This window comes from Patella vulgata, chromosome 4 (genome assembly GCF_932274485.2).
Source record: "Patella vulgata chromosome 4, xgPatVulg1.2, whole genome shotgun sequence".
Classification (NCBI taxonomy): domain Eukaryota; kingdom Metazoa; phylum Mollusca; class Gastropoda; family Patellidae; genus Patella; species Patella vulgata.
In genome coordinates this window covers 42,398,527-42,508,141 of record NC_065882.2, presented here as the reverse complement: position 1 = coordinate 42,508,141, position 109,615 = coordinate 42,398,527, and the positions used below count along the sequence as shown (strand labels likewise).

General features: G+C 35.5%; 5 protein-coding genes and 4 long non-coding RNA genes across 10 annotated transcripts; 3 read left to right on the top strand and 6 right to left on the bottom strand.

The window, feature by feature from the left end:
• Nucleotides 1–7,491: 7,491 nt before the first annotated feature.
• On the bottom strand, nt 7,492–8,860 carry LOC126817891 (uncharacterized). Its single transcript, XM_050545061.1, has 3 exons — nt 8,761–8,860; nt 8,287–8,367; nt 7,492–7,499 (listed from the first exon to the last, which is right to left on the bottom strand). The coding sequence occupies exons 1-3, from the start codon at nt 8,858–8,860 to the stop codon at nt 7,492–7,494; spliced, it is 189 nt and encodes a 62-aa protein (XP_050401018.1).
• A 12,153-nt stretch (nt 8,861–21,013) lies between these two features.
• LOC126819233 (uncharacterized) lies at nt 21,014–25,276 on the bottom strand. The gene has a single exon (XM_056100544.1). It carries the CDS (start codon nt 24,925–24,927, stop codon nt 24,010–24,012), a length of 918 nt encoding a protein of 305 aa, XP_055956519.1. The 5' UTR covers nt 24,928–25,276; the 3' UTR covers nt 21,014–24,009.
• Nucleotides 25,277–25,556: 280 nt separating this feature from the next.
• Nucleotides 25,557–65,099, top strand: LOC126819204 (uncharacterized). Its single transcript, XM_050547111.2, has 19 exons — nt 25,557–26,422; nt 30,452–30,698; nt 31,464–31,527; nt 33,025–33,340; nt 33,868–33,969; nt 34,211–34,385; nt 38,209–38,317; nt 39,747–39,877; nt 44,225–44,437; nt 44,695–44,843; nt 45,063–45,172; nt 46,601–46,688; nt 47,130–47,212; nt 49,400–49,615; nt 50,587–50,680; nt 54,296–54,362; nt 56,558–56,698; nt 61,407–61,562; nt 62,070–65,099. Exons 1-19 carry the CDS (start codon nt 25,703–25,705, stop codon nt 63,980–63,982), a joined length of 5,094 nt encoding a protein of 1,697 aa, XP_050403068.1. The 5' UTR covers nt 25,557–25,702; the 3' UTR covers nt 63,983–65,099.
• An 83-nt stretch (nt 65,100–65,182) lies between these two features.
• LOC126819231 (uncharacterized) lies at nt 65,183–66,956 on the top strand. The gene is made up of 3 exons (XM_050547161.2): nt 65,183–65,409; nt 65,997–66,167; nt 66,339–66,956. Exons 1-3 carry the CDS (start codon nt 65,242–65,244, stop codon nt 66,954–66,956), a joined length of 957 nt encoding a protein of 318 aa, XP_050403118.1. The 5' UTR covers nt 65,183–65,241.
• Nucleotides 66,957–66,966: 10 nt separating this feature from the next.
• On the bottom strand, nt 66,967–73,192 carry LOC126819230 (uncharacterized). Its single transcript, XM_050547160.2, has 10 exons — nt 73,104–73,192; nt 72,443–72,558; nt 71,986–72,140; nt 71,613–71,628; nt 71,208–71,321; nt 70,207–70,288; nt 69,883–70,010; nt 68,628–68,764; nt 67,391–67,447; nt 66,967–67,190 (listed from the first exon to the last, which is right to left on the bottom strand). Exons 1-10 carry the CDS (start codon nt 73,127–73,129, stop codon nt 67,050–67,052), a joined length of 972 nt encoding a protein of 323 aa, XP_050403117.1. The 5' UTR covers nt 73,130–73,192; the 3' UTR covers nt 66,967–67,049.
• Nucleotides 73,193–74,401: 1,209 nt separating this feature from the next.
• On the top strand, nt 74,402–78,568 carry LOC126819240 (uncharacterized). 2 transcript variants are annotated; one of them, XR_007679552.2, is made up of 5 exons: nt 74,402–74,530; nt 74,725–75,022; nt 75,931–76,024; nt 77,498–77,682; nt 78,521–78,568. It is a non-coding gene; the product is annotated as an uncharacterized LOC126819240 (long non-coding RNA). The 2 variants fall into 2 exon arrangements; XR_007679553.1 differs by lacking the exon at nt 74,402–74,530 and adding an exon at nt 74,553–74,570.
• Nucleotides 78,569–83,099: 4,531 nt separating this feature from the next.
• On the bottom strand, nt 83,100–85,705 carry LOC126819241 (uncharacterized). The gene is made up of 5 exons (XR_008787812.1): nt 85,617–85,705; nt 85,171–85,399; nt 84,396–84,489; nt 83,671–83,855; nt 83,100–83,262 (listed from the first exon to the last, which is right to left on the bottom strand). It is a non-coding gene; the product is annotated as an uncharacterized LOC126819241 (long non-coding RNA).
• Nucleotides 85,706–88,011: 2,306 nt separating this feature from the next.
• On the bottom strand, nt 88,012–90,675 carry LOC130012372 (uncharacterized). The gene is made up of 5 exons (XR_008787811.1): nt 90,564–90,675; nt 90,133–90,361; nt 89,422–89,515; nt 88,836–89,020; nt 88,012–88,485 (listed from the first exon to the last, which is right to left on the bottom strand). It is a non-coding gene; the product is annotated as an uncharacterized LOC130012372 (long non-coding RNA).
• Nucleotides 90,676–95,158: 4,483 nt separating this feature from the next.
• LOC130012371 (uncharacterized) lies at nt 95,159–98,120 on the bottom strand. Its single transcript, XR_008787810.1, has 5 exons — nt 97,965–98,120; nt 97,519–97,747; nt 96,676–96,769; nt 96,090–96,274; nt 95,159–95,683 (listed from the first exon to the last, which is right to left on the bottom strand). It is a non-coding gene; the product is annotated as an uncharacterized LOC130012371 (long non-coding RNA).
• Between the last annotated feature and the right edge of the window lie 11,495 nt (nt 98,121–109,615).

The following is a 109,615-nucleotide window of genomic DNA, read 5'->3' as shown; positions in this document are numbered from 1 at the left end:
GTTTGTGTCGAGTGGATGTTAAACCCCATTTCTCTCTCTCTCATAAATTGTTGCTGATCGATGAACAGTGGTGTGGACAAAATAGCACCAAATTGTATACAGAAATTATTGTATGTCTTATGATTGGTTGAGAGGAAAAATGACCTTCAGCTTGTATTTGAAATATGCAGAATGCATTGTTAATTTGCTGTTTTGTCCAGACTAATTTTTGACTTGTAAGAAGCAGAGACAATTCTAGTTAGAGTGTGGAACTGTATTGTTTAACTGTAGGTTAACACTTTTATATTCTATTAAAATAAACAAGCTTAGACCCACTTATTGTTTGTGTGTCAAATGTGTCAGTTTTATTATGATTGTAACATTGTTAATAGGTTGAAGTATCAATTTTTTTGCCCATAAAATAACATCTAACACATTTGTGAGAGCTGCTGTTTCTATGTTCAGTTGACTTTAAAGTTGACATAAGGAAAAGCAACTAATTAGAGACACCATTTAACCATAGCAGGCCTGGCGGAGTGGGGGGGCTTTAGCCCCCCCAATAATTTGGCTGCAAGTACTCTTTTCTCCAGGTTATTGCGGCCCCTGGACCCGCGCCTATAAGGACCTAGGATGGAAGCCCCCCCAATCAAGAATTGCTTCCGCCGGCCCTGCATAGTAACCAATGAGCTAAAAATACATGTATTATATATTACCAGTAGATATAACACATAGGGGTAATCAAACCGACACATTATTATACCAATTGCCTGGTTAAGGTGATAGGGGCTGCAGTATTTAGAAGATGTTTTTCAAATTTGGTGTGAAACATTTGGGTCATGTTTGGCATCCACAATTTCTTGTGAACAATGAGGTACAGAGTATATTTACCATCTGATCTTTTTAACATTTGTACATGTTCAAATGTTGCCTTGTGAAATGAAGAATGCTGTTGATTTTCAAAAATTTCCATTAATTACTTCCAAGAGTCATGGAAGGACAAAAGTTACCATCCAATCTATAGGTATAATTTAAATTATTAAAACAAAGAAGCCGATTGAAATTCAGTAGTGATATTATACAAGTTTGTTCATTACTACTGGATATATTGCCCTCGTTTAACTTTGTAGAACCTTTTGAACTCTTGAATGACAAAAGTTATCATCCTGATATGAAATACAATTTCAGCAATTTTCGTTAATTACTTCTAATAGGCTTTATCGAATTATAAATGTAGTCTGTATACTATAGTGTTCACAAGAAATTTTGGCTGAAGGACCGACATCTATATATAAACCATATTTTCATTATATAGGCCCATTAACCAGTGGTTTCCAGGCAAGATAGGCCCACATTTTGCAAGAGATGGATAGAGAACAAGCTAAACAAGCCAACAGTGAGGCTGAATTCCCCCACCGAAATTCCAAAATAAATAGATGAGACATATTAATTAACAGCACATTTATTTTTTTCAAGCAATCAAACTGATTATATACACTAAGTTTCATCACTATCAGATAGAATCGAAGTTATCTTGTCCCAAAGCATCGACCAATGAACTTGATTAGCTCTGTTTAGCTTTAGCTCGAAATGTTAAAGGACAATATTGGTTCCAGTCATTATCACATATGTGATAGAGCTGGTTAAACACATTCCAAATATAATTTTAACACAGTGATCATTGCTACGATAGTTGAGTAATACAGGTTTCTTGAATCGGAAGTGACGAACGTCAAAGGAAAACACGAGTCATCCCTCTATATATATATATATGTTACAGTCAATGTCTACAATCAGGCAATGTGTACAAAGTTGTTATATGGGATTGTAAGAGGATACCTGACAATTCAATAAAGTAATTGAATGTCATTAGATATAAGAACACGAGAAAAATAGAAATAGTCTGTACATTCCGTTGTTTATATTCATTCTATACCTTATAAAAACATGGTAATGCACTGACTTTTTCAGTTTTTCTTTCGTGTTCTCTTATCTAGTGGCAGTCAATTCTTTTTATGAATTGTCAGATATCCTCTCACAGCCTCACATAACAACTTTTGGTTTTGGAAGGAATTATTAGTGAGCAGAAATTCGACCATATGTATCTGTTATTTACGAAAGCCCAGAATGTTCATTCCAAATTCCAAATGCGAAATTCCAAATTCCAAATCGGATCAGGTTTTGTTTTTGACTAATCAGTTAGAGTATAATAACAATATTCCAGTTCGGGTTTGCTTCGGCAGATGTGAACAGTTTGGGGCAAAGTTCCTCTGCAGTGAGCTACTCTGCTACTCGGTATCCTAGGACTGGCGTGTTTTGTTTTGTTTTTTGTTTTTTTTATACGCCCACATTTTCATGTCCGTCCGTCCGTCCGTCCACAATTGTTTGTGAACAGTCTACAGGTCACAATTTTTATCCGATTTATAGGATTATCACCCAAAGATCTCGGTTCCTTTCGATATTGGCATGTGTCGGACTGTAACTTCATGGATTAAGGTCCCTGATTGTACGAAAAATCACGTTTTTAGCTTGTGAACACTGTAGAGGTCATAATTTTTATCCGATTTAAAAAACCGTATTATTATATCACCGTTACACCCTAAGGATGGCTGAGTTCGAATTTCGTGAAAATAGGCCCAAAACTGACAGACAAAATGGCCGATTTGGTTTAAACTTGAAATATATGCTTATAACCCAAAGATCTCGGTTCCTTTCGATATTCGCGCATATCGGAACGTAACTTCCTGAATTATGGCCCCTGATTGTACGAAAAATCACGTTTTTAGCTTGTGGACCCTATAGAGGTCATAATTTTTATCCGATTTAAAAAACCGTATTATTATATCACCGTTACACCCTAAGGATGGCTGAGTTCGAATTTCGTGAAAATAGGCCCAAAACTGACAGACAAAATGGCCGCCCTTCGTTCTGAAATAGCGTAAAAATATGGTATATCAAGGTTGTGGACCCTATAGAGGTCACAATTTTTATCCGATTTAATAAAACGTATTATTGTATCACCGTTACACCCTAGGGACGGCTATGTTCCTATTTCGTGAAAATCGGCCCAAAATTGACAGACAGAATGGTCGCCGTTCGTTCTCAAATAGCGTAAAAATATGGTATATCAAGGTTGTGGACCCTATAGAGGTCACAATTTTTCTTCGATTGTGTTGAAACTTGAAATGTAAGTTTATAACCCAAAGATCTTGGTTCCTTTCGATATTCGCGCATATATGACCGTAACTTCCTGAATTTTGGCCCCTGATTGTACGAAAAATCGCGTTTTTAGCTTGTGGACCCTATAGAGGTCATAATTTTTATCCGATTTAAAAAAACCGTTTTATTATATCACCGATACACCCTAAGGATGGCTGAGTTCGAATTTCGTGACAATCGGCCCAAAACTGACAGACAAAATGGCCGCCCCTCGTTCTCAAATAAGGTAAAAAATATGGTATATCAAGGTTGTGGACCCTATAGAGGTCACAATTTTTATCCGATTTTGTTGAAACTTGAAATGTAAGTTTATAACCCAAAGATCTGTAATTGTAATTTTCTGAATTATGGCCCTTGATTGTAGGAATAATCACTTTCTTTTTTGCTTGTTCTCTATCCATCTCTCGAAAATGTGGGCGTATCCTGCCTGGCAGCCGCTGGTTTTTTTTTTTGCAACAGCAGTTGTTGAAGAGCTAAGAATAACAGGTTAGTGTACTTAAGCTGCTAAATGTAGACCTGGGCCCTTATTCACGAAAACTTAAACTAAGTTACAACCGAAATTTTAAGAAATACTGCAACTTCATTGGATTTATGCAAATTGATTTATGCAAATTGCAGTATTTCTTAAAATTTCGATTGTATCTTGGTTTAAGTTTTCTTGAATAAGGGCCCGGGAGCCCAGGGGGTCAACCTAACTGAAAAGTGTACCAATTACATAGCTCTGTCAGGGGTACCCCACCACTAGAAATGTCTGTCAGAGTTTTTTTTGTAATATCTGAAGATGTACGGTACACTGCTGTATGATTTTCGTGTGGTACACTTTTGAGCTAATCTAGACTAGTTGGGGGCATGGCATTTTGGGCGTAGAATACCACACCCACCACCAGAAACCGGCAAACTTACATTCTGATGATACCAGATATACATACATTGATACCATATAGGAGAAAATTGGTACACTTTTCAGCTAGGTTAACCCCCTACATGGGCTCCTGCTCTAATGGGTGAACGTCGTCAACGTGGAGGTTACCCTCACTGGGGACTGTCCCCAATCGCTTGCGGCTGGTGTCTTATGTAAGTGGAGGATCGAATCTAACTCTTGCCGCATTTTGTGACTTGAAATAGGGACAATCATGTATATAAATATGGCCAGTGTCATTTTGGTTCGTAAAAACATCAACTGCCTATCCGTGGCCTGAATCTGAGTCAGCATCGGCAATGACATAATTAAATTTTATTTATAGGCCTACATTGTTTAATTCGTTTTTCTTGCGTCCTTTTTTCAGCAATATGGTCCTTCCGCCATACACCCCAACCCTGCTGATGACAAATGTCAACAACAGAAAAATGTTCATTGTTGGTTACTTTCGACAAGGCTATACGAATAATGAAATATTGCAACACTAGACTGACACGCCACGGCATAGTCCTTAGCATATCACATTTAAAAAGGATCTTGCGTGATCTTGGGCTCAGCCGTAGGAGAGATCCAGGACAAAACCTACAAATGTGTGATGTCATTGATGTCATCATATCCGTTGAAAAACACAGTGGCAAATGTCTAGGATACAGAATAGTTTGGAAAGTATAAAAAAGGGGTATGGACTAGTCATTTCACGGAAAATAGTCATTGAATTTATACGCATCATAGATTAAGAAGGCGTTGAACGTCGTAGGAGAAGACGACTTTTAAGGCGACGATATCATTCCCAGGCATATTGACGGCTATGATAACCTCAAGTCATTTGGCTTTGCAGTACATGGTGCAATTGATTGTTTCTCCAGGAGAATATTCTGGCTTAAGGTTGGCACTACGAATAACAATCTGGCCACAATCGCCTCATATTTTTTAAAAACTGTGAAACAAGTAGGTGGTTGCCCTCAAACGGTCAGAAGTGATCTAGGGACAGAAAACGTGCACATCGAAACACTGCAAACAGTGTCTCATGCGCTCAAAGGAAGGACAGAAGATGACCGTTGTTGCTTCATATACGGAAAAAGTTCATCAAATCAAAGGATAGAGGCTTGGTGGTCTATTCTCCGCCGCCACACTGCTGATTGGTGCATTAATTTTTTCAAGGACTTACGAGATACCGGCTTGTATATCGATTCCGACCCTCTGCACGTCGAATGTCTCCGCTTTTGCTTCATGCAAGTCATCCAGGAAGAACTAGACAGAGTTGCAATTGAATGGAATCAACACATACTTCAAGTGAATCGAAACAGTCAAGCCCCAAAAGGAAAACCAGATGTAATGTTTTTCACTCCTCAATTATACGACACGCATGATTATGTAATCGATTGCGCTGTGCAGGATATCGAGATCTGTCAACAGCTTCCAGAGTTTCAACAGCCATCAGCAAATGGACAAACTGAACAATTTCGCGAACTCGCCGAGCTTGTTTTGCCAGGTATTCAAACCCCAAACGATGTCGACGTGGCTTCCGCACTTTACGTAAAACTGATCGATGAAATTACTCGTTATAATTAGAATTTGATTCTTACGGAGACATCATCGATTCCTTCCGATATATGCGGCCAAGTGTTCTCTACTCTGGCAGGAACAGCAATGTAACTCAAAATAAGATGGTTTTTGCAGCAAACTGTGTTTATTCGTTCAAATGCTAAAATAAATGATGGGTACAAATTACATGTGATTCATGTCATTTTTAAGACAAGATCAGGAATCAAATAACGTACGACAAAGAGTATCGGATAATGCTTCTTAACATTCATGTATTGTCAGTATTACTATTATTACCGAATTATTACCGACCCAAACCAACGTTTACGTTTATCAGTTTTTAACTGCAAACAACTGCTAAAGATCTATGTTAGTATGATCATTAAAGCATGTGTTATAATGATATAATGATGTTTTAAATGATATCTGAAAATTTAAAGACGGCGAATCCACTGTTAAAACTTTAACTGCAAAACTCTGCTCAGCGTTGAACCTTTGTTTTGGTCAGTACTTTCCCGGTAGTGTAGTAATAAAATGAGGAAAAGGAACTGAAGTTTGGCAATGAAATACACGTCATGTAAAAATGTATTTTTAGATTCATCAAGTCAAAATTTGATAACCCAAATTTTAAGGTTTGGTTGAAATTATAAACACTGAACAGGGTTTGTGATTGGTGTTTAAGTTGTGGATTTTCTCAAACTTACTTCGTGCAAATGTTTCGAAACTTTCAAATATCATTTAAAACTTGATAAAGATCCATATTACACCGGATTGATCAGAACATTCGTTTTTGCAGGATAAAAAAACTTGTAAACGTATAAGTCGGTTATGGTCGGTAAATAGGATGGCTGTTACCATCAACACTGCAACTCAGACCTGGGATTATTACAGGGCCTCTAGAGGCAGCTTCTTATTGGCACATGCATATAGTTACTACCCTGATTAGGCGGATTTTGATGTATCATTGCAAATAAAATCCATTGTTTGTTAACATGGTTAACATACGATAGAAAATATATGATGCCAATTCATAAGCTCGCAGTCATCACTAGCACCACCTGTCGTAAAGTGGCCGTACAATTGCCATATAACTAGCTGCCTCTAGGGTCCCTTTTAAAAAAGAAAAGCTTCTGTATGCCAGAATCTTCAACACATTTCAAAGACAAACATGAAAATGATAATCAAACAAATCAATTACACTCGCACTACAGGGTAGACTTAAAAAAGAAAAGCATCCTCAACGCATTTCAAAGACAAACATGAAAATGATAAACAAACAAATCAATTACACTCGCACTACAGGGTGGACTTAAGAAAGAAAAGCATCCTCAACACATTACAAAGACAAACATGAAAATGATAATTCAAATACATGAAAATGATACAAACAAATTCAATTACACTACAGGACCTTAAAATCAACAACCAAAGAAAAACACCTATACTTTTCGAAACACAAAAAGTTATTAAACGTGTTGGCGTATATAACATAAATTCGGTTTAGTAACTTCTGCACACTGTAACGACTAATTACAATATAACACAAATTATTGCAGACAAGATTGTAACGATCGCCAATATAAGAGTTGGCATGGGTGTCCGTAAACCAAGAAATCAAGAAATGAAATCTTGTAAAATGAGAAATGAAATTTGTAAAACGAGATGAGTTGGTGGAAAATAACTTGGTTGAAACGAAGAATTGCAAATCTTTTTTAAAAGGTAAAGTCAGACTGGATTGAGTGTAGGCCTACAAACTCTCTCCTAATAGTGACCTCCAAATTCAGTTTATCATTTAAAGGGGTATCATGCTATACAAAAAAGGGTTAATGCTGTTAACTTGCTGTTATAGGTAACGCAAAATGATTATAATTGTCCAAGGTTCTCATTCTTCATTTTTGTGAGGATATCAACTGCACTGGGGCGCGCGAAAGGGTTGTAGATGACACACTCTTTCAACCAACTTCGAACCTCTGGTGGAACGGTGTCGGACTCCTTGATTGGACACATTTCTTGCTGCATCTTTTCTTTTATCTTATCTACTGGGGTGAGTAAATCATCCGTTTCCCAGGCGTCGCGTTCGCTGAAAAATTCAAGTAATGTAATTCCAACTGACCACATGTCGTGGCGGTTGTTGATTTATCACCACCCACAAGACACTCGGGAGCCATGTATCCTGGCGATCCGTCTACACCAATTGTTGTTCTCATCGCGGCGGCCGTGCTGGCAAGAACGGACTTAATCCTACTTATCCCAAAGTCACACAGCTTGGTTACAAATGTGTTCTTCTGGATGAGAATATTTCCAGGTTTAATGTCCTGATGCACGATAAATTGACGCAGTGCGTGCATGTACGCCACGCCTTGCAAGACTTGTCGGGCAATGAACAGTTTAAGCTGCATGTCTATGTCTAGTTTCATGTCTGCATCAAATATTGCGTCTTCCATGTTGCAACCGTCCAGGAATTCATGCACAAGTCAAACTGACGTCTTTCCCTTGGCGTAATCTAGGAATTGAATTATGTTCGGGTGTCTCAACGTAGTGTTGATCTGTATTTCCTTTTCTATTGACTTCATAATTTGACTTCGCTGACGTGGAAAGACTTGACACCTGCAGCAGTTTCTTTGTGCCCACACTAATTGAATTAACTGCGAAACCGTTCATACACGGATTGTAACTTGTTTCATCCTCCGAATCAGATGGATCATTTGTCAGCCCTTCACACTGCGCAATATCTTCACATTTAAAATGACTGATGTGTCCAGAGTAGGATGACACAGTTTCGCGAACGTAGGTTATTGTTAAATCAGGCGGATTCAGTGACATTGCTTCGCTGACCTGGTCTGGGAGGTCTGGGCGGTAAGCAGCTTTCTTGGGTGTGTTGGCAATGGTATGGCGGAACTGGAATGTACCCTTATGGCGTTTAATGTGTTGGCTTCGGTTGCACTTCCTCACAGTGACATCCACCACTTCTGTCTCTGTCTGATGTCCTTCTTCTGGGGCACTGGCTTGCTCAACTAGCTCTTCAGATTCGCCAGTATCATGGGTTGACTCTGTTTTAGGTTTGCTCATTAAATAGAACGCTTACTTACAGCCAAACAAACCGCGCGCTTTCAAGTAGCCACCAAGACCACACTTCGATCCCTGCAGGTCCTGAAACTGGTCGAGCTGCCTTCCCTGGCTATCGCCAACATGCAAGTCCATGTCCTCAATGTTTCCAAACTTTGATTCGCCCCCTTCGAAAAAGATGCTTCTTCCGTAGCTCAGAACATCTTCAACGCTCAAATCAAGGCTTCCCACGTGAATCGTTCTTCTAATCAGACCGCCATCCTTAGCCTTCGCCCGCGTGAAGGCCTTCTTCTTGTAGTGCATCCATCCCAGTCTGAAACGTGGATCTTTGGATCGGGCCTTCTTTTCCTCTACCACAATCTGCAAAACAAAAAATGCAAAACAAAAAATTGACGATTGTGTTTCTTTTTGTCAGGTGAAATAAAGGGGGTTGGTGTATACGATTAAATAGATTTTCTGACACAATCTGTTAATGAGAAACAGGACAAGAACCTCAAGTCCCTGCGATTTAGAAGACAATCTTAGTTTAATTCAAAAAGTATAGACGGCGCTCTGGCTGGGCCTTACACCTTACCTTCATCACCATTCACCCCGTATATTGGCTATTTATTTATCATTATTTATTGTTTTATATTTGCTAACTGGCCGACCGACACATGGCCGTCTGAGGGTTGCATAATAATAATCCCAACAATGCTCACCTTTGACTATTTATCATCCCTTTTACTGGAGGCTGACGATTCCTCTGCACGAATCCCATTACTGGAGGTTGACGATTGCTCTGCAAGACTCCTTTTGCTTCAGGTTGATGATTCCTCTGCAAGACTCCTTTTACTGGAGGTTGGATACCTTTTACTATTGAATCCCCCTAAGATGTCTTTTATTCTTTTCAAGCGTTTATCTCCGTCACCTAGAAGAAATGATGTCGATATTTACCGAATAGGCCTTCTGGGGATGTTTTATAACTCTCAGGGCTGTTGGATGCTCACTTGAAATTAAAGGTTCATACAGTCACATACACGCACACGGAATCTGTCATCTTGTGTGAGAGAGAGAGAGAAATGGGGTTTAATTTCCACTCGACGCAAACTAGGTCATTTCGGGACTAACATATTGTTTAATTTTTAATTTTTCCAAACTGTTCTGTATCCTAGACATTTTCCACTGTGTTTTGTAACGGATATGATGACATCACACATTTGTAGGTTTTATCCTGGATCTCTCCTACGTCTGAGCCCAAGATCACGCAAGATCATTTTGTGGCGTGTCAGGAGTGTTGCCAATATTTCATTATTCGTATAGCCTTGTCGAAAGTAACCAACAATGAGCATTTCTCGGTTGTTGACATTTGTCATCAGCAGGGCTGGGGTGTATGGCGGAAGGACCATATTGCTGAAAAAAGAACGCAAGAAAAACGAATTAAACAATGTAGGCCTATAAATAAAATTTAATTATGTCATTGTCAATGCTGACTCAGATTCAGGCCACGGATAGGCAGTTGATGTTTTTACGAACCAAAATGACACTGGCCATATTTATATACACGAAAATCGGCAAGAGTTAGATTGGACCCTCCACTTACATAAAACACCAGCCGCAAGCGATTGGGGACAGTCACCAGTGAGGGTAACCTCCACGTTGACGACGTTCACCCATTTAGCAGCTTAAGTACACTAACCTGTTATTTTTAGCTCTTCAACAACTGCTGCTGTAGCAAAAAAACAAAACAAAACACGCTAGTCCTAGGATACCCAGTAGCAGAGTAGCTGACTGCAGAGGAACTTTGCCCCAAACTGTTCACATCTGCCGAAGCAACCCCGAACTGGAATATTGTTATTATACTCTTAACTGATTAGTCAAAAGCATAAAAATTATGACCTCTATAGGGGTCCACAAACTAAAAACGCGATTTTTCGTACAATCAGGCGCCATAATTCAGGACGTTACGGTCCAATATGCGCGAATATGGAAAGGAACCAAGATCTTTGGGTTATAAACTTACATTTCAAGTTTCAACAAAATCGGATAAAAATTGTGACTTCTATAGGGTCCACAACCTTGATATACCATATTTTTACGCTATTTGAGAACGAAGGGCAGCCATTTTGTCTGTCAATTTTGGGCCGATTTTCACTAAATTCGAACTCAACTGTCCTTAGGGTGTAACGGTGATATAATAGTACGGTTTTTTCAATCGGATAAAAATTATGACCTGTATTAGAGTCCACAAGCTAAAAACGCGATTTTTCGTACAATCAGGGGCCATAATTCAAGTAGTTACGGTCCGATATGCGCGAATATCGAAAGGAACCAAGATCTTTGGGTTATAAACTTAAAATTCAAGTTTCAACAAAATTGGATAACCAGCGGCTGCCAGGCAGGATACGCCCACATTTTCGAGAGATGGATAGAGAACAAGCTAACAAGAAAGTGATTTTTCCTACAATCAAGGGCCATAATTCAGGAAATTACAATTCGATATGCGTGAATATCGAAAGGAACCGAGATCTTTGGGTTATAAACTTACATTTCAAGTTTCAACAAAATCGGATAAAAATTGTGACCTCTATAGTGTCCACAACCTTGATATACCATATTTTTACGCTATTTGAGAACGAACGGCGGCCATTTTGTCTGTCAATTTTGGGCCGATTTTCATGAAATTCGAACTCAGCCGTCCTTAGGGTGTAACCGTGATATAATAATACGTTTTTTTAAATCGGATAAAAAATTATGACCTCTATAGGGTCCACAAGCTAAAAACGCGATTTTTCGTACAATCAGGGGCGATAATTCAGGAAGTTACGGTCCGATATGCGCGAATATTGAAAGGAACCAAGATCTTTGGGTTATAAACTTACATTTCAAGTTTCAACAAAATCGGAAAAAAATTGTGACCTCTATAGTGTCCACAACCTTGATATACCATACTTTTACGCTATTTGAGAACGAACGGCGGCCATTTTGTCTGTCAATTTCGTGCCGATTTTCACGAAATTCAAACTCAGCCATCCTTAGGGTGTAACTGTGATATAATTGAACGTTTTTTTAAATCGGATAAAAATTATGACCTCTATAGGGTCCACAAGCTAAAAACACGATTTTTGGTACAATCAGTGGCCATAATTCAAGAAGTTACGGTCCGATGTGCACGAATATCGAAAGGAACCGAGATCTTTGGATTATCAACTTAGATTTCAAGTTTCAACAAAATTGGATAAAAATTGCGACCTCTATAGTGTCCACAACATTGATATACCAAACAATTGTGGACGGACGGACAGGGGCGACGACAATATACGTCCACATGAAAATGTGGGCGTATAAAAATGAGCTGACGTAATACAGGTTGCAGGTTTCCTTTAGGATAAGCTGCGGTCTATTTCTTTTGTGACATAGTTGCTGTGTTGGTGCATATTTCGACGTTTTGTGTGGCTATCTTTTTGAAATTTGGTGTAAAGTGTTGAGCTCATGAAAGTATGAACCTGATCGGAGTTTCCACTCTTTTTCCGAAAACCTTGTGCATTTGAGGCTACAGTTGTTAATTAAAAAAATTTTTTATTCAAATTTGGGGAAGAGTCTGGCTCACTAGCCTGGAGGTCGCGTGTTCGATCCCTGCATTGGCCGAGAAAGTTCATCAGGATTTTCTGGCGTGGTTTCCCCCTTGTCAGTGGTGTAGAACGGAGGGCCTGACAAGGACAGCTGTCTAGTGTATACATTGTATACATTGTATACATTGGTGTGCACATAAAATATCCCTTGGCAGTTGGAATTCGATATAAGAGTAGGCCATAGTGCCACTGCCCGTCAAAATTTCTCTCATAGCACACTGTATGGCATGTGCCCATCTTCATTAGCATTGTAAGGCATTGGTGTCATGGGGCGAATTATACAAGATTTAGATAAAGAGCTGACAGTTATGGCAATAATAGTTTAAACATACATTATGGAAGAGCATAATTCAGGAAGTTACGATCCGATATGCGCAAATATCCAAAGAAACCAAGATCTTTGGGTTATAAACATGTCTTTCAAGTTTCATCAAAATGGGATCAAAACCTTGGCAACCTTGATATACCAGATGTTATACACTATTTGCGTATGAGGGGCGGCCATTTTGTCCGGTAATTTTGGCCCGATTTTCACGAAATTCAATTTCAATAAACATTACGGTGCAACGGTGATATATTTGAACGTTTTTTTTTTTTAAATCGCATAATAATTGTGACCTCTAGAGGGACCGCAAGCTTATATCAGGGGCCTGACCGCAGTAGCCCCATTAAACTGGCCCCTAAAAACATGTCTGGATCCAACATTAGAGGTACTCAGTGAAACCAATTTATACATGATGAATGAGGTGTTTTAATTATGGAAACAGTAATGACAGACAATATTGGGGGTAACACCCCCCTGACAGACATGCCCTAAAGGGGGGTCTCTATGGGTCTAGATCCAAGATTGGAGATACCAACTAAAAATTTGTCAGATTAAGGGCCATTTGATGGTAAATCATCTACTAAGAACGGCAGACATTTTAAACAGTGCTTGCCACCTGACAGACGCCCTCTAGTGAGGGATATTTATGTTGGTGCCAGACTCAATGTTTGAGATACCACACCAAATTGATTTCTATATTACCTTAGTGTACTTTGAATAGGTTACAGTAGTTGACAGATATTTTAAATGGTGCTTAACCCCTGACAGACGCCCCCTAGTGAGCCATATTTATGTCTTTAGATCCCCTTTAGTGATCTAGACATCATCTGCGTCAAGAATTTTTGAATTTTGTGCTGCGTTTCTCCCCCGAAAAAAATCCGAAACAAATGATTTTTGATTTTTTGTAAGGAGGCAATGGCATGTATCTAGTACCCACAGAAAAAAATCCACCGCAATCTACCTTGGGCAATTTTTTTATGAACGATTTAGTTTTGGTATCCGACCTCAAAATGAATGATCCTTGTAAAACCGCCTTATTTAGGTTATCCCCGACTTTACGCACTCTAAACGTGTTATCAAATTGCAAGTAACCATAAACACACTCAACACGGTGATGTTTTAAAAAATACTATTAGCGCAACTATTTATATCTACCATACTCGTCTGATTTGGTAGGATGTACTGTCATTGAATTGTATGCTGACGGGGATGGGTGATGGCCCATTTTTTGTTAACTTTGTGGTGCCGAGTAGCAGGATTTAGATTAAATTGTGAAAACAATTGTCTGAGATTGCATTATGTGTAGGATAAAGCACGGGACTGAGGTTATGCTGGGGAAAGAAAGACTGAAGAAAATGAACCGAGAAAAAGAAAAACCGAGGCCGGGAGGATGAGGTTTTTCTGTCAAGGATTTTTTCTGATCATGTTTTCTTATGGAAAAAACCCTACCCTAGAAGAATAACCTGTTACAGGTTTAAAGAAAAACTTTCAGAAGAATAATCCCAAATTCCCCTGTATATATCCACAGCCGCCCCCGAATTTCAGACCTCGAGTTATTCCGGGCATAGAATATACCCCAAAGATCAAAGAGATTTACCGTTACAGGTTTATAAGGAGTAGACAATATTATGGTCACAATTATTGAGGGACCGCTGGGGACTGTTGTGATGATGGCTTTCTTGGTCTGACACGAGTCGTAAGTTTGTAATGGAGATACTGGTTGTAGTGGGCTAGTTTGCTATGAATTAGTTTGGAGCGATTTGTTGTTTCTTCTCGCATAATGATATATAGAAAGGGAAGACTGTTGTCTTGTTCTGTGACCACGGTGAACATAATTTCATTATGCTGTGTGTTGCAGTGGTCTAGTAGGGAAAGGGGGGGGGCGTTACCAAGTCGACAACGTCGTAGCTACGTTCACGTTATTACAACAGTCTTTGGAGTCGAGTGAGAATAAATATTTCGAAAGGTTTTTGGGCTGTTTTGTAGACGACAGTCATAGGAGCACACGTGTACCCTGATTTTGGATGGATTTTGATGGTGGCAGACGTGTCTCGGGTCTTTGGTTTGATGAGCAGAAATGGTCTTTCGTTACCCGTGTGTAGTTTGATTCTTCTTGAAGAGTGTTGACAATGCTGACGCAGTCAGGTGTATCCATTATTACAGCTACCGTCTCTTTGTCTGCAGGTACTATTGTGCTTACCCTGTCTTTCTGAAGTTCTTTGGGGGATTTAGGTGTGGTTGTTGGGTTGTCACCTGTGAGGAGGCTAACATTGATAACAGTTTTGGTAATATATTCATTCTGAGATGTTTTAGAAGGTGTTTGGGTTGAGTTTTAGTTGGTTGATATTATTAGTATGGTTGCATTTCACAAGGATGTATAGTTTGGCATTGGCTTCAATCTGTTTTGAAGGATGTTATATGCACCAGGAGTTATGTGCGGGCAAGCTGGTTACGCTGAACTTAATATAATTTGAAGTGTTTTTCATACCCTAATAGCGACGAGAGAATCTGCATCGACACTTTGCCAGAAATAAACATCTTAGTAACCTTTGATTTTTACAATTGTGTCATGTGACATGTCGGAAATGTTGTGTATAAGGTGATTCAATAGTCAGTTAGCAGCTAAAATGACTAGTATACGCCCTCGTCTGGATCAGAATTGGATTCGTGTGTCAAGGGTTCATGACTAGATGCGTTCGTTATCGCGATAAAGAGTTACAGTGAACGCGATGAGTGAATTATTGTTAGGAACGGTCCGATTTACAGTTTGTACGTTCCACGTGGCAGGGATACTTCACCACTGAAAATGCCTGGGAATGGCCATGTATGATTTGTTAGAATATGTTGATGGTTTTTAGATACATTCTATACGTTAGTCATGTGGTTTTGTAGCTTAGCTTTTGGGGTGGAGCAATTAGATTTCTGGCTGGGATACTTCACCACTGAAAATGCCTGGGAGTGGCCATATATATACGATTTGTTAGAATATGTTGATGGGTTTTAGATACATTCTATACGTTAGTCATGTGGTAATGTAGCTTAGCTTTTGGGTTGGAGCAATTAGATTTCTGGCTGGGATACCCCACTGTTGAAACAATCTGGCTATTGCCATTCTTATGCTGAGCATTTTGCAATAGTTTCGTGCGACAGGTAAATATGCTTATCTGGGTTATAGCCTTTTGTGTGGGGAAATAGGAACGTCTGGATGAGACGGCAGAAGTTTGCCCAATACTACCCAACATAATTGAAGTATTATGTTAGTTTCCCACAATAACGAGGTAGTGTTTAGTTAGTATTGGGTAAATTGCCCAGCCCGGCGAGGATACCCCACCACTGAAAATGTCTGGAGGTGTTCTTTGTTAATATATGTGAATTTGCTGAACATTTTTCAACATGTTTCGTGTGGTTAGTAAATGAGCGATTATGGACGCCTGACGAACCCCACCACTGTTAGCACCAGTACTCACTCTGGGTTCCATTTTTTTTTCACCCATTTTTCATTTGAATTTCTGTATTTGCTTTTTTTATATATAATATTTTGTCAACTAAAACCCTTTCACAGTCTGCAGTTGCCAAGATCTACCTTTTCCAAATGCACTTAAGACTTTATGTTTTTCGAATTTTTCTCTGCCGCAGACTTTTGAGGTACACACAGACCTATTGTGGAAGTTGATATCGCTTCAACATTCAAGGATGTAATATTATCAGATGGGCGAGAGCTGATCATGTCAGTATCATCTGTAGACTTGGCACTTTTGATACACGTGAGGATGGTAAATGTGCTGATCTAGCTTAGCTTTTGGGATGAGGCAGGAGCAGTTATGGGCGTCTTTACAATTGAAAATTTCTGAATTTGGCGATTAGTATAATATTAGTATAGTATAATGAAATCTAATTATATCTCCTACAGGTAGAGTGTAACAGCATGCCGTGTCCCAGGAAGGATCCTTGTGGAATGCCAGACTTTGATGACCCAATGCCGTTGAAAACGACAGATGGTAAACGATCAGAGAGATGGGATTTTATCCATTAGAGGGCATCATCGGTTATTCCTATTCGCCTTTCGAGAGTTTGCCGGGGGTTGGATGGCCGAATGGTTAGCAAGCGCGCGCTGTATCATACGGTCTGTCATTAAGTCAACTGGCGGGGTTTCGATTCCCCGGTTGTACGTGACAAGGAGTAGGGTCGCCTGTCCAACTTCGTTGGTTTTCTCCGGGTCCTCCGGTTTCCTCCCACTGCTAAAGACCCCAACGCGCAAGCGAATTATTGAAATGAAATTGAACGATGTGTTAGTCCCGAAATGACTTAGTTTGTGTCGAGTGGACGTTAAACCCCATTTCTCTCTCTCCGATCGCCAAATTCAGAAATTTTCTGAATTGTGACTGTGAGCTTCGTATATTATACTGGTCGCCAAATTCAGAAATTTTCTGAATTGTCAGCTTCGTATATTATAGCGGTCGCCAAATTCAGAAATTTTCTGAATTGTCAGCTCCGTATATTATACAGATCGTCAAATTCAGAAATTTTCTGAATTGTGGCATCTGTCCATTGCAGATCGCCAAATTCAGAAATTTTCTGAATTGTTAGCTTCGTATATTATACCGGTCGCCAAATTTAGAAATTTTCTGAATTGTCAGCTTCGTATTTATATATTATACCGGTCGCCAAATTCAGAAATTTTCTGAATTGCCAGCTTCGTATATTATACAGATCGTCAAATTCAGAAATTTTCTGAATTGTGGCATCTGTCCATATATATTATACAGATCGCCAAATTCAGAAATTTTCTGAATTGTGAGCTTCGTTATTAATTATTATACAGATCGCCAAATTCAGAAATTTTCTGAATTGTTAGCTTCGTATATTATACAGATCGCCAAATTCAGAAAATTTCTGAATTGTTAGCCTCCGTATATTAATTATTATACCGGTCGCCAAATTCAGAAATTTTCTGAATTGTGAGCTTCGTATATTATACAGATCGCCAAATTCAGAAAATTTCTGAATTGTGACATCTTTACATATATATTATACAGATGCCAAATTCAGAAAATTTCCTTTTTATCAGTACAGATTATTAAATACAGAAATTTTCTGAATATATCAATTCCCATCAAATGGCCCTTAATCTGACAAATTTTTAGTTGGTATCTCTAATCTTGGATCTAGACCTATAGAGACCCCCCTTTAGAGCATTTCTGTCAGGGGGGTGTTACCCCCAATATTGTCTGTCATTATCGTTTCCATAATTAAAACACCTCATTCATCATGTATAAATTGGTTTCACTCAGTACCTCTAATGTTGGGTCCAGACATGTTTTTAGGGGCCAGTTTAAGGGGGCTACTGCGGACAGACCCCTGATATATGCTGACAGACGTCCACTTTTATTATTCAAGGAAATACCCGCAACTTGCTATAAAGGTGAACATTGGCATCTCCTTCGTTGGAGTTCGAGGGCTTGGGCTGCCACACTATAGTTGTGTATGGTGTATGCATACGGATAGAAGGTCAGACCCCTGTGCTTATACACGCCTACGCCAAGTTTGAACATTCGAGCTCAATTAGAATAGTAGAGTTATTGTGTCCCGATAACGGAAAAGTGCGACGAACAGATACTGACAGACCCATTTTAATAGTCCCCTTATTTCTTTGAATCAAATTATACATTTTCAAATCTAGATGTAGGCTAGGTAGTACTAAAACATTTGGGTTACTCACTTACTCGTAATCCGTGATTGATCTAATTAAAAACGCCAAAATCAAAATACTGTACCGTACGCGTGGTGTGCCTTGCTAACACGCGGTCACTGAAAAATGCATAGCGCGGACCTTGGTGAAATCACCTGTCAATGACTAAGACGTACGTTGGACTTAGCTATTGCTAAAAAAGGATTAGATTTTAATATTGGTTGTATTGATCAGATGGGATTAAATTTGTTTATATTAATATTCGTGTGTAAGCTTAGGTATTAATAAATATTGATAGCTAGTGCAACAGTAGTTCTTTTTGGAACTGTCTGTGATCGGACGATTTCATCGGGGGTCGTCTCCAGACAGTTCCTAAAGAAACTAGTGCAGCAGTAGCCCGCAACTATTTTCATACTGGACTGGCACGCGAATCACTGGCCCCATCGATACTGACGATATGTCCGTACACCCATCTCGGATCTATATTTGTGTGTGGCAGTTCTTGAAAAGATCGGCTGATTCGACAGTATATAGTGAAAGATTTGAAAAAAAAAATATTCGGGACACATTCAGTCTTACCTGTAACATATACGTACGTGTATTTTATAATCTACCGAAATTTTGAAACAGGAGCGCCGTACAAAATAGAATTATGTCACTGGATTACTGGACATTCGTTGGTTTATCGCACGTTTTGTGTTCTGCTTAAAAATTAGACATACCGGACCTTTTCCAACGAAACGAAATGAATCAATGTACGTAACATTGTAAAGAACCAGCGGCTGCCAGGCAGGATACGCCCACATTTTGCGAGAGATGGATAGACAAAAAGCTAAAAACAAACGTGATTTTTTGTACAATCAGGGGCAATAATCCAGAGAGTTATGGCCTGAAATGTGCAAATATCAAAAGGACCAGAGATCTTTGGGATATGAAGATATGTTTTAAGTTTCATCAAAATAGGATAAAAATTGTGACCTTAAGAGGGTCCACAACCCTCGAATTACACACTTCTACACAATTTGCGTACAAAGAGCGGCCATTTTGTCAGACAGTTTCATTTCGATTTTCACAAAATACGAAGTCAACCTTCATTATGGTGGAATGGTGATGTATTTAAATGGTTTTTAAAACCGGAAAAAATTTGTGACCTCTTGAGAATTCCCAGGAAGTTAAGTTCGGGTATCCGCGATTATCAAAAGGAACCAAGATCTTTGTGTGTAATGGTGATATATTCAAACAATTTTTTAAATCGGATAAAAATTGTGGCCTCTATGGGGTCCACAAGCTAAAAATATCGAAATGAACCGAGATCTGTGGGTTATAAACATACATTTCAAGTTTAAACCAAATCAGATGACCTCCACAGGGTCCACAGCCCTGATACACAATATTTTGACACTATTTACGAACGAGGGGCTGCTATTTTGTCAGTCAGTTTCGATCCGATTTTTACGAAACTCGAACTCAACCATCCTTAGGGTGCAACGGTGATATATTGTAACGATTTTTAAATCGGATAAAAATTGTGACCTCTACAGGATCCACAAGCTAAAAACTTGATTTTTTGTAAAATCAGGGGCCATAATTCATGAAGTTATAGTCCGATATATGCGAATATCGAAAGGAACCGAGATCTGTGGGTTATAAAAATACATTTCAAGTTTAAACCAAATCGGATGAAAATTGTGACCTCCAGAGGGTCCACAACCCTGATACACAATATTTCGACACTATTTACGAACGAGGGGCGGCTATTTTGTCAGTCAGTTTCGATTCGATTTTTACGAAATTCGAACTCAACCATCCTTAGGGTGTAACGGTGATATATTGTAACGTTTTTTTTAAATCGGATAAAAATTGTGACCTCTATGGCGTGCACAAGCTAAAAACGCATTTTTTCGTACAATTAGGGGCCATAATTCAGGAAGTTATGGTCCGATATGTGTGAATATTGAAAGGAACCGAGATCTGTGGGTTATAAGCATACATTTCAAGTTTAAACCAAATCAGATAAAAATTGTGATCTCTACAGTGTTCACAAGCTAAAAACATGATTTTTCATACAATCAGGGGCCATAATCCATGAAGTTACAGTCCGCTATATGCCAATATCAAAAGGAACCGAGATCTTAGGGTGATAAACCTATATTTCAAGTTTCATTGAAATCGGATAAAAATTGTGACCTGTAGACTGTTCACAAACAATTGTGGACGGATGGATTGACGGACGGACAGGGGCGACGACAATATACGTCCACATGAAAATGTGGGCGTATAAAAATGTTATACACAAACCACTTTTCTTTAATTGCAAATTATTGCAGATTCAGTGCAGAAATTATGCTGGTATGCAGCTATCTGATGATACTAGGTTATCATTTGACAATACTGGGTGGTAACTATATGGTAATATTGGGTAGCATTGGGTTATATGCTAGTTTTGGGTGAACTGGGAAATTGAGAAATCGTCAATCACATTTAAGGAAATTTTCAGTGATTTAGCTCATTGTTTAACTGAAGTAATCAATCACTAATTATACTATTCACTGTCATATTTGTGATACATGTATTTAATTAAAGATACATTATGTAAGATTTAGATAAAGAGCTGGCTGTTCTTGCTATAATAGTTCAAAAATAGATAATGTAAAATGAATATATTTCATTTAAATTACTTTATTCTGAGCGAAAATATTAGCCTATGAAGGTTTGACAAGATGTGTGCACTGATTGTAACCACCACACTAGACGGTCTTTTAATGTGGTAAAAACTATTTTGATCTGTCTTTTATTGAAGTACTGAATTACAACTTTTGTCTTCATTATAATTACAACAAGCCAACAGTGAGGATGATGTTCCCATCAAAATCCCAAACATAAATAGATGACACATTAATTAATTGCACATTTATCTTTTTCAAAAGTATTGAGCAATCAAACTGATACTTAGTCTAAGTATAAAATGTTCACAATCAAATTCAGTCAAGGGTTTTAAGTACCTGGTAATGAAACTATACACTAAGCCGCATCACTCTCCATCAGTTAAATTCAATGTTATCTTGTCCCAAAGCATCGACCAATGAAATTGCTAAGCTCTGCTTAGCTTTACTGGGAAATGTTAATCATTGAACTCAGTCAAGACATTCACCTAATGAACATCTACATCAAGTTTAAACATTCTACCTCAATTAAAAGCAGAGTTGTTATGTTCCTTACTTAGCCTAAGCAGAATATTCACATCATCGAACTTAGTCAAGGTATCAATATAATGAAACTATACTCTCGAGTTTCATCGCTCTCACCCAATTAGAACCAAAGTTATCGTGTACCATGGTCTCAACCAATGAAATTGCTTATCTCTGCTTAGCTTAAGTGGAAAATGCTCATGATCGAACTCTGTCAAGGCATTCACCTAATAGAAACTGACCTACACCAAGTTTGAACATTCTACCTCAATTAGGAGAGTTATTGTGTTCCAAAGTCTCTACCAATCAGCTTGAAGTCTCTACTTTGTCCAAGCAGCAAATGCTCAGCGTCGAACTTTATTAAGCAAGGTATTGTTGTAATGAAACTACACACAAAGTTCCACCACTATCACTCAATTTAATAGAATCAAAGTTGTCAAGCTCCAATGTCTCGACCAATCAAATTGCTTATCACTCTGCTTACCCTGAGCCGAAAGTTATCATGTCTCAAAGCATCAACCAATCAAATTGCTCATCTCTGCTTACCCTAAACATAAAATACTCATCTTCGAACTCCATCAAGGATGGAGACACCAAGTTTGAACATTGCACCTCAATTAGAAGGAGAGTTATTGCGTTCCAAAGTCTTGACCAATCAAATTGCTTATCTCTCTGCTTACTTAGAGCAGAAAATGTTCATTATCGAACTTACTCAAGGTATTGATGTAATGAAACTATACACAAGTTTCATCACTCTCACTTAAATAAATTAGAACCAAAGTCATTTTGTCCCAAATCATCAATCAATCAAATTGCTTATCTCTGCTTACCCTAAGAAGAAAATGCTCATCTTCGAACTCCATCAACGCATTCAACTAATAAACACCTACACAAAGTCTGAACTTTTAACATTCTAGCTCAATTTGAAGGAGAGTTATTGTGTTCCAAAAAGTGACGGACAGACAGACAGCCGGATGGACAGACCCATTTTAACAGTAATCCCAGTTAAAGGACCACTTGGCAAATCTTGGCAGATTCCGTTACTCTACATCTAGCCTCTGTTGTATGACGGTAAGTGATATGTGCCTACGCCTATACAATTGCGATACGGCACCAATTTACGTAATAGGAAAACTTTTAAAAAGAAGTTTAAGTTATCAAAATTGAATCGTTCGAAGCGTGTTTAGAAATTTCAATGCAAAGTTGTCCTTGCATGTTTGAAGAAAATCGGATAAACTTGAAAGATAAACAGCTTCAGAGTTTGAAATATTTATATGATAAAACATTCTTCAAAGGTGTCGTCATGGGCAAGTAACACCATTGGTAATTCGGGAACTTGAAAGTATTTCCTATGGGGGACTTCGTCATACAGCCGAGGCTAGATGTACTGTACCGGTACTGGAATTTGCCAAGTGTTAAAGGACAACAGGATGCCATTTTTTTAAATTCAAATTTGTCAAGTCTGTATCACAAAAAAACCTCACATTTACATGACAGTATCAAGGGAATATTGCAAATTTAGCAATATTTTATGCAACACTAGCTGGTACCTTGAATTAACAAGCCAACAGTGAGGCTGATGTCCCCCGCCGAAATAGGAAAATAATTAGAGGACACATATAAAAATCAAATTGCGTATCGCTCTGCTTACCCTGAGCAGAAAATGCTCATTATCAAACTTAGTCAAGGTATTACTGTAATGAAACTATACACCAAGTTTCATCAATCTCACTTAATTAGAACTAAAGTTATCGTGTCCCAAAGCATCAACCAATCAAATTGCTTATCTCTGCTTACCCTAAGCGGAAAATGCTCATCTTCGAACTCCATCAAGGCATTGACCTAATCAACACATACACCAAGTTTGAACATACTAGCTCAATTAGGAAGAGAGTTATCGTGCCCCAAAGTATCAACCAATCAAATTGCTTATCTCTGCTTACCCTAAGCGGAAAATGCTCATCTTCGAACTCCATCAAGGCATTGACCTAATAAACACATACACCAAGTTTGAACATTCTAGCTCAATTAAAAGTTATCGTGTCCCAAAGCATCAACCAATCAAATTGCTTATCTCTGCTTACCCTAAGCGGAAAATGCTCATCGTCGAACTCCATCAAGGCATTGACCTAATCAACACATACACCAAGTTTGAACATTCTAGCCCAATTAGGAAGAGAGTTATCGTGTCCCAAAGCATCAACCAATCAAATTGCTTATCTCTGCTTACCCTAAGCGGAAAATGCTCATCTTCGAACTCCATCAAGGCATTGACCTAATAAACACATACACCAAGTTTGAACATTCTAGCTCAATTAGGAAGAGAGTTATTGTGTCCCAAAAAGTGTGACAGACAGACAGACGGACGGACAGACAGACGGACAGACAGACGGACAGACAGACAGACGGACGAACCCATTTTAATAGTCCCCTGCTTTCTTCGAAAGGCGGGGGACAAAAAAACATACATATTAACTATCAACATGGTCCCTTTTCTTTTTCTTTTTTTTAATAGGAGAAGCAGAACTCGGTTCAGAATCCTGTTTTTTTGCCAAATTCTTGCCTCCAACTTTACTTTCTGTCTCATGCTTTCGTTTGGAAGATCTCTTTGATAGGATCCCTCCCTTTTTGTCTTTTTCGAACCCATTCTCAATAACATTTGCTCCAAATGGTATGTATCTTTTCTTAAGACCTTCAGGAATTGGATTTTCTTTAGCAACACTATCATGATAGACAGGTGAAAATGTCTGTAATCTCTCTGATATTTGACAGCACCCTTTAAATGATGGGCCATTGATAAACTGATTTTTGTCTGATAGCAGAGTCATCATTTTATTTTCATTGCCAGTCTGACTGAAAAACTGAATTTCAAACTTTCCCCCTTTTAGTTGTTGTCGACAGGTCATGTCCACGTGCTGTTTTTTCACATTATATTCTTGGGGTGCAATTATAAGCCATAGTTCATCCTCATCAGACAAGTCATCAATCGGCAAAATGCTACTGTTTTCTATTATAACTTCTTCCATACCATTACCAGAGCCAACAATATAATTTGTGGATGTTCCCCTCGGTATTTTCTCAACTTCATTTACTTTATTTTTATCTTCTGGAATCCGTTCGTCTTGGTCAGATTCATCTGAACTTTGTTTTTCACTACTTGACATTTTATGATTTAAACATACAATTGTTTTCTTTGATTTTGGTGGCAGGAGTTTTGGTTTTATGAAATTGTCAACCGGTGCTGTCGACGTGGGCAGCTGTCGTTCAGACTTTCCATCTGACCGAAAATCAAAATCTAGTAGGCCTATCGATTCTGTATCTGAGGGGTTATCTAGCTTATCTGAAACGTGTTTCGCTAGTTTTAATAGGTCGTTGTTTAGTCTACTCATTTGCAACAAAAATAGGCCTAGTCGATTTTGAATAGATTGTTGGAGTCAAAATCATCTTTTTAAAACAAATATGATAATAATATCACAAACCGTCTGCTACAGAGGAACACGTGTTTGTCAAAATAGGAGACCGCTTGATCGGAGACGGTCCCGCACATATGACGTCAGGGTAAGGCTTTTCCCAGGGTTAGGGTTAACGCTAGCCCTGCTTCCATCTCGAGACTTTGACGAAATCTGCAGGTCCTTACCCTCATAGAAATATATAATTTATATATTTCTATGCTTACCCTAACCCACATATGACGTCATTTGTGTTAAAATGTGCAGGACCGTCGCAATCTAGCGTTCTCCGTCATAATAATAATGGGAATTAATATTGTGCCATTCATACTGAAACGGAACGCAATAGAAATAAGAATTAATTGTTGTCTGATATTAATACTGTTGCAGAAATAATTGGTATACTATTTCATCTAAGATAATAATCTATTACATTACATTCTGTTGGGTATGTATCAAAGGTGACGATTATATATTTAGTTTTAATACAAATTCTTGTAAATGCCAGGTACAAATATGAGAAGCTGTGCTATGCATTGTGGGTATTCTTTGAAAATGGCCGCGGGAAATTGTATTTATACTTTTCAATAGTTTACTATCATAAATTAATGACTTTGTTAATCTTATTTACAAGGAAAACAATAACAAACCTTTCAGTCCCATTTATTTCTTAATTTCAGCATCATATGCCGAAAACATTTCAGTTGTGGGCCTGATGGAGGGATCACCAAAGAGATTCCAAACAGTGTTTTTGATTGACATCGCTGCTTTCAGAAACTATGATTCGAACGACAATTCCAGTAAATTATTGCATTTGCACAAAAGCGTAGCCTTAAGCTCATTTCGTATTCTGCATTATTTTCATTCAGAATCTAGATATTATAATTGTGATGAGTATGGAAGGCAGACAGATTGTGTGAAATGGAGTTTCAAATTATTTGATTCATCAGTGTATAAAGTTGGGCGTAAACTTTCAAATTTTAGGGAATTCAAGCTGCGGTACTTTGAAGAATTTGAAAAAGAACTTGAAAATTGTGTTTCAAAACTGCTGAAATCAAATTCCCCTCCTAAGTGTAGAGAAGCAAACAGAAAGACCAGAAATCCGTGTGCAGCAGATAATTTGTCGAAGGCTCTGAATGAAGTTCTTTATGATTTTCAATGGGAAATTCCAGAATTTTTATCACCTTTAAAAGGCCAAAAGCAAAGGCAGATGTCAAAACTTTCTGCACAGTCAAACAATTTTGTATTTCTGTATTCATGTATGCCACGTAATAATCTAGATTTAAGATTATTTTGTGGAAAAAAAGTAATAGATGAAGATGTTTTTATGGATTCATTTATGTCACAGTCTTTATACAAGATGTTTCACTTGACATCCAAGTTATCCTTATACTGGATTGATACACACCTTAAGCCTCAAAGTTCTGTGTCTGCTGTAAGTTTATTTACTTTTTTTCTGTTCAAGACAATGTTATGAGGATTACATGTTATTTCGGTCCTGCGTCATTTCGGACATACAACATTTCGGACTGAACAAAATTTGGCCCTGACGTTTCGAACTCGGGTAGGTGGCGTTTCGGACGGATGTCAGCTGTTTCGTAACCTGGCTGTTTCGTACTTAGTTCATTCGTACCTCACATGAGCTGTTTCGTACTTCACTTCGTACCTCAAATTGAAATTGATTCATACCTTTTCCTATGTTGTTGAAATCAGTTAAAAGAAATTGAAATAAAGGTGAAACGATTTGATCAAATCCAACGGCTACTCTAAATTTATATTACACAGCCTGCCCAATTGTAGTAATTCACACACAATTAAAGGATACATTTATACTAAAATTGCTTCAGCATTTCACTAAATTTACATCGGTTACGATCGAAAGTCATTTTCATGCAGTTGGGTTTCAATAACAGAATTACCCTGTGATATGACCGTATATACGGTCCATGATATAAAAGAATGGGTTCAATAATCAACCCCGGATTAAATACTTTTTCATTCGTTTTTTAAACTGCTTTAACAATCACCAATCAACTGTCGTCAATAATCACAACTCACTGAGCAGAATGGGCTCGATAATCAACATCATATTTAAAGGAAGGCAGGTATAATCGTTTATTTCAATTTTTTTCAACAACATATAGATTTATTTTAATTTCTTTCAATTCATTTCAACAACAATTTGAGGTACAAATCACGTGTTTATTCTAATTCTCGTTCGGCAGCCATTTTTATAAATTTAGTGCAGCCTTTGGATTTAGGAGAAGGAACTAATCAATTTGAGGTACAAATCTCGTGCATATTCTAATTCTGGTTCGGCATATTCAATTTCTTTCTACTGATTTCAACAACATAGGAAAAGGTAAGAATCAATTCGAGGTACGAATGAACTAAGTACGAAACAGCCAGGTTACAAAACAGCCTGCACCCGTTTCGGACTTAGGAATAAGTTGACAGAAAAGGTTGAACACAACTGTCAAATAATTTTATAATTAATAAGCTAAAAACAATTTTATGAAAATAACATGCAGGTAAAATTTAACGCTTTCCATCAAGTACAACATGTGGAATCGTGGGTCACGCACATACCCTCTTAAGGAACGTCAAAATTTCCAAATGAAAAGAATGCTTTATTTCTTTATGTCTGTAAAATGTACATAAAAATGTAGCCGATGAATTAACAACATGAAAGAAAATATTAACATGAAACACATGGTTATTAAAAGGCTCCACTAAACGATAAAACATTAGCTGCACTAACGGTTCTTTGATAATCATTGTTTCCCGTAAAAGTAATAATTGTTTGGGTTTTTTTAAAAAAGAATAATATGAAGTAAATACCATATTTACACAACATGCATTTTTTCACAAGTCTAGTTCTTATTTTGAGTTCTCTGCCACTGCATAACTTTTGATTTTCGTTTTTTTCTGACATTATGATTTATCATCATTTATTTCATTATCTTCAGTTATTTCATTATCTTTAGTTAATTCATTAACTTGTGTGTGATCTATCCATATACCTTCATCCCAATCCGGATCTTTGACAATGTCATCAGAGTCCAAAAGTGTGTCACTTAATTCTAGGTTATTTTCTATATTTTCATGCTCACTAGTAGTATCGAAAAGCTTATCTATTGTGGAGACATTTAAACAGACTTCATCATAACTGGAATCACTGTCCCCTGAATACAGTTCGGGTTGGAATGTTTGAAGCAACACCTCTATTTCCAACTCAAGTGATAAGTCTTTTGGCAGACTAGTAGACATACATGTATTGATGTAGATTTAAAAGACAGAAACCGTTCTGAAATTAAAAACAAAATGTCAAAATGTCGTATCTTTTTGTGTTATTCACTGATGGGGTATACAATTTATCAGTGTCGTTTATGTCAAATTATCGTATATTAGAATTCCCCACTATTATCTTAATTATTTGTATATTATCAGTAAAAGATGCATGTATTAATTATATAATGAGTATGAATTGTAATCAATTTTATATTTAGCCTATTTCATACAAATTGTAACTAAATAACACCAAACCACTGAAAATACTTAATCAAAGTATTTGTTATTGTAATTCGATATACTGTATATGCAAATTAGTGACTTACTGTTTTAAGAAATTAATGTTTTTGTTCAGGATTAGTTATGGTTTACCTCATACAGCATTTAAAAGTGACTTCAAAGTACACAAAACATCCATGTCGTCTGCTTTTGCCAAGTGGTACCGAGATCTGATATTTTGTCAGAGATAAGATGTTTTGGAGAAATTATTGTTGGCGAATCAGATTCCGAGAAATTGTCACATGCTCGAAAATCCTATTTCTAATTGGTATAGAGGTACAAACTTTTGATAGATGATGCGCGGCAGAAATTTGATTCTGATCAAGCAAAAATGTAAATTTGGCAAAAAACGAGATACGAGGTTTGGATAGCACAGCAACGCTTTTCACTTGTAGATGTTTTAACTATGTTGTAATAATTAACTATTTTGCAGATTGAATATTGGCCTTGATATGATTGGGATATCTCTGCATCATTGTTATTTTAATTTTGTACATATATACTTCTTATTAAAACTAAATCTTAGAACACCCATTTCTTGAACGTGAATATATATTTATCACCCTTGTAAATTTGGGTTCAAACACGCATGCAAATTGCACAAGGGACAATTATTGTACATGTATATTAAATTTTCCACATTGTGGACGGGAATATAGGCCTACTGAATATTAATAAAGATTGTCAATTTGTATTTCTACTTTTTATCGAAATAAACAAACAATAGATACTCGACACCCTCTCCTGATAGTAACACTGTAAATATTGGTTGATAATTAATAGTGTAGAAACCGATTTGACCGTCACTCCTACAACTGCGCATGCGCTAAACGGTAATTAAACACCAGGAACCATCTCACACTGTCACACCGGTACCATTATCACAGTTTGAGTACCTCGTTTGGTTCAGTCCCTTGCCCCCTGAGACTTCAGTAAAACTTCATCACTGACACTCACATATGTACGAACACAGTACGAACACAGGAAACAATTATATGGAATACAATTACTGTTTATTACTCATCATTGACCATTTTATTATTATTAATTTAAATTATTAATGTCTAGTCATTCAGATGGGATTCTAAAACCAAGGTGCCGTGTACATATTGGCATGCACGTAAAAGATCCCTGGCAGTTGGAATTCGATATAAGAGTAGGTCGTAGCGCTGCTGTCCAGGCAAAATTTATCTCATATCACATTGTATGGCGTATGCCTATCATGATTAGTAGGACGTTAAAGCCAATTTCATTTAATTTTGTTTATAAATTTTTCATTAAATAAAGGTACATGTTTATTCCCTTTTTATACGCCTACATTGAAGTGTGGTCGTATATTGTCATCGCCCCCGTCTTTCGGTCTGGCGTCCTCTAGAGGCTAAAGTTAATATCCGATTGACTTTAAATTTATACAGTGTTTAAGGTCATGAGATGAAAATCCTATTGATTTTCAGCGATTTCCTATTATTACTGCCAGAGTTATGGCCCTTGATCACTTAAAAAATCTTGTAGATGCTCTAGACTAGAGGCCAAAGTTATTATCCGATTGACTTTAGATTGATACACAGAGTTACAGGTCTTGAGACAAACAAGTATATTGATTCTCAATGAATTTTGATAACTTGAACAGCTAGATCCATGATATTAAACATTTCGTATAAAAAATGTTAGCATGGGGCAGAACTTTATAAAAGCCAAACAAATTCTAATGATTTTCTGATAATTACATAATGAGTTGTTGCTGTTACTCTTAATCAGATTTTAGTGTATTATAAATGTTTCTTTACCGAAAAAAGTATTATCAATGTGCGACAACTCTTGTTGACTGCCTGGACGATTTAGCTGCTGTGGGCGTATGTTTCGTTGCCAGGCAACCTATCTTTGTTATTTTCAGGAAACAAAAGCTTCTGAAATAATTGATAATTCACTCCGAAAAATTGGTGGTTCTGCCTTTTCATTAAGACTTATTTTGAATCTACCACTGGTTGATCCTTCTAGTAGTGAGAAAGAAACATTTGGATTCTCCTTTGAAAAGTTTGTGAAAAAGTTGTCCACAGCATCAGTCTTCAACATTAAATTTGGTATTCCCAATATTGATACTTCTAACAATAGCTATGAAGGATGCATAAGTCTTTTAGAAGGTAAGTACAGTGTATAGTAATTTAAGTCAATCAACTGTAGGAAAGGAACTTTTCAAGCTTGGATCTGCTCCAGTAACTTAAAGTTATACTACTCAAGTTCTATGAGTTTTCATCCTTTTTAAAAAAAAAACTCTGCTAATGCAGTTAAATGTACATGTGCATGTACTCAGGGGTATCCTGACAACTCGGACCAAAGACCACTTGGACCAATTCATAGACCACTCGGACCAACCAAAAAGACCACTCAGACCGATTAATTTATATTATAAGACCACTCGGACTAATATTTAGGTTGGTTTGGACGCCATTCCAGAGGCCTTCTTTCAGCAGGATGTTCACAGAAATGATAGCCGACATTTTAAAAATAAATACTGACAATAAATATATTGTTATTTATTTATTATTAAAGCATAGTCACGGTAACAGTACAAACTTAATATCATAGCCATAATTTACAGTTAAGTAACATAATGCCTTTGTTACTAGATGTGAGGTACGGGTTCATCTACTCGCTCGTACCATATAAAGACCCACACTTCTTTATTAGATGGTTGGTGCTTAGGGTCTCTTCATTATACAATTTCCTGAGTGGTCCATCATTTGGTCCAACTGGTCTTGGTCTGAGTGGTCTTTGGTCCGAGTTGTCATGGATTCTACTCATGAAACATATGTTTTCAAAATGAGCTCTTTTCTTTTGATGGGATCTGAATTAAAGCTGTTTATTTGTATAAGCTTATGAATCATGTGTTTTTTATTGTTTTTCAGGTGACAAATGTATATCTGTACCAGTACTACTAACAAACACAAGTTATGACTTGAATACTCAAAGGTGCATTTTAATATTATAAAAACCAATAAGTTTGTTTAATTTTAAAATAGACCACCCTCAATATATATGTTTTTATACTGACATAATGCATTTGTTAGCTAAATGTCAATAAGCTCATCTTGCAGCATAGTGTTTTCTATTATTTTAAAACAAACTTTAACTAAGTTATATATCTTTGGAAGCTCTGGAAGCCTTTTGATTTGTATAATAATTGTTAGCATGGGGAAGAACCAGTTACTAGTGTCTTGTAAATGCTTGCATTACTTAAAAGAATCAATATGTTATATGTGATATCTATGGAAGCCTATAACTACCCTTCATAATTTCTACTTTTCGCCTCTTCAAAACATGAAAGTCGAAAAGTAGAAGTTACGACAAAATGTGAGTGAAAATCAAGTAAATTATTGATACATATTTTGTTTCGAAAACTTATCGTTAACTCATGAAACTCAAATGGCTGTATCCCAGTCATGTAAATATACAGACCACAAATTTTGCACAGTTTCTAGTTTTTGCATGTACAATAACATACATTTTTTCCAGATTTTTTCGAGGGGGTCGATTTCCCAAATCTGTGGACAAATGTTTAGTTGCCAGGGGAACCGGTCTTTTCATGTCTAAAATAGAGCAATAATATTAAGTGCCGGTCATAATAAGCCAGAACTTATTATAGTCCACACATTTAATGTAGATGTATATTGTTGTTAGCGCCATCTGGCTAAAATTATTACCTGACTCACTTTAAATTTATATATAAATTGATTTTCAGCGCTTTCCGATTTTTACTTGATAGATCTTGTTTATGCTCTAGAGGCTCTTATACGCCCACGTTGAAATGGGTCGTATGCTGTCCTCACCCCTATCTGTCCTGCGTCCACAAGAAACACTCTTGTTAAAATGTTGTGGACGCTTGTGAGGCAAATAAGTTACCGTAGGAATATGGTAGCCCACCTAACCCCGTGGGTTACAGATACTTCATATTATTTCCTTTTTATACGCCCACATTGAAATGTGGTCATATATTGCTGTCGCCCCTATCTGTCGGCTGAAGTTAATATCCAATATATACACAGTGTTAAAGGTCATGAGACGCCAAAGTCTATTGATTTCAACGATTTCTGATAATTACTGCCAGAGTTATGGCCCTTGATCACTTTGAAAAATCTTGCAACCTCGTGGGTTTTCTCCAGGTCCTCCAGTTTCCTCCCACTGCTAAAGACCCCTATGCTCAAGCGAATTATTGAAATAAAATTGAACCATGTGTAATTCCCGAAATCACTTAGTTTGTGTCGAGTGGATGTTAAACCCCATTTCTCTCTCTTTGTTGACTGCCCAGACGATTTAGCTGCTGTGGGCGTATGTTTGGTTGCCTTGCAACCTATCTTATAAATAACAAAATCATTCATAAATATTTTAGTTCAAACAGAATCAGTGTCATTGTTCATTTTATTATTAATGTTAACTGTAAACCAAATATTTGTTTTTGTTTATTTTCAGTCCTTGTACCAGCAATTCTGTTGGTGAAATTGAGGATAATAACATTTTGATTACTTTGTGTAGTGATATTAATAATATTAAATCACATAATATTAAAGAGAAGATTTCTATATCTATGGTTGGTGATAAGAATATAGATGATAACATGGATGTAAAACCAGGTTTTTATAAAGTAATTGGTTCTGTAGAAAAGAAGGACCATGATTTGCACAATATTCATATTTGTAAGACTTTTATTTGTAATAGTGTGAAAGGTGATGATAAAAGTGTATTACAGACACTACTACAAGACATGTTGAAACAACATAAAATATTGGTATGTTTTATCGTCCTTGATACATGTATTCTCCACCTTCACCTGTTTTAATTGCTTTTTGGAATGTATACCCGTAGTGACAAAAATTGATTCTTTGTAAATATATTTTATACAGCTTTTATTTGGACCAGGAACTTTGCTAACCATCTTGTCATTCTCTCCTTTGGGCAATGCTCTTTGTAAAAACAAAACAGTACGAGGTTAAACCCCATTTCATTTCTTTGTAAAAAATCTAGGGCTGTACCAATTCAAGTAGAATCGAAATAAAACTTGGCGTGCTTGTCCCTTGGACAATTGCACATCGATTGACAGGCTTTGATTTTTGTTCTGTCACAATTCCAAGATGATGGTGTTGATTATTAATATCATACTCGGCTCCTGGTCCATATAGTACTATCTTGCTAGTGTTAAAAAGATGTTTTGACTTTATTTTCATCTGAGTTAAACATGTATTGAAAAACCTGCTGTGTGTGTACAGTAAAGCTGTAAAACGTTTTTACTTTTATTAGAATATTTCATATTTGCAGATTCTGTTTACTGCAAGCATTGTTCCTTATGTTGCCACCTTAGAGCCTATCAATACAGCCAGTGGTGTGTTGACATTATATAAAATTGGCTCATCATTACAAGTAGGAGTTTCTTTCTAACCACTATATCTATAACAATTATACAATAACTTAAGTTGTTGCTCTAAATTCTGTTGTATAGTTTTGTACCAATTTTATGATAGAATTTATCTGTTTATTTAGAGCTTCTATGAAACATAGTTAATAAATATTGGTTTCGTTCTAATTCTCATTTATTAGCAAAATTGAAATCAAAAGGAGGTGGGTCTAAGAATTGATTAACTTTTTTTCCTTCATATTTTAGATTGAGAAAGCCATCTTTCAACAAGAAGAGAGTAGAAGAGAAATAAATTGTCATGGCAACAATAAAGCAACAAAAGAAGATATAAAACTTGGAAAGAATTTATCAAAGTCAAAAATAGAAGCTTTAGGACATCAATATAACAAACAGTCATATCAAATACAGAAACATGCAACAGGTTATTGTATTATGTTTGTAGTAGGTCATATTTTTAAGGGTTCTTAGTCTGTCTTCAGTGCCAATGTCTTTTGGACATTTAAATTGGTGGATATGTTTACTCCAACATTGGGAAATGTGTCCATCAGTGAATGGAAGTGATTCCCACCATCATTTTTGAAAACTTAAGTTACACATTGTGCAGTTGTATCAGAATATATTACAGTCGTTGTGTTCAGGCAGTCAGCTTTAAAGGCTAATGTCATTATTTCTGTACTTGCAAAGAAAATAATTAGTTATATTTTAGCATTTTAAGAGGCAGGGTCACATTGCTTGATGGATTTTAAAAGAATTTGGTAGGTACGAGGGCTGGCTTAAAAAAGTTCTAAGCATATCTGTGAAAGACCTGTACAAATTTGATGGTTTCTACATAGTCTCCTTCGAGGTGTACACACTTTTGCAAACAATGTTGCAAGGCCTGGATGCCGGTCAGGAAGAAATTTCTTTAGCCACGCTAAAAAAAGTCGTTCACAGCTGACATGACATCATCATTACTATGAAAATGACAATTGGCTAGTTACTTTTTCATTCTTGGGGGAACTGGGTGGCCGAATGGTTGAATGGTTGACGCGTGCGCGTTGCATCATAAGGTCTGTCATTGTGTCGAGTGGCATGGTTTCGATTCCCCGCTTGTACGTGCCAAGGAGTACAGTCGCCTGTCCAGCCTCATGGGATTTCTTGGATTTCCTCCCAAGCTAATTAATGAAATAAAATTTACCCATATGTTAGTCCCGAAATGATCTAGTTAAACCCCATTTTCTCTCATATTTAGAAACGTGTCTCATCCATGGTTATAAATCTGGCCAAAAAATTAACAGGAATTTGACACGTTTCTGATCCGCTGTCAAGGGCTTTGGCACCCATCTTGCAGAAACTTTTGTCATTCCTAACTTGCTGGCGATAATGTGCTCAACCTTCTCATGAGAGATGTCCACAACACTGGCAATATGTTGAGTGGTCAATCATCGATCAGCCATCACTATGTCATGCTCCCGGGTAATGGTTTCTTGAATGGATGCCAAGGCCGTCTCTGCCATGCTGAAATTCTCCTTTACTGTGGAAAAAGAAAGGGAATCATCCCCTTAAGTGGAGACCTTGTCGGCATGTATCTGTATTATTCCTTTCAGTTGCAGGTACTTGATGACTGCCCTATAGCCAGTTTTGTCCATTTCTAGTGATTTGGATGGGTAGGTTGACAAGATGGTCTGGTACGAATTCTTATGTCTATGATTCATTCAATGATTGTACTTGGTGGCAAAAGTCTGTTTCAACCCATTTGGTCTATCCTTTTCAGACTTAGAACATTTCAGTGAGCGCTCATATATTGGGAGTGCTTGTCTGGATTTGTCCATATAAAGTTACTTCGTATCTTCTTATTAGTGGTAATTTCCAACATTAATGAAATTCAGTTAAATTTTGAATTTATTGCCAGGGTTGTGCTTATTATTAATATTAAGATAAGTTCAGATGAAATCTTAAATGCACACAGTCTGTTAATTGATCAGCGATTAAGGTCCTTGGGACTCTTGTTGTTGTCATAGAAACCAATCCACTGGCCCGATTGTTGACCATTAAAATTTATATTGTTCTCTTTCTGGTTCACTTAATTCACTGGAATCTGACCCATATTCAGAAAGTTCATTAATATCAATGTCATTACCTTTATCAGATGAACAATTTTCTTCATCAGAAATATTCAACAAGTCAACAACATCATTTTAAGTGAACGCATTAGGGTGAGACGCTTACGGGGGTTCATTGCATACGCCATGTTGTTGTCCCCGACCACCTGTTTATGTTATTGCGTAGTAACGGTAATATCCGGCTTCAAATCAAAACAATATTATAAGAGTTACCATTCTTATAAATTAGATCATGTATTTCTTTCACCCATTGGTCAATAAAGACAGAATTATCTCATACAGCCAATTGTGTACTTTGTTACTATGGTGACTTACAGTCGCTATCGCTGTAAAGCAGATGTGTCAGGGAAAAGACATTAATGTTGTTATCCCCATAAAAGGGTTAATTGATGATCTAAAAATATAAGTTGTGGAATGCATAGTTAATTTGTTAAATAGTTGTTTTCATTCATAATGTGGACATATATTGATATCGCCCGTCTGTGTGTGTGTGTGTCGCCTACAGGCTGCAATTCTTAAGTGATTGTCTTGAAACTTTACATACTTATTCCTTATACCCTAAGGATGATCCCTTTTGTTTTTGTTGAATGCCCGACCCCCCAGGGGCAGAGCCACGCCCATTTTTTGTATTTGTTTGTCGTTTACAGGCTGCATTTCTTAACGTATCATTTAGAAACTTTGCATACTTATTCTTTATACCCTAAGGAACATCCCTATTGTTTCTGGTGCATGCCCAACATCTAGGGGCAGAGCCACACCCAGATTTTGTGTTTATCGTATACAGACTGCAATTCTGAATAGATCAGCTTGAAACTTGGCATATGTATTCCTTATAGCCTAAGGGTGGTAACGATTGATTTTGGTGCATGCCCTGGCCCCCAGGGACAGAGCCACGCCCAATTTTTTCGTTTAGTGTAAAAAGGACACAATTCTGAATGGACTATTAGTCCGGTAGCCAAACCCAATTTTTCGAGTGAACCTGGAAATTTTTATATGATTGATTTTAGTAGCCTATGGTGTCCTCTTTCAGAATCTGTCGGGTGAAGCTCGGTCACCCTTGAGCGTTTTGAGAAATTCAAGATGGCGTCCAAGGCGACCGCCACATCAAATGATCCCCTATAGCTCCCATAGTATTTATTCTAGGATGATAATTTTGGTGTCTAACCGTATGTTTTTGGGGAACGAGGACACCCTAGGCTACTAAAATCAATCATAAAAAAAAACTTTGTATACAATTTCCAGGTTCAGTCATAGGTCTGCCAGACTATATCACAAAACTTAGTATACTTATTCCTTATACCCTAAGAACAGCAACTATTGATGTTAGCATGTTTTTATCTGTAAATACTCTGCATGTTGCAATAATTAACAGATTTTGTTCAAATTCAGCATATCAATCATTTCAGTAACAGGGTTGTACCTATTTATATTGTTCCATATCCAACCCCCAGGGGCAGAGCCACATCCAATTTTTGTATTTATCGTCTACAGACTGCAATTCTTAAGTGATTGTCTTGAAACTTTACATACTTATGATCATCTTAGAACTTTGCATATTTATTCTTTATATGGTAAAGACAGCAACTATTTATTTTCTTGCATGCCCCGACTCCCTGGGGCATTGTCACACCCACTTTTTTGTTAATGTTTCGTCTTTTAATTGTCTTTTTACATTACAGTCCTTGCAGTCATTTCATATTTTATTCTCTTCATTTTAAAAAGTACCATATAAATGAAAGGAATATGGACGTATATTGCAGCTTTAACGATGCTCTTGTTAACTTCATTCCTCTCTCTTTATTTCTGGCTGGCTTGCAAAAATACAATCTGGTTAAAACACAGATCCTATTTCGTTTCAATTTTTTCCCGGAACTGTGGGTAATCCACTAGTAACATCAATGCTGATTGGTTCATCAAATGTCTGATGTCATAGGTCAAAAGTCGGTCTTTTGACCCCTGACGTGACCTATCGCTATAACTTGTCAGATCTTCATGTAGTGTAGGCCATTGAAAATATAAAAAAACGAAACAAAATATAGATCTGTATTTTAATCAGATTGGCAAAAATAATTATTCTGGTCTGATGAATGATGAAATTTTCTATTTTTTGCTTCATGTGGGTTCCCTTCTTGTTTTTTTCAGGGATCACTAAACATAAAAAGAGAGTGTTTAATTCTCAGATGTTAGATAAATGTCATTTACCAGGAACATCACCAGCCATAGAATCTTTAATCGTTAAGTTGAATCAGAGGTAAATTTATACAATAAATCACAACTAAACTAAAATCAGTATTGGCAGATAAGGGGTATATTTGACCCAAATATTCAGCTTTCAGTGGAGTAGACTCATGCATGTGAAGATGTCTTAAATTGTTGCTAAGCTGTATCTTTAGACATCTTAACAAATCTACAAATACAATACAGGTTAATTTTATATTTTTTATAGTTGTCCCCCGCCTTTCGAAGAGATAAGCAATTTGATTGCTTGATGCTTTGGGACACGATAATATCAATACCTTGACTAAATTGGTAATGAACATTTTCTGCTGAGGGTAAGCAGAGTGATAAGCAATTTGATTGGTCAAGACTTTGGAACACAATAACTCTCCTTCTAATTGAGGTCGAATGTTCAAACTTGGTGTGGGCGTTCATTAGGTGAATGCCTTGATGGAGTTCGATGATGAACATTGTCTGCTTACATAAGCAGAGATAAGCAATCTGATTGGTTGATGCTTTGGGGCACGATAACTTTAACTTGACTAATTTCGATGGTGAGAATATTCTGCTTAGGCTAAAGAGCAATAAGCAATTTGACTGGTATTTAATTTCTCAATCACTGTAAAAAAATAAACAACCCAATTGACTAATGATGTATAATGATTAATTTTTGAACAGTGGTCAGGAAATTGGATACTTGTAAATTGGACACTCATTATCAAAATTAATCAGTCAGCTTTAAACTGGACACAAGTACAAATTAGATGATTTTTGGTGATTTTAAACGATTTTTACGAATTTTTAAACAAAGATTTGATATAATCCTTTAGTGGCATTAAGCAATTGGAAACATAACAAAACTATACAGTTATATGGGACAACAATCACTGGTTTATTATACACAGGCACGACGTTTCGATAAGTATTCTCTTATCGTTATCAAGCACAATAACATTTAGTAAACTTGAGGGTCTATATATATGTTTTGATATTAAACGAAAGTGAAAGAAATGAGTGCTAGATACACAAGATTAAATGATACCTGGGTTACAGTGATAACAACTCTGCTTTTAATTGAGGTAGAATGTTTAAACTTAATGTAGGTGTTCATTGGGTGAATGTCTTGACTGAGTTCAGTGATTAAGATTTCGAGCTAAAGCTAATCAGATTTAAGCAATTTCATTGGTCAATGCTTTGGGACAAGATAACTTTGATTCTATCTGATAGAGAGTGATGAAACTTAGTGTATAGTTGATAATCGGATTGATTGCTCAATATTTTTGAAAAAAAAAAAAAAGCTGCGATTAATTAATATGTGTCATCTATTTATTTTGGGATTTCGGCAGGGGACATCAGCCTCTCTATTGGCTTGTTCATCTATTTATATGTGATATTATCTATGACAGGTCTCATCATTGACGTAGCTTATTTACAATCAATAGTATTCATCCTTTTTTTTATAGATTACATGATTTGGAGTTTCTCAATGCTACTGAAAAGAAAACACTGAAAAATCTTCAAAAGTTTTACAGGAAGCAGAGTCGACCACCTAAAATTTCAGATCTTAAACCAATGGGTGAATTGAACATTATAGGTAGTTTTCTTAATTTTATAGGAAAAAAAAATTAGAATAATTCCACCACCAATTAAATTTAGACAAATATTGGTTTGATAAAAAAAAAAGAGTCAAACTGCTTATTGAAAAATTTGAATGTTTGATCTATTTACGAAGAAAATCATAAAAAAGATTGACTTTAGATTTATACAGTGTTTAAGGTCATGAGATGAAGCGATTAGGCCTATTGACTTTTATACTTCCAATCAATAGAAACAGGTAACACAAACCAATTACAGACAATTGAATGGGATCAATTTTTACTACATAATGATGCTTCAGTTTGAATTTTGTGAGAATCGGATTGAAACTTCCCAACACTATGACCGCTCATTGTACGCAAATAGTGTAAAAGTATGTAATACCAAGTTGTGGACCCTCTAGACATCTCAGTTTTTATCCGATTTTGTTGAAACTTAAAAGATATGATTATATCCCAGAGATCTCGGTTCCTTTCAATATTCTTGCATATTGGATTGTAACTTAATGGATCATGGCGCCTAATTGTACGAAAAATTACATTTTAGCTTGTGGTCCCTCTAAAGGTCACAAATGTTTTCCAATTTAAAAAAGTCGTTCGAATATATCACCCTTACACCATAAAGTGGTTGAGTTTGAATTTAGTGAAAATCTGACCGAAACTGCCTGACAAAATGGTCGCCCCTTGTACGCAAATAGTGTAAAAGTATACAATACCAAGGTTGTGGACCCTCTAGAGGTCACAATTTTGATCCGATTTTAAAGAAATTTAAAATATGTTTTATTTCCCAAAGATCTTGGTTCCTTTCGATATTCGCGCATATCGGACCGTAACGTCTTGGATTATGTCCCCAGATTGTACAAAAAATCTTGTTTTTAGCTTGTGGACAGTTTAAAAACGTTTAAATATATCACCGTTACACCATAATGATGGTTAAGTTAGAATTTCATCAAATCCAGATCGAAACTGCCTGACAAAATGACTGCGTATATATGGATTATGTCCCCTGATTGTTTAAAAAATCACATGGAAATGTGGTTGTATATTGTGAACACTCTACAGACTACATTTATTTATCATCTGATTGTTTTGAAATTGATATATGTTGTTTGCATTAGTGAGATGAAGAAGCCTATTTAATTTCAATAACTTCTCTTAATTTATTCTGGAGTTATGGCCCTTGTTTCACTTTGTTGTACCTTGTGAATGCTCTAACGACAAAAGTTATCCGATCTGTATGAAATTTATATGTATCGTTTAGATTAGTAAAACAAACAAGCCTATTGAGTTTCAGCAAATTTCCGTTAATTACATCTAGAGTTATGGCCCTTGTTTAACTTTGTTGAATCTTGTGAACGCTTGAACGACGAAAGTTATCACTTAATCTGTATGAAATTCATATGCATCATTTAAATTAGTGAAATGAAGAAGCCTATTGAATGTCAGCAATTTCCGTAAATTACTTCTAGAGTTATGGCCCTTGTTTTACTTTGTTGAACCTTGTGAACGTTCGAACGACAAAAGTTATCATCCGATCTGTATGAAATTTATATGCATTATTCGAATTAGTAAAACGAAAAAGCCTGTCGAATTTCAACAATTTCTGTAGATTACTTCCAGAGTTACGTTCCTTGTTTTAGTTATTGGAACCTTGTGAACCCTCAAACGACGAAAATTATAATGTTATCTGTATGAAATTGTCCATTAAATTCCCCTAATTACCTACAAAAGAATAAATATGTGACAACCCTTGTCGACTGCTCGGACGATTTAGCTGCTGTGGGCGTATATTTTGTCACAATTTTTATCTGATTTTAAAAACCTTTTAAATATTTCACTGTTACACCATAATAATGGTTGAGTTAGAATTTCGTCAAAATTGGATCGAAACTGCCCAACAAAATGGCTGCTCCTTGTCGGCACATAGTGTAAAAGTATGTAATACCAAGGTTGTGGACCCTCTAGAGGTCAGAATTTTTATCTGATTTTGATGAAACTTAAAATATGGTTACCGAATATCCTAGGTTCCTGTAGGTATTCACATATTGGACTGTAACTTCCGGGATTATGGCCCCTGATTCTTTTTTGGAGCTAGTTCTCTGTCTATCTCTTGAAAAATGTGGGTGTATCTTGCATGGCAACCAATTGTCAGTTATTACCATGTAAAAGACCATGTTAGCAATAAAGACATAACGGAAAAGACAAAAAGTCATTAATTTGACTCCAGTTGTCTAAATAAATGTTTGAATACCATTAGAAAAAAAAAGAAAAGCATTTACGCAATATAATTTTAACAAAATACCTTTTCTTTTGCCTATCCTGATAAAGAAGTGTTTACCGTTATCATTATTTATAACAGAAAAGACATACTTTGACTGTCTGCACTCATTCACATTGCATAGACATGCATGATATTAACACTTTGACAACCTTATTCTGAGTGAAAACCTCTCCGTCAGTCAGTGTTTTATATCTTGGAACAGACCAACAGAAGATACATTCTACCTTATTCTGACTTAAAACCTCTCCATCAGTCAGTGTTTTATATCTTGGAACAGACCAACAGAAGATACATACAATTTGTGTGACAACCATGTGGTTGGATTTTACTTTCTATAAACTGTTTCTTTCTGTTATGTGGGATTTTCCTGCTTGACACCTACTGACAAATTGATAATGTGGAATATGGTTAAATCACTAACAAAGCATTAACGGAAAAGACAAATTGTTCTGAAAATTTTGACAGAAACAATATTTGATATAGTTGATTTCTATTTCTTCTTTAAATAGCTAAAAGGACATTGTATTCAGCTCTATTGGGTGGCTTATTCAAAAGCACTGTAATTTTTACCTTTCAATTTTAAAACTAGATTTTCAAGTTCAGATTTGAGAATGAGCAGTAACGGAATAGACATTTTGACATACTGATTTTATTTTGAATAATCTATTTCCATGCTGATGCACAAAATATAATTTTTATACGCCCACATTTTCATGTGGACGTATATTGTCGTTGCCCCTTTCCGTCCGTCCACAATTGTTTGTAAACACTCTACAGGTCACAATTTTTATCTGATTTCAATGAAACTTGAAATATAGGTTTATCACCCTAAGATCTCGGTTCCTTATGATATTGGCATGTATCGGACTGTAATTTCATGGATTGTGACCCCTGATTGTACTAAAAATCACTTTTTTAGCTTGTGAACACTGTAGAGGTCACAATTTTTATCCGATTTGGGTTTAAACTTGAGATGTATGTTTATAATAACAGATCTTGGTTCCTTTTGATATTCGCGCATATCGGACCATAACTTCCTGAATTATGGCCCCTGATTGTACGAAAATTCGTGTTTTTAGCTTGTGGACCACATAGAGGTCACAATTTTTATCCGATTTAAAAATCTGTTTGAATATATCACCTTTACACCCTAAGGATGGTTGACTTCGAATTTGGTGAAAATCAGGCCGAAATTGTCGGACAAAATGGCCGCCCCTAGTACGCAAATAGTGTAAACATCTAGTAGATCAAGGTTGTGGACCCTCTAGAGGTCACAATTTTGATCAGATTTCAATGAAACTCGAAATACATGTTTATAACCCAAAGATATAGGTTCCTTTCGATATTCGCTCATATCGGATCGTAACTTCCTGAATTATGGCCCTTGATTGAACAAAAAATCACGTTTTTAGCTTATGGTCCCTGTAGATGTCACAATTTTTTCTGATTTTAAAAACCTTTTAAATGCATCACCATTCCACCATCATGAAGGTTGAATTCGTATTTCGGGAAAATCGAAATGAAACTGCCCGACAAAATGGCCGCTCTTTGTATGCAAATTGTGTAGAAGTGTGTAGATTTTGATGAAACTTAAAACATATCTTTATATACCAAAGATCTCAATCCTATTTGATATTTGCATACTTTCTGGATTATTGCCCCTGATTGTACAAAAAATCGCGTTTGTTTTTAGCTTGTTCTCTATCCATCTCTTGCAAAATGAGGGCGTATCCTGCCTGGCAGCCGCTGGTTTTTGATGGTTGCGAAAATTTTATATCACATATTCGGTATACCATTTATTTCGTTATTTATACGTTTTTGTGAAAATAGCCCATATGCAACCGACATGGAATCCATGCTTTGTTTCCACAAACAATAGAGTATATAATGAGGGTTGTTCATTTGATGGGAGATCCGAATTTTCTCATGGACTATTTCATGCACTAGTCATAATTGTCTATATGACAATTAAAAGAAATCTCTGATGTCAAATATTTTGCTTAAAATATTTATGTAATATTACAAATGCATGATGTGGATGTAAACAATGTATATAATATTTCAGATGAAAATGCAATTTCTGCCGAAGATGTAAAAATGTCATCTACAGTCGTTGAGGGTGGATACCCACTTAAACGTCAATCGTCAACATTATCACGTACAGACATTATAATCAATCGTAGTAAAAATGTACAAAAACGTCAAAGTACCGAAATTGTGGGCAGTAGCCAAAAGGTTAAGGATGAATTCAGAAATAATTTAGACTTTTCAAACATCAGTGAGTATTCTTTTGTAAATAATGAAATATTTTAAATTGCAAACAACATAAATTTTGCATTGTGTTTTATCTTACACACTTCAATATTGTTGGTGGGTGTATGCACAAGGCATGGTATGCTTACTGTCCACTACCATCTGATAATGATTTACCAGTAGTTTGATTTCCTGTTAGCTTGTTTATTTTGATAAGGTTATGTAATAACTGTTATCAGAGGATAAATATTTGAATAATTAAGTTATATGTATTAATTACAGATCTTGAGAATGATGAAGATGTAAGTAAATATATAAAAGATGTTTATGAGAATTGTTTAGAGAAAGGAGATCAGTTGGAATCATCTGTTCATACTATAGTTACAGTTGTTCTACATTATATGAAATCAAATAATCATCAACAGCCAGAGGTTAGATTTTACTTCTTTTGTTAGTCAATTTCAATCAGTTTTATTTTTTCACTGTACTACTGACTTTCATTTTGTCTATTTGTTGTTAGTTGTTATGGATTATTTTCCTATTATAAAGATATCACTAAATATAAAAAACTGTACTTGATTGAAAATTTATATTTGATTAGAAATCAATAAATGAGATTTATGTCTTTGAAATCTAACTTTTTTTTAAAGGAATCAGCCAAAATTTTGATTGGTAGGTCAGTGATGCTAAACAATTCAAAACTACGAGAAAAATATTTGGGTAAAATCTCAGAACAAGAAAATAAAGAAAAACTTACAGAGTAAGTAATCCATCCATTTGTTACAACAACTGATACAGCCTGTCATTGAGTCAACTGGCGTGGTTTCGAATCCCGGTTTGACATGGAGTAGGGTCGCCTGTCCAACCTCGTTGGTTTTCTCTGGGTCCTCCGGTTTCCTCCCACTGCTAATGACCTAGTTTGTGTCGAGTGGCCGTTAAACCCCATTTCTCTCTCTCTCTGTTACAACAACTGAGATTAAACTCTAAATTATGATGTTTGTTGATTATTTGACTTGACCATGAAAGGGTAGGAATATGTACAATTTTTTTATCCTAATACCCATTCTCTATTGACAATGACTTATCTATAAAGTGGTGGACAAACTGCCTAGTGTGTCCAGTATCATTCGGCTGAATCTCTTTTTCACCCAAATCAACCATGTTTGATATATTCGGCCAAATTTTCATTTGTCATTTTTATATTCCTCTAGTGTGCCTGCTTCGCTGAAGCATTTGCCTGATTTTAGAATTCATTAGCCAATTTTGATCCGATTTTGATGAAACTTAAAATATATTCAAAAGATCTCGGCTACTTTCGATATATTCATGTGTATCCGATCTTGATGAAACTTAAAATATATCCAAAAGATCTTGGTTCCTTTCAATATTCGTGCATATCGGACCCTAACTTACTGGACTATGGGTATTGTCCATTGTCAATACTGCACTTGACTAAAATCAATATGCATTATTGTGTATGATAAAACAATGTAGACCAGACATCAGTTAGAATCAGCTGTTGATCATAATTAGGGGACGAATTATCTGCGGACGAATAGTCCTAAGGGACGAATAGTCCTAAGGGACGAATAGTCCTAGGGGACTAATTATCCGGGGACAAATTATCTGGAGACGAATTGTCCGGGGACAAGTTGTCAGGGGACGAATTGTCCCGTACCCGAAATTTGGTGTATAGTTTCATTACATCAACTGAATTAATAATGATAAATTTATGTCCAATATAAGCAAGGAAAGAAGCAAGACAAGGACTAGGGTTGTTGGCCTTAAGTGGTGGACACATTAGCTGAATCATTTGGCGCCAAATTTTATTCGGCTAAATGGGTTGACACACTAGGCGAAGATTCGCCAGTCGATTGCATCACCATTTACGTCACATGATTAAACATGGCGGCGACAATGTCTTCAATCAATCACGTGACTTCTCGATATGAGTGAATGATTAGTGATGATTGTCTAATGAATTCTACAAATGGGCGAATGCTTCAGACACTAGGCGAATATATCAAACATAATATATCAATGACAGTGGTGAGTGGACACACCAGGCAAATTTTGACGCAGATTGATTCAGCTAGTGTGTCCACCGCTTAACAATGTGGGTTTTCTATGGTTTTCTCCCACTGCATATGAACTATTGAAATAACCTAGTCTCTCGTTTTCTGTTTAGATATCAACTACAGATATTATTGATACTTGAATTAGAATCAGTGACTATGACTGATGACATTGATCATTTAGATCAGTGTGCTGATGAGGTAAGCTTTAAAACATAATTTCATCAAATTGTATGTTAATTTAGAATAGAATAAAAAAAAACATAACGCATTTTATATGGAAAAACAATCACTGGTTTATACACATATAGCGCGACGTTTCGACAAGTGTCCTTGTCATTATCAAGCACAAATCAAGAATAGAATAAAACAATTTTACTTTCTGAATTAGTGGTTTCACTTACTTGGTTTTCAAAGAATATCAAATAAGAGTGAATCAGGGCTAGTTTAAATATATTTCAAATGGTTAATGAAACAGTAATGAAAGTTTGGTTAGAAGCAATTAGAACTTAAAATGGTAGTGACCTGGTAAATCAAGATAACATAACTGTTTTGTTTGAATTTAAGAGATGGTATATCAAGTTTACCAAAATAAGCATCTTTTGCTTTAACTTAGACATATGATTTCTGTGTAATTTTCAGATTGTGAACATGTTGAGAAGTATATCCTTTATATCAGATCAGTCTATAGTTCCTAAATTTCTAAATGAAGTGCTAGTAAAAAGGTATTTATTATATTATTTTTCTTTTCAGTAGATTTAACTGAAAAGATATGTTTACTAGGAAGCAATTAAATGTTAACACATGGCTCAGATTCACTGACAAATTTTCACAGCTTTTTTCAGACAATAATTTTTAACCTGTATCTTCTGCTTGCTTATCACTCAGTCATAGATACAAATATCTGTAGGTGATATGCAGAATGTGATGCATCTAAAATATCATTGATTTGTCTGGCGACATTGAAATATGAAATGAAATGAAAATGAAATGGGGTTTAACATCCTACTGTTCCGCTCCGAACTGTGCCAATGAAGACGGGTGTACGCCATACAGTGTGCTATGACCTCGTTTTTCCGTCCCATCCGAACGACTAGACAGCTGTCCTTGTCAGGCCCTCCGTCCTGCATCACTGACAAGGGGGAACCACGCCGGAAAATCTTGATGTACTTTCTCGGCCAATACAGGGATTGAACACCTGACCTCCAGGCTAGCGAGCCAGCGACTTACCCACTTAGTCATGTGATCCCCGACATAGAAATAATCTTTTACTTTCAACTAAGCACAATTGTGCAGAATGAATTGCAAGATGTAGTATATATAGAGAGAGAAATGGGTTTAACGTCCATTCGACACAAACTAGGTCATTTCGAACTAAAATATGGTTCAATTTTATTTCAACAATTCGCTTGTGCATAGGGGTCTTTAGCAGTGGGAGGAAACCGGAGGATCAGGAGAAAACCCACTATGTTGGACAGGCAACTCTCCCTCTCTCTGTGTCAAATCCTTCTCAAAACTGTTGTTGGACCCCAAGTCTGTCAGCTAAATTCATTGAGGGAGAGGGGGGGTTGGATGGTTGGTTAGCATGTGCGCGTATTATCATAAGGCCTGTCATTGAGTCAACTGGCGTGGTTTCGAATCCCCGGTTGTACGTGACAAGGAGTAGGGTCGCCTGTTCAACCTCGTGGGTTTTCTCCGGGTCCTCCGGTTTCCTCCCACTACTAAAGACCCCTACGCGCAAGCGAATTATTGAAATAAAATTAAACCATATGTTAGTCCCGAAATGACCTAGTTTGTGTCGAGTGGATGTTAAACCCCATTTCTCTCTCTTTTCATTGAGGGAGGTCCATTTTTCAGAATGTATTTTTCGTTACTTGACTGTCCATTTATCATATACATTGAGGCCTGAGTAAATTCATAATTATTTTCTATCAACTATCTTTTCTGCCGTTTAATTGCAGAGTCTTTTGTACCTTGACACCCCTCAATTTTCCCAAAACCACCTAACCATTTGATCAAGAAATAACAACCACTCCCTCAGTCAAGCTAGCACACAATAAGCTAGAAGACAACAGTCGGGTTGCCAGTTAGTGATATTTTTATGCGCCCACATTGAAATGTTGTCATATATATTGTCGTCGATCCCAATCCGTCCGTCCGTCTGTCGGTCTGTCTAACCGCCAGGCATCCACAATTGCTTGTGGATGCTCTAGAGGCTAAAGTTAATACCCGATTGACTTTAAATGTATACATAGTGTTTAAGGTCATGAGATGAAGAAGACTATTGATTTTCAGTGATTTCCGATAATTATTGCCAGAAGTATGGCCCTTGATTGATCACTTTGAAAAATCTTGTGGACGCTCTAGAGGCTACAGTAAATATCCGATTGGCTTCAGATTTATACACAGTGTTTAATTAAGGTCGTGAGATGAAGAAGCCCAGTGATTTTCAATGATTTCTGATAATTACTACCAGAGTTATGGCCCTTAAACACTTCGAAAAATCTTGTGGACTCTCTAAAGGCTAAAATTAATATCCAATTCCCAGTGATTTTCAATGTATGTTTCGTTGCCTGGCAACCTATCTTTCTAGTAAGATTGGGTGTCTATACTTTCCATATAATTTTATACCAAATTTGCCATACTTTTATTTGAAATATCCAACCTCGTGGGTTTTCTCTGGGTCCTCTGGTTTCCTCCCACTGCTAAAGACCCCTACGCGCAACCGATTTATTGAAATAAAATTGAACCATATGTTAGTCCTGGATTGAACTAGTTTGTGTCGAGTGGACGTTAAACCTCATTTCTATCTCTCTCTCTTTATTGGAAATAACCACTCAATTAATACTTTCGGGACAATGTATCTTTAACTCAATACGGTTATTGATGTCTTTATTTCTATTATGTTTCAGTTATTCTTCAACCGTGCCTAAAGTTTTAGTGACAATATTTGATGAATTAATGCAGCCATTACCTATTGAACTAGAAGGATTTGGTTCGCCTAACAGTAGTGGTACTGCTATACTAGATAATTCTGGTAATAGTCACAATGATAACAGTTTATTTGAAGCACCTACATCTAATACATCAAATCATTCAGATAAACTTCTTACTCAACCCACACGCAGGTACTCAAACTATTTTATTGTAAAAACACATTTCCTGTGAGAAAATCTTCTTAACCTTTTATTGAGAAAATAGATTGTGTTACATTATCATGTTCCATACATGATTAAGATTTAATAAGATATGTTGGGTTTTTTTAACTTCTGGTAAGAAGTTTGCCACTAGCGTACAAGTAGTAAAAAAAGTTATTTCTATAATTAGACCACACAAAAAAAAATATTCTGGTTTGCAGCGATCCTTTTAAAAAAATTGATAAGGGAGGGCAGTTTTTGTTTTTTTGTTTTATTTTGTCAAAATCTAGTTAGTTTTTCATTCTTAAGAAAAAAACAAAATTATTATAAATTTAATATTTATTCAACTCCTAGTAAGTAAAATAAGTAAGAATTTGAAATAACGTCCAAATAATTCTGTGACAATCCACAGGTATTTATTTTAGCGACCATTACGTGGTATCGATACCATACTCATTGTTAAAGCATGGATTTTGCTGGCGATTTAAATCGAAGTCTGCACCCTCAATCTCAATCTTTCTCGGGAAAGATAAAGCATTTTGATCGTAAAAAATTGTCGCCATCTTTGCGAATAATAAATAAACATTCGATCATCCAGTGCCATTCGTGCTTGTCAATAGTGTTTCCCATGGTTACATACTTGATAGCTGAGTCTAGTGTTTAATTCCTGTTATCAAGAAATGTTCAATAGAGTTACTTCCCTTGATCGCGGGAACTATGAACCAGCGGAAATTATTGACTTTAGTTTGTTTTGTTTTTATTAATAAAAACATGTAACGTGGACCATTTTTGTTGACGCAGCAAAATATTTTTTTTGTATGTGTGGCCTTATATACAATCAGTATTTATTGGTCAAATGTATTGTAATCTATTAGAATGTGTTATGGTTGGAATTGGATCACTATATCTTATTAGATTGTTTGAACTCTTGTAAAGTTTGTTTTATTTATAAATTTGTACAGAAGTAGAAGAGTAGTACAGTATCCAAGTATGTCAGATTTAGGTAACAAGAAACAAATTATGGTTAAATTAGATATTAAAGCTGCAACCAATAAGGTAAGTTACCTGTTTGTTAAGTAATACAGGGCTCGAAATTCATGAGGGCCATCGCGGCATTTGCTGTCATAAGCCATAGTCATGGCCATCAATAGCTTTAGCATCGAGAGCTAAAAATTGCTGCCCATATCAGAAGCCAAAACAAATAAAAAAATCTTGTAAATATTAAAAAAAAAGTATGATTTTAGAACCCTGCTACTTCTGTTTACATATTATCGTTATTAATATTTTACTTTGACTAACTTGTATGACATTCTATTATAGAATTAAATTCATCTGTAAAAATAGCATTAATACAAAACAGATGGTTTAAGGTAAATATCCATCATGGCGTCTACTGACGTTAGCAACAATAATTTGACATCAACAAGTGACAATTTCTGCCCACATATAAATTATCATGATAATATTGTTTATCGTGATATTTGATAAATTATTATCACAGCCAGTATAGGGCAGTCATCAAGTACCTGCAACACATATACATGCCGACGTGGTCTCCACTTTAAGCGATGATGCCCCTTCCTTTTTCACAGTAATGAAGCGGGTTGCAGAATTTAATCGTGGCAGTGAGAGAGAGCCTTGATGATGACCTGCGTCCTGACCGGCCTTGCCACATTGTTGGCAAAAGTAGAAAAATAAGTGAAAACCATTGTTTTTGTACAGGTCTTTCGCAGATAGGTTTAGAATTTTTCAGCCAGCCCTTATACACGTGAATGCTACAGGATGATGTCCAAAACGAAGCGGTTTTGCGACAAAGACAGGTCGAAAACTACACTGTTCGCTTATTTTGGTCGTGAAGAACTCCATGTTGCCTCGTCTAGTTCAGATGACAAGGGAACAGTGCCAGTATCGCCAGATATTAATTGTAAATGAATGGGGCATTGACTTCATGGATATCATAGAGGAAGAATGTAAATTCCCGGAAGAGGTGAAAAAAAATTATCATGGTGGCCAAGCACATACAATTAGCGGACGTTTGATCTTATATAAATGTAACAAGTGTCATTAAAAATTGAATGTCGTATACATAAATACATGTCATTGAAAATCTCAAGGTCATGCTTGTTGAGAGAACAAGACGAGCTAGTGATATTAGAAAGTGAAATTGACAGTGATGATGGAGATAATTCTGTTGATAATGATTGTTTCTGCTGAATAATGACTTGTTGAGACTAAAAATTGTCAAAGTCTGGATAACATTTAACATAAATATTGATAAAATGTCTTCCTTTTTATGTTGTTTACGATATTTTATTGCTTAATGATGACTAAATACTGTTATAAACACCTGAAGTTTGCAAACGGCGTTAGAGAGCTCGCTCACTTTTCCACCCGACTAATATCTTAAGAATTATCCATGCTTCTGTTCAATTTCTATGCATTATGACAAATTGTTTATACCAATACTTTGATTTTCCAAAGGAATCATTGATTTTCTGATTGAAATAAATTTTAATAAAGCAGAAATATAAATAATGCTAACTATACACTATATAGCGAGTACCGGTAGACTGATTATCATTTAGCATCGGAAGTGTCATGGCAGTCCGTGATCCGAAAAATCACAATTTGACGAAATCAATGGACACTTTTTGACATAGTACTTATGTTTTCTACTTTAAATATACTATTCAAAAAAAGTAGGGGATATTTGATTTTTAAGTGTTATTAAAGTCACCTAATGAAACTGACGAAGAAACAAATGACAAAATGAAATGAAGTTCACATTCATCGATTTATTCCAAATGATCGTTAGACTAAGTAAGGCACAGACTGACCATTATAAGGGTAAAATGATACCCGGGGTCAAACAGCAAAGTTACCACAGCATCACAACCAAGTCAGTAACGGGTAAATCCTCCTCTGTTTGCCAAACAAGCATTGATCCGACGTGGCATACTCCTAATGAGACGTCTAAGGTCATTTTGGTCCAGATTGTCCCATTCCTGTTGCAACGCAGCAGCAAGTTCTTGGACATTGGCAGGACGTTGTTGACGTTGACGTAACCTCTGTCCAAGCATGTCCCAGACATGCTCGATGGGGGAGAGGTTGGGACTGGCCAAGGTAATGTGGTGATGTTCTGTTGTTGGAGGTAACCTGTAACGATCCTGGCCCTGTGACATCTTGCGTTGTCATCCTGGAAGATGAAACGGCGGCCATGACGTCGTGCGAACGGCACAACATGGACTGCCAAGATGTTGTCCCGGTAGTACTGGCCTGTAACACGCCCTGCAACAACATGTAAAGCCGTTCTTCCAGCAACAGTGATGCCTCCCCACACCATAACTGAACCACCCCCAAATCGATCATGTCTGATGACGTTAACGTCTTGGAAGCGCTCGTTTCGACGACGCCACACCCTCCTACGTCTGTCCAAAAAATCAACAGTGAACCTTGACTCATCTGAAAACATCACATTGCTCCAGCGTCGATTATCCCAGTGTTGACGATCCCTACACCAACGACGTCTTGCCTGAATGTGATGATCTCTCAAACAAGGGATCACGCGAGGACGTCGGGCGCGAAGGTGACCCCTATGCAGTCGATTCCGAATCGTCTGGCCACTCACTCTCACACCAGTGTCTGTTTGAAGACGAGCGCTGATCTGATTTGCTGTGATGACACGATTTCTCAAGGCCAAGGTACGGATAAATCGATCCTGGGCTTGAGTTGTCGCCCTTGGTCGACCTGAGCGTGGTCTGTCCTGTACAGATTGTGTATCACGGTATCTGGACCATAGCCTGCTTATGACAGACTGAGAAACATTCATCGTCCGCGCCACAACCGCCTGTGTTGTGCCGATCTGTAGCATGCCAAGGGCACGTAACCTTTCATTTTGGGTAAGCCGACGCATATCAAAATTTGTTTTCTGGTCACTAAAACAATTAAACTGATGTTTCCACCCTGGAATTCAATGCCACAATGACTGTAACATTCAAAATCAGAGTCGTGCAAATCTTGGGTTGGACCTCCATGATGATCCCAAGCATCACCTGCATTCCATGCGGTAGCTATTGGTGCGTTTGGGCGTCACATGTAACTGGAAATGTTTCTTCTGTTAGGTTCTATAGTGACTTTTTTCGTAGTCATTTGCATATTTTAGTATTATGCCCCCAAAATCAAATATCCCCTACTTTTTTTGAATAGTATAAATTAGTATTCTTGTATTGTAAAATGAATTTTCAACAAGGCATACGCTTGAATGAGAGAACATGAGTTTGTAAGGGTAATGAATAGCACCCAATTGTACCTGTAGCTATAAATTCGGTACTGTATTTATTCTAAAAAACATTTAATGATTTTGACTAGAGTGTGTCAAGTGAATACCCTGGGGGTATTTCAAACTTTTTATGCATGGTTATTTACATTTAAAAGGTGATAAACTAAAATTATTGACGTTATAAAATATCGCGATATCTGTTTGCGGGGATATCGCCCAGCTCTAGAGAGCGAAACATTTCTAAGGCCATTTTTCAAAAGTATAACAAAATTTTCCCTCCAAATTCCTGTCCCAATTTTAATCTTTTATAAAAGACAAGTCCAAAATCCCACTTCTGCTGTCTGTAAATTATATTATAATATAATTACATAGTACACAATGTGATATTACAGGTAAAGAAACCAAGAGCTAGTAGTAGGACCAGTCAAAAACCAACAAAACATAAACAAAAGGAAAATGGTAAATATAAAGTATACTTTGAACATTTCCTGTCTATGATTAAAGGGGAAGAGTCAGTAGTAACATGTGTTACTGTTAGGGGTCTATTTCAGATTCTGTATAATAAATTAATTCTAATTAATTCTTCCCTGTTTTAGTAATCCTTGTATCAACTGACAAAACAATTTCAGCTTTTTAAACAATTATATATTTGTGTAGTTGAAATAAATTTGGTTTCCTTTTTGTCCCCCGCCTTTCGAAGGAAGCAGGGGACTATTAAAATGAGTTTGTCCGTCCGTCTGTCTGCCTGTCCGTCCGTCACAGTTTTTGGGACACAATACCTCGCTTTCTAATTGAGCTAGAATGTTCAAACTTGGTGTAGGTGTTTATTAGGTCAATGCCTTGATGAAGTTCGAAGATGAGCATTTTCTGCTGAGGGTAAGCAGAGATTAGCAATTTGATTGGTTGATGCTTTGGGACACGATAACTTTAGTTCTAATTAAGTGAAAGTGATGAATCTTGGTGTATAGTTTCATCACATCAATACCTTGACTAAGCTCGATAATGAGCATTTTCTGCTCAGGGTAAACAGAGCGATAAGCAATTTGATTGGTCGAGACTTTGGAACACAATAACTCTCATTCTAATTGAGTTAGAATGTTCACTCTTGGCGTAGGTGTCTATTAGGTGAAAGCCTTGATGGAGTTCGAAGATGAGAATTTTCTGCTTAGGGTGATGCTTTGGGAGACGATAACTTTAGTTCTAATTAAGTGAGAGTGAGGACACTTGGTGTATAGCTTTAATTACATCAATACCATGACTAAGGTCGATGATGAACATTTTCTGCTGAGGGTAAGCAGAGCAACAAGCAATTTGATTGGTCCAGACTTTGGAACACAATAACTCTCCTTCTATTTGAGCTAGAATGCTCAAACTTGGTGTAGGTGTTCCATAGCTGAATGCCTTGATGGAGTTGGATGATGAACATTGTCTGCGTTTGGTAAGCAGAGATAAGCAATCTGATTGGTTGATGCTTTGAGGCACGATAACTTTAGTTTTAATTAAGTGAGAGTGATGAATCGCCAAGTATAGATTTATTATATGATTACCTTGACTAAGTTCAATGATGAGAATTTTCTGCTTAGACTAAGGAGCGATAAGCAATTTGATTGGTCAAGACTTTGTAACATAACAACTCTGGTTTTAAGTGAGGTAGAATTTTTTAAACTTGATGTAGATGTTCATTAGGTGAATGTTTTCTCTGAGTTCAATGATTAACATTTCGAGCTAAAGCTAAGCAGAGCTAAGCAATTTCATTGGTCGATGCTTTGGGACAAGATAACTTTGATTCTATCTGATAGAGAGTGATGAAACTGAGTGTATAGTTGATGATCAGTTTGATTGTTTGATACTTTTGAAAAAAATAAATGTGCTATTAATTAATATGTGTCATCTATTTATTTTGGGATTTCGGCGGGGGACATCAGTCTAACTGTTGGCTTGTTGACACCAACTACTGTTTTAAAGATACTTGAAAACAACAACTGATTGAACTTCCATTTTCATCTGTATAAAATGATCACTCGATTTAATCCAAACAGATCAATAACAAAATAACCAAATAAATAAGAAGTAAAACACATAATTACTTTAAATTTAGATGCCCTGCTTTCAGTAGACATGAGCATAAGATAGTGTAATCAGACAACTTCAAGCGATTGTATGTTTAGATAGGGTTTGGTTAGGTAGTGTTATATTCAATTGAACTTACAACGTACAATTAACTGGACTTACTGAGAGATCCCAAAAAGTATGTGACTCATATTATCAAGCAGGTTCCTGAAGTAACAACCGCGAGTGTTAGTACATCTAGCCATTGCAAGATTAGTCAGAAATTCCCAAACTTATAGGTAGGCTACGTTATTTCCCTTTACCACAGACACATGAACAATAGCATTGTCCAATCAGAGGCTGTGACACAAACACACTCAAATCAAACATGGCGATCGCCATGGAAACCTTGACATTGAACCAACCTTGAACTTTGCAACTCGATTATCACAGGTAAACATTTTAGCTGGAAAGCTCGAGAATTAGTATTTGCAATGATATTTTCTATCGAGGAATCTGAAAAGCCCCCTGCTGACTTTCTTAATAAGATCAAATTAAACTGTAGGAATTTTAAGTATGTAGTAATTTGTTTTATTGTATTTCAGAAGCTGTAAATGTACGAAGAAATTTATTTGATGGCGAAAGAACCAAGTTAGACAGAAGACAATCTGTAGCGATCATGGAGACTGTTCGTAGATCACCAAGGAAAAAAGTAGTCAGCTCAATGGCATTTAAAAGTCCTGGAGGTAATAACCTTTATACTAGTACTTTACTAACAGGCCCGGCGGAGTGGGGGGGGGGGAGGCGGAGCAAGTACCCTTTTCTCCAGGTTATTGCACGTAAGTAACTATTCAGTTAGATACAGTGACATAACTAGAAGAGACCTGATTTTAACATAGAAGTGAGACTTCTAGAAGTAGAACATAGACTTTTAGAAGAAATATCACTGCTATTTTCTATACTGATCCCTAAGTTAAGAGCCCCCCAGATGCGAAGGTCACGATTAATTAACATTGGTGACCAGTCGAATATTTCATTCCATCTCATTTCCGTTGTATCTATGACAGATTGGCAAATTAAAACATGACGGGATGGAGTTTTTCTAATATTCTATTGCAGGGGCTAAAGCTCTGCAATGGAAGGTTTCATCCGTACCAAAGTGAAACTCATCCAAGAACTTTTGATCCTCAACACATAGATTGATTTTGATCTCATGAATCAGACAAAAATTAACGCCCCTGGGAGGTCTACAAACTTAATTCATATTTCACATTTTTCGTAAAAGGCATTTGACATAACTCTAGAACGGAAGGTCTGATGTGCACCGACCTTGAACTCACCCAACACTCGTTTTAAGTTTCATGGAAATCGGATAAAAATTGTTACAACCTTGGTATTACATACTTTTACACTATTTGCGTAAAGGGGAGCAGCCATTTGACGGGAAGTTTCGGCCCGATTTTCAGGAATTATGGTGATATATTTGAATGATTTTAATTAAAAACTTGATTTTTCGTACAATCACAGTCCATAAATCCAGAAAGTTACGGCCCAATAAGTGCAAATCAGAAATAAATTGTAACCTCTAGATGGTCCAGAACAGGGCGACCTTCGGTTGCACGGATTTCCGAACTCTAGTCGGAACTATCTTCATGCGAATGACATTTAGTTCAACCTCTGAAAAATATAAAATTGCCAATGTGTTATTTACACCATGGACCGTATTTCAGGGTCCATGGTAACACCCGGAAGCTAGAGAATGGGGGCTAAGGTATAGATATTAACAACTTTGATTTTTATTCGAGTTTTCTTGATGAATTTAACAGATTAAGATCTTCTCATTTGAATATATATAGGCCCACGACAAAAAACTTTGTGAAATGATCCATGTTACCGGCCAGTGTTGTAAGAAAAGGTTTTAAATGCATTGCTGAGTAATTTTACTAGCCAGCGAAGGGGGGGGGGCGCTGTATCATAAGGTCTGTCATTGAGTCGACTGGCGTTGTAAAGTAGGTTCGCTTGTCCAACCTTGTGGGTTTTCTCAAAATGACCTAGTTTGTGTCGAGTGGATGTTAAACCCCATTTCTCTCTATCACTTGGAAAGCGTCTCCGACAATTTAGATCCCCGGGAGCTTCTTCGGCCTAGACAGCCCCTCGCCTAAAGTCCTAGGATGGTAGCCGCCCTCCCAATCAAGAATTGCTTCCCTCGGCCCTGACTAATGTAGTGATTAGAACTTGAAATTTGCAGATTTGATATCTAATGTAACAATTCATGTTTTTGTCATGCTGCTCATCAAGCCCCTTTTTTTATTAAATCCATCTGACTTTATGATTGTCATCCTGTAATCTAAAACGAATGAGTGTTTTTAAATCTCATTATATAGACAGTTAAGATATGTGCTGTACATGTACAATAGCAACAGTTACTAGTGATAGTCCGATATGGCTACCATCGGTTTTACCAATATCCACTATTAACAGCGAAATATATCGGCCGATACAGATACAATTACCGATAGTGGTAGATATAAAACTATTACACATTAAAATGTCTCGAATGTCATGATAATCGATGTAGTTAAATGTAATTGTTAGTCGGGAAATGCCGGGTACTATTTTACTCTGGGAATCAAACAGGAACGTGATGTGTTTTTTTTTTAATGAAAAATTAATTGGGTCACCCCTACTCCAAAGTCAAAAATACATAGCATCTATTGTGAACTAAAATTATTTGTGGTATGAGTAATAAATAAAGTTGACATAATCACGATCAGTTATTAAATATTGACTACGAGATAATTCCCCCTACGCGCAAGCGAATTATTGAAATAAAAAAATTAAACCATATGTTAGTCCCGAAATGACCTAGTTTGTGTCGAGTGGACGTTAAACCCCCATTTCTCTCTCTCTCTCTACGATATAATTCCCAAACTTGGGTGGCACCTGTATTATATCTATGTTAGAATGGTTCATGCGGTAATGATAATACATCAAAGCGATAGCTTCCCTTCTGTCAACTGTGGCAATCATGTGATATTCTCTAGTCATTCCCCCCCTTCCATCCTTCATCTCAATCAAGTGTATAGTACTATACCAATACCGTATTGAGTTAGATAAAACTAAGAAAGAAAAAAATGATCCAAAGTAGGAAGATAGATTTGGAACTATATCACATCAGCGACAGTGATGTTTAAAGTTTTAAACAAAAATTCAAATAGGTATTAATATTATGTGTTTTTGATCTCTTATTCTGGTATAAGTCCACTGCATGATGATGTACAATATCAGCATGCATTGAAATGGGGTTGAAGAGAGGCCACAGCCATGTAAGCCTACTGTTGCGTTCTCTAAGGATTTTACACTGATTATTATTTCCTTTTATGGCCTCCATGAGAGTCTTGTATTATGTGTAAATAGTCCCGCGCACGGCAACTAAAATAATCTTACAGAGTGGGCGAGTGTCAAGCACAATATTGATTTAATCGTTCACAACTCGAATGATATTTTAGATTTTTTTTTACTGAGTCCTTTTGATACCGATTTCTTCCGATGGGTCACTTATTGGACAATTACCGATTTTTTAACAAATTATAGGACCATCACTAAGTGAGTTACTGACAATAGATTAGAGGAGCTAAATCTCTAATATTTTGGACTTAGAAATTGACACAAATGGGTCGCAAGGCATATATTAATGTAATATAAATGTATATAAACTGATTTACATTGAATGTGGACATATTTATATGCTGTCACCCCAGTCTGTTTGTGTCTGTGGGTCGCTTACAGGGCGAAATTCTTAATGGATTGTCTTTAAACTCTGTATACTTATTCCTGATACCATAAGGATGATCCCTATTGTTTATGGTGCATGCCAGACCCCCAGGGGCAGAGTGGCGCCCATTTTTTGTATTTGTTTGTTTGTCATATACAGGATGCATTTCTTAACGGATCATCTTGAAACTTTGCATACCTATTCCTTATACCCTAAGGATCACCCCTATTGTTTCTGGTGCATGCCCAAACCTGCAGGGGCAGAGCCACAAACATTTTCTTTTTGTGTGCCTGTCGCCTGGCCACAATTCTTAATGGATCGTCTTGAAAACTTTCCATACTTATTCCTTATACCCTAAGGATAGCCTCTATTATTTTTGATGCATGCCCGACCCCTCTGGGACAGAACAACGTCCAATTTTTGTTTGTGTCTTTCTGTCGCCTACAGGCCGCAATTCTTTACAGTGCCTTTTGAAACTTTGCATTCCTATTCCATATACCCTGAGGATGATACTATTGTTTTTGTTGAATGCCCGACCCCCAGAGGCTGGGCCACACCCATTTTTCTTTGTATGTTTGTGTGTTGCCTACAGGCCACAATTTTTAATGGATCGCCTTGGAACTTGATATAAGTGTTCTTTTTATAGCCTGTCAGAGGACGGCAACTATTGATGTGCATGTCCTGACTCCTAGGGGCAGAGCTATGCCCATTTTTTGTGTTTATCTTTATTGGACGCAATTCTGAATGGATCATCTTCAAACTTGGCATATATGTATTCCTTATACTATAGCTTCAGGGTGGCAACTGTTGATTTTGGTGCATGTCCAACCCCCAGGGGCAGAGCCACGCCCAATTCTTGCGTTTTATGTCAACAGACTGGAATTCTGAATCTGAATGGATCATCTTAGAACTTGGCATATTTATTCCTTATAATGAGAATTTTCTGCTTAGGATGAGCAGAGATAAGCAATTTGATTGGTTGATGCTTTGGGACACGATAACATTAGTTCTAATTAAGTTAGAGTGAGGACATCAATATCTTGACTAAGTTTGATAGTGAGCATTTTCTGCTCAGGGTAAGCAGAGTGATAAGCAATTTGATTCGCCGATACTTTGGAACATAATAACTCTCCTTCTTATTGAGGTAGAATGTTCAAACTTGGTGTAGTCGTTCATTAGGTGAATGCCTTGATGGAGTTGTCGATACTTTGGAACACAATAACTCTCCTTCTAATTGAGGTAGAATTCTCAAACTTGGTGTAGTCGTTCATTAGGTGAATGCCTTGATGAGGTTCATTGATAAACAGCCTTGATGGTGTTCAATGATAAACATTGTTTGCTTACGGTAAGCAGAGATAAGACATCTGATTGGTTGATGCTTTGGGGCACGATAACATTAGTTCTAATTAAGTGAGAGTGAGGACACTACCAGTGTATAGTTTTATCACATCAATATCTTGACTAAGTTCGATGATGAGAATTTTCTGCTTAGGCTAAGGAGCAATAAGCAATTTGATTATTCAAATCAATATGTAGATATTCATTAGCTGAATGTCTTGACCAAGTTCAATGATTAACATTTCAAGCTAAAGAAATTTCATTGGTCGATGCTTTGGGACAAGATCATTTTACTCAAACATTTCATATATTACTATTAACTCTGTTAATGTAATTTATAGGTAAGAAATCTCCTTCTAATATAATGGTAGCTGAAACACCATCACATAAACAGAGAGCCAATCCTACATGGAGACAGCAAGAAAAACAAAGACGAAGAACTCATTCGAAAGATGGTATACAGATAATAAACGAATCACCTATGAAGACTGCAGAAGGTAACAAATCAGTATTCTATTGAAAAGTCAAAGTTGTTTGTCAGAAGAAATATAATTTCAATCTTAAAAATCTTGCATAGTCAATAGAACACAATCCCTATCTCAGTGGGTAGTAATTTCACAATTTAAAACATGAATTTTAATATTCTCTTAATCAGTACTTCTGTTTAAATAGTAGAAGTATTTGTTTTATAATTGATGTTATACAGCATATCTCATATGTTTATGAACCAATGGTACAAATGTTCCTTCATCATTAGATAGCAATTATGACAGTTGTTACTGACTGACATTCAGTTGTTTTGACTGATTTATTGTCAATGGTATTGTTTATTAGATAGCACATGAAATTAGTAGACCTACTAAATTCCTCAATCCTTATAATTGCTATCTAATATAATTAGTAATGATTAATAGTGTGGGTTGTCAACATTTTGATTATACAGATATGAAATTACATGTATTATAGTTGCTTTATTTGAATATATCCTGTGTTTATAATTTTAGTTATTCCCGAAACTGATGTCAAGCCATCTCCAGGTAGATTTAGGAAGAAACCAGCTGTAACCAGAAGATCATTTTATTCAGCAAGCTCTACACGCTCTAGACCTCGTAATCTCTCGGCATATTACAATCTTGGTGATAGAATAGCTGGACGGCATCGTGCATTTTCTAGTACAGAAGAGAATATCAATAAATCTCTGAGTCAACTAGCGCAATCCACAGTATCAAACAAGTTTATGTCTCCTACACGTAGATCAAGAAGTTTCTTAATGTCACAGTTGATGAGTCCATCACCTCACAAGTCTCCATCACAAAAAGATTTTCGATCGCAGAGTAGCAGAAAAACTTCGAAAACACCTAAGAAAACACCCAAGAAAACACCAAGTCGAATATTGTTTGAAAGTCCAAGAACAAAATCTGTGAGAAAATCCAGTTTCCAGAGTCCTGCTGCTAAAAAAGATTCAGCAATAGATGCTTGTTTTGTGTCGGAAACCCCGGAAAAGTTTACACCTCTCAATTCTGATTTTGAGGCAATACTAAGGAAAACTCCTAAAAGATTTTCTCCAACTACTAAAATAAAAAATTCAACAAAGAAATATGCCGAGAATTTGAACAAAACCCCAACAAAAGTTACCAATAATAAAGTGTCATCAAGTGCCAATCATGAAACACCACAGAAGAATAAGACTCCGAAATTTAATAAAGAAAGATCACCAAAGATAAAGTTTACACCAGGTAAATCTGCAATTGCTACTGACAATATAAACAATCCAAACAGAACACCAGAAGCAAATAATGTTAAAAAATTTGAAGAAGTAGTGAAAAAGTCTCCTTTTCAAAACACAAGATCTCAAGTTCCAATCACTCCAACCAGAAGTTCTGTCTGTACAGCTTTATTTACTAAAAGTCCTCCACGATCTCAATCAGCTACTAAGACAAAACAGACTGATGATAATGTGTTTAAAACACCCAGAAAAACTCTCAAACTGAAATCCCCACCTACATCAGTAAGCAAGAAAATGTTCTTTAGTCCTTTAAAAGACTGTGAAAGTGTCAGTAATTTAAAGGTAAAAGACTGTGATAGTGTCAGTAATTTAAAGGTAAAAAACTGTGATAGTGTTAATAATTTAAGGGTAAAGGACAATAATTTAAAGATAAAAGGTAAAGGAGGGGATATAACACCAAAGAAGCCAACCTACATAATTCGTACACCATCACCTAAAGATGCTATGCCAAGTACCAGAACACCAGACTTTGATACTTGGCCAAGACGCAAACGAAGAAGAGAATCTTCTGGTAATAAATTAAATAACAATAATGATGAGGTGACCTCCAAAACTACTATGAAAGATCAAACTATTAATACTAATATTACATTTAAAAATAACAAGAAGAGAGATATGATCATATATAAAGACGAAGCCAGTATAGCCTCTCCACATAAACGTCGTCGTACACATCTTCAGGATAATTCTACACCATCGTCAGATAATGACTTCTTATCACAATGTGGCAGCGAGACAAAATCAACCGAAGATAGTGAAAACAGAACTCCTCATTCACCAGTTTTGGGTGCTTATAGTCCGCTAAGAATAAGCAAACTAACATCAGAACATTTGCGACCACCTAATAGTGACCGTGATAGAGCTGTGTCTTTTTCAACTCGCAACATCTCACCAGTATTACAAGGTAAAAGTTTAAGCTCTCCTCAACCTCCAACAAGTAAAACACAGTTACTTATGGATTCACCAATGAATAAAAAATTCTCCCCGTCTATATCATCTAATAGTTTAGTGCAATTGATGAACTCGCCTTTAATTCATTCCGAGAAGAAAAAAACAATAAATGTGCTGAAATCTCCATCTGGAAAATCACCTCATTCTAAGTCGAGAAAGTCACTCCAATTAGGTGATTAATAAACATAATTTACAGTAACAAACTCTATAATAATAATTATTATTCTTATTTATTTGTTGGTGTTTTGTTATTTCAATCAAGGTATATCAACAACATATTTATATAAGTAGTAATTATTTTGTAACACCACCGGAGTTCTGGCTTTTGGGAGGTATTACTCATTAGTTGTTGAAGTCTTATGCACGACATACGTAATAATCTAAACGTTTAATTCAATTGGATTTTTCAAAAAATAAAAATCTGTTCTTAGGTTGAAAATAACAATATTTACAATTACAATTGTTAGTTATTTTGTGGGTTTTTTCTTTGAATATGTTTTATTGAATAAGATTATATTGTGTAAATAATTATATTTTATTAAATAAATTAAAACGAAACAAGAATCACTTTCTTGTGGATTTTGTTCAAACAATGGAAAATTACATGTATTAAAATAAGCTAGGGAGAGGGGTTTAATATAGGCTATGCCTGTTCCCCAATCCCTATTCAGATACAAATCTGAATAAAAAATTTATTTACAAAAAAAAGAAAAAAAAAAAATACAAGATGGCTCATAGCCATTACTCCATAGGTACTTCTACCAAATAGCTTGATATCCAGATTATCATGCAACAAACTGTAAGATGAGTATTGTGCATGAGGCATTGCATGCTTTTTAGAAAACATCTCTCATTTTTTAACAAGTTCACAGAGGTAACACCAGTGTACAGCAACGTAAATGATTGTAATCACTTAGTAGTCCTAGCATTGTAGTTGATAAATGTAATAACTTTAACACCTTAAGTTATGTAAGATGTAGTTTGTTCAAGTGATAGATTACTAGTCATCAATTTCCTCATTATATGCCAGTTCTAACCCACTCCATTGTTTAAACTTAATACTGCATTAAATAATTCAAGCCACACCACATTCTTTTTTATTATACTGTCTTTACATAACAATAATCTGTTGGCATAATATAAACCTGTAATAATAAATATGCCAGGTCATATAGATTAGATTTAATACTTGTATTAGTAATACTAATATAGGAGCAGGCAATAATCCTAGTTACCAGTTCTGTTATTCTCTACCTTTTCTCTTTTACTTACATGAAGGATTGACTGCAACTAAGACAATATACATGAATATGGTTATTTTAAATTATTTGACTGATAAAAAGAATGGGGTCCTAATTTTCTGGATGTGACTGATAATGGTTAAAATAATATTAGAAAATGGATAATTTGTGATAAATAAACTTCCAAGAATTCAGAAAATGTCATCAGAAAATTCGCCCGAACAGGTTAGTCCTCTAGCACCTTTATATCCTCCACCAAGACAAAGAACAGGTTATGTTGAACGACTTAAAATACAGAGAAACAGATTAAAGAACATACAACTAACAGAAGATACGAGTACAACAGTTAATAAATTATTACCAAAGGTGAGTACAGATAAGTTAATTTTGAAACCAAATCTGAACTGATTGTACTGTTTTAAAATATAGACAATGAGTCATGGCAGTCATTAAAAAAAATTATATATACACAAGGTTATGAAGCAAATGGACAACTACCCCAAACTATCAAAAATAGGTGGCAAACAAGAAGGTTTTGGGTGTGTTGACTTTCCACTGAGAGATGTACTAGTTTTCATCAACTGTAACTGTATTCATACTTAAGCAAATTCAAGGCCATTAGGTCCATATATTTATTGAATCATATTCAAGTGCAGATGAAGTCACTAAGTTCAATGAAACGTGAATTTTATCAAAAATATAGATGATAATAGTTGATGACATAATGAAAACAAGCAATTATACTTTCTTTCAAAACGAATAAAATAATAGAGAGGGTCAAGCCATAATTTTAAAGCAATGGTCACATGATGCTCATTAACATTACTTTGGGAATATTAGGCTAAGTTTTATTTACCACTTGTAGTTGAAGCCTACTGTGAAGTATGTTTTAGGGCTTTATAGAATATATTATGTCTATTGGTTTATAATAGTTATAATATTACTTGTTTCAGATTAAGAGAAGTGAATTAGCGAGAGTTAATACATCTGCCTTGTCTAGAAGTGGTACATTAGAATCTATCAAACTGCCATCAGTTATATCATTGACTAATAAATCTTCTACCTTCAAACCTCACACTAAACTAAAAAAAAAGGATGATATTTTTGTCAAATCACTTTTAAATGTAAGGAAATAGTATTCATTTTACTCAAATTTTCTTTTGAAGAAAAATAGAAAGACATTAAAGATAATCAATCACATACCCGTATTTAAATTGGTTTATAAAGTTTTAGAATTTGGTTTTAGGGGTAAATTATAACCATTTATAATATATACTTTTTTATTATAATTATAGACTTATCCAGAGCATGTCTCTCTCCTATCTAAATCTTTACCAAGTTTACCATCAATACCTGGATCACCTGGCGAAGATCTCAACTCTCTACTAGAAGAAGATATAGTCTGTGATCCTAAACCTGTTTATCATAGTAAAAACAGGTACCAAAAAATAGCCTTCCGCAAACAGTTAGAAAAAAGGGACTCGTTAACTGATGAGGAAGAACTAAATTCATTCCGTAGTAACAAGTCTGACAAGCATCATTATATCAAACATAAATCCCGAATCAATTTTCACATACCAGTGCTTCCATTTGAAAGGGACAACAGCTTAGTTAGCGTGCAGAGTGTTCCTGTTAAACAAGACTTTGATCCTATTCATCTGCCCCGTAGATACAGGAAAAAGGACAATGTAAAAGAAAAACAAAGACGTTTTCGTTCTTTAGATGCCCGAAGTGATGCCATGAGTGTAAAAAGTGACAGTGTATTAAATAGCGTTAAACCCAAGTGGAAGGAAAACTGTGATTGTATGAGATGTAAAATGTTAAAACGTCAATTCAAAGATGGCGATGAAAGTTATAAATTATGGGGACAGTATCCATGTCAATTTAATCCACATGAAGATCCTATAAATTAACAAAGAGATAAAATCTGTGATATATATTTGTTTATTGTAATAAATCTATTTTTCTATTTTTAAAGTAGACTTTGTAATTATCAAAATATGCTATTAGACAGCTCCTCCCATTTGATGTTTTAAATCTGATAATATCTTTTTTAAATGAGAAATTTGATCTGACCATTGTCTGTAAGATAACTGTTGTTCTTTAACTTGACATTTTAATCTTGTTAACTGAGCTTTATTACGCTTCTGAAAATAAAACAAATTCGAAATTGAACTTGCTTAAAAAATTTGTTCTAAAAGAAACATAATACATGTTTTTGAAATCGTAATGGGCCTACATCAATGCAATTTACATATCAAATCTGACAACAATTAATAATCCATTACTGATTAGATATTGGCAATAAATCAATTCAACTAATTTTACTAATAAAACAAAACCTCACATGTAGAACATTAATATTTTGTTCAACTTTTAGTTCTTGTTGCCTCACTTTCTCAATCTGAAACAAAATAATTATTGTATAAGAACATTTTTCTGTATACATTATTTCCTTATATACTTTATATTGCTTAACCTTATATAGTCTATAATTTATAAAGATAATTTGTTATACCTCTTTTCCTATCCAATATTTTTAACCTGGAAGCTTGAAGTGTTGTCAGAATGAAGAGGGAAGTAACTCTATAAGTCTTGTTTCATTAGCTGACCTGGGATATTTTTTTTTCAATCTGTCAGTTCTGATATCATGGATATAACTATCATTATCATTCTTACATCAATGTCTGACTTTATTATAAACTCTCTTTAGTATTTTGAATGACTAATTTTCGGTGACTATTTTAATGAAAACTAAAGTGAGATAATTATGTTCTTCTGGAGGCATTTCACCATCTCGGTACCCACAAATTGTGAAATAGCTTTATTTAACGCCACTTCCGCCAAAGTGATATCGTGGGACCCACAATTTGCAGTTGTTCTATTTATTATAGCGGTTCTCTCTCTCTTTTCTCACCTTTTGCATGGGCATTCGTGTCTATTTTTGGTCTAGCATGGACAAAGAGGGTTTGAATTAACATTTTCTGCCAGGTTTGTTTTAAATATTCATGATTTAGAGGCAGAAGGATCACAAGAGTTAACAGGTTACGTGATATGTACGGAGAATAGTTACATAGCTTTATTTAACGCCGCTTCCGCCAAAGTGATATCGTGGGACCCACAAATTGTAGTTGTTCTATTTATTATAAATATTCATGATTTAAAGGCAGAAGGATCACAAGAGTTAACAGGTTACGTGATATGTACGGAGAATAGTTACATGTTTATGTATATCAAAATTTGGGAGGTCAACCTCATACAAAATATGGTGCACATGGACCATTTGTTTATCTGTCTGTAGTGAAAGGCATTCAGCACAAAGAAAATTTGGGGAAAAGTTGAGACGAGCAAAGAGACAAAATTAATATTGAGGTCAATGGGGAAATTAATGGTGGTCTGCCTCCTGACTGATTCCTGATAAAGTCTTCAAACTAAAGAGTATAATTATGTCAGTGTTGCAAACTGACTAATTAGAGATGGATTTAATCATGAACTATTTTCTGTCTGGAATCTGAGGGGATGTAATTCTTAGTTATCTCACTGACATTATAGTTCTAATAATGAAACCTATATAAAGATTTTACCTGTTGTTGTTTACTTATACAATCTTTTCTCATTGTCTCTGCTTTCTTTTGTAATAATTGTATTTCTTCTTTAATTCCATCTTTTTCACCACTACAAACAGATCTCATTTTCTCTTTATTTTCACAAAGAGCATTGTCTGTAAACAATTTCTATATGATAATCACTATATAAAAAGACAGGCTGAAAGTATTGGTAGCAATATATTTATTTCAATTGTAAAAGAATTTCCAGACGATGATGATGCCACAAAAATATTAGTCAATAATCATCTTTTGTTATGGTAAGCATTTTTACCATGTGAGTTTTTATATGTCAACATTTTCGTGGACAGATATTATCGTCGCCCCTGTCTGATTTTTACTAAACTTGATATATAGGTATCTCCCAAAGAGCTCGGTTGCTTTTGATATTGGAATGTATCGGACTATAACTTCATAGATTATGGTCCCTGATTGTATGAAAAATCATGTGTTAGGTTTGTCGACTCTCTAAGGTCACAATTTTTATCAGATTTTTATGTAACTTACAACAGTAAATATTTATATCCTAAAGATCTCGATTCCTTTCGATATTCAAACAAATCAGATTGTAACTTCCTGGACTACAGTCCCTGATTGTACGCAAAATCACGTTTTTAGCTTGTGGTCCCTCTAGTCTAGAGGTCACAATTTTTATACTCCCACAATATCTTGTGGACGTACACTGTCATCGCCCCTGTCTGTCAGAATGTCTCTCCACAATCTGTTCGTGGATGCTCTACAGGTCACAATTGTTATCCGATGTTGACGAAACATGTAATATAGGCTTATTTGATAAAGATCCTGGTTTCTTTCGATATTGGCATTTTTCCGACAGTAACTACATGGATTATGGCCCGATTGTATGAAAAATCTTGTTTTTAGCTTGTGTATACTAAAGAGGTCACAATTTTTATCACTGTTACACCATAATGAAGGTTGCATCAGAATTTTGTGAAAATAGTGTAAAATTGTTTAACACCAAGGTTGTGGACCCTCTAGAGGTCACAATTTTTATCTGATTTTAATGAAACTTAAAATATATGCTTATATCCCAAAGATCTAGGTTCCTTTCGATATTCACACATATTGGACAGTAACTTCCTGGATTATGGCTCCTGATTGTCCAAATATTAGATAATTTTTAGCTTGTCCATCTCTTGGCAACCGCTTGTTTTAACAGTCATCATTCTGCATCATTGGGTTAGTTGAAAATACAAAAATACAGCAGTCTTACATTTATATTGTAAGGTATCCACTTTATGTTTCTGTTCATCTAGTTGTTTGTTTAATGGTAATGATTCTTTAAATAAACCTACATTTTCTATATGTTCTTCCATCTTATGTCTATATTCTACATAAATTCTATAAAAAAAAGATAAAATATAACAAATGCTTTTATGTATTTTAAAAATCTGAGGTCTTTTTTTATTCTGTTGGTGTTCTTAAATTAAGAATTCGGACACAACAGGATAGTTTTTTGTTGCACAGGCTAATAGATTAAGAATAGTTTGTAATAATAGATTTTTAATATTTGATACAAGAATAAAATAAACTATACCTTTTCTCATTTTCTATTTCTGTTAATTTAAGATCAAGTTTCTTCTCTGATTGTGAATTGCTTGTAACAATAGATTCTATTTCTATCATAAAATATGGTAAAATTTAGCAAAATTAGTTCAGTTTGTAGTTCTTGTATTAATTTTTATGGATAAATTTTATTTTATCCTGTAGTATATGTCCTTTATTTTTTGTGTTCGATCCCTGCATTGGCCAAGAAAGTGATGCAGGACCGAGGTCCCATGTACACATTGGTGTGCACGTAAAAGATCCCTTGACAGTTGGAATTCGATAAAAGAGTAGGCTGTAGTGCCACTATTTCCCTCATAGCACACTGTGTGGTGTATGCCCGTCTTCATTAGCACAGTTCGGAGCAGAACAGTAGGGCGTTAAACACCAGTTCATTTCATTTCCTTTTTATTTTTTAAAAATTCAATATCTTTTGTTTATATGATATATCATCTTCAAAAGAAGGCTTGATCTCGCTTTAACTACGTACATCTTATCAAGGCCTTCATGTTATACCCTGCATATTTAAACACTAATTTCCATTGGGTACAAGCCCAACTTGTGAGCCTATCAGATTCCTCGATCGTTGCGAATACCAAGTCTCGTGGTTTCAAGCTAAAATGTCTCCCTGTGATAATCGAGTTGCAAAGTTCAAGGTTCATTGAATGTCAAGGTTTCCGTGGAGGTCGCGATGTCACAACCTCTGATTGGACACTACTGCTCACGTGTCTGTAGATAACATAGCTATAAGTTCGGGAATTGTGAAGTAAACAAGCAACAGCCAGATGTTGTAAAACTTGCAGTCATTGCTTCAGGAACATGATGATATATAGAGAATCTCCTACCTGTCTTTTTTGATATGAAAAAAGATGAGCAGAAGATATCAATCAGTAGAATATGAATGTTATCACACAAATGATATCTACTGTAGAATGTGTATTGGGTGATAAATGCTGATATTATTAGTAAACAAGAAGTAAAATGAACTTTAACCTTTCTCTAAAACTTGACATGATTTCTGTTTTTCTTTAACTAAATCTTCTGTTATATAAACTTTCTTTGTTACACTTGACACATCCAGTAATATATCACTATTTAATTTCTCCTCTAAAAAAGTAAAGTAAAAACTCTTTGAAGGAAACAAAGAACCATATATTTGATTGAAATAACCATAGACATCTTCAAGTGACAGGGTACTAACTAATTACAGCTGCTGCTAATGCTTAGCAACTCTACCATATGTAACACTACTACACTGCCAAATTACTATAATTATCATTTTGAGGACAGCCACAATAGTAAATTCTGTACTTTATTTACCAATCATAGTGAAAGATTGTATTTCTTTTAAAGATTGATCATTTATACTTGATTTAGATAATAGTTGTTTAAGCTTACCTCTTTGGAGTTGTACCTAAAAGGTAAAGATATAATATTTACCGAATAGATATTATTTTAAGATCATCTATAAATTTTGCAATAATTAATAAATTTATTAACCCATCAATTTTTCAGAACTTTTAATCAAACAATGCAGCAATTATTATTAATTCCACTATTTGAGCAATAGAGGATGTATTAAAACAAAACGAATTGAAACATGGGTATCATTTTTACCCTATATTTTTTTTTTAATTATTATTATTTATTAAATTAACTGAATCGGCTAAAAGATATACCAATTTTGTTTATTGATGATTAATTGTGGTGTATGTACATGCATCTCTACTGCACTGGTGTTTTATAACTTAAAACAAAACAACAAACTTACTTCTAATTGTATGAGCTTTTGTGAATGTTTACTGATTTCATTACTTTGCCCTTTGTGTGCAACTGACACATTTGTTACTAATTGTGGTAGTGTGACAACTTGGTCTATAGCACTGTCAATCAGCTCACTCTCAATATTTACACTTGAGACACCACCTAACATAAAACACATAAAGTTATGACACCTATTTTGGACCTAATAAGCCCAAAATTTATACAAACAGAATACCTTACTTTTTGAAACGGGGTGATTTGCTCCACAGAAACCAAGAAAGAAAGGTTTTTTTAATATGTAACCTGCTGTATTTATTGGGAGTCCAATATCTAATGTGCCAGATACACCATTAGGTTGGGTACATTTGAAAAAGCTAAATATTTTTGTATAGGCCTACTGGATGAAGGACTCTTTGACGGTTGCAATGGCTGATTATTATTATTAAGTTTACTAATAGTAATACATGTATCTTGTTGATGTAAATTTTGGATGTGGTTATCTGGACATGATAATACTGTAGAGGTTGATAAAATTCCAATATCTTTATCAAGATGAACAAGTCTTCGTAACTTTGGAGGACTGAAATATATACAAGAAAATGCAGGGTTAGGCCTATCATCAGATATTATTTTCTATTTAAATATAACAAATTTAGTCCAAGAGTGTGGGATAGGCCTACCGATATAGTTTAACTTGCATCCCTACCCCTTGGCAACGCCAGAGTGACAGAACAGTAGATCATTACTGTATTAGGTCACCCAATTTTCTACCCTTTTGAAAAAAAGTGATTATTATTATTATAATTTCTTTCGGAACGGTTTCTCACAGACCATAAATAATAATTAATATCGTAGCCTACATCTTTGTACGGACAAAGTCCCCTGGCCTACAGCTAGCACCCCACTGAAACTTGTTGGGATTAAAAACGGGTAGGCCTACCGGTACCCTAGATATTTAAGAATATAGTACGTTAACGGTAAGCAATTTTATTTATAATTCCTGTGAATCACTTTCTTCCTTGACCCCCTGGATGGCCAGTTTATCCGTTAATCATTTGTTTTGTGTATAAGATGGCTTTTGTTGATATTTTAGTCTGTGGTTGGTAGTTATTTATTTTTTGTGACCTGCAAAGTATTTCATTTTCAGACATTGTTTATAATACAGTGCAGTCTCGAATTTCTTCGATAATGTTTAGAACTGCCTGGGAGATGGCGTCCAAAGAAAAAAGGGGGGTAACTCGGACCTGCTTTGGGAGTGTTGAATCCAATGACGTGTACGTTAAATCCCCCCCCCCCACCTTTTAAAGCTAATTGTTTAAAGTCAAAGTGGTATTATTGAACTAGATTGAAGTTGTCAAAAACTATTAATTTTGACCACACTGATTGATAGCTATATCTTGGGCGTTGCATCAGAAGGGTTGTCATTGAGTCAAGTTAAGTGGTTTCGTCTCCCCGCTTGTACGTGACAAGGAGTATGGTCGCCTGTCCAACCTCGTGGGTTTTCTCCGGGACCTCAGGATTCCTCCCACTGCCCTATATACGCGCAATCGCATTATTGAATTAAAATTGAACCATATTATTGTGCTAGTCCCGAAATGGCCTATCACCTTGTTTGTCCAACTTTGTGTCGAGTTGAAGTTAACCCCTCTCTCTCTCTCTCTCTCTCTCTCTCCATTCCAACAGTCTTTATATTAAAATAACAGCTTTTGACAATCTGCCCCGTGCCTTTAATTATGTAGGCTATTATTTTTACTAGAATTTGTGCATTTTCTAGGTCTCATGTGTTTAATGTTTAATCAAATATTTTATAATAAGATAAATAATGTTTAAAAGTATCTTAAGGTAAGCACGTAAATTGATTTGATAACAAAGTGGCACCGGCTGTTACGAAGAATGAAAACCTGTGTTCATCTAAATCTTTTAAATCGATAAGACGGTACAATTTATTCTTCCACGTGCTACTATAAGCCTAGCTGAAGACATACCATGCAAATAAACGTTTTTTTGGGTTGAAAGCGAATATCTCATTGTACTCCTCGGTGAAATACAAATACCGATGGTGTGTACCAAGACAAAAACAAAATCGCTCCGATTTTAATATGTGAAAATACAAACAAAAATGTAAACAATAAAGAAAGCCGGTTTGTCGGGGTTTATTTTTAAGTCCTAAAATCAGAATAGGCCTAATATTAAGGAAAATAACCGCACATTCTGCATTATAAGAAATAAATATATCATCTGTGAAATTTTATGTTTTGTATGACTTTCCTCAAAGGTAAATTATTTGCCACGTCAAATTCAATAAATGAAGTTTTGCCACATCACTAAAGTGGCAGTTCTATATTGAATGTCATAGTAATTCTAGCTTTCTTCTACGGTATAGCAACAGACATATTCAACAATTTCACACGTCACAAGCCATGTCAGCGACCGGTGTTCACAGGTTGGCAGCATCTCATTGGCTCCTTTTCCAAATGTCGATTTTTCATGTGGAATGGCATTGATTCTTAAAGTTGACTTTCCACGATTCGGTCTTTTCTACTTCTGCAAAGGTAGGTTACACATCTGATTAAGAAGAGCAAATAATTATAGGTTTAAATTTTTTTATTCGAGGTCTTTGAACTTTTTTTTGCCATACTTTCAAACATTGTAAAACTAGGTAGAGATACTCCAAAATTATTAATCTGTGAATCGGCGCAACTTTACACTGTAATTAAAATAATCTAATTTTTCTTAATATTTGTAGGTTCCATCGAAAGAAAATGGGTTACAAATCAGTTCTCTTAACCCTGTGCTTATTAAGCGCAGTAGTAGTTCCTGCATTATCAGCTAAAAGACCAACCAAAAAAGATGAGAAAGAAGAAGTAAAAGATGAAGTTCAATATATTGTCACCGAAGAAGTATATTTGGATGTAGAGATTGAAAATTACTTTGGCCCTGACAACCATTTTGGAGGTCGGATTGTTATTGGTATCTTTGGTGATCTTGTTCCCATGACAGCTTTGAACTTCATAACATTAGCAAAAGGATTCAAAAAGCGAGGTGTAAGTACATAATCGATAGTCATAAATGCACCACAACCACAAACATGTAGTATACATATTTTTAAAACTTTGTTTTATACATAACTATTTATTTTTAGTAAAGATTGTAGCTAAAAAAAAATATTTCAAAATATCGAATACTCGAGAGGTACATGTATACTCGCTCGATGGTTATTATGATTGCGTGTATACATTAGCTATACTGACACGTGTAAAGTCAAATCAATAGCAAGGTCCACACCATTAAACTATGAATGAAAACTTTCATAATATGTGTTAACTATATATTCGTACTTTTAGTTGAGTATTTCTCTATATACACTTTTATTAAAATTTTTATATACGTGAATTAGATTATCAAATTTAATAAAAGCGTATATTACATTATAATTTTATTGAAACTCCCTATGACGTATTTTTGTCCAATTCCGTGACGTGATAATAGGCATGTTTTGTCTTATTAAATGACCATTCTTTTCGAAATAGTTCTTTTTTCATCTCCGTCTTCATTAGCCAAGTAGGAGCAGAACAGTAGGAGGTTAAACCCCATTTCATTTAATTTCATTTTTTCAGCAATAATACATTAAGTAATTTCACACAACCTAAATATTAGATTGTTATAACTGTGTCAAACACCGGAAATATACTGGACTTATTTAAAAAATAGTTATTACAAATAGGAATGCACGACTAAATACTAAAACATTGATGTAAAGAATGTGTTTATAAGTATGTGGATGAGTAATAAAAAAGCTGATAGCGATTCAAACAAATACCTTCAAATAAATGTAAACAAATGTTCATTTGCCAACTTGCCGATAAAGGCCTATGTTAAAAATCGAATTTAAGTTCATGTCTAATATTGCATTTAATTTCATGTGTAATCTCAAATTTAATTCTATTTGTAGATTTTATACAAATATGGTGGAACAACATTTCACAGGGCAGTAACAGATTTCATGATCCAAGGTGGTGATGTTACCCATAACTATGGCGAAGGCGGTAAGAGATACTTAATTAATGTAGCTTGGAAATAATGTATGTCCGTTCTTGTGAAAAGAACTAAATATTTCCGAGATTATAAAACTTATTTGAAATATACCAGAAGAGTTAGATTAAAATGAAATATTTTCAGAACTATCAAAATAGAACTTGATCTTTTTATTCGTTCAGGCGTATACCCGAGTGTTAGTTGTTTGAGTGGTCTAACGTGTGCGCTGCAGATCATAAGGTCTACCATTAAGTCAAATGGCATGGTGTAGATCCCAAAACGTGACAAGAGGGTCGTCTGCTCAAACATGTGGGGGTTATCACACTGCTTAGACTCCTACACATAAACGAATTATTCAAATACAGTTGTACCACATGTTAGTCCAGAAATGACCTAGTTTGTGTCGAATGATCTTTTACCTCTCCTTCCCTCACTCTCCCTCTCTTTCACTCCCAGTGAAACAAAATAAACCGGTGTCATGGGGTGAGTTGCCCCCCCCCCCCCCGCCTCTCTGTCTGTCCGTCAAACTTTTTGTGACACAATAACTCTTCTTCTGATTGAGCTAGAATTTTCAAACTTGGTGTAGCTGTTTAATAGTCGAATGCCTTCACCGAGGTCAATGATGAGCATTCTCTACTTAGGCTAAGCAGAGATACGCAATTTGATTGCGTCAATACCTTGACTAAGGTCGATAATGAGCATTTTCGCCTCAGCTTAAGAAAAGTGATAAGCAGTTTGATTGGTCTAGAGTTTGTAGCTCGACAACTTTAATTCTACGTTATTGAGTGAGAATGGTGAAACTTGGCGTATATCATTACCTTGACTAAGTTCGATAATGAGCATTTCCTATAGTTTCATTACATCAGTACCTTGACTAACCTAAATAATGAACATTTTCTGCGTCGATGTTTTGGGAAATGATAACTTTGATTTCAATTGAGTGAGAATGGTGAAATTTGGTGTATAGTTTCATTACATCAAACTCGGGAGTATCGTTTCAGTACATCATTACCATGACTAAGTTCGATGATGGGCAGTTTGATTGGTTGAGACTTTGGAGTTCGACAACTTTGATTCTAATTGTGTGAGAATGATGAAACTTGCCATATATCATTACATCAATACCTTGACTAAGTTTGAATACTTTAACTAAGTTCGATGATTAGCAATTTGATTGGTACAGACTTTGGAACTCGACAATTTTGATTCTAATTCAGTGAGAATTGCAAAACTTGGCGTATATTATTGCATCAATGCCATGACTAAGGCTTTATAAAAAGATAAATATGCAATTAAACAATGTGTGTCATCTAATTACTTTTTCAATTTGGCGGGGGACATCAGCCTCAGTTGGCTTGTTTATTTTTCTCTCTCTCAATGAAACAAAATAAACCGGCGTCGTGAGATTTGTTTATTTTTTTCATGTTGTTCTTATTTAAATTTGTCTACCCCTTTTAGATAAAGTTATTATTATTTTTTTAAAGGTATGAGTTTATACGGACCAATGTTTGATGATGAAAACTTTCTTGTCAGCCATCAATCTGCTGGTATTGTTTCTATGGCTAACTATGGACGAAACTCAAACGCATCTCAGTTCTTTATTTTGCTTCAAAAATCAAGGTGGTTGAACGGACGACATGTTGCTTTTGGAAAAGTCATTAAGGGCATGGTAAGCATCTTATAATATAAATACAAGAATGTAGCTAACAGTATATTAATGGTCTCTATAGTTTTAGCATACGAACTTGTTACTCAGCTCGACGAAGTTTTCCGAATGTTAATGACTTTAACAAATCTGAATCCACGCGAGGGAAATCGTCAATATTGAAATTTAATGTCAGGGTTTATCACGATAGTTCAATCAAGGTCTAAAAGTCTTGGGGACGTAGCGTACTGACAAAAGTAGCAATATTGACTCTACTAATAATAAAGTAAAGTCTGATACTCTTGTAACTCACACCCGCATCCCAGAATTATTGCAATTGCAATTTGTATTTATTTCCAGTATTACTTTTTAATGTATTGTGATCTGAATCGCTTCGTAAACATTTTGGCATTTCCCAAATGTTACGCGGCAATTCTAGCCGTCATTGTGGTAACAAATGATGATATTTAAAATTATATGGTGATTGATAGTGTAGAATCACGCCCCCTTTTCGTAACCCCACAACGACATTACGACAGAATTAGAGAGACACGAAAAATTCGTAACATCATGCTAGAAGCTGAATAAATAAATATATGTATACAAAGTGCTGGTACTGTTTGAAGAGGTTTGGGGAAATAATATTGATTTATTATTTTTTTTCAAAATAATGAATTATTCTTGATATTATTCAATTCATCTAGAATTGAATCATTACTTAAACAAATATTTTGCCTTCTAAAACTGTTACATCTATACCTCCTTCAATATCCCTAATCTTACTGTAAGATTGTACTTACACAGATTGCTCTAGTTTGTATTTTATTCCTTCACGGATGTCAATGTTTTGATTATTTTGCAGGATGCCGTAAGAAAGATTGGCAGTGTTAAATCTTCATTGAAAGGAACACTCATAAATAAAGTTAGAATCATTGATTCTGGTGTAGTCGGCATTCCCTCTAAATATGAATTATCAGCAAAACAGATGGCCTCAGATGATGATGTCGAATAAACAATGTAGATGCCTTGTAGATAATTTGAATCATTTTTGTGTACGTGTACTTAATTGTAACTCGTTATTATAATTTAAACACTAGCCTATCATAAGTTTTTATTTAGTCTATACGAACGCCCCTTTACATACAAAAATGGGGTCCCAATGAACTTATTCCGATCCGGTCTTCCATAAGCAATACAAAGTTATCTATCTATTATGAGAAGAATGTTTGGAAATTTTAATTTCTATAATAAGAGTCTATTGCATAATAACTGTGTTTTGCATAATTTGTAGTTAGATATATACATTAGATCAAGAGGATATTCTTAGCAGAAGTTAACCTTTTTAGACTGATTGTTTTTCCACCCATGATCATATGAATGTTTTGAAATAAAGATTGGAAAATAAACTATTAGATGTGTTGTTTTCTTGTGATAGATATGGCAATATATCGACACACGTTTTCGTAACACACAATCTCAAATAAATGAGAATTGATGTCACGTGTTCTAGAAAATAGTGTATTTTAGTTAATTATAAATCGTCGTCTGAATCTGTTTTGTCATCTCGGGTTACTCAAGGTTCTGTTCTTTGTCCGAGTTTATTTACCCTTTATACGTCACTATTATGTAATATTGTCAGAAAATATGGTCTCAACTTTCATTTGTATACGGATGATACTCAGTTATACATTTCATTTACACCTAATTGTCCATCTTGTTTCAATTTATCAAAATTGCAACTTGAGAACTGTATTAGTGAAATTAGAAAATGGGTGTCAAAGAACTTTCTAAAATTGAATGATGATAAAACCGAATATTTGTTATTAGGTAAATTTGCACATGATAACCCCCCTGTTGTAATTGGTAATTGTGATATATTGTCATCTTATTCTTCCCGTAATATTGGCGCAATCTTTAATAGTTTTATGCTTATGGGAGCTCAAGTAAATAATATTTGTAAACTGTGCTATTTTACTATCAGAAATAAAGGTAAAATACATAAATACTAAATCACTTGTTAATTCTCTGGTCACTTTTCGATTAGATAACTTTAATTCACTTTTAGTTGGTTTACCTTTTAAGCTGATAGATAAATTACAAAAAGTACAGAATACTGAAGCTAGACTTGTTACTTTAATTAAGAAATACGACCACATAACTCCTGTTTTATATAATTTATACTGGTTACCTGTTAAATATTGAATTGATTTTAAGATTTTATTACTTTCTTTTAAATGTTTAAATAATTTAGCTCCTGTTTACCTCTCATATCTATTAGATCTTTATACACCTGGCCGAACATTAAGTTCATCAGAAAAACTACTTTTAAAGCCCAAAACTATTCAACTAGTCTATTTTGACACATGACACAATTATATGGAATACAAGTTACTTGAAGAGTTTATTTCAGCGACGTTTCTACAAATGTTCAGACCGGGGCCTCGTCCAAACGTCGCTGAAATAAAACATTCAAGTAACTTGTATTCCATATAATTGTGTCATGTGTTATACTCATCCGGTTACTAAATGCCACTTAAACAATTGGGTCCTAATTGATCTCAGGACATGTCTATAGGACAATAACACCCCTCTAAATGCCAAACAGGAGGTGTTTATCTCCTCAATATGGAGATATAAACATCGTCGAGCCACCAAAGCCAGTTTAGAAGTTACTTTGTGCGCATGAGCCTACCCTAACCCGATTCTTCCATATTTTTAGCATGTTTACGGAAATATATCTCGAAAATACAATATAGGAAGCTTCTACAATTTTGCAGTCTCGTAGTTTATTCATCACTTGATTCTGTGAAATAAAAATATTTAGCCACCAAAGCCCATACATACCCTTTACTTATTCAACTCCAACACTTGGCCTTGAATCCAGGTGTTATTAAGTTTTCGGTGATATAACTCGATAATGCAGCATAAAAGTTAATGAACTTGTGTATAAACATGCCAAAGTTCATTAACGTTTTTATGATGCATACCCATGTTATCTGTTAAAGTGGAGATATAAACATCTTGGAGCCACCAAAGCTAGTTTAAAAGTCATTGTGTCTGCATGGAGCCTACCCTAACCCGATTCCCCAAATATTTAGTATGTTTACGGTAATATATGTTTGTTGTTTTTTTTTGGGTTTTTTTTTTTTTTTTGGGGGGGGGGGGGGGTGCTTAAGTATGTCTTAAAATGTTATTTTCTAATATAAAGGTAACAATTATTATCGCGATAAATATATAAACCGGGGAAACCCCATGAGATTGTCACGTACAAGTGTGTAATCGAAACCACGCACTTGACTCAGTGACAGACCTTATTATCTGAAGCACACGCGTTAGACCATTCAGCCACCAAACCTACCCCCCCCCCCTTCTTTTATAATGGTTTTGAACGTCTGAACATTTGATTTAATAATTCTTGGAATAGAACTCGGAAAGATTGGTTTTCTCTGTTTTGAATCACGGTGGCTCCATGAAAAAGGTCTGGCTCACTGACAATGGTGTCTGGGGTTCGATTCCTGTGTTAACAGAGAAATTACCCGGGATTTTCCAGTGTGCACTCCTTGTCAGTGGTGCAGAACGTTAAACATACGTTTGCCTATTCTGAAAACTTTGTAATGCACATAGGTTATATACGATTTTAATTAATCCCAAACGCAATTTGCGCTGCTTGTAATGAAATCTTTGAAATGACTGGCCACTTGATGTTTTTATACGCCAACATTTTCATGTGGACGTATATTGTCGTCGCCCCTGTCCGTTCGTCCGTCCGTCCACAATTTGTTTGTGGACACTCTACAGACTACAGGTCACAATTCTTATCCGATTTTGAGGAAACTTTAAATATATGTTTATCTCCAAAAGATCTCGGTTCTTTTCGATATTGGCATGTATCGGATCGAAACTTCATAGATTATGGCCCCTGATTGTACAAAAAATCACGTTTTTAGCTTGTGGACACTCTAGAGGTCACAATTTTCATCTGACTTTGATAAAACTTCCAATGCATGTTTATAACCCAAAGATATTGGTTCCTACATATCAGATCGTAGCTTCCTGAATTATGGAGGCTGATTGTACGAAAAATCACGTTTTTAGCCTGTGGTCACTCCAGAGGTCACAATTATTATCCGATTTAAAAAACCGCCCCATTATATCACCGTTACACCCTAATTTTGAATTTGTGAAAATCGGACCAAAACTGCCGGACAAAATGACCGCCCCTCAGACGCTAGTAGTGTAAGAAATATGGTATATCAAGGTTGTGGACTCTCTAGAGGTCACAGTTTTCATCCGATTTTGATGAAACTTAAATATTCGATATTCGTGCATATTATGACCCTTGAATATATCACCGTCACACACTAAGATCTTGGTTCCTTTTCATAATCTCGCGTATCCGAATATAACTTCCTGATTGTTCGAAAAATCGCATTTTTAGTTTGCGGATCCTCTAGAGGTCACAATTTTTTCCCGATTTTAAAAACCGTTTAAATATATCACCATTCTACCATAATGAAGGCTGAATTCGAATTACGGAAAATTGAAATGAAAATGCCCAACAAAATGGCCGTTCTTTGTACGCAAATTGTGTAAAAGTATGTATGTAATACGAAGGTTGTGGACCCTAGAGGTCACAATTTTGATGAAACTTGAAATGCGTGTTCATAACCCAAAGATCTCGATTCCTTTCGATATTCGCGCATATCGGACCATATCGTCCTGGATTTATGGCCCCTGATTGTACAAAAAGTCACATTATTTTTTTAGGTCGTTCTCTGTCCATTGTTTGGAATTCTGTAACCCTCGATCACAGATACGGTGCATTATTACATTCGCGCTAGAATATAGAACCACGGTGGTTCGGTTGGTATGGCACTGGCTTACTAATCAGGCGGTCCCGGCTTCTAATGTAATTGTATAAATAAATCAAGTCCCATCGGAGGAAACATAGGCCTTGTAACAATATAAAAGGAAAACAGGATGAGCTTTTTTTTTTTTTTTACAATGGTTGTTTATTACAATATCCTTACAAGATGTCTTCTACAAGAAAAATTACATGAAAAATGGGCGGGGGGACACACTATATTACATATATAGTAGACTACATATTACAATATCCTTACAAGATGTCTTCTACAAGAAAAATTTCATGAAAAAGGGGCGGGGGACACACTATATTACATAGTTGACTACATACATGGCGATAAAATAACAACTATGACAGTTGAATTAAGTAGATTTGGCCGCCGTATTCACGTAAACATCAGTTCACTAGTTGATGAGCTAAATAAATACAAATTAATGCAGAAAATACAATACTAAAAAACACGTAGACATGATGTAGATTGAACGAAACAAGTCTGTAGAACATTTTATACACGACTACATAACAATTCAAAATAACACGCAGAAATGAACTATGATGGTAGAAAATTCACAAATTAATTAAACTGTTTATTTTTCTAAATCATCAGTAAACATTTGTTTTCTAGATAGATCGTATTTTTCAACTTCTTCAAGAACACAGTCGGTGATTTTGATGGGTCGTCGTGGTGTTAAACCGTCTTTTTCTGAACCTAAATCGTTGATAGCTTCTACTACATCCTGAAATTGAGAAAATAAAGACGGTGATTAAAAATTAAACATATTTCGTTACATAAAAATATCTCTAAACATATGTCATAGCTTCCATTGTAAACATCTTCTAGTAAATAATGGAGTCACGGTGACTCAAAGGAGCTAGCCCATTAACCAGGTGATCCGGGGTTCGATCCCGTTGTCAACCGAGAAAAGTTCCCCAGAATGTCGAAGTTATTCTGATAATTTAATCTATTATTAGGGCTCAAGAGAACAACACAACATTTGGTAAATAAGGCGTTTTGCGAAAATGATGCCAATTAGTGATTGTAATTGGTTGTATTTAAAATTGGAAATCCCTTTAAAAATAAACAAACAAACAAACAATCTCCAACCCAATTTCGATAATGATTTAAAATGAAGGAAAGCACTTACGTATCCTTTAACAACTTTGCCGAAAGCGACGTGTTTGTTGTCGAGGTATCGAGCTCTAGTGAAGAGGATGAAGAATTGTGATCCGTTAGTGTCTTGTCCATGATTAGCCATAGAAATAATACCAGCACTGCTGTGGCTGACGATGAAGTTTTCGTCATTGAATTTATCTCCGAAGATTGATTTACCTGGAATTTAAAGAAAATATATAAATATCGATAAGATGAAATAAAATCATTGCAAGCCATAACGTATCCAAAACCAAAACATTAATGCCACTTGAGCAGTAAAATTATTGCCAGGGTAATAGTTAGTGTTAGTTGTATTTTACGTCCGCTTCCACCGAGGTGATATCGCAGTAATGACTGTCATCTTTATTTATTTGTTTCAAATTAAAGGGTTGTATATAATTGTAGAGTGTGGAATATTTATAAAATAACGATATCGCTATTAGGAAATGGCAATAAACAATTTGTTCTGTAATAAGGGATTAATGTCGTTAATCACAAAAACTGTGGATTAGTGGTGTTATTATAAACATATTATAACTGGTCTAATCATGTAATTCAGATTCCTTTTGAGTTTTCAATAAATCTCCGTGAAGGGTAAAAAATATCCCATGGGGAATATTAAAATAAATGTATTTGAGTTTTCAATAAATCTCCGTGAAGGGTAAAAATATTCCCTGGGGAATATTACAATAAATGTATTGTTACACAAATACTTACTGCCAGATCCATCACCAATGGTGACGTCACCACATTGGACTAACATGTCTTTTACCACTCGGTGACAGAAGGTGTTTTTGTAATGAAGTTTAGGCTGAAATAAATAAATAAATAAATAAATTTTCTATTTAAACATGGTGTTCAATTTCCTAAAATGATAATGATTAGGACCTATAGTGTCGTTTCTCTTTAATACAGTTTTAACAAAATGTCAACGTGTAAATTTGAACGTGTAACTAAAGAGGGACAATCTCTTAATGTATTGATAATGATATTATAAAGTTTATTGATTTGTCGGCACACAATCTGTCGTCTGCTTTCAAATTGATATGTTATACGTCACGGGATCTTCATGTTTTATATAATACATGTCATGCACGAGGCCAGAGATCCCTTTTCGCTTTTTAGACCCAATATCTCTTTCTCATTAATTTGGAAAGTTCACATAACTGACGATTATTTTTGTTCTTTTCTATTAAAGTAAAAAAAAATTTCACATTTATAATTTTCTCTCTCTTTATTCCAACAGTTTAATAGAACATAGCTTACTCCAAGGTCAGCAGAGTTTAATTAAATAATTGTTACGGGAAGTATCGTTTCTAACACAAAAAAAAGAAGAAAAAAAAACATCCACCAAAAACGTGAATTAATTGAAATATAGTATTACTGTGTTATTTATTTTATTTGAAAACAAAATTGTATTAAAATTTTATCATTATTTGTTTTATTTGAAAACAAAATTGTATTAAAATTTTATCATTAATTAATTTCTTACCCCTTTGTTTCCTCTCTTGAATCCTTTGCAAATTCCAGCGAAGTTAAGTGCTGTCATTGGTACTGAGTCTCCAAAAAGACCTATTGTGAATTTACCTCTGAAATCTTCTCCTTCGCCATCAAAGTTTTTAATTTCAATACTAACTGAAGCCTCTTGTGTGATAGTGAAATTTCCGCAATTTCCAAGAGTCAGAATAGAAGCAGCGAGAGTCACAAATAAGAGAGCCATCCTGAAAAATAAAAAAATAAAAATATAGTAAAATATATTCTTAAAGTTGCCAGAACACACCTAAAAATATATATGCCGAAGTCTTGATTTTCATATTTTCTGTTACAAAAATAAATTCTTTTACGGCATAATTTGAAGGAACAAATGATCCGACTAATTGAATGAAGAGACAAAAAGTTTCCTTGCATACTGAAAACAACTATAATTGTACACTGTACCTGTATGTTATCGCTGTAAGCTCAGTAACTTGAAGGACGAGAATTAGAACATTACATCTTTTAAAGAAACATTAGTGCCACGAAGCAACTGATTGAACAGCCAATGAGCGCCTTGTCAACTGCCAGAAATCGACAAACACAAGAATATACATGTATATTGTCCTGTCATATTTTAATTTTTTTATCATAGCTTGATAATGACTAGAGAAGCCTAGTCGAAACGTCGCTCAGTAATAAGCAGTACATGTTATTGTATTCTAGAGAATTGTGACCTGTATACTCTAGTTCAATTACTAAATGCCATTGAGACAGTTTGCCAGAAATCGACAAACACAAGAATATAACTGGATAATGCAGCATAGAAAGTTAATGAACTTTGACATGTTCATACCTAAGTTATCTGTTAAAGTGGAGATATAAACATCTTGGAGCCACCAAAGCTAGTTTAAAAGTCATCGTGTCTGCATGGCCATGGAGCCTACCCTAACCCGATTCCCCAAATTTTTAGTGTTTACGGTAATATATCTCGAAAATGCAACATAGGAGGCTTCTGAAATTTTACAGTCTCGTAGTTCATTCATCCCTTGATTCTGTGAAATAAAAAAATCATTTTGCCACCAAAGCTGACTTGAATACTTTTTGATGCAAAGTGGACGTACCCTTTTCAGCGTGTTCTCGGTTAGCCTAGTGTGCGACATGTTTTTGTCTTTTGGGTTTTTTTTTTTTTGGGGGGGGGGGGGGGGATTGGTTTTTTTTGTTTAAGTATGTCTTAAAATTTTAATGTTATTTTCTAATATAAAGGTAACAATTATTATCGCGATAAATATATAAACCGGAGAAACCTCATGAGATTGTCACGTACAAGTGTGTAATCGAAACCACGCACTTGACTCAGTGACAGACCTTATTATCTGAAGCACACGCGTTAGACCATTCAGCCACCAAACCTACCCCCCCCCCCCCCTTCTTTTATAATGGTTTTGAACGTCTGAACATTGGAATAGAACTCGGAAAGATTGGTTTTCTGTGTTGTGAATCACGGTGGCTCCATGAAAAAGGTTCTGGCTCACTAACAATGGTGTCTAGGGTTCGATCCCGGTGTTAACAGAGAAATTCCCCGGGATTTTCCAATGTGCACTCCTTGTCAGTGGTGCAGAACGTTAAACATACGTTTGCCTATTCTGAAAACTTTGTAATGCACGTAGGTTATATACGATTTTAATTAATCCCAAACGCAATTTGCGCTGCTTGTAACGAAATCTTTGAAATGACTGGCCACTTGATGATTTTATACGCCAATATTTTCATGTGGACGTATATTGTCGTCGCCCCTGTCCGTTCGTCCGTACGTCCGTCCACAATTTGTTTGTGGACACTCTTCAGGTCACAATTCTTATCCGATTTTGAGGAAACTTCAAATATAGGTTTATCTCCAAAAGATCTCGGTTCCTTTCGATATTGGCATGTATCTGATCGGTACTTCATGAATCATGGCCCCTGATTGTACGAAAAATCACGTTTTTAGCTTGTGGACACTCTAGAGGTTTATAATCCAAAGATATTTGTTCCTGCATATCGGATCGTAGCTTCCTGAATTATGGCCGCTGATTGTACGAAAAATCACGTTTTAGCCTGTGGTCCCTCCAGAGGTCACAATTATTATCCGATTTAAAAACGTTCGGTTATATCACCTTGAGTGCCTGGGGTGTTTTCGGGCCATTAGGGGGACAAACAATGAGCTGAAAATGCTATTTCCATAATACCAAGGCAATGTGAAGGATGTTTTGGCGTAAAATTTAGGCATTTATACATTTGTCTGAACTACTATACTATGATTACGTTAATTTCCCGGGACTGGTTGGGCCCCAGCAATCACATCGCGGGATGGGGTCCCCGGAACTGGTTAGGACCCATTGATTGGTAGAACCTCTAAGTTATGTAATTTAGTTAGTTTTAGGGCCTAACCGATCTCTGGGCCCCCGAATATCTGTTGGTACCTACCAGTCCCGGGGTCCCCAATATCCCTTACTGCCCAGGGCCCCAATCCTCTCCCCCTCAGCTCAGGTACTGGTTGGCTCCTTCCGGGATAAAATATTAGTATGACCCATAATGATGGGGTCCCCTTTAATGTGGGGGGCCCGGGACATTTGTCCCACTTTGCCCCCCCCCCCCCCGATCCGGTACTGGACTTCTGTAACCCTCGATCACAGATACGGTGCATTTTTACATTCGCGCGGCGGTTCCATCAGGCGGTCCCTGCTTCTGATGGAACTGTATAATTAAATCAAGTCCCATCGGAGGAAACATAGGCCTTGTTACAATATAAAAGGAAAACGGGATGAGCTTTCTTTTTACAATGGTTTTTTATTACAATATCCTTACAAGATGTCTTCTACAAGAAAAATTACATGAAAAAAGGGGCGTGGGGACACACTATATTACATAGTAGACGACATACATGGCGATAAAATAACAATTAACTATGAAAGTTGAATTAAGTAGATTTGGCCGCGGTATTCACGTAAACATCAGTTCACTAGTTGATGAGCTAAATAAATACAAATTAATGCAGAAAATACAATACTAAAAAACACGTAGACATGATGTAGATTGAACGAAACAAGTCTGTAGAACATTTTATACACGACTACATAACAATTCAAAATAACACGCAGAAATGAACTATGATGGTAGAAAATTCACAAATTAAATAAACTGTTTATTTTTCAAGATCATCAGTAAACATTTGTTTTCTAGATAGATCGTATTTTTCAACTTCTTCAAGAACACAGTCGGTGATTTTGATGGGTCGTCGTGGTGTTAAACCGTCTTTTTCTGAACCTAAATCGTTGATAGTTTCTACTACATCCTGAATTTGAGAAAATAAAGACGGTGATTAAAAATCAAACATATTTCGTTACATAAAAATATCTCTAAACATATGTCATAGCTTCCATTGTAAACATCTTCTAGTAAATAATGGAGTCACGGTGACTCAAGGAGCTAACTCATTAACCAGGTGATCCGGGGTTCGATCCCGTTGTCGCCGAGAAAAGCTCCCAAGAATGTCGAAGTTATTCTGATAATTTAATCTATTATTAGGGCTCAAGAGAACAACACAACATTTGGTAAATAAGGCGTTTTGCAAAAATGATGCCAATTAGTGATTTTAATCCAACCCAATTTCGATAATGATTTAATATGAAGGAAAGCACTTACGTATCCTTTAACAATTTTGCCGAAAGCGACGTGTTTGTTGTCGAGGTATCGAGCTCTAGTGAAGAGGAGGAAGAATTGTGATCCGTTAGTGTCTTGTCCATGATTAGCCATAGAAATAATACCAGCACTGCTGTGGCTGATGATGAAGTTTTCGTCATTGAATTTATCTCCGAAGATTGATTTACCTGGAATTTAAAGAAAATATATAAATATCGAGAAGATGAATTAAAGTCATTGCAAGCCATAACGTATCCGAAACCAAAACATTAATGCCACTTGAGCAGTAAAATTATTGCCAGGGTAATGACTGTCATCTTTATTTATTTGTTTCAAATTAAAGGGTTGTATATAATTGTATATAAAATAACGATATCGCTATTAGGAAATGGCAATAAACAATTTGTTCTGTAGTAAGGGATTAATGTCGTTAATCACAAAAACTGTGGATTAGTGGTGTTATTATAAACATATAACTGGTCTAATCATGTAATTCAGATTCCTTTTGAGTTTTCAATAAATCTCCGTGAAGGGTAAAAATATTCCCTGGGGAATATTACAATAAATGTATTGTTATACAAATACTTACTGCCAGATCCATCACCAATGGTGACGTCACCACATTGGACCAACATATCTTTTACCACTCGGTGACAGAAGGTGTTTTTGTAATGAAGTTTAGGCTGAAATAAATAAATAAATAAATAAATTTTCTATTTAAACATGGTGTTCAATTTCCTAAAATGATAATGATTAGGACCTATAGTGTCGTTTCTCTTTAATACAGTTTTAACAAAATGTCAACGTGTAAATTTGAACGTGTAACTAAAGAGGGACTAAATGTTAATGTATTGATAATGATATTATAAAGTTTATTGATTTGTCGGCACACAATCTGTCGTCTGCTTTCAAATTGTTAATATACGTCACATATTTCTCTTTTATAATTGGCTTTTACCCATTTTACACGTTTGCCCAATTTATAGATTTTAAGTGCCTTCGTTATTGTGAAAGTAATAATAAACTTAAGTACGGGATCATTAGAACATTTCCTAAATTTCTATGTTTTGTATAATACATGCCAGAGATCCCTTTTCGTTTTTAGACCCAATATCCCTTTCTTATTAATTTGGAAAGTTCACATAGCTGACGATTATTTTTGTTCTTTTCTATTAAAGTAAAATTTATTTCACATTTATAATTTTCTCTCTCTTTATTCCAAAAGTTTAATATTTCTGTGTTATTTGTTTTATTTGAAAACAAAATTGTATTAAAATGTTATCATTAATTAATTTCTTACCCCTTTGTTTCCTCTCTTGAATCCTTTGCAAATTCCAGCGAAGTTAAGTGCTGTCATTGGTACTGAGTCTCCAAAAAGACCTATTGTGAATTTACCTCTGAAATCTTCTCCTTCGCCATCAAAGTTTTTAATTTCGATACTAACTGAAGCCTCTTGTGTGATAGTGAAATTTCCACAATTTCCAAGAGCCAGAATAGAAGCAACGAGAGCCACAAATAAGAGAGCCATCCTGAAAAATAAAAATATAGTAAAATATATTCTTAAAGTTGCCAGAACACACCTAAAAATATATATGCCAAAGTCTTGATTTTCATATTTTTTTTTACAAAAATACATTCTTTTACGGCATAATTTGAAGGAACAAATGATCCGACTAATTGAATGACGAAAGTTTCCCTGCATACTAAAACAACTATAATTGTACACTGTACCTGTATGTTATCGCTGTAAGCTCAGTAACTTGAAGGACGAGTATTAGAAAATTACATCTTTTAAAGAAACTTCAGTGCCACGAAGCAACTGATTGAACAGCCAATGAGCGCCTTGTCAAATACCAGAAATCAACAAACACAAGAATATACATGTATATTATTATTGTCCTGTCATATTTTCATTTTTTATCATAGCTTGATACACACTGATCCGCAGTGAATATTTGGTTGGCCGCGACAATCACTGATAAGGATGACATTGGTGCGGCTTAATGAGCTAGAAATATTAACTTTTTTCCTGCGACAAATTAAATTCTAAAACATTTTTTGTATATATTGGAAAAATAAATAAAGGCGTTTGACGTATTTGTAGTTAAAAATTATTTCCGATTTAGTGTAAATGGGTATTAAAATGACTAAAATGCAGCATTCTCTCCGAAGCAGTTATGTCTTATGTAAACAATGCACGCGCCATTCAGCCAATGATTCACACCGCGTGCTGTGACAGCACGTGTTAAGGCAGTCATCTATGACAGAGATATTATACGAGACTCGTAATTCTCTGTGAAACAGATTGAGCTTGATAATGACTAGAGAAGCCTAGTCGAAATGTCGCTCAGTACTAAATGTCATTGAGACAGTTTGCCAGAAATCGACAAACACAAGAATATAACTGGATAATGCAGCATAGAAAGTTAATGAACTTTGGCATGTTCATACCTAAGTCATCTTTTAATGTGGAGATATAAACTACGTCGAGCCACCAAAGCCAGTTTAGAAGTTACTTTGTGCGCATGGGCCTACCCTAACCCGATTCTCCCATATTTTTAGCATGTTTACGGAAATATATCTCGAAAATACAATATAGGAAGCTTCTACAATTTTGCAGTCTCGTACACTGTAACAAAAATTTCCGTGAAAAAACGTAAAAAATTCCGGAAACAAAAATTACCAGGAAAATTTTATCCCTTTTTGTTTTTCCTGTAATTTACAGAAATTCCTTCAATTAACATAAATTCCATTTTCAAATTCAGAAAAAAAAATCCTGGTAAATTTTCTTTCCTGAGCATGAAGATGATAAAAATTTCATTGAATTAACCATTGACTTTATACCCGTGCGTCAAATAGCTTTATCTAACGTCCGCTTCCACCGAAGTGATATCGCAGATAATTTTTAAACATAATCTCTTTTCGCTAATTTATGAATCGAGAGCAAGGTATCACAACCCGTCACTCGTTGGAGGCTTTTAGTGGTAGACTCTGCTATAGAGACAACCTGACTTACACTGGCCAACGGGTTGTACTCTCTGGATTTAAGCCTGCTTGATTACCAGATATTACAACCTTACCACACGAGGCATTAAAACATATTTTTACATATTTATGAAAATACTTACAATCTGATTTCCTTATGACGAATAACAATACACTTTATAGATCTTATAAATAATGGAAATTAGATATACATTTCAATTAATATACCAAACGTTACAAAATATGATTCTTCATATTATGGTTAATCCATTGAAATGAATACTATAACATGATCATTATTATAAATGATTATATATGTATATGATTACTTATCGTTGTACCGCTTATCCCATAAAATAACAGAATTAAGTCCATTACAGAACGGAATAAAACATTTTATCCCTAAATTTCACGGAACTTCCTTGTCATTCCACCGTTTATTCCGTAAAATAACAGGATTAAGTCCATTATAGAAGGGAATAAAACATTTTATCCCTAAATTTCACGGAAAGTTCCTGTTAAATACTGAATATTCCACAGAAATATATAAAACACGTAATTTGAAGAAATAATTCATGCTTTTAACACAATTTTACCAAAAAATCCTTCGATTAACAGAAAAAAGGTGTTAAACTACGGAATTCGGCCACATCAAAAATGGATATTTTTTACAGTGTAGTTGATTCTGTGAAATAAAAATATTTAGCCACCAAAGCCCATACATACCCTTTACTTATTCAACTCCAACACTTGGTCTTGAATCCAGGTGTTATTAAGTTTTCTGTGATATAACTCGATAATGCAGCATAAAAGTTAATGAACTTGTGTATAAACATGCCAAAGTTCATTAACGTTTTTATGATGCATACCCAAGTTATCTGTTAAAGTGGAGATATAAACATCTTGGAGCCACCAAAGCTAGTTTAAAAGTCATTGTGTCTGCATGGAGCCTAACCTAACCCGATTTCCCAAATTTTTAGTATGTTTTTACGGTAATATATCTCGAAAATGCAACATAGGAGGCTTCTGAAATTTTGCAGTCCCGTTGTTCATTTATCCCTTGATTCTGTGAAATAAAAAATCATTTTGCCACCAAATCTGGCTTGAATACTTTTTGATACAAAGTGGACGTACCCTTTTCAGCGTGTTCTCGGTTAGCCTAGTGTGCGACATTCTATTATGTTTACGTTAATAGTGTTTGTTTTTGTTTTTTGGGGGTTTTTTTGTTTTAATTTTTTTTGTTTAAGTATGTCTTAAAATGTTATTTTCTAATATAAAGGTAACAATTATCATCGCGATAAATATATAAACCGGAGAAACCCCACGAGCTTGTCACGTACAAGTGTGTAATCGAAACCACGCACTTGACTCAGTGGCAGACCTTATTATCTGAAGCACACGCGTTAGACCATTCAGCCACCAAACCTACCCCCCCCCCCCCTTCTTTTATAATGGTTTGTGAACGTCTGAACATTTGATTTAATAATTCTTGGAATAGAACTCGGAAAGATTGGTTTTCTGTGTTGTGATTCACGGTGACTCCATGAAAAGGGTTCTGGCTTACTGACAATGGTGTCTGGGGTTCGATCCCGGTATTAACAGAGAAATTACCCGGGATTTTCCAATGTGCACTCCTTGTCAGTGGTGCAGAACGTTAAACATACGTTTGCCTATTCTGAAAACTTTGTAATGCACATAGGTTATATACGATTTTAATTAATCCTAAACGCAATTTGCGCTGCATGTAACGAAATCTTTGAAATGACTGGCCACTTGATGTTTTTATACGCCAATATTTTCATGTGGACGTATATTGTCGTCGCCCCTGTCCGTTCGTCCGTCCAAAATTTGTTTGTGGACACTCTACAGGTCACAATTTTGAGGAACCTTTAAATATAGGTTTATCTTCAAAAGATCTCGGTTCCTTTCGATTTTGGCATGTATCGGCTCGGAACTTCATGGATTATGGCCCCTGATTGTACGAAAAATCACGTTTACCCATATCGGATCGTAGCTTCCTGAATTATGTCCGCTGATTGTACGAAAAATCACGCCTTTAGCTTGTGGTTCCTCTAGAGATCACAATTATTATATGATTTACAAAAACGTTCGAATATATCACTGTTACACCGTAATGTGGGGATCACGTGGCTAAGTGGGTAAGACGCTGGCTCGCCATAGTCTGGAGGTCGGGGGTTCGATCCCTGCATTGGCCGAGAAAGTTCATTCAGATTTTCCGGCGTGGTTTCCCCTTGTCAGTGATGCAGGATGGAGGGCCTGACAAGGACAGCTGTCTAGTCGTTCGGGTGGAACGAAAAACCAAGGTCCCGTGTACACATGGACGTGCACGTAAAAGATCCCTTGGCAGTTGGAATTCGATATAAGAGTAGGCCGTAGCGCCGCTGCCCGGACAAAATTTCCCTCATAGCACTCTGTATGGCGTATGCCCGTCTTCATTAGCCCGGTTTAGGAGCAGAACAGTAGGACGTTAAACCCCATTTTATTTCATTTCACATCGTAATGTTGGTTGAGTTTGAATTTCGTGAAAATCGGACCAAAACTGTATGACAAAATGGCCGCCCCTCGTACGCAAATACTGTAACCATCTGGTATATCAAGGTTGTGGACCCTCTAGAGGTCACAATTTTGATCCAATTATGATGAAACTTGAAATACATGTTTATATCACACTGATCTTGGTTCATGTCGATATTTGCGCATATCGGATCGTAACTTCCTGAATTATGGCCCTTGAATATATCACACACTAAGATCTTGGTTCCTTTTGAAATCCGACTGTAACTTCCTGGATTATGGCCCCTGATTTTTCGAGAAATCACAACGCGAGATGGGGTCCCCGGAACTGGTTAGGTAATATTGATTGGTAGAACCTCTAAGTTATGTAATTTAGTTAATTTTAGGGCCTAACCGATCTCTGGGCTCCCGAAAATCTGTTGGTACCTACCAGTCCCGGGGTCCCCAATATCCCTTACTGCCCAGGGTCCCAATCCTCGCCCCCTCAGCCCAGGTACTGGTTGGCTCCGTCCAGGATAAAATATTAGTATGACCCAATTGTGGGGGCCCCTAAATGTGGGGGGCCCAGGACATTTGTCCAACTTTGCCCCCCCCCCCCCCCGATCCGGTACTGGACATCTGTAACCCTCGATTACAGATACGGTGCATTTTTACATTCGCGCTAGAATATAGAACCACGGTGGTTCGGTTGGTATGGCACTAGCTTACTAATCAGGCGGTCCCGGCTTCTGATGGAACTGTATAATTAAATCAAGTCCCATCGGAGGAAACATAGGCCGTGTAACAATATAAAAAGGAAAACAGGATGAGCTTTTTTTTTACAATGGTTGTTTATTACAATATCCTTACAAGATGTCTTCTACAAGAAAAATTACATGAAAAAGGGGCGGGGGGGCACACTATATTACATAGTTGACTACATACATGGCGATAAAATAACAACTATGACAGTTGAATTAAGTAGATTTGGCCGCGGTATTCACGTAAACATCAGTTCACTAGTTGATGAGCTAAATAAATACAAATTAATGCAGAAAATACAATACTAAAAAACACGTAGACATGATGTAGATTGAACGAAACAAGTCTGTAGAACATTTTATACACGACTACATAACAATTCAAAATAACACGCAGAAATGAACTATGATGGTAGAAAATTCACAAATTAAATAAACTGTTTATTTTTCTAAATCATCAGTAAACATTTGTTTTCTAGATAGATCGTATTTTTCAACTTCTTCAAGAACACAGTCGGTGATTTTGATGGGTCGTCGTGGTGTTAAACCGTCTTTTTCTGAACCTAAATCGTTGATAGCTTCTACTACATCCTGAAATTGAGAAAATAAAGACGGTGATTAAAAATCAAACATATTTCGTTACATAAAAATATCTCTAAACATATGTCATAGCTTCCATTATAAACATCTTCTAGTAAATAATGGAGTCACGGTGGCTCAATGAGCTAGCTCATTAACCAGGTGATCCGGGGTTCGATCCCGTTGTCGCCGAGAAAAGTTCCCAAGAATGTCGAAGTTATTCTGATAATTTAATCTATTATTAGGGCTCAAGAGAACAACACAACATTTGGTAAATAAGGCGTTTTGCGAAAATGATGCCAATTAGTGATTTTAATTGGTTGTATTTAAGATTGGAAATCCCTTTAAAAATAAACAAACAAACAAACAATCTCCAACCCAATTTCGATAATGATTTAATATGAAGGAAAGCACTTACGTATCCTTTAACAACTTTGCCGAAAGCGACGTGTTTGTTGTCGAGGTATCGAGCTCTAGTGAAGAGGAGGAAGAATTGTGATCCGTTAGTATCTTGTCCATGATTAGCCATAGAAATAATACCAGCACTGCTGTGGCTGATGATGAAGTTTTCGTCATTGAATTTATCTCCGAAGATTGATTTACCTGGAATTTAAAGAAAATATATAAATATCGAGAAGATGAATTAAAGTCATTGCAAGCCATAACGTATCCGAAACCAAAACATTAATGCCACTTGAGCAGTAAAATTATTGCCAGGGTAATGACTGTCATCTTTATTTATTTGTTTCAAATTAAAGGGTTGTATATAATTGTATATAAAATAACGATATCGCTATTAGGAAATGGCAATAAACAATTTGTTCTGTAGTAAGGGATTAATGTCGTCAATCACAAAAACTGTGGATTAGTGGTGTTATTATAAACATATAACTGGTCTAATCATGTAATTCAGATTCCTTTTGAGTTTTCAATAAATCTCCGTGAAGGGTAAAAATATTCCCTGGGGAATATTACAATAAATGTATTGTTACACAAATACTTACTGCCAGATCCATCACCAATGGTGACGTCACCACATTGGACCAACATGTCTTTTACCACTCGGTGACAGAAGGTGTTTTTGTAATGAAGTTTAGGCTGAAATAAATAAATAAATAAATAAATTTTCTATTTAAACATGGTGTTCAATTTCCTAAAATGATAATGATTAGGACCTATAGTGTCGTTTCTCTTTAATACAGTTTTAACAAAATGTCAACGTGTAAATTTGAACGTGTAACTAAAGAGGGACAAAATCTTAATGTATTGATAATGATATTATAAAGTTTATTGATTTGTCGGCACACAATCTGTCGTCTGCTTTCAAATTGATATGTTATACGTCACATATTTCTCTTAATAATAGACCTTTACCCATTTTACACGTTTGCACAATTTATTGATTTTAAGTGTCTTCGTTATTGTGAAAGTAATAATAAACTTAAGTACGGGATCATTAGAACATTTCCTAAATTTCTATGTTTTGTATAATACATGCCAGAGATCCCTTTTCGTTTTTAGACCCAATATCCCTTTCTCATTAATTTGGAAAGTTCACATAGCTGACGATTATTTTTGTTCTTTTCTATTAAAGTATAATTTTTTTCACATTTATAATTTTCTCTCTCTTTATTCCAACAGTTTAATAGGACATAGCTTACTCCAAATTCAGCAGAGTTTAATTAAATAATTTGTTACGGGAAGTATCGTTTCTAACACGAAAAAAAAGAAGAAAACAAAAAACAGCCCCCAAAAACGTCAATTAATTGAAATATAGTATTTCTGTGTTATTTATTTTATTCGAAAACAAAATTGTATTAAAATTTTATCATTAATTAATTTCTTACCCCTTTGTTTCCTCTCTTGAATCCTTTGCAAATTCCAGCGAAGTTAAGTGCTGTCATTGGTACTGAGTCTCCAAAAAGACCTATTGTGAATTTACCTCTGAAATCTTCTCCTTCGCCATCAAAGTTTTTAATTTCAATACTAACTGAAGCCTCTTGTGTGATAGTGAAATTTCCGCAATTTCCAAGGGCCAGAATAGAAGCAGCGAGAGTCACAAATAAGAGAGTCATCCTGAAAAATAAAACGATAAAAATATAGTAAAATATATTCTTAAAGTTGCCAGAACACACCTAAAAATATATATGCCAAAGTCTTGATTTTCATATTTTTTTTTACAAAAATACATTCTTTTACGGCATAATTTGAAGGAACAAATGATCCGACTAATTGAATGAAGAGACAAAAAGTTTCCTTGCATACTGAAAACAACTATAATTGTACACTGTACCTGTATGTTATCGCTGTAAGCTCAGTAACTTGAAGGACGAGAATTAGAACATTACATCTTTTAAAGAAACTTCAGTGCCACGAAGCAACTGATTGAGCAGCCAATGAGCGCCTTGTCAACTGCCAGAAATCGACAAACACAAGAAATCGACCGCTTCTAAATCCAACATAGACTCACACATTTTATTTAAAAGACGAAATAATAATCTAATAAATTCCGTGATGTGGCATTTTACATTTCAACGTGGTGTTGAATTATTGTATCTAGCAGACGTGAATCATTAAAAAATCATTGCGTGTACATGTAATGGATTGAAGACTATCTCTAATATGGCGTGTCATAGCGACATGTGGTTGTCACTAATATATTCATTTTTGATAGATTTGTTTTATCGAATTTACCAAGCAATATAATTTTCAATATTGCAATGAAAGGGAACATCGTTCCGAATTTTGATCTTCTAAAATTCCCCCCTCCCAAGCAAGAAAACAACAACAAAAAGACCTAAACAAAAAAAAACCCAAAAAAACAAACACATCAATTCGAAGAAAGAGAATTAAACAATTAAAAACAACTCAAGAATATACTTGGGAAAAAATACTGCTTTACATCAAATTGGGTATTTTATTTATATTTTTGGTATGGGCGTAAGATATTTTATACGTTAAATATAAAATATTTTACTTCTGTACAAACAATAATTGGTTGTGATCAATGAAAAAAGAATAGATGATTTGGGGTTGAATAAGATTTTTTTTGTTATTCAGGTACCCTATAAAGTACATAGAGGATATTTGTCGTTTTAGAGTGAATAACATATTTTATTTCATCGAGAAGCATGAGTGGAAATATAAACGTTTTCTTGCTTCGAGATGAAATAAAATATGTTATTCACGACAAAACGACAAATGTTCTATTTATTTTATGATTTTACAATCATTTTAGGTAAAAACAACATGAACTACTGCTAGCCAGTGGAATAACACGTTTATTTCACTGATAAAACGCGGTATTCCACTACTGATCATAAAATAAATGTATATACTTTTTGTGTATTTAAAGCATTATTTCCCAAAAAGACCTGAAAAAAAATAGTATAAAACACCTTCATGAATAATGGAGTTGTTTTCTACAAAAGCGATTAGCAGAATTAGTATTACGTAATTTAACATAAATATAAATAAAGATGACGACGTAAATTTAATTTAATTAGACACTTGTCTAAACATTAAATGACCACAGCCTGGCGCATTCTACACTACGATGACCCCCCCCCCCCCCAAAAAAAAAACCCAAAAAACCCCCCCAAAAAACTAGCGCTTTTTCGTCGCCAGCGACCAGCGATATCAGACCTGTTTGATATGATCGCCCAAGTCGTGGCTTTGTCGGTAACAAATCGTGTAATGTGCTCACCTCGGCGACAACCAAGGAAATAAATTAAACAAATCATTTTTGGTTATTTCTCTCATGTAACATAACCACACACAAGGTTTTCTCGGAATCTGTTTCTGTTGCATAATATAAGAGGTCGGGTAATCTAGTTGATTGAAATTTTAGTTTGCAATTCTGGCACTTATTAAATGTGTGAGCTGTCGAATACATGTAGGCCCAGTGGATTGTTCCGTTTATCTAGCAATATACCAAATAATAATAATATAGTCCTAGGATTGATAGATGCTAATTAGAAGGGGCGGTTGTTTTTTCTCCAGTACCTCTTGCGAGAAAACGGATGGTGATAGACAATCGCTCTCATTTTGGTTGTTTGTTTGGTAATGAGAGGATTAATTATATTTAGGATTCTCTGGAACATTTCTGGACTCATCCTCACGTAGCCTGTTTTCTATACATACAAGGGACAGCTCGTTACTTAAAATACTATAAGGGGGGTTGAGTGGCTGAATGGTTAGCACGTGCGCGCTGTACCATAAAGTCTGTCATTGAGTCAACTGGCGTGGTTTCGAATCCCCGGTTGTACGCGACAAGGAGTAGGGTCGCCTGTCCAACCTCGTGGGTTTTCTCCGGGTCCTCCGGTTTCCTCCCACTGCTAAAGACCCCTACGCGCAAGCGAATTATTGAAATAAAATTACACCATGTGTTAGTCCCGAAATGACCTAGTTTGTGTCGAGTGGACGTTAAACCCCATTTCTCTCTCTCTCTTTGAAATAACGCACTGTACTCGACCGTTGTACTGAGACGATTAAGTCGCCGGCTGCTCATCATGCATGCACAAAACAATATTAATTGAAGTATTCAATGCGATGACTACGTGGGCGTTTTTATGCAATAAAATATACTTGCTAAAATGCATTTAGAGGCGCACATGACGAAGCACGTGACAGGGTTTTTTTGTGATCGCCAAAGTCGTTGTGTATTGTGTTCATTCCTGCGCGGCGATATTTGTTGCCAAACTCGTCGCTTAAGTTGTCGCATCGTGTGAGCCAGTTACGCCAATTTAAATGAATTTTGTCCCAAAATGTTTTTTGGTTTTTTAAATACATGTAGGAGAACTTTTGATTGTGTATACGGCCCTAAATTATATTTTTATTCATTATTCTGCCATTTCAAACACATTTTTTCAGTCTTTATCGGGTCTCTAATATGTTAACTGACATTTAGCATTGTTTTGAGTAATGATATATTTACACTATAAATTATTGGTAACATCAAAGTAATGAAATGAAATGGAGTTTAACGTCTATTTTTCTGCACCGACTGGGCTAATGAAGACGGGCATATACACGGTGCAGTGTGCTATGAGCTAAATTTTAATTGGACAGTACAATACTCTTATATCGAATTCTAACTGCCAAGGTTTCTTTACACGGTAATACATGTATTCTATCTGTCTCTTACAGAAGTGACAAAATGGCCGTAAACGGATTCTCTATTTTATAATTTTCTGCGTACCCCCAAACGGTGTCTAATCAAAATAAATGTTAAAATGGACTTTCAAAAAAGGTACCAGAACAGAACAACTCAGTAATTTCCAGGTGACACCGGTCAAAAACGAACTGCCCAGAAGAAAGAAGGGTGAATAAGTCATGTCCGGAACGGCCGATTCCCTGGAAATGGATAACCGGGGACTTCGCAGCTGCCAAGGACAAGAAAAAAATAAAAAATAAACGGTAACACTCCTCTATCTTTGTGAAAATTACTTGTTATGATAAATTATGCGCGGCGTTTAATTCATTCGCCTGACTAGTTTTTATCCACGGTCTGGCAGTTAGTTATATTATGACGGGAACAGTTTTATTCATTTTTATATGCCCACGTTTTCATGTGGACACATACTGTCGTCGCCCCTGTCCGTCCGCCCACAATTTGTTTGTGGACACTCTACAGGTCACAATTTTTATCCGATTTGGACGAAACTTGAAATGTAGGTCTATCTCCCAAAGATCTTGGCTCCGTTTGATATTGGCATGTATCGGACCATAACTTCGTGGATTATGGCCCCTGACTGTACGAAAAATCACGTTTTTAGCCTGTGGACACACTAGAGGTCACAATTTTGATCCGATTTTAATGGAACTTGACATGGATGTTTATAACCCAAAGATCTTGGTTCCTTTCGATATTGGTGCATATCGGATCCTAGAGGTCACAATTTTTATCGGATTTAAAAACCGTTTTAGTATATCACCGTTACACCCTAATAATGGTTGAATTCGAATTTCGTGAAAATTGGACCAAAACTGTCAGACAAAATGGCCGCCCCTTGTACGCAAATAGTGTAAACATCTGGTATATCAACGATGTGGACCTCCTAGAGGTCATAATTTTCATCCGATTTTGATGACACTTGAAATGCATGTTTATAACCCAAAGATCTTGGTTTCTTTCGATATTCCCGCATATCGAATCGTAACTTCCTGAATTATGGCCCTTGATTGTACGAAAAATCGCGTTTTGAGCTTGTGATCCCCATAGAGGTCACAATTTTATCTGTGAAAATCGGACTAATAGCCGCCCCTTATACACAAATGTGTAAAAATATGGTATATCAAGGTTGTGGACCCTCTAGAGGCCACAGTTTTTATCCGATTTGGTTGAGACTTTAAATATATGTTTTTATCTTGGTTCCTTTTGATAATCACACACATCCGAACATAACTTCCTGGATTATGGCCCCTGATTGGTCGAAAAATCGCATTTTTAGCTATAGGGTTTCTCTAGAGGTCATAATTTTTTTTCCGATTTTAAAAACCGTTTAGATAAATCACCATTCTTACGGAATGAAGGTTGAATTCGAATTTCTGGAAAATCGAAATGAAACTGCCCGACAAAATCGCCGCTCTTTGTACGCAAATTGTGTATAAGTATGTAATACAAAGGTTATGGACCCTTTAGAGGTCACAATAATTGTTATCCGATTTTGATGAAACTTAAAACATATCTTTATATTCCAAAAATCCCAGTCCCTTTTGATATTTGCGCATTTAAGACCATAACTTTCTGGATTATGGCCCCTGATTGTACAAAAACTCGTTTTTGTTTTTAGTTTGTTCTCTATCCATCTCTTGTAAAATGTGGGCGTATCCTGCCTGGCAGCCGCTGGGGTTTTTTTTACAAAGCTACAGGAAATGAAATGAAATAGGATTTAACGTCCTACCGTTCTGCTCCAACTGGGCTAATGGCCTAATCTTATATCAAATTCCAACTGCCAAGGAATCTTTTACGTGCACGCCAATATGTACACCGTCCTCTGTTTTTCGTCCCATCCGAACGACTAGACAGCTGTACTTGTCAGGTCCTCCGTCCTGCACCATCCGCAAGGGGAAACCACGTCGGTAAATCCCGATAAACGTTCTCGGCCAATGCAGGGGTCGAACAAAGCTACTTGGGGCAAATATTATATGTACTTCCTAAGACAAATGAAGGAGGGTAGGGTACTGCTGGGACGTAAATTAAGAAATATATTCTTCTGATATTTAAGTGTGAAAATGATTATCTTAATATTTATCCAAGAAATTTGCGAAGAAATTAATAACGTTGGAAAAGCACTTTGACATTGTAAAGTGTGATTTGCAGTCCTCTTGTTAACAAATGTAAGTAAATTATTAATTGGTAATAAATTTTTGTTACACGCACGGAAACATTGTCAAGGTTGGTTACTACACGTTATTTGACGTGTAAACTATGTTTACACGACACGTCTACAAATTACAATAGTTGGCTGTACTCTGTTCAATGACAAACAGAATGCATATGAATATCTGTGCTGCAATCGAAAGTTAAACATACCGGTGGCAGTTCAAGTGTATTTAATCGATAATTCAATAGCAGACAAGTATACCATTTAGAATGACTGGTTAACACCTGTGACCTGGGCTATACTATAGTGATGTTAATCTTCCTAGATCCAAGACGACACGTCCTAATACCAAAATATCTTCGCATACGTCTTAATATTAATGAGAATGTAACTTCTCAATGACGTTTCCATTGTAAATTATATATTTATCTTTTTTTAAAGTTTTGACTGGGTTTGGTTTCATGAGCAATAAGGCCATCATGGTTGTTCCCGATAAGAGCCATTTTCGGAGGTTGATTTTAGGTTTATTTTTATAATCATGGATAAATTGTTCAACATATTTTTCTTCCTGTGCTCAAGATCTAAAGATCTCCAAGCAATTTAAACTGGGCAGAACACGAAAAAATCAAATTAAGTACATTTAAGTATACAATGGTTTATTTTCGAAAGAATTAACAACATTGCACAAGTGGCAACTTACAAAATATAAATTTCACACATATCTGACAAAATAATGACATCACTGCTACTAACAGGAGTGGGGCAGGGTGGTGGTGTTGGGTGGGGATGGGGCAAATATAACACAGCTGGCTGTAAAATATTAAAGGATTTAGCTTGTTATCATAATCACTCACTCACTACATTTATTACAAAAAAACACAACAAACACAGCTATTGTTCACCTTTAATTAGGTCTGAAGAGCCATAATATTTCCAGTGAACAAAATATTAAAAAGTATGATGAAAACACTATCTCAGACTCCTCATATTAGCAAAATAATCCATGGTTAGTCAGAATGTTGGTAATAACCACTATTTCAGTTTAGAATAATGATGTACAAAATAAATGATTTCAAGATAATTAGGCTTGTTTGATTATCAGGTTTTAGCACTATCAAATATATTAATCAATTTAATAATCATAAAAATAAATAAATACAAAATATTAAATAATAAATATAATACATTTATAGATATAGACTTTCATAAGTAACATTTATATCATAAATTAAACAATTAATTTTAAACCAACAAAATGACAAGAAAATACTTTAATAAATTTTGCTGATGAATTAATCATGACTGTATCTCAGGGTAAGATAAAATACATGAAATAATATTAAAGAAGAATACCACAAAGATATTAAAAAGTTTGGCATACAGGTAATCATAGATGTTTAATGAAATAAAATTGGTATCATGCTTTTAATTACTTCAACTAATAAACATAAATATTAAACGTGGAACAAAAATACAAAAACTATTATACTACTGCACAGTTGATTTCTATTCATAACTAAATAAAAAATAATATATCTCTTTAATTAGCTTTTTCAGGATGTTCTATCACTAACTTGTACAGAATCACAATTTCATAAAATAGGTTCTGAGAGTAGTTACAATAATAGATTTGATACCTGACTAGAATGGTTCATCTACCATTCTAAGAATTCTAGCCATAGATTATATAATCTTCAAAAAAAGGAAATGCACAGCCCATTTTTCATCATTTTTTTATTTGGACGGGATCGTTGTTTCCATAAATCTTACTTGTTTTACTTGTCATTTTTGTAAGGATCAGAGAAATTCATTATTGGTTTTAAATGTAGGTTCACTAATTGTGATTGGTCATACATTTTGTCGAAATTTGTTTTCGCTTGATTGCATCCAGACACACGAGTTTAACAACTTTGCAAGCTTTTCGCATGTAACCCAAATCTAAGGCCTTTAAAATCCTGGGGTTCTCGGTTTCAAAATCAGTTGCACATGTAAACACTCAACGAGCTAAGTGATGCCACAACTAAACGAAGACCAACGCAACAACCTCTATCGGTCGGTTACAAGCAGGTGAATACCAGACAGATGTAGCCAGACTGCTGAATGTTTCCCAGAGTACCATTTCTCGCCTTTGGGATAGGTACTGACAGCGAAGTTCAACACGTGACCGCCCAAGCTCAGGCCAAACGAGAGTGATCACACCTGCCCTGGATCGTCACATCCGGTCATGCTATTTGCGGAAACTGTTCACAACAGCGACCTCTACTGCAGCAGCAATTCCTGGTTGGCATAGGCCATAGACGCCTAAGTGAAACCATATTACGAGCCGTCATTTCGAAATATGCCGACACCGTCAAATCCGACTGGAGAACAGTTTAGTTCAGCGAAGAGTCGCGGTTCCTGTTGCAATGAGGCGATGGTAGAGCGAGGGTATACCGACGACAAAATGTCACTATGCATTTCTTTTTTTGAAGAGTATATATCATCAATACTTCATTTCGTAATTTAAGCCGAAATGATGTATATCACATTGTGCATTTTTGAATTTATTATAATAAATTACATTGTATAAACAAATGACAACAGCTAGAATTGTCCTGTAATTCGCATAATGTATTCAGAAACTGTCTTTTTGATCCAATTTCAAGGAAGTGTATGGTCGCAATACTTGATTTTGACATTATATTATTATAAGTTCTATGACTGTAATTACATATATTCACTATAGACAATACACTACCCACAGTATGTTACAATATTATACAGCTTAGATGAATTGGATTCAAATATAAAAGCACTCTTTAAAAAATGTCAAAAATGTGAAAAAAATGTCATTCATCATTTTATAAAAGTTAAAATTATTTAAACCATATAAATACATATTATATAATAAGTACAAAAATTATTAAGAAAAAAAAATAGAAGATATTTCATAATGAAATTTATTTGTCATGGTGATAAGTTTATAAATAATAATAATAATATATAAACTAAAAGGGCACTATTATTGAAATAATATATTCATTGCCAGGCAGGATACGCCCACTTTTTGCAAGAGATGGATAGAGAACAAGCTAAACAAAAAGCGATTTTTTGTAAAATCAAGGGCCATAATTCAGGAAGTTACGATTCTATATGCACGAATACTGACAGGAACCAAGGTCATTGGGTTATAAAGCTATATTTCAAGTTTCATCAATGCGTACAAGGGGCGACCATTTTGTCCGGCAGCTTTGGTCCGATTTCCACAAAATTCCAACTCAGCTGTCATTAGGGTGCAACTGTGAAATATTCAAACGTTTTTTTCAATCGGATAAAAATTGTGACCTCTAGAGGGACCACAAGCTAAAACCGCGATTTTTCGTACACTCAAGGGCCATAATTCAGGAAGTTACCATCTGATATGCGCGAATATCAACAAGAACCAAGATCCTTGGGTTATAAACATATATTTCAAGTTTCATCAAAATCGGATCAAAATTGTGGCCTCTAGAGGGACCACAACCTTGATATACCATATATACATTATTTGCGTACGAGGGAGGGGTGGCCATTTTATCCAGCAGTTTTGGTCCGATTTTCCGAAATTCGAACTCAACCATCATTTGGGTGTAACGGTGATATATTCAAATGTTTTTTTTAAATCAGATAAAAATTGTGACCTCTCGAGAGACCACTAGCAGAAAACGCTATTTTTCGTATAATCAAGGGCCATAATTCAGGAAACTATGATTCGATATGCGTGAATATTGAAAGAAACCAAGATCTTTGGGTAATAAATATTTATTTCAAGTTTCATCAAAATGGGATAAAAATTGTGGCCTCTTAGAGGATCCACAACCTTGATATATCATATATTTACACTATTTGCGTACAAGGGGCGACCATTTTGGTCCGATTTTGACGAAATTCGTACTCGGCCATATATTCAAACGTTTTTTGGTATCGGATAAAAATTGTTACCTCTAGAGTGACCACAAGTTAAAAACATGATTTTTAGTACAATCAAGGGTCACAATTCAGAAAGTTACGATTCGATATGCGCAAATTTTAAAAGGAATCAAGATCCTTGGGTTATAAACATGTATTTCAAGTTGCATCAAAATCGGATCAAAATTATGACCACAACCTTGATATACCATATTTTTATACTATTTGCATACGAAGGGCGGCCATTTTGTCCGCCAGTTTTAGTTTGATTTACACGAAATTCGATTCGGGCATCATTACAGTGTAACGGTGATATATTCAAACGTTTTTTTAAATCGGATAATAATTGTGACCTCTAGAGGTACGACAAGCTAAAAACGCGATTTTACGTACAATCAGGGGCCATAATTCAGGAAGTTACGATCCGATATGCGCAAATATAGAAAGGAACCAAGATCTTTGAGTTATAAATATGCATTTCAAGTTTCATCAAAATCAGATGCAAATTGTGACCACTAGAGTGTCCACAAGCTAAAAACGTGATTTCGTACAATCAGGGGCCATAATCCATGAAGTTATCGTCCGATATATGCCAATATCGAAAGGAACCGAGATCTTTAGGAGATAGACCTATATTTTAAATTTCGTCATAATCGGATAAAAAATGCGATCTGTAGAGTGTCCACAAACAAATTGTGGACGGACGGACAAACAGGGGCGACGGCATAATACGTCCACATGAAAATGTGGGCATATAAAACTATATCATTTAACATGAAATTTTTCAACCCTTAAGAATATTATAAGTGATGTTTTTTTGTATTTTTGAAGATATAAGCACACAAAACATGAGAAAAAGTTATGGTAAGTTTATATTAAACAAAAAATTAAAATACATTGCTCCTGTGTGTTCAACAGAAAAATAAATGGAAAAGGACTAATGGTATATATTTTAATTTAACATGTAACAGAATAAAAAATATCATAATATGGATTTATTGTAATAATTTGAAATCATGAAAAATTAAATAAAAAATTGTGTAAAGCTAAATGATAATAAATCATATAGTATAAATTTATTTGATTCTAGTTTATGTGCTACAATAATGACTATAAATACATGTATCAGAACATCAAATGTTCTCTATAAAAATATTCTAATTCAGATCATGGTTAAAGTTTAAACAGTTATCTGATCTCTTTAAAGTCTTGGTTTAAAACCATTATTGCAAAAGAATAAACATTTTTTTTATTGACTCATATCGGGTCATTTGAACTCAAATTTTAAAAAGATACGGAGAGGCCTTACTGTAGTGTAAATATAAACAACATGAAAACCAAACAAGGTAACAAGGGGAGCGGGGGACTGATAATATGGACAATTAATCTGTTTAATAAATGTGTAACATGTAGATAATGTTTACCAGAACAGGTAAATAACGAAATTAGAATTGAATTTACAGTGGGTTTACATACATGTATTAAATATAAAAACAAATTGTGACCATAAACATTTTAATCAAATGCATTCTGTTGAATGACAGTGTTTGTTACCTTGTTTTGCCAACATTATAATATTATTAATGGACGCAAATTTTTCAAATTGATTCTGTATACCTTTTAATACTAATAATATTTAATAAATTAGTTAATTATAAACACTAAACAAACATATTTGGTAATAAATAAAATAAACACAATAAATACATAAACACAATAAATAAATAAACAATAATATAAACAGACTAGGAAGACATGTTGAAGCAACACAGGTCACTTATTCAAACAGTTTTGTTTGTTTTTATTTCTATCACGTCACATAGATTTTAGATGATAGTAAATCAAAACAAATTAGATTACATTTATTTTCAGTAACAACCAAGGATATTTTGACTTTTTTTTGTATCTTTCTGATTGATCTGTAATTTCTGTATGATAAAATATCCATACACAGCTAATGTCTTATTGTTTTGATCTTTACATGAAGTACATGTCTATAACAACATATTACTTAGCATTTGTTTAGCAATTTGTTGATTTGGTTTACACAATGTGGAGCTAAACCACTTTGATTTAGGCGGTACAATAAATTGGCTATATTTTAACACTATCTATATAGACAGATTTTTATAGCACAAAACAAATCAACATTTCTGACATTTTTTCTCAACTCAAATCAAAGCGGTTTATCCATTTTAAATAATAAAAGAAATCACATTTGAATTTATTGTTCGTATTCATATTTAAATATTTATTATTAACTACCCTGTACATGTAAAAATTATGTTTTAAATAACTTTCTTCTTATGACAAAGTTTCTGATTTAATTACATTTCATGTTATAATAAATGATTTTTATTCCGTGTTTGACTATCTATATATTATAATCCACTTTACATATTATTGTCTTAAAATATCGGTTGGTCACTAAAATATATTTGGCACCATGAGATCATACAACTCAAGACAGTTTTTACTGAAAAATAAATTTTATCTCATGACATACTACTATATTGCTTGACTAGGCTTGCTTAACAATGAATAGACAAGTCAAGCCTAGTCGAAACGTTGCTTAGTAACACTGTAACCCAGGTATCGTTTAATCTTGTGTATCTAGCACTAATTTCTTTCAAATTCGTTTAATATCAAATCTTTGTTTAAAAATTCGTAAAAATCGTTTAAAATCACC

What these genes read in the sequence shown, in the direction of transcription:
- LOC126817891 (XM_050545061.1), bottom strand. Translation starts at nt 8,860, where the DNA reads ATGGACTTGCATGTTGGCGATAGCCAGGGAAGGCAGCTCGACCAGTTT. An exon ending in TGGCTACTTGAAAGCGCGCG is followed by an intron (nt 8,368 to 8,760) that starts GTTTGTTTGGCT and finishes GTGAAGGGCTGA; the next exon opens with CAAATGATCCATCTGATTCG.
- LOC126819233 (XM_056100544.1), bottom strand. Translation starts at nt 24,927, where the DNA reads ATGAGTAGACTAAACAACGACCTATTAAAACTAGCGAAACACGTTTCA.
- LOC126819231 (XM_050547161.2), top strand. Translation starts at nt 65,242, where the DNA reads ATGTCATCAGAAAATTCGCCCGAACAGGTTAGTCCTCTAGCACCTTTA. An exon ending in TTAATAAATTATTACCAAAG is followed by an intron (nt 65,410 to 65,996) that starts GTGAGTACAGAT and finishes TACTTGTTTCAG; the next exon opens with ATTAAGAGAAGTGAATTAGC. An exon ending in TTGTCAAATCACTTTTAAAT is followed by an intron (nt 66,168 to 66,338) that starts GTAAGGAAATAG and finishes TTATAATTATAG; the next exon opens with ACTTATCCAGAGCATGTCTC.
- LOC126819230 (XM_050547160.2), bottom strand. Translation starts at nt 73,129, where the DNA reads ATGTCTGAAAATGAAATACTTTGCAG. An exon ending in ATGTCAAGTTTTAGAGAAAG is followed by an intron (nt 70,289 to 71,207) that starts GTTAAAGTTCAT and finishes ATTTTATGATAG; the next exon opens with AAATAGAATCTATTGTTACA. An exon ending in GTATAAGTAAACAACAACAG is followed by an intron (nt 67,448 to 68,627) that starts GTAAAATCTTTA and finishes ATTTTGTTTCAG; the next exon opens with ATTGAGAAAGTGAGGCAACA.
- LOC126819204 (XM_050547111.2), top strand. Translation starts at nt 25,703, where the DNA reads ATGGAGGGATCACCAAAGAGATTCCAAACAGTGTTTTTGATTGACATC. An exon ending in TGAAACAACATAAAATATTG is followed by an intron (nt 33,341 to 33,867) that starts GTATGTTTTATC and finishes TCATATTTGCAG; the next exon opens with ATTCTGTTTACTGCAAGCAT. An exon ending in TTAAAGCTGCAACCAATAAG is followed by an intron (nt 50,681 to 54,295) that starts GTAAGTTACCTG and finishes GTGATATTACAG; the next exon opens with GTAAAGAAACCAAGAGCTAG.